Here is a 144,179-nt window from a genome sequence, read left to right on the forward strand (position 1 = left end):
GATTTTGTGCCCAGGCCCAAACAGCTCTTGGTCCACAAACATTTTAACCATACCCCCTGAAATCATATAGCACAGGTAACCAGTGAATGGATGCAAATTACTGGTTTTACCTCAAGACCCCTAATGAATATTTTACACCAGGAGTATCCACTTTTGGGTTTTACTGTGGGCTGATATCACAAGGCTCTCATCCAGTGAGCGTCTCTCTTCCCCAGCCCTCTGAGCAGCTTTCTCTAGGCTATATTCTGCAGTGCATTACTGTCTCTCTCTCAACCTGCTTCCTGCAGGTCACAGGTCCCCTGAGTTTCCTGCCCTGACTGGCTACCACCAACCCATAGAAACAATGTCAGTCCTATAGCACTGGGTGTTCAGTTCTACTAGGATTGACTGACTGGACTAGGCACAGCTGTGGTGGCCCTACCCACACAAAATCAGGAAACTGAGGCAACTAATAAGTATCAACAACCTTAACACAACATGGACAACAACTCTGTAAGAACCTATCCTATCCCTTGAACAACACTCTCATGAGTCACTTGCCTAAACGGTTTTAGAAAATGGTCTGGCACTAGACTGTCTATGCCAGCCAAGGAAGGAGGGGTTTTTGCCTTTCCTAGAACCACTTTCTGAATGTACATCAACACACAAGTTCAAACCTACCTCAACAAAATGGCCCAAGAAGTTAAAATATTGCATAATATTACCCAAATCTTTGAATAGATATCCAAGGCCCCCGAGATCACTGACCTATTTTCATGGCTGGTCTCTTCGAGTTGGGGACAATGGAAGTGGACTGGATTTTAGACTGTTGCTTGTATAATCATAGGATTTGTTACTATAGACCTCATCGGATGTTTACTCTCCTGGCTACAACCTGCCCTACCCCTAATAACTCCATTAATTACATTTATTAAATATACCAACCAACTTAAAATTAACCAATACCCTGATTACCTTAAAAAATTCAAAATTTTTATGTGGAAAATCTGCTTAACGTAGAATACTCCGTTTTAAACATTTCAAAGTATACAGTTCAGTGGCATTTATCACAATGTTTATGTCATGTGGCTATCACCACTATCTAATTCCAAAACATTTTCAACACCCCCAAACAAACCCATACTCATTCACACTCTATTTTCTCCTAACCCAAGCCCATGGAAACAACTCATCTGTTTTCTCCCCCTATGGATTTGCCTATTCTGGACATTTCATTCAAATGGCATCATGTTATCTGTTGCCTTTGTGGACGGCTTCAGTGAGCACACATGTTTCAAGGTTCACCCATGGCCGAGCATGTAGCAGTACTTAATTCCTTTTTATGGCTCTATAATATCCTATATTATGAATAGGCCACATTTGGTTTATGCAGTCGTAACTGGATAGAAATTTGGGTTTGTTCCACTTTTGGACCATTGTGAACAATGTTGTTTTGAATGTCCATGGGCAAGTTTGCTCTTTTGGACATATCTACCATGGGCCTCTCCAGGTCAATCATAATTCTAGGTTTAAGATTTTAAAAAATGCCAAGCTGTTTTAGGCAGTGGCTGCATCATTTTTCTTTCCCACCAGTAATGTATGTGGGTTTCCCTTTCTCCATATCTTTACCGACACTTGTTATTTTCCAGTATGTTGAATATAGCCTTCATTATGAGCATGAAATAGTATCACACTGTGCTTTGAATTTGCATTTTCCTAATAATTAATGATACTGAGCATCTATCTTGTGCTTATTGGCCATCTATGTATTTCCTGGAGACAGGTCTATTCCAGTTGGTTACCCCTTTTCATTGACTTGTCTTTTATAATTGAGTTCTAAGAGATCTTTAAATATTCTCAATATAAGAGCCTTCTCACTTATGTAAGTTGAAAATAGTAGGAGAGTTCAATTACCGACTTTTAACAATGGATAGAATATCCAGACAGGAAATAGAGGACAGGAAAACATTAAATACTAACTGGACCTATCAGACACACAAAGAACATTTTAGGGGACAGCAACAAAAGGCACACTCTTCTCAAGGGCACACAGACTATTTTCCAGAACAGATCGTGTGTTAGGTCACAAAATAAGTCTTAACAATATTAAGAAGACTGAAATAATACCAAGTAACTTTTCTAAACACAATGGCATGAAACCAGAAGTCAATAACAGAAGGAAAACCAGAACATTCATAATACGTGGAAGTTCAACAAAAACTCTTAAACTTAAAAGTACATCAGGGGGCCAACCCATGCTGTAGCGGTTAAGTGTGTGCACTCTGCTGCTGGCAGCCCAGCTTTGGATCCTGGGCATGCACCGATGCATGCTTGTCAGGCCATGCTGTAGTGGCATCCCACATAAAGTGGAGGAAGATGGACAACTATGATAGCTCAGGGCCGGTCTTCCTCAGCAAAAAGAGGAGGATTGCCATGGATGTTAGCTCAGGGCTGAGCTTCCTCACAAAAAAAAAGGTAGATCAAAGAAGAAATCAAAAGGTAAATTAGAAAATAGCTCAAGACATACAAAAAGAAACAATAGGGGTCTGCCCAGTGGCACAAGTGGTTTAGTGCGTGCGCTCCACTGTGGCAACCTGTGGTTCACCAATTCAGATCCCAGGCATGCACTGACACACCACTTGGCAAGCCATGCTGTGGTGGCATCCCATATAAAGTGGAGGAAGATGGGCACGGATGTTAGCCCAGGGCCAGTCTTCCTCAGCAAAAAAAAAAAAAAAGAGGAGGATTGGCAGATGGTAGCACAGGGCCGATCTTCCTCACAAAAAAAAGAAAAGGAAAAGAAACAATAAACACACCAAAACTTATAGGATGCAGCAAAAACAGTACTAAGAGGAAAGTTTATAGTGATGAACTTGTACATTATAAGAGAAGAAAGATGTCAAAGAAACAACCTGACTTACAACACACAGCATTAGAAAAAGACAAAATGAAACCCAAAGTTAGCAGAAGGATGGAAGTCACCAGGAGGCGAGTGGAACAAAATTAAAGACAGTAAGAAAGATCAATAAAAGTAAAAGTTGAGTTTTGGAAATAACAAAATTGAGAAATCCTTAGATAAAATATCTAGAAAAAAAAAAGAGAGATGACTCAAACTAAATCAGAAATGAAAGAGGAGGCATTACAACTGATGCTTCAGAAAACAAAAGATCAGAAGAGACTATTCCGAACTGGTGTACACTCATAAATTGGATAACCTAGACAAAATAGATAAATTCCTAGAAACAACCCACGAAAGCTAAATCATGAAGAAATAGAAATATTGAACAGACCAGTAACAAATAAGATTGAATCAGTAATCAAATACCTCCCAATGAGAAGGGACTTCTCCACTCTGCCTGACTTCACCACAGACCCCTGAGCCAGCCTGCCCCAGCCCCAGGCTGACTCCTGTGGACCTAAGTGGCTCCCTGTAGGCTCCTGCAAATCCAGGCCTCTGGCTCACCCTGGATCATGCCAGCTCTGGTGGCCCTAAGCAGCATCTTTGACACCAGGCTTCCACTGGCTCCTGGGAACCCAGACCCCCCATCTCAGCCTAAGGGCTGCCACCTTCAACAGCCCAAGGTGGATCCTGTGACCCCAAGTGGTGTCCTTGGCACCAGGCTCCTGGTGGGCTCTGGTGAATCCAGACCCTTGCTCACCCAAATTCCTGCCTACTCCAGGCAGCCATTGGCAGCACCCACAGCCACAAGCAGCTTCTGTACCAGGGCATCCAGTGGGCTCCCACAAACCCAAGACCCCAGGTCACTCCAGCACTTGCTGGCTCCAGCAACCCCTGGTAGATTCCATGGTACCAGGCTCCCCAGGGGCTGCTGGGAACTCAGGCCCATGGCTCACCACACCACCTGCCAGTTCCAGCAGCTGTAGACAGCTCTCATGGAACCAGACTCCTGGCAGGCTCCCACAAAACGAGGCCCACAGCTCACCCAGGTGCTTGCTGATTCAGGTGGCCCCAGGCAGCTCCCACGGCACCAGGCACTGGCAGGTTCCATGAACCCAGGTTTCCATCTTTACCCAGTGCCTGCTGGATTCTGCAGCCTCAGGCAGCTCCTGTGTCCCCAGGCTCCCAGCAGCCTCCCAGGAATCCAGACTTCTGGCCTACCCCAGCACAAGCTGTTTCTCATGGCTCCAGGCTCCTGGCAGTCTCCTGTGAACCAAGGCTCTCAGCTCATCCCAGCACTGGAGAACTCTTATGGGCCTGGATGACTCTTGTAGCTGCAGGCTCTCAATGAGGACCTGCCAAACCAGGATCCAGAGGGGCTACTCATGAACTCAGGTTCCCAGCTGTGCCCAGGGCCAGACACAATACCATGGACCCAAGCTTTCCACTCACCCCAGTACCAGGCTGCCCAAGGACTCCAGCAGCAAGCCTGCCCCTGGACACCACCAGATGGCCTATCCAGGACCCCTGGATGGGCTGACTGTGAAGGCTTTGGTTTGCTAAAGCCAGTCTGTAAAGAGTGGAAGAGGTGGCTACTTCCTCACATTTGCAAACACCAATGGAAGGCCACAAGGATCATGAATAATCAAAGATCCATGACACCACCAAAGAAAAAGAATAAAACTCCAGTGACCCACCAAGAAATGGAGATATAAGAACTATGTGACAAAGACTTCAGAACAACACTCTTTGAGAAATTCATACAACTCTAAGAAAACACAGATAGATTACTAAATGAAATAAGGAAACAGTGCATGAACAAGTGAGAAGTTCATCATAGAAACAGAAATCATTGAGGAAAAACAAACAGAAATCCTAGAGTTGAAGAACACAATGACTGAACTGAAAAATTCAATAGAGAGCTTCTAAATCAGATTCAACCATGTACAAGAAATAATTAGTGAACTAGAAGATATGTCATTTGAAATCATCCAGTCAAAGAAGCAAAAAGAAAAACAGGAATGGATAGGAATGGGGAAAGGCAGTGTGAATTATGGGATACCATGAAAAGAAATAGATAAGCATTATTAAAGTACCAGAGGAGAAGACAGGGAGAAAGGAAAAGAAAGTTGACTTAAAAAAAATAGCAGCTGACACCTTCTCAAATCAGGGGAGAGATTTAGACATCCAAGGTCCTGAAGACCATCTATCACCCTAAAATTTCAAACTAAAACTTTCTTCTCTAAGACACATTATAACCAAACTATCTAAACTCAAAAAAAGGATCAAACAACATGATCAAGTTCAACATGATGCAAATCAATGAATGTGATACACCACATTAATAGAATTAAAGATAAAAATCATAAAATAATCTCAATCGATGCAGAAAAAGCAGTTTGACAAAATTCAACACCCCTTCATGATAAAAACTCTCAATAAAGGGTTACATAAGGAACATACCTGAATATAATAAAAGGTTTACATGACAAAACCCACAGCTAACATCATATTGTACAGTGAAAGGTTGAAAGCTTTCTTGCTAAGACAAGGGTGCCCAGTCTCAACACCACTCTTCAACATACTGCTGCAAGTCTTACCCGTAGACATTTGGCAAGAAAAAGAAATAAAATACATCTAAATTGGAAATGAAGAAACAAAGTGATCTCTGTTTGCACATGATATGATTTTATATAGAGAAATACCTAAGGACTCCTCCCCAAACTGTTAGGACTAATAAACGAATTCACTCAAGCTGCAGGAGACAAAATCAACATATAGAAATCTGTTGCCTTTCTGTACACTAACAATGAACTATCTAAAAAAGATATAAAGAAAAAATCCTATTTACAATAGCATCAAAAACAGAAAAATACTCATAAATAAATTTAACCAGGAAAGTGAAAGATCTAGACACTGACAACTATAAGACATTGATGAAAGAAATCAAAGACACAAAGAAATGAAAAGATATCTTATGTCCATGGAACAGAAGAATTAATATTGTTAAAATGTCCATGCTACCCAATGCCATCTCAAGATTCAATGCAATTCCTATTAAAATTCCCATGACATTTTTCACAGAAATAGGGCAAACAATCCTAATATTCATATGGATCCACAAGAGACCTCCAATAACCAAAGCAACCCTGAGAAAGAAAAAGCTGAAGGCATCACAATTCCTGATTTCAAATTTTATTACAAATCTATAGTAATAAAAACGGTATGCTACAGGTATAAAAAGAGACACATAGAGCAATAGAACGGAATCAAGGGCCCAGAAATAAAACCACACACATACACTTTGTTAACAGTTGACGAGTCAGCTAAGAAGACCCCATGGGGAATGGATAGTTTCTACAATAATTGGTCTTGGGAAAACTGGCTAACTACATGCAGAAAATTGAAATTGGACCCCTATTTTACACCACACTAAAAATGATCCCAAATTGAATTAAAGACTTAAATGTAAGACACCAAATATAAAACAGATAGAAGAAGATATAGAGAAAAAAGCCCCAAGAAACTGGTCTTGACAATGATTTTTTTGGACATAACATCAAAAGTGCAAACAAATGCAAAACTTAACAAGTGGGATGATATCAATCTAAAATCTTCTGCATAGCAAATGAAACAATTGGCAAACTGAAGGGGTTCATATCCACAATATATAAGAAACTCTTATAACTCAACAGCAAAGAAAACAACAAAACAATATGAAAATAGTCAAAGGACCTGAATAGATACTTTTCCAAAGAAGACATTAAAATGGTTAACAGGTACATGAGAAGATGCTCTTAATCACTCATCATCAGGGAAATGACATCAAAACTACAATGAGATATCACCTCACACATGCAAGAATGGTTATTCTCAAAGAGACAACAGACAACAAGTGTTGGCGAGGCTGTGTAGAAAAGAGAACCCTGTGCACTCTTGGTATGAATGTTAATTGTTACAGTCACTATGGAAAAAACATGGAATTTTCTCAAAAAAATAAAAATAGACATACTATATAAATGAGCAATTCCACTTCTGGTTGTATATCCAAAGGAATTGAAGTCACTATTCTGAAGAGATAGCTGCACCCCCATGTTCATTTCAGCATTATTCACAAACTGAGAACATGGACACAATCCATGTGTCCATCAATGAATAAATAGATAAAGAAAATGTGAAATATATGTATATATACATGAAATATATAATGGAATATTATTTAGCCATGCAAGAGAATGAAATCCTGCATTTTGTAACAAGACAGATGGACCTTGAGGCATTACGCTAAGTGATATAAGTCAGACAGACAAAGACAAATACTATATATTCTCACTCATATGTGAACTCTAAAAAAGCCCAACTCAAAGGAATAGAGACTAGAATGGTGTTTGCCAGGGCCTTGGGGGTGGGGGAAAGGGGGAGATGTGAGTCAAAGTGCACAAATTTCCAGCTGTAAAATGAAGAAGTTCTGGAGATCTAATGTACAGCATGGTGACCATAATTAACAATACTGTATTATAGACTTGAAAGTTGTTAAGAGAGTAGAACTTAAAAGTGATCAATAGAAAAAACAAGTTAATTATGTGAGGGAATGGAGGTGCTAACTCACCGTATTGTGGTAATCCTTTCACAAATCATCATCTTGAACACCTAAAACTTACATATGTTACATGTCACTAATATTTCAAGAAATCTAAAAAAAAATCTCTCAACAAAGTAAAACCCAGGACCATATGACTGCAGTGGTGAATTCTACCAAACATATAAAGAAGTTTTAGAAACAAGCCTTCTTACACTCTGTCAAATATTGAAAAAGAGGGAACACTTCCAAACTCATTTTACGACACCAACATTACCCTGATACCAACACCAGACAAGGATACCAAAAGAAAATGAAATTGCAGATCATTACCCCTGATGAACATAGATGCAAAAATCCTCAACAAATACTACAAAACTGAATTCAACAGTGTATTAAAAGAATTATACACTACTACCAAGTGAAATTTATTCCTGATATACAAAGGTAGTTCAACATACAATAATCGATCAATGTAGTAGGCAACAGCAAGAAAATGAAGGGGAAAAAACATGACCATCTCAATTGATGCAGAAAAACAATTTGACAAAATTCAACACCTTTTCATGATAAAACACTCAACAAACAAGGAATAGGAGGAAAAACACACAGAAAACATAATCCTCAGTGATGGAAGACTGAAAGTTTTTCCTGAAAGCTCTAAGATCTGGAACAAGGCAAGGATGCCCACTTTCACAACTTCTATTCAACACAGTACTGAAAGTTCAAGCCAGAACCATGAGGCAATAAAAATAAATAAATAAAAGGCATCCAAATTGGAAATAAAGAAGTAAAATGGTCTCTGTTTGAAGATGATATCATCCCATATGTAGAAAATCTGAAAGACTCCACAAAAAATGACGTTTGATCTAACAGATGAATTCAGGAAACTAGCAGGATACAAAGTCTATACACAAAAATCAGTTGCATCTCTATACACGAACCAGGAGCTCTATGAAAGGGAAATTACAAAAACAATTCATTTATATCAGAAAGAATAACATGCTTAGGAATTAACCAAGGAGGTGAAAGGCTTGCACCATAAAAACTACAAAATACTTCAGAAAGAAAGTAAAGAAGACATACATAAGTGGACACACATCCCATATTCATGGATTGGAAGTTTTACTGTTGTTAAAGTGTCAACATTACCCAAAGCAGTCTACAGATTAAGTGTAATCCCTATCCAAATCCTAATGATTTTTTTTGTGGAAATAGAAAAACCCATCCTAAAATTCACATGGAATCTCAAGGGACTCAGAATAGCCAAAACAATCCTGAAAAAGAAGAACAAAATCGGAGGACTCACACTTCCTGATTTCAAAACTTACTACAAAGCCATAGTAATCAACAGTATGGTATTGGCATAAAGACAGACATAGAGACCAATGGCATAGAATAGCGAGCCCAGAAAAAAACCCTCACATATATGGTCAAGTGATTTTTGACAAGGGTGCCAAGACCATGCAATGGAGAAAGGTTTCTCTTCAACAAATGGTGCTGGGAAAACTGGATATCTGCACGCAAAAGAATGAACTTGGACCCTCATCCAACACCATATGCAAAAATTAACTCAAGGACATAAATGTAAGACCTAAAATAAGAAAACTCTTAGAAGAAGACGTAGGACAAAATCTTTATGACACTGGACTTGGCAATGACTTCTTGGATATGACACCAAAGGCACAGGTAATGAAAGAAAAACAATGGACAAATTGGACTCCATGAAAATTTTGTAAGTTGGTACATCAAGAGGCACTGTTTGTAGAGTAAAAAGGTAACCCACAGAGTGGGAGAAAATATTTGCAAATCATATTTCTGACAAGAGACTGATATCCAGAATATACAGAGAAGTCCTAAAACTAAACAACTAAAAAACAAGCCAATTCAAATATGGGCAAAGGACTTGAAGAGACAGTTCTCCAAAGAGTTACAAATGGCATACAAGCACATGAAAAGACGCTCAACACAACTAATCATTAGGGAAATGCAAATCAAAACCACAATGAGACACCACCTCATACCCAATAAGATGAGTGCTATGGAAAAGACAGAAAACAACAAGTGTTGGCCAGGATGCGGCGAAAAGGGAACTCTTGTACACTGTTGATAGGAATGTAAAATGGTGCAGCTGCTGTGGAAAACAGTATGGATGTTCCTCAAAATATTGAACATAGAATTATCACATGATCCAGCAATTCCACCTCTGGGCATACACCCAAAAGATCTGAAAGTAGAGCCTTGAAGAGATATTTGTACACCCATGTTCATAGCAGTATTATTCACAATAGCTAACACGTGGAAGCAACCCCAGTGTCCACTGACGCATGAATATTACCTTTTGTGTATCCATTCATGCGTCAGTGGACACTCGGGTTGCTTCCACGTTTTAGCTAAAATGTAGTATATCCATACAATGGAATATTATTCAGCGTTACAAAGGAAGCAAATTCTGCAATATGCTACACATGGATTAACCTTGGGGGCATTATGCTAACAGAAATAAGCCAGTCACAAAAAGATAAATACTGTATGATTCCACTAACATGAGGAACTGAGAGTAGTCAAAATCATAAAGACGGAAAGTAGAATGGTGGCTGCCAAGGGCTGGGGTTAGGGGGAGAAGGGAGAGTTATTGTTTAATAGGTATAGCGTTTCAGATTTACAAGAGTTATGGGGATGAATGGTGGTGATGACTGTACAACAGCGTAAATGTATTGAACGGCATTGAAGTGTACACTTAAAAATGGTTAAGATGGCACACTTTTTGTTATGTGTATTTTAACTCAATATACAAAAAGGAAAAAATAACAAATTAACTACCAAGCCACAAAAAAGACATAGTGGACTCTTAAATATTGCTGAGTAAATATAACGTATTGCTGAGTGAAAGAACCCAACTGGAAAAGGCTATATACTCTGTTCCATAGTTTTCATATATTCCAATTGCACCACATTCTAGACAAGGCAAAACTAAAAAAACAGTATAAAGATCAGTGTTGCCAGGAGTTGGAAGGCAAGGGATGAAGAGGCAGAGCACAGGGATTTTAGGGCAATCCAACTCTTCTGTAGGATACTGTCATGGTGGATACATGAGATCATGCATTTGTCAAAATCCAAGTACATGACAGTGAGACAGCAAACCTTAATGTAAACTATGGACTTGGTTACGAACATTGTATCAGCATCAGCTCCTCACTTGTAAGGAATGAACCGCACTAACACAGGTGGTCATGCAAGATGTTAACAGTAGGGTAAACTGCGGGGGAGAAGGGAGAAATTGCTCTGCACTATCTGCTGAATTTCTCTGTCCATCTAAAACTTTCCTAAAAAACAATCTATTAATTAAAAATTAATCAATGGAAGGTAGGGAGTGGGTAGAAATATGGAGGAAACAAGAATATCAGAATATTGATAAAAGTTGAAGTTATGTAATAGGGACATGGGGGGGCTATCACACTTTTCTGTTTAATTTGTTTATGTTCAAGGTTTTCCACAATAAAACATTTTTAAAGCTCCAGATTAAATCTAGATTATATGTACAAGGAATCAAAGAAGAAAAAAGATATTTTTGAAGCAAGTACTCAAGGGGCACACTGAGGGAACATGCAATCACACTGGATAGAGAGTGAGCGTCCTGGTTCCATCAGGAAGGTTTAGAGCTCAGTGAGCAAGGCAGGCGACAGCACAGTCAGGGAAGTGACAGATAATGATCACAGAAAAATTTTCACCCTAACTGCGCACAAAAATGCCAACGATGGGCCCTGATAGGACTGCCCTAGGATTTACAATGTCATGACACCCACAGGTAGAGCAGTCTCAGGGACAGAGCACCACATCCTGTGAGAATGCCAATCAGCACCATCTTTCTGGAGGGCAAACCTCCTGATCCCTGGAACCTGCAGGCCACTGGCCCGGCTCCTCTGTTGTATGGAATCTGTCCAAAAACAAAGGGATTGTGTAAAGATGATGGACTGAATAAACACATGTAGAGCCCCTTTGACATAAAATCCCTAAAAAAGGAACCAAAGATTCTTTCATTAATGAAAAAATTCATAATAGCCCTGGAAACCATCAAGACACCCGACATTTTGAGGAAAACGTCAAAGAGAGACAGCAGCTGGTAACCGGGGATCCCAGTGGGGAGCTCTGGGTGGGCCATGGAGACCAAGCCAGGGCGCCTTCTGTCGCTCCCCCTCTTCCCCCTGACGCTCACCTAACACCTCCTGCATCGCTGCTCCACTCCCAGCCACTGCCCACCTCACGCTCCAGGAATACAGGAGCAGAGGCGCAGGGCGTCCTTTCCACCAGCACATCTGTCATCTTGCTCTCTGTGCCTCCCCAGCCAGCGGAGCCCAGCCCTGCACCTCCTCAGGGCCCAGCACGCTCCTCCCAGGCCCTCAGGCTCCTCCTCTCCATCTGGTCCTACCTGCAGCACCTGCTAGCTCATCTCCACCTTAGAAACAAAACTCTCCCTTGGACCCATGTTCCCTTTTGGCTAGTGTCCACTTTCCCAACTCCCCTTCATGGCTAAACTTCTTAAGTAAAGTGCTTCATCCCTACTGCCCTCCCATGGCCCCCCTTCACTCACTCTATACCCAGCTTCATTCCCACCCTCTCAGGGAGACTGAGGTCACCAGTGATACCATGTGGCCCAGTCCAGCCGTCTTTTCTCCATTCTGATCAGAGCTGTACCCAACCCAGCTGAGCACCCCTCCTTTCTGCAATACCCTTTTCCCCTTGTGGCTTCTGCGACTCCATGCTCCACCATTTCAGTCTCCTTTCCTGAACCCTCTTCAGTTGCACCTCTGCAAACACTGCCTGCTCCTAGGCTGGGCCCTTCTACAGCTGCAGTGTCTCCAGGAAACCTCATTCAGTTCCACGGTTTTAAACATCTCTGACCTCATCCTGACTCTGCAGACACACAGATGCAACTTTAAGAGGTTAGGTGCTAGCTCCCCAGCATCAACACTTGAGGAGTATCTCAGACTTGATTCCTCTCAAAATTTTACTGTCATATGAGTTCCAAAATAGCATCAAATATTTCCAAAAAGGAGGAAAAATTTGGATACAATAAATAGTCGTGAACAAAGTAACCAATAAAATGTATACTTACATCCAATCATGGTTGCTTGATGGGGAAAATAAGAACACAGAACTAAGATCAGACAGTCTCAAGCTGGGGAGTGGAAGGTGAGGAGTTGGGAGTGTAGAACACAGGAACTGATCAACTCTAAGCATTTACAGAAAGAGAGGCAGAAATGGTTGTTCCTAAAAGCTGAAAGACACCCACTAGAAGAATAGAAATGTCATGAGAAAACCTAACAAATTAAAATTTAAATTAAATGGTAGACTCAAATTCCGATTTATCAATAATCACAATTGTAAATGGATCAAATGGCTCTATAAAAAGATGAAGGCTCTCAGGTTGAGTTAAAATATAGTTATAAAATAAAAGTATATAATATGGTTGAAAATAAGGAGATAAAGAAATAAGACTTTAAAAGGGACGAAAAGGGGTTTTCTGTGTTGATAACTGTCAGGAACACTTATGCACCTAACAATATGGTCTTGAAACATAAAGCAAAACTGGACAAACAGGAAGACACAGGCACCTCCAGAATCACAGGGAAACCTACCTTACCTCTTTTAGAAATCCACAGGTCAAGTGATACAGAAAGTTAGGAAACAGATCTGCTGACAAACGCAAAAGAGCTAAATCTAGCCTCAGCCTGAGGGACAACAATGTAAGCAACTAGTGGAGAGGATACATTCTCCTCAAACCACAATGAAACAGTCACCACAATGGACTGTGTGCTAAGCCACAATGAAATCTCTAAAGAGTCCAAAAAGCAGATATCTGTAAGTGACCATAGCACTGGAACATAAATCAATAAAAGTAAAAGATAATCACAAAATATTGGCTCCCCTCCCCCAACCTATCCACTTGAAAATCTGTCCACACCCTTCTAAATCTCTCAGGTTAAAGAGGGAATCCAGACAGACGGGACAAACTCTTTAGAAATGAACAGCAATGAGAGCAGCATGAGGAAAATCCATGGCCTGGAGACTAAGGGACAGAAGAAGGGACACAACCTCTACTGCAGGTATCAAGAAATATCAGCTGTACATGAAGAAGCTGAGCACTTCCCTCCAGGAGCCAGAACAACACCACAATAAAACCAACAACAGCATAATGAAGTGAGGATTCACAAGGCAGGAACAACAACATAGACCTGAGCAATGGAGTCGAGGGCTGGCTGTCTGGAAAGACCTGTAACAGTGAGAAACCTTGTGCAGTCTGACCAAGAGGTACAGACAAAGGCACCAAACTGTACCGTCAGGTACGAGAAACTACAGAAACAGCTTTAACGTGATAGGAGAACATAGCCGATACCTCTGACCAGGACATCAGTGGTCTGCAACTGGAGCTGTCCTTCCCCGAGGATGCATCTGGAAACACGCAAGATGGGTTTTGTTTCTTGTTTTGGGTTGTCCTAATGGTTGTTGCCCTGGGGGTCCCGGAGGTCCTGAACAGCCTGTCACATTGAGCCGTTTCCCTCCTGAAGTGTTACTGACATCTGGGAAGACAAGCACTGATCCAGATTAAATGAACAATGTGGTAGGGAAATGTTTTCCATGGATGTATAACAGGCAAAAGATGGTACCCTCAATACGTAAGGAATATCAAGAAACCAGTGTTTACAAGTACTAAATTGTAAAAGAGAGGGAAAATCAGAAACATAGCCAATAAACACACCAAAAATATATCCAACCTATTTGTACAGGTGGAGAAATATGCATGTAAAGCACAGGGAACAGTCGAGGAGATTACACACCAAATTTTACTACTGACAAGGAATAAAAGTTGGGAGGTAGGTGAGAAATAGGAGTTTTTACCACTTCTTGGCTTATATATTTCTGTAGTGTTTTAATTTTTACAAAAAAGAATGTATTCTACTCAAAAAGATGTTTAAAATTTTAAAGAAATTATTAAAATGTTCAAAATAACTTCAGTTCAAAGATATTCATTAAAACATGAATGGAAAGCACCTCCTCATGACTTTAAGAGTCTCCTATAACTTTTCTAATAGTTTACTATGTTGATTTTATTTCACATTTAGATCCTAACTCATTGGAATTTACCTTTGTGTGAGGGATGCAACAGAAGCTGATTTTCTCCTGTTCAAGTGGAAAACCAACGATCCAGACACCATTCATTGAGTAGGTCTGGCTTTCTCAGCTGATCTGCAATGCCTCCTTTCCCACCTGCTACACCCTGACAACTACCACTGCCTCTCGAGTGCCCTAGAGCGAGCGGCTTAGGCTCTGCAACCTGGGCTCCCTGTCTGTGAGGGGCAGCTACCAGCAGAGCCTTCTCCCAAGACAACAGCAGGCATGCTGCACACAGGAGTGCTCAGGGGCCATCTGCTGTGGAGCAGGAAAACCTTCATGATGAGCAGGCAGTGGGGGAGCCCTGAGCCCCAGAACTGACCTCGGCTGGGGGCAGCAGGCTGCTCAGGCAGGGAGCCCCCTCCCTTCAGCTCATCTAGCTCCTCCTGCAGCATGTGCACCTGGCTGTTGGTGGCTGCTCCTCTTCAGCTCGCTGTTCTTCTCCACCTGCTCCTGCAGGTGGCACCAATTATCCTGTTCCCCCAAGAGCAGAAGCAGTAGGAGTGCAGCAAGTTGAGGAGTTCTTGGGCCCCCAGTGCTGACAGGATGACCCTGCTGAGGGACGTGGGGCCGGTGTCTCTGTGCTCGCCCTGCACATCTTCTGTGTCTGGCTTTGGGGTGACATCTGTTGGAGGGTGTAGGGGCTCTGGGAGGGTTTCTGAGGCATTATTGTGAATGATGAACTTGGGGGCTCTGGGCCAAGCCCTCATCAGGCTCCAGCCTGGTCCCACTGTAGCTGGGCTCCACATCTCTCTTCAGCCTCTTATGGTCAACAGGCTCTCGAGGGACAGATGGCCTCTCTTGAGTGTGTGCTGAGGAGAAACTGTAAGAAGGAGGCCAGCAAATAAATCTGCATGCCCCAGATTCTGGGGGGTAAAGTCACCCATGGAAATGCCACTCTTACCTAGCAGGACCTGGAAGGGAAGCGGGGGTCTCATTGCCAGCATCTACAGCAGATGTGTTTGCATCTCCCTTGTTGCCTGATGCAGTGGAGGCCACACTGTTTCCTGGAGTTCCTTCCAGAGACTCTGTGCCTGCTCCTGACTGGTGGCTTTCCGGGCGGCACTGGGTGTGGGTTCACCCTGCAGAGCGTCTCGCTTCAACTTGCAAGACCCCAGCTGAGCCCTCAGGTTTTCCCTCAAGGACAACGATGAACCTGCAGCTCCTTTTCCATCTGCTTCACTCGCATGTTCCTCAGGTCCCTGGTGGCCTTCCTGGTGTCCTTTCTCCTGGGGCAGCCATGGCCTTCAGCCCCTCCTTCTCAGTCAGGTGAAAGATGCAGGGCACAGCCGTGGGCTTGAGCACGTAGTACTGACCCTCCAGCCTTTCCAAGAGCTTTTTTTGATGAAATGTTCACTACAGATGAAAGAATGTTTAATGGGGTCCATTCATCCCTGTGAACAGCTTTTAACCACTGAACTAGACGTTTTTAGCCCTTTATGTGGAGCCTGCAAGGATAAATGAAAAAGTAATTAGAAAGAAAGAATTAAATGCCTGCCCCTAAAATAATCAACTATAAAAGCAAAACAAGTGTTTTTGTGAACACCCACACCTGTAGCCACTTTGCCCATTTAAACCTTTAGTAACGATTTAAGAAACACTTTCTGCTTGCAAGTTATTACTGGAATAGAAAGATGAAAGACCCACTGTCTACCTTAAGGAGCTGACCATCTGTAGGGCAGAGAAGGAAGAAAGGTGAGGACCTCCTCCCAGGCTGTGGTAAGTGCCCTGTAGGGACACAGACGCTCTGGCAGATAGCACAGGATGGAGTTAAGACAACAGGAAAGGCTTCAGGAAGCCCTGGACAGAGTTCCTAGAAGCTCATGCCCAACCCTCCTGCTGTCCCTGGGATGCAGGACCTTGGGTGTTAAAACGGTGAGGGTTAGTAACCCTATTTCAAAGCCAGGCCAGGTGTCGGCCAGCCTCCCAGGCACTCAGCAGGGCACCTGGCCCCAGCTCTGCTCAAGCAACTGAGGATGTGAGACCACCGCCAAGAAGAGGTCAGCCCCAAGAGCTGTGGTTCTGTGTTCCTCCTGTCCTCCCACTACCGGGAGGAAAGCTTCTCCCTGTGCAAAGCAACCAGCCCCTGCAAGGTACTGACCAAGACACTTCATCATCTCTTCTCCTCATTAAGGTACAATCTCTATTTAGACCAAACTGTGCATGTTGGGGGTTGGGGGGGTAATTTCCAAGGGCTTTATGCTCCACCTGAGGTCATCTAACACCCTGAGGCCGCTGTGGACCAGACCAGGTGGATACTAGGTCCTCAGGGAGTTCCAAGCAATGTGACCTAAACTTTCTCAATGCTTTGTGACTAGTTACCAAAGGACCCCCCCTCCTTTGCCCCCAGACCATGTTAGACTATGACACATGCCAAGAGCAACCTCCTCTGCAGTGCTTTGTCTCATTCTCAAAAACAGTAACAAAACTTTTGGAACACAGGCTCTGAAGGAACTGTCAAGAAAGTATGGTGGCTGACCTCTGAAACAAGCTCATGTTACTAGTTCTTTGGATATATTGTAACAACTTCCAACTTAGAACAAACCACTGTAAACCTTCAATAAGACTACAGACAACAAGTGGCATTTGGGTCTTTCAAATCTCAACAAGAACCTGCAATGCAAAACAAAAGGATCTGCCAGGAGATTTTCAAAATTGAATGTCTTCAGTGCACTGTTCTGGGACCTCCAGTGTGGAGTCTGCGGGAAAGGACTGGCTGAACTGGCTGAATTCCAGAAACCCTCATAAAGGGAGCCAGGCCAGGGGGAAGGCAAACTCCTCACCCTGCTGTGGGAGCCCAAGGAAGATGTGAAGAGAGGAGCCCCTTCCCAGAGTCCCTGGGGTAAGCCTCCTGGTGAGAAGTGGGTCACGCCCACAGATGCAGAGTCCACTGTCAGATGCCTCTCCAGGATTCACCTCCAGCACAGAGCCACTTTTTCCTGCACTGCCAGGACTCTTCTAGCAACAGAGAGTCTGGGAGGCATGTCCATCCGGGAGGTACAAGCTGCATTTTCTCAGGCACATTCCTGATCACAGAGATCAAGGCAGGCTCCCTGCCATCAAAAGAGCATAAAAGTCGCAGCAAATGCAACAAGATAGTGACCTAAGGAAGAGCGTTTCCAGAATACTTTGTTTCTCGACATTTTTGGCCCCAGCCTGAATCAGTGGAGAGCAGGGTGGCCATGGGGTGGGGGTGAGAGGGTGGTGGAGGCCATAAGGTGGGCGCCAGTGGCCATGGGGAGCCTGCGGTGCCCCAAGGCACCCGGAGCAGAGATGGTGGCACAGACCAAGGCCACACAGCGCCCGGCGCTGAATCACCCACTGGACCGGCCCCAAGGCCCCCAGCACAGAATGCCACTCGCCTCAGGCTGGACCTCGACGGGGGCTGCACAGGCAGAGGCGGCCAGTTACCTGTGGAAGGCGACAGCAGTTTCTCCTCATTGCCCGGCTGTGGGAGCAGTTCGTGGCAGTACAGCAATCACCATCCCAGGTCTCAGGCTGTCACACTGCCAGGCTCTGGCTCCCTTCTCACCACCCCACAGCAGGACTGCCACAAGGGTAAGGGCTCACGGTGACACTCTGCAGCATGTGGGAGCTGGTCCCCGTGCCCCGCAGGACGGCAAGTTGGCAGCCTGCACCTGTCCGTCCTCCGTAAAGCAAGATGGCCGTGCATGCAGGCCTAGGCAAAATGCCAGCTGAGGCGCCCACCCCAGGGTTGCGCAGCCCAAACGCGTCTGTTCTGCTGCCCCGATGGGTCGCTGCTGTGGTGTTTGGAGCGGAGGACCTGCTGTATGCCAAGATGGTGAACAATGCACTTCTGTCCCCAGCCGCCTTGCTCCGCTGGATTGGCCCCAGCAGCTGCCCATTGTGTTGCGCTCATTCTCTGGGGCAGCGGGAAGAGGGATGTGGGTGAGGGCGTACCTGTGCCGGGCGGCCTGGGATGCGGCACTCCCCTGGGCCCTTGGCCACTGGAACTGGCTGACGCGGTTTGGGGCGGGGCCGTGGGGCAGAGCGAGTCCTGTGTGGAGGAGGCAGGGGCAGCTCCTGTAGTGAGACCAGTGCGTCTGACAGCCCAGTCCCTGTGGGTCTGGATGCTCCTGCCATCCACCATTGGTGCTTGGGCACTGGCCTGACAGCTCCATGGCTGCTGGGGCAAGATGGCAGTGGGGCGTCGGGGATGGGAGGGTGGGCACCGGCAGGGCTGGGGCGCTGGTTCTTGGGAGGCTTTTTCCTTCCCCTCAGGGAATTAAGAAGTGGAAGCTCTCCAACTCCTTCGAAGTTATGTTGTAGGCTGGAGGGGAGGAACCTACTCCAATGCTCACAACACACGCATGATTTTGTTGACTGATAGATCATTCAAACTTCTTTTTCTGTGATGAGAAAGAGAAACATCCATCTCATCAGGCCTTAACTTCTTGGGATCCTAATACAATGTGTTGGGGGGGCAGCGGTGGGGTATTGGTGCTTTGGTCAATGTTAATGTTGGGCAGGAGGGAGAATCCTCCTCTGTCCTTTCCCTTAAGGTTCTTATGGCTGCCCAAATAATTAAAAGACAGGTTAGCAGGAGAAAATAATACCAAGTTTAATAACATGTATACATGGGAGAAACTCAGAAATGAGCAACTCGTCATTCTGTCTAAGCTGCTTGCTTAAGTATTGTATTGTAGCTAAAGGTGTGGATGGTGTTGGGGGGGCAGTGGTTTGGGATTTCAGAGAGGAAGAAGACAATTCACATGGAGCTAGAAATGCAAGTGTTTCTCTGACAACTCTTTTCAGGGCAAGTTATAGAGGCTGTGGCCAGGGAAAGACAGAAATTTTGATAAAATGGGCTTGTTAGTGCCTTTCCTAGTGTAACATCTATTTTACATTATATTACAGCCATCATATGATATTGGCTCCTTCCTGAAACAGGTCTTCTATGTTAAAATCTTCTGGCAATTGGGAGGGGAAACTCAAATGTTCTTCCTGAGTGTTCTGAGTCTTTATTGTCTTCAGCTCAAATAATCTGGGGTGGCCTTCCCTGAGCACCATCACTAGCATGCTTCTGCTCCAGAGGAGACAGTTCATTAATTTTTGCTGGCAGGATATTTTGGAGTTTTGCAAGTTGCCTTGAAAGCATTTGTACACGGGCTCTCTTTTTCTTCCCACAGCAAATTTAGTTCCCTCATTCCTTGTAAGGAGTGTTTGCTTTCAAGTATCCCTACATCTGTAAAGGAAGACTTTCATTTGGTTTGATTCCACCTGTCTTCGTGGATGGCATTGTTTTTGCTTCCTTTTTCTTTTCCTGGCAGCTGCAACGTAAGTTTACTGAAATCTCAGTTTGGGAACTGTGCAGTAGACTTGTAGGCAATATTTCAATGGTTTGTGGCATCTGGCCACTTAAATGTGTTAGGTGGCTGGAGGAAACAGCAGCCCTGACTTCCAAAGGAGCATGTTCAGTAGATGTATTTCTGGTGAAGTTTGTTTAAAAAAGACAAAGAATCAGACAGTGTTGTACTGTTTGCTGGGGGCACAGGGTGGGGGAAGGAATAGAATTATTTAGTTCTCCATCTGTTCTCAGGTTATTACTGCTTGCATACCTATGACCATTCCCAGGAGAGACTTAGTTAAGGTAGAAAACACAGTTTAATGTCAGTCATATTACCTTAGATGTGAAAGTCATCATGTTAATGACAGCAGTAGGCATGTGAGGAGCGGTAGTGGGACACTGAAGGCTGCTTCAAAGTAGAAAAGGTGTTTGCATTTGAAGGCCTCTGTTGATGCTGATAAAAACATGTATGATATTTGTAGGATGTGGTGGGGAGTTTTCTTTCTAACATGATGCTGTGTGTCCTTTTAGGGCTGATTAATGGACCAGCCTCCCCTGGCCCCTGGTGTTTTTACAGACTCAGCCTTCCTTGCCCAAGGGTTAGGCAGTTCCTGGCTGTTTTTATAGTTATCCATTCATTAAGCTACATTTCTTATTGAGTGCAAGATTTGTGTCACGCATTGTTCTAGACCCTGGGGCCAGAGAAATGAACAAAACACAAAAAGCATGCCCTGGGTGACGTTGTAGATGTGACACCAATGGTGTGGCTCATGTGGGAGAACGATGTGTGCCAGGCTGGACGGGGGTGGAGTTGTAGCCAGGAGGGCCAGGAAAAGTCTCACCGCAGAGGTAGGTTTTGAACAAGGCCCAAAAGCAGTGCAGGAGGAAGGGCAAGTGGCCTGCTCTGGGAGCAGCAAGGAGGCCAGTGTGGCCAGGGTACAGCCAGTGAGTGCAGCAGGAGCTGAAGGCAGAGTGGTAACTTGGGCCCAATCATGGGACCTTGCTGGTCATAGTGAAGACTCAGGCGTTTATTTATTCTGAATGAGATGGTGACCCTTTGGAAGGTTTTGAGAGGAGGAGTAACATGGCCAGACATATGTTTAGCAGACTCCATCTGGCTGCTCTGTTGAGAATATACCACAGAGGGGCCGGGGCAGAGGCAAGGAGACCAGTTAGGAGGCTGTTGCAATAAGCCAGGCAAAAGGACTTGGAGGCTTAGGTCAGGGTGGGGAGAGGAGGTTGAATTCTGGGTGTGTGTGGAGGTTGAGACAGTAGGACTGTGTACAGATGGGAAGTGGTGAGGGCTGGGGAGGCAGGAGCTGAAGTCGGTGCTGAGTTTATGGCCTGAGCCAAGAAATAAGATACTCAGCTGGGGAGAGTGGGGGAGGTCTTGCTTGGTGGGGAGCTGTTGGGAGTTTGGTTTTGGCTGAGTTGACTGTGAGATTTTTATTTTGTCTGTGACTCTTTTCCACGAGAGGAGAGCAGAGAATGGCAGCCTGGAATCTGTCGTATGAAGTCCCTGTGCCCCTCCCAGGCTCTCTCCTGGCACAGACAACCTACAGGGAGGCCTTGGAGTGGAAGTGCCTATGTGAAAACTTTCTTGGGTGTTCTGGCCTGTTAGCACTGCCCCTCCCTGGGTTTATCACCTTGAAAAGATTTACTCACTTAGTTGAGCCTTAGGTTTTCAAAAGTTAAAGTTTATATAATCAGTGGGCCTGAAAAGCAGTAGAAAATATTTCCAAAGAGGCAAGAAATAGGTAAATTTCAGAAAAAAATAAAAGATTCTAGTATTACATTGAATGTGTTAAAAATTCTTGTTGCCCTTTCTGCTTCCCCTGAGTGTGTGTAGTCATATTGTTAGTTCTGTTCTTTTCTTTGAGATGCGGTGTTTTCAGTGGAATTCCAGGGCTTACACTTGAACAGCAAGTGTTAAGCATGATTAATTGTTTATAAAACAGTGTCTTGCCATGGTAATAACAGTTAATTAACATTATTTTCTGAAAGTAATAAATACATGTGGCTTTTCTTATTGAACTAGAAAAATGCTTTACAATTTTCTTCCCTCCTTTCCACGTAAACTGTAGGTTTGTGTGAATTTGCTGGGTTCTTCAAACAGTGGGTTGTGCCATTTACAAGATCACTGTGGTCCAAAGCAACGTGACTGGGAGCAGAGGCCTGGGGTCAGGATCTCTAAGCTAAGCCCCCCTTGAGCCTGCACAGGGAAGTACTTGAGGACCCACACATTCTTCCTGGGTGTCCTCCTTGCTCATACCAACTGCAGATGGAGCCTTTCTGCTGAGAGAAACTACAGAGCCCTGGAAAGCTGGGAAGGCACCTGCACAAGGGCTGGGGGTTGCTGCCCTTCCTGAGGTTGTCCCTGTGCTCCCCTTGGGCCTGTGTCTACACATAGGGTGGAGTTTTGCACCCACAGTGCAGGTGCCTGCAAAGTGTAATTTGTGCACATTGAGAAAGTCTGTGAAAATCAGGAGTTCTGTGGATTAGTGTTTATGAATTTAGAGTTCATTTGAGTCACAACCTTAAACTGCATCCTGCCGAGAGTCTCCTCACTTGTGAGAGTGGAAGCTGAGAGAGGGAGGCCTTGTCTTCCTCCCCAGGCAGAGGAGGGTGTGTGAGATCCCAGAGTCCATTCCTGTGGCTGCTCAGGTGTCCCCACCCTTCTGCCCCAGGGACTGACCCACTCCAGGGCTTCTGTCTCTACCAGGAGAGTTTAGAATGTGTTTAACTTTCTGAATGTGGTTTTCCTTATGTCCTGTGGGAAGCAGGCTGCTTATCTGTGCTGATTCCAATATTTGTGTTTCTTTCCTTTGGATTTCTGTATTGACTGAACACTGCAGCCCTGTGCTTCTAGTTTCCCTTAGCTCTTTGTAATTTTATTTCCTGTATAAGAAATAACATTTTGAGTTTCTTGGGCTTAAAAAGGTGAATTGATGGAGAGATATAATGTCAGTAAGGCAAGAAAATTGTGGAACTAAATAGAATTTTTGTTCTTTTTAGGCAAGAGAATCTCAAGATATGAAATGAATGTGTTGAAATTTTCAGGTTCATTTCTCGTTTTTACATCAGTGTTTGCATGTGTGTGTGTCCCTAGAGAACATTGAGATTTAAAAAGCTAAAGCAATGGAATTTCTATTTTAATTGATGTGATGAAAACTAATCAAACTAATCCTACTATGTTTAAGGAGCTAAACCCAAACCCCTATTGCATTATAATATGCCACTGATTCCTGAAAATACTGCCTGTGTGAGATACAGTGGAAGGACAAACTAGGATGCAGCTTGTCCCTTTAGTTAGCAAGAAATATGAAAATTTCACATACAAAAGAGTATGGTTACTCTTTTGTAACCGTTAGTGTGCTAAAGGAATTAAATCTTAGAATGGTTTTCTATATACAGAAGTTAAAACTAAAGAAAAACTATTAAATGGGAAAACATGGTATGTGTAAATTTCTGTTTATATTATATAAATTTGTAAGATAGAAAAGTCTAACCTCAGAAGAGTAACTGCCAACATTTCCAGGTCCCCTCCAGCGCTGTTACTCCAGCCACCCCCAGTACACAGTTTTGATCATTCTTGAGCTTCCTGTTGGAGTTTCTTTATATTAAAAAAAAAGCCATTGTGAATGCATATTTTTGTACACGTTTGTCCTTGTAATGAGCGGTCAGACTCCACACTTTTTGATGTATGCTGACAGCTTACGCCTCTCCTCTCCCTCTTCCCCTTGTGTCTACACCTGGACAAGCTGAGGAGCAAGTCAGGAGGCTCTGTTCTCTGGCATTGGCTTTGGATCCAACCACAAAAGTCCCTGTCTCTGTGCAGAACTCTTGCCCTGGTCTCAGCCCTCGCAAAGTTTTCTTGCTTTGACCAAACTTTAGTCAGGCCCCTGAACCTTCTTGTATGCATGTCTGTGTACTTCCTTGTAAAATCCAGTTTTAGCAAGAACCTTACTAAGTCAGTTTAACCAGAACCCACATCCGTATGTCTGATCACACTTGAGATCTGTTCAGGATCCTCCTCCTCCTCCACTATCCCTCAGGTTGCGTCTGATCACTCTGGCCTGTCTTTGGTAAGAATCCTGTTAGATCAAGTTAGCCAGAAACCCAAACACATGATTTTCTCGTACTAATTTCCCATCCCCTGACCCCCACCATGCTGCCTGGCCATGAATTCCCACTTGCCCATGCTGCATTCAGAGTCGAGCCCAATCTTATTTCTCCCCCGCTGTGAATCCCATCACGGTGGTCTCTGCGTATCACAGTGGTTCTGAATATAATATGCCTTACCATCTTTGACAAATATCATAGAATATTTTTTGTTTAAAACCCCCAACCACAATAAAAACCCAGGCCAGTCTCCTTTCCTTGCTCCCTCATGCCATTTCAGAGCTGCTTGAGATTCTGGCCCTGCTCTCCTTGGAGACCTCTATTATGTGAGTCATAAGACTTTTCCTAACATCTGTGTGTGCGTGGAGGGTGACACACACCAGCATCAGTCTCTCCATGGGAACCACAGCACTTGCCAGTGAGCAGTCATATTTTGAAAGGAATCTCTTTCTCTGAGCGGTAAGTCTCAACAGTGGTCTCAAAATATTCAGGGAACCATGTTGTAAACAGATATACTGTCATCCAGGCTTTGTTGTTCCATTTGAGCATTGACTTTAACTTAAAGTCACTAGATGCATTACCCTTTACAAGAGAGTGAGCCTGTACAAAAGCCTGGGGGTGGATTGGAGAGGGAGGGGAGAGAACAGGATCAGTTAGAGGAACCAGAGGTAGGACTGTGATATAGGAGTTGGAGATGGGGCCAGAGCAGTCTGTAACAGCACAGCAGCCAGGTCAAGGCCCTGTGCACCACATTTGGGAGTCAGGATCTTCTAATTGCAATCAGTGGGGGACCCCCACTTCTGGTTGGATCTTTGGGGGACAAGAAGACAGTGTCTTACCACGTCTTTCTGTCCACAGCTACCAGACCCTGGCCAGGGAGCATGAAGTGCTGATGCTGAAGTACCTGCACCTCCTGCAGATTGTGGAGACAAGAAGACAGTGGCCAAGTAGCTACGGCAGCAGATCGAGGATGGGGAGATCAATATCAAGTGGCTGAAGGCAGAGGTGACTACTGGTTAGGGGTGCAGAGGAGGTTGGCCAGGGGGCCTAGGGCATAGGCCCAACACCTCACACTCCAGGCTCCTGCAGGACCAGGGGCACATGATGGGCAGGGGGACCAGCTTCCAGCCACAGCTAGGCCAGCCTCCAAACTTAAATTTAGTGATGCTGGCAGAGTGCGAAGGGCCTTAGTCACATCTGAGTTCAGATCCTACCTCTGCCACTTGACTGTTGCAACCTGGAGTATGTCTCCCCATCCTCTGTGCCTCCATTCCTTCATCTATAAAATAGCCTTTTTATACTTGCCTGACAAGGTTGTGAGGATTGAGTGAGGTTATTTATGGGCGAGTTTTTAGTTACTCTGCTGATGACCACCTTGACTAAGCATTCCCACATTATCAGCTGAAGAGTCCGGGGACACAGAGTCCCTGGTAGGTCATCATAGTGTGGGCTCCTGGCTCAGTTCCAAGCAATCATTCCCTCTGCCTGTTGTAAGAGCTCCTACAGGGGCTCATCCTCATCAGTCTGGAGGCCATGCTGTTGCTAGGTTAAGCCTTCTAGAACTTCACTACTCAAAATGTGGTCCATGAGGCAAGAGCATGTTAGAAATGCAGAATCTCAGGCCCTGCCCAGAACTCCAGAATCAGAATCTGCACTTTCACAACATCCCAGTTGATTGCCATTTACATTAAAGCTTGGGAGGCGCTGGCTCTCTGTCCCTTAGATGCCCATCACCAGCTGTCTACCCCAGCACCGAATGATCTGATTGCCTCCCCCCCCTCATCTCACCAGTGTGCACCAGATGCTCAGAACCATTTGGCCATGTCACACAAGGACCGTGGCCTCTGAGCTGAGGGGGAAAATGGAAACATAGATTCTAACCAGGGTAGCCTGCATGATTTGTAGGGCCTGATGCAAGTGAAAAACGCAAGGCCCTAGGTGGAGTCGGGGAAGTCGACCTCCCCTTCTCACAGACCATCAACCCACCCATGGCAGACAGGCGACCCCCCCAATTTCAACCTCCAACCTCCTCTAACCTCTGTGCCATGATACACTTGGTACCTAGATGAGGGGTGGGCAAGATGCCTGTGTTGAGTCACCCACTTAGTCCCCAGGCATTGTCTCCTTGCCCCGCCCTGAGACACCATCGTGTGTGCACAGCACCCACACTTTCTGCCCCTACCCCGAGGCCCCTGCAGAGGGTGGAGGGTGACTCAAGGTGGGATGTGAGTCTTCCTGTCTGACTCAACCCATTTGCTCCCAAAGGGTAGAGGAGGTCATGGGTTCTGGGGTGTCCGTGTGGGGAGTGAGCAGCTGAGAAACCATCCCAGGGAGGCAACAGGAGGCAGAAACACATGAGGGCTGTGTCTCCAAGCCCCTGGGGTGTGCTCCATTGTTCCATCAGATTTTACTCGTGAAACACACATTCAAAGAGAAATGATTAAGAACTTCAAGGTGGCAACTGCAGACTTAAAGACCCAAGCATGGGGCCTTCTGAGCATAGGACCACATCACACACCCTTGAAGCCAGCTCTGCCTGGAATGTTCAAAGATCTGAAGTTGCCAATTCCACCTTATGGTGCCGCTGCCAAGCTCTGAACTAATGGTCACATCAGCTTGGAATTTGAGCTTGAACAAAAGTTTCAGATTCCACACACCTCCTCTATCCTGCAGCAGGCACTGTCAGACATGCTTCCTTAGTCAGTCCGCATAGCCATCTTCATAGGATCCAACGAGGAAGCAGGCTGAGAGAACTCAAGTCATCTGCCCAAGCTCACACAGCTGGGAGGTGGCAGAGCCAGGACTAGAACCCAGGTCTGTGTGTCTACTTGCCAGTCTTGCCACTCGTAGCCTCTTCTCACATGGCTCCTGGGATGGGGGCTTGTCCCTTGTCTAAACCATCTGGTTCATTCTGAGATCTATCCTAGCCCTACACATATCCCTGAAGCCAAGCTCAGTGCTTGCTAGGGACCAGGGAATAGGTCTAGGGACAAGCACCAGGTTAGTGGCTTCATGATCAAGGGTGTCATTCACTCCCTCACTAGTTCACTAACTGCCTAAGATCAACCGACAACTGTCTCATCCTCTTCCCCAGGTTCCTCTTCCTCCATCACTCGGGGCTCCAGCCAGTGCTCCCTGGTCATGAGCTGTGCACCTCTTGGCCTTTGCATATGCTGGGGCTTCTGTTTGGGGTACCCCTGCCACCCCACGCTTCCCTGCCTGGTGGAATGCTACCAAGCTCAAATGCCTCCTCCTGGGGACTCTCATCCCAGAATGTGCTCCGTGCCCCCTGCTCCCACAGCTTTCCCACCCTCAGCATGCCACGTTAGAGCCAGCTCCTCGAGTCTCTGTTCCCCACCCGGCCTTGTGAGACCTCCTTGAAGGCAGGGGTGTCCTTTGTCACTCTGTCCCTTCTGCCTCGATCATAGTAGGTACTCTGTAAGGGCTTGAAGAATGAGTGGACATCACGTTCTGTGGTAGGCAGTAAAGAGATGGAAGTTTCTACCCATAAGGTCTGATTGTGGTAGAGTGTGACTGGAACCATAATAGAGCTTGCAGTGTGAACCCAGCTAGAAAATGAGTCATTTTATGGCCAAAGAGGGTGTGGGTTCATGTCGCATATGGTCTTGAAAGGTTTCGGGGGTGGTAGGCCAGAGAAGGGTGGGTGCAAAGGACAGGGCCCTCTTGGGTGCTGGAGAGCACCAAACTGGTAAGTTTTGAGTGAAAGTGTATGTGTGTGTGTGTGTGTCAGTGTGGCAGCAGAGGGCTTTCTGGTGGGAATTTGAAGCAACGTTTCCAACTGAGTGCATTACTCTCCATGGCAAATGATTTTTTTTAAAGAAGACTCTGAAAGATCAGCTTGGTAAAGCTTTCTGGCTGTAGTCTCTCTCTCTCTCTCTCTTTCTCTCTCTCTCTCTCTCACTCATTCTCTCTCTCACTCACTCTCACTCACTCTCTCTCTCTCTCTCTCACACACACACACACACACACACACACACACATCCTGCAGGGCAGAGGGCACCTGTGTGCTCTGGAGGGGCTCCAGGAAGGTGAAACAGAGCCCATTTCCCAGGAAGTAGGCTATCAGGTAGGCAAGAGGTGCTGAGGAGCCAAGTAAGTGATGAGTGACACCCGTGACAAAGACAGAGAGTCTTAGAATGTCAGAGTTGGGAGGTATCTGTGAACTCGGAGGTCCACAGAAGAGGAAGGGACTTATCCAAGGTCACTCCAAGGTCACTTCCAGCGCTGGAATCCAGGCTTAACCTTGGGTCTCCTGGCTGTAGATCCTTGACCTGTGCCTGCCCCACAACTTATTCCTTCCTTGCTGGGGAGACGGGCCAGATAAAAGGTGCGTGTTCAGGATCCACTGTGTCACCTGGATGGCCTCAAGCTCTCATGGTCCACCTGATAGCCAGAAAAATTCCTCAAGCCCCATCCCACATATTCCCGAGGATTTTCAGGGTCTTTCATTTTCCTGTCCACGTCTGGCTTCCAATTCTGCACTCCTGACTTCTTATATCACTTCTCACAGTGACTGTCTTCACTCAGTCTTGACTGCTCCTTACCCCCATGTGGTCACTCCATGTGTCCGTCAGGTGGAGCTAGATGCTGCTGCAATTACAAACAGCCTCCAAGTCTCAGTGGCTTAAGACAACAAAGATTGCTTTCTCACTCACACTGTGTGTCCATTGTGGGTTCTGCTCCACAACATTCTCACTCAGAGACAGGGACACAGGCTGACGGAACTCCACCATCAGGGAATTCACCAGTCCCATGGCAGGGGAAGCTTCATGGCAAATGATGCCTGCCTGACAGCTCTGCTCATGTTTCATTGGACAAAGCGAGTCAGATGATGACACCCGACTTCAGGTTCCTGGGCAGCACAGTCCTGCCATGTCCCAGGAGGAGAACCAGAGTATCCAAGAAAGACTTAATGACACCCAACTGGCTCCTCCTTCAGTCCCCAAGCCCCCGACACCAGCCAAGGGTGGACCAGACTTTCTGAAAGGGTTATACACAGTCGAGGGTGTTTCCAGTACCGAAACAGAAAACAGCTTAAAGGTGAATAGAAGACATCCTTGCCCTCCTGTCACTCAGCCTTTCCTGCTACAGGGATTTCTTGCTGATCTCCTCTCCTCACACTCGCCTCTCTCCACATGCTCCCAACAGCCATTTTGTTGGTGATGGGGGTCTTCATAATCCCTTGATCTGCCAAGACCCTCGCCCTGCGTCCAGTGATGTGCTGGAGCTGGCTCCTACCAACTTGCAAGTCAGTTGTGAAATTTTAAGGAATCTTGCAAGCTTGTTATTCACCCTTTGGTAGCTTAAAATGGGCCAAGGTAGGAATGTTTACACAATGGAAATCAGCCAGTGCTACCAGTTAGAGTTTTTCTTTCAGAGAGCTGGTCATTAATCCTTTACCAATATACCCTTGTCTACACCTTTTTTCAGGACCAGCTAAATACTCTGCTGGGCCCCGTGCAAAATGAAAATGCAGGGCTCCTAAGAATTTCAAGGCAGCAACAGCAGGGCTTTAAACCTGGCATTAGGCCCTTCTAAGCGGGCTATGCACAGGTCACACATCGAGGACACTGGCCTTGTCTCTACTCCCTCTATACTCTCCACCCCCAGAGCCCCCACCCGCAGCCATCTCTCCCTAGAGGAAATGGGAGATGACACCCAAACAAAAGTCTGCACAAAATTTATTAAGCAAAACTATCCAGCTCTGCTCAGTCTCTTCTCTCCCATCTAAACAGCCCTCTTGGGCCTCATCTTTTGTAATCAAAAAGCTCCAAGGACCATCTAAAACAAAGGGAGCATCCTCTTCTGAGAAGAATCCTCCCCTCCCCTAGAATCCTCAGTTTGGCACATTTCATTGTTTTAATAGCTATTTTTCTCCCATTTATGATTGGAAGTTGGGACAGCTCAGGCAGCCCTAAAGGGCAAGGTAGGAGTTTAGAGATGGTCGTGATATTTTCCTGGCTTGGGAGCACTCAGAATCCTGGAAGGCTGACTCTGCAAGAAACTGCAAAAATCTTTAGTTCAGGGTTTAAGGTAAAACTTTAGCCGTGGAATAAGGTTTGCAAACCAACTTTGACATGAAGAGGGCTGCCTTGACCCCTCCCCAGGCAGCCCCTCTGCAGGGCCCACTCTGTGCCTTGAGTCTTGTTTCCCATGTGCCTCCTGCCATCCCCACTCCTGTTGCCCTGCACTCAACACCCTGTCATACTCTGCATCTTTGTTCACACCATCCCCTCTGCTCCAATCCCTTCCCTTCCATAACACACCTGTCGGGCTCCTTTTCTGTGTGTGTGTGAGGAAGATCAGCCCTGAGCTAATATCCATGCCAATCCTCCTCTTTTTGCTGAGGAAGACTGGCCCTGGGTTAACATTTGTGCCCATGTTCCTCCACTTTTATATGGGACGCCACCACAGCAAGGCCTGACAAGCAGTGCATCGGTGCAAGCCTGGGATCCAAACCCCGGGCCACCAGCAGCAGAGCGTGTGCATTTAACCCCTACACCACAGGGCCAGCCCAATTGGGCTCCTTTTTTGTCCTGCAAAACTTCTGGGTAGCGCTTGTGGCTTCCATGGTGAGACCCTCCCACTGCAGTAGGTGCACACCTCTGTTCTGGCCTCACCTTGTTGGAGTATAAGTTACCTCTGTGGGTATCTGACCCCCTTCTTAGGCTGGAATCTCCTCCAGGGAAGGGATCTGACTTATCCACCTCTGGCTGTGTCTCACCCATGCCCAGCATGGTGCCCGCCACAGAGACACCATCAGGACATGCTGACAGGATTGGCACAAAGGGAGACAGAGATGGGCATCGCTTAGGCTTGGAAGAGGCCAGAGGGAATTGAGAAGGAAGGAGAGAGAACTGAGTTGTGTGGCAGCTGTTTGAAAAGCAAGAAGTACAGAGATCTTGAGCAAAACCTTGACTGCTAACAAAAGAGATAAAACCCTGGACTAATTCCTCCATCAACGACTGCACTGACTAAATGCATTCTGGATTAAAGACACTGTCTCCAGAGAGGGGAGTGGGGGGGGCAGGAGCCAATGAGCAGTGCCCCTAAGGGGTGTGACAAATGAGGGCTTGCCTCTTATGGGCCAAGAAGACCAGACTGTGGGATGGCAAGTGCGTAGGGCTCAGCTGAGATGCCAGGCATTGAGCCAGGTTGGGCAGCCAGAGCTGGACTCTAGCCAGAGAGCCAAAGTCCCAACTCTCCATGGCCATCGTTGACAAGGGTCAACTGAGCAGGCTTGGACGTCTGCCAAGCCAACCTGGATCCAAAGCAAATGCACCCCCAGAGGGGACCTGCAGGATAAGGGAAAACCAGCCTCTGCAAGCTCAGTGGGGCTGAGGCTCCTGTCGCCATCCTGACATTGGCTCGTAGCAGGGGTGGGCCGTGTCCCAAGGCTTCTGCAGGGTCTCCAGGCTCACAGCTCTCCAGAGCTTTGCCCACCCAGCCCGATCCTTAAATCAGACTGCCAGTGCTGCCTATGCAGGGAGCAGAGCGCCTGACCTGACTGCATCTGGTTTCCGCTCTGGTCCCTGGGGAGTAGATGTCCTGTAGATGTCTCTGAGAAGAGCTCCATCAGTTTTAAATACAGACTACTTTTACACACATATACACACACACACACACACACACACACACACACACACTCAACCATCCTAAAGAGAAAAGGATACCATGTGAAAATCCCAGAACTGGCAAAGAGGGCAGACTGGCGTGGGGGTGATGACATCAGAGCAGTGAGGGTGCTGACTGGGCATCCACGGGTCTCTGAGCCCTCCACGAGCCTGTATGTGAGTCCCTTAGCTCTTTAGAGTTCAGAACCAATAACAGCTATTATTTCACGTGCCAAGGTTCTCAGAGAATTGAAAAAATAGGAAAGCCTGCATCAGCCTTGAATATTCCTCCATTAGATATTTTCAGCCACTCTTCACGCAGAGGCTGGGGTTTTAGCAACCCAGTAGTGGAGAGCAGGTAACTGTCGCATTTTGCTTTCAAAGTGCTCCATTCACTCAATTGTCAGAGCCCATTCATCCTGCGGTTCAGCAAGCGGCCTTGAGGGAACAAAGCCACATGCCCCCAAAAGGGATGGGAGCTGGCTCTGTGGCATGTTTGTGATTTCCTGAGGTACTACCTTTGGACGTGTGCCACACAACTCAGGGGTGTCTCTGCACCCACTATGCACCTTCTGCCCCCTGCTCTTGTTGTACTGAGAGAGTGAGACCCCAGGGTGGTAGTTTTCCCTCAGGGCACAAACTGCTGGGAGAGGGGACAGCACCCTATGACAGCTCCCTGAGGAGGACAACACCAGGGGCCTCCAACAGCCAAACTGCTGAGTCATCACAGAGGGAAGGAGCAGAGAGCACACGTGGAGAATGGAACCATGGAGGGGCATCTGATGTGGCAGAGAAAGAGACCACAGCAGAGAAAGGGGGACAGGCTCCAAGTCTGGGGCTGCCCTGACTCCCAGTGGGGTTCACTCTTTCTCTCTGAGCCTGTTTTCCTGTCCACAAATGGAGTGCAAGACAGAGTCCCTTTGGCTTCCCCTCTGCCATTCAGCTCAATCCCCAGACACATTGGGGAGGTTCGCAGGTCTCCAGGGTGGTAGGAGCTGGGGTGATGAACAGGGGCAGATGAGGAATAGTTGAGAGGGGAGGGCCCTTCAGGAAGTAGCAGAAGTCTCTCTGGCATCCTTACAGCTCATCTTGGGAGAGAAGACTCGGGCTGTGTTCTGGAGCTGGCTGACTGAGGAGCATGGGCTGGGAAGAGGGTGCTGGGAGAGCAGCCACAGCAAATGTGGCTGCCAGGAGTGCCCAGAGGCCCATTACCCAGCTTGGTGCTAGGCTGCCAGTGAGAAGACATGTTCCCCAGGGCTCTTTAGGTGGTGACAGCGCAGGTGCCTGGGAGAATCAGGGTGTTTTTGCTTTTCTAAGTTTTCCCCCAAAAGGGGGTGGTGGAGAGCTAGCATTTACTGAGCACCTCCTATGCACCAGGCCCTCAAATTGTCCCATTACTTGCAGGGGTGACCTCATTTCACCTTCATATTTTACAGGAAAGACCTGAGGTTCAGAGATGTTAGGCATCTTGCTGAAGGTCGTACAGCTGAGAAGCAGCATAAGGCGGATTTGAGCCTGCTCTGTGTGGGTCTCAAGCCCTAGCTCTTTTCACATCATCAGTTGCATTTCCTCTGAATTCTCAAGAGCCATGAGTTCCTCTAAGATCCCTTAGGGATCTTAGAGGTGGGCAGTGAGGGTGCCAGAGGCTGGCAGCGAGAGCAGCTCCTGTCCTCTGCCAGCTTCTGGGGCGTGTGACCCATGTTTAGAAAAGTCTATGTTTGGTTTAGTGCTCTGCTGTCACCATCTTGAAATTTTGTCATTTTTTAACAAGGGGTCCTGAGTATTCGCTCTGCAGTGGGCCCCACAAGTTACATAGTCCAACCCGCTGATGGGGTTTTCACATAAGGTGTCACTTGAGAAAGGCGTTTGCTGCTAGAATCCCACCAGTGGTAGCAGCCCCTGCCCTCTTCCTGGGCCCCTCAGCTCTGCTGGACTTGGGGTCGAGGGCCCTTGGACTGGCAGGAACTCCATGGCCAGAGCTTACCCTGTGCCTCCTCTGTCAGTGAGGTCATCGTGTGTTTGCACCAGATCTTTACCAAGGCCTGAAGGCCTGCATCTCCAGCTGGCCCACTGGGGCCCAGGTGAGCAGGTAGCCCTCGCAGAGGTCTCCAACCCCTCCTGCCCCCGCCTCCACCTGAGAAGTCCCTCTCCAAGGTCCTCTCCTCCAGGCTGGCGGCACTTCCATCCTTCCGGAGTGTAACAGCGGCCCCTAAAAAACCCGCAAAATCCCTCAGAGGGAGCAGAAGAGGAAAGACAAGTTGGCAAAAGCTGTTTTTCTAGGAGGAAGCGATATATTTTTAGTTTCTTATCTCCTTTTTCCTTTGAAAAATAATATATATGAACACATCTGAGAAAATTTGACAATCTAGAGAAGCAGAAAATGTTAAAAACTATATCAACCATAGTTCTGCTCACAAAGATAACCACTGTAAACATTTTGTTGTGTTTTCTTCAAATTTTTTTCTATGCATAGATCTTGGGTTTTTTCCCCCCATTTTATTTACATAATGTCACAAATATGAATGTTGAATTTGAATCTTGATGTGTTTTTTTTTACTTAACATTGTAGCACAAGTGTTTTCTCATACTGAAAGTATGCTTTTTGATGGCTGTATGATGCTCCAGTACCTGTGAGCATGCCATCATCCATGCAGCCATCTCCCATCATTGGGTCTTAATGTTTTTGCAACTTTTTGTTACTAGAAACACTCATCTCTGCATCTGAAATGTTCATATGAGAGATCCTCTCCCTGGGACAGGTTTCCAAAAGTAGAATGAATGAAACAAAAGGTAGAAGCACGGTCAAGGCTCCCACTCCGTCCTCCCTGCGTCACTGCTCTCCTAGCTGGCTGCATCGCCCTGATGGCGCCGAGGGCTGCACGGCAAGACTGCCTGCATCGTGCCTCTCCCACACTGAGTGTGACATTTTGTTGTTCACTTTCCTAATTCAGAGAGCCCCGCTTTTCCCCAAGGTCACAATGGAAAGTGGCCCTAGAAAGATGAGGTCTGCACTTCTTGGAGAGGCATGGTTGAGGGTGCTGTCCCTTGGGTAGTGGAATGCCCTGTGTAAGAGCTCCCACTGAGAGTTTATCGCAAAGGAGGCACGTCTTCCTTTTTTAATGGAGTTTATAAGCAGAGGTTTCAGTGGACCCATCCCTGCCAATCAAGTATTGAAGGGCAGGTTTGGGGAGATTGGCTAGGCTTTCCGGGGCTGGAAGGCAGAGTATTGTGTATCCAAGAGGTTGGGACAGAGTGGGCCAGCAGCAGACCCAAGTTGCTGAACCTGGGGAGGCATGGAAGGACAGGGACACACGGATAAACAGACAGACAGCTGAAGGGATGTGACTTGGGAGGGCATGTCATGTGGAGGAATCCCTGGAATGGGGAACTCAGGAGACCTGGTTCCAGACCAGCTACTGACTCACCTTATGACCTCGGATGGGTCACTTCTGTCACTGGTGGGGCACTCTGGGAGGGAGGCCTCTTGAGGGAGCCAGGGCTGAGGGGGATGTGGAGCTGCAATTCAGTTACCATAGAGGCCTCAGCCAACCCTCCAAAGCTCCGGAGCTGCGTGGCCCTTCAGACCCTTCAGGCAGCGGGGCACACCACAGCACCCACAACAGCCCTTTCTGACTTCCAATACACAGGTGTCAGACTAGACGGGGCCCCATCTCTAAAGATCTGTGACTCTGATGTGGTCCTGATGCCTGGGGCCACCTATCTGGCCTTGGATAGGGCAGTGGTGCCCAAGTCATCACCAAAGGCAAGGGTGTCTCTGGGTGGGAGGTCTGAGCCTGGCCCTGACCTCCGTGGGTGGGGCTGGGTGACCAAGGTATTGTGGGGCATCTCCCCAAGCAGACCTGTTGGACATCCTGCTGCCCATGGTCAATTTCTATCAGGAGTTGGTCTCCAGCCGACAGTACAGCCTGCAGATCCTGGCCCATTGCAAGCAGAACAGTGACTTTAACAAGCTGCTGAAGCACTATGAGGCCAAACTGACTACAAGGAGAGGGTGCTGGAGAACTTCCTCATCCACCCCATGTTCCAGCTGGCACCTAGCCCTGTCCTTTAGGGCGTATGCTTGGGAAGCCTGCTGGGGGCCCATGGAAGTGAGGGCCCCAGCTGGGAGGAAGCCGTAGCTGGGGGCACCAGGCGGCCATGGCCAGGAGAGCCCAGGTCCTAATAGGCCCCAGCTCTGGGCTGCCTGGAGAATGGGGTTAGAGCCAGCCCCTGACCCAGGAGACCGCAGGTCTGTCTAGCTCCGCAGAGCAGGCAGTGTGGGAAGGTGAAGGGGAGCTCCTCTCCTGAGCCCACCTCCAGGCCCTTCCTCTTGCCGGCTTAGAGGCTCAAGCTCTGGGCTCTTGCCCCAGACAAGACCCTGGAATAGCCTCCACTTCAGAGTCTGAGATCAGAAGTGCTGTGGGTGTCCATCCTCAGCCCTGCTCGTGGGAGTGCTGGAAGCTGAGAGAACAATTCTCCATCTGCTTTGTCTCCCTTTGTCCTTCTCTACGTTGCTGCTCTGTCTCTGACTTGCTTCATCACTGTCTCTCTCCTTCCCCATCCTTGCCTCTGTCCCTGTCCCCCTGGCTCCCCCTGCTGCAGATTCCCAGGCACATTCTGACACTGCACGAGCTCCTGGCCCACTTTTCATGAGCACATCGAGCCAACAGCCTGGGCGATGCCAGGGCTAAACTGAAGGAGCTGTCTGAGTGAGACTGGCTCCCAGGTGCCCCCACCAGTGGACAGGCCAGGGCTGAGGATGCTCCCCAGCGGGAGTTTGCTGAGTGTCAGATGGTAAAATCTCATGTTCAGGTTAGGATCCCCAGGGGTGGGGGTTGGGGCACCCCCAGCCTGCCCCACCTGGAAGCAGGGTCCCCAGAGCAATCTGAGGAGTTCAAAGCTCAAGCCCAGGGGGCACTTGGTGGGATGGTGTGGGTCTTGTGCTGTCCCTGTCACAGATGGGGTTCAACGAAGGGCCCTGGGCACTCACATGGGCCCATCTGCCAGGACAGGGATCTGCCCGGGGACTCGCAGGCACTCTGCCAACTTCCTCTGTTCTCCAGTGTCAGTGTGTCACAATCTGTGGTATAGGACCCCCAGAGGGGGTCCTGGGTGACGGGCTTTTATATGCCCAAGGCTGCAGTCAACAGCAGGCAGTGTCATGGGTGGAAAAGCCCATGACTTGTCCAGTGTCAGAGGCCCCAGCCATCAAGTCAAGGCCCCTCCGCTGCCCCTCATTCAGTCTCCAAAGCCCAGGGGGATCCTTCCTCTGCTGGGGCAGAAGCAGAGGGGCCAGGGAGGAGGCGTCTACAAAAGCCCAGGCAGCAGTTGACGGTGGCCGGCACCAGGTGGTGGCAGTGGAGGTGAGGAGGAGGTTCAGATTCTGGATGTGTTTTGAAGATGAAACCAACAGGAGTTTCTGATGCATTAGATGTGAGGAAAGAGAAGATGGGAGTCAAGGGTGATTCCAGAGTCTTTGGCTGAGCCAGCAGAAGGTTGGAGTTGCTGCTAACCGAGATGGAGAAAGGTGCAGGAGGGGCAGGTGTGGAGGGGGACTCTTTCTTGCTTCACTGGAGCTTTACTGGGGGCATGTTGAGCTTGAGATGGACAACAGTGGTGGAGAGGGCAAGAAGGGAGGAGGGAGTTTGGGTCTGGAGTGTAAGGGAGTGAGCCATTCAGGAGCCATCAGCTTGGAGATGGTATTTAAAGTCACAAGACTGGTGAGATCACCAGGGCAGTGAGTTTAGGCAGGAACGAGATGTGCACCAAGAGCTGAGCCCTGAGGTCTCCACCTTATGGAAGCCAAGAGATGATGAGTAGCCTCGTACTCAGTGATGGGCTGCCAGAAGCTGCAAAGGAGGGTTGGTCTGCAGCATGTGGGGTCCAGTCCCCAACTCAGTGCCCTAAATGACTTCCCGAGTCCAGCAAAAGGCAGCCAGTAGGGCCACGTCTCCCAGCTGGGCAGAGGGAGGACCAGGCTGGACTAGGGCAGGGCACAGGCCCTAGAGTGGAGGTTCATTCAGGGAGCAGGTGTAATCAGAGCGTGATTGCAGACTGACAAAAACCATTGTGGGGTGGGGACCCCAGTCCTCTCGTGCCCCAAGGAGCCAAATTTTGCACACTTCCCCAAGGAGAAGACTTGGGACTCCGGCAAGGCTCCTCATCCCTGTGGGATGCCCTGTCCCGGTGTGGGCAGGGGCGAGGAAGGCACATGGGTGCCAAGGCATTTATCCTAAGATCCTGATCCCCTTTCCCGAAGCCTACTCGTCCTTTGTCCCACCTGATCACCTGCACCTTGCCTCAACCTAGCCCTAGTGGCACAGAAAAACGTTTTCCTATTGCCCTGACAGCAGCTCTTTCATCCTCCTCTCGTCCTCCCTTGGGGGACTAGGAAAGCTCCTAGCCTAGCAGGAAGCCATCAGATAACCAACCCTCCCTGGCTGTGCTCAGAAACACTCCTCCCCTGGGTCTGGCTCTCTTCTACCTCTGGCCTCTGTCCCGCTTTTTCTCCTGAACCTCATCTCTTGGGCTCACTGTAACCCAGGTGGTCACTTCTGGTTCCCCCGGTATCCTGCGGCCCTGGGGACTCCTCCTCAGCTGCATGGACAGTGTGGCTCTCAGCACAAACCCCAGCTGGGCCTGGGAATAGTCCTGAGCAGCTGCAGCTGGCACTTGTCTAACAGTGAAACTAGTGTTGCTACTCTGGGATCGCCCCCTTGTTTGTAGCAAATACAGCCCTCCTCAGCAAAATCCCCACCCTTTTCAAAAGAAATGGTTCTGCTTACCTTTGCTAACTTCAAAAAATGAATCCCTATCCAGGGAACTAGCATATTCTTGAAAGGTGCCTTCCTATGCCCCGTCCCTTCCAGAAGAGAGCTAGGGCCTGGGCTCCTGAGAAGAGCATTGCTGAGAGGGAGGGACTGAGGCTCCTAAGGAAGAGACCCCATCTCCATGCCCCAGTCTGATAACCAGAAACAATGGATAATAATAGTTTTATAATAACACCTTTGCAACCAGTGATAATAGCAACAGTGATCACTGCCGTTTACTCAATCACCTGCCATGTGCTGGGCCTGAGGTCAGCACATGAAATGTGTTCTCTTCCATCCTCACTCCGACCTTCTACAGGTGAGCAAACTGAGGGTCAGAGGGGCCCAGTAATTTGCTCATCACGCTGAGTTCATTAATCACTGATCCAGCTCGACCAGTGTCATCTCTCATTGCTGGGAGGGTTAAATTGGACGGTATCTACTAGAGAACTTTGTAAGCCGTGCATATTAACCAGCCCTCTTCGTGATCTGGTTATGGTTGTAGAATTTGAGGCATCAGCAGACAAATAAGAGGTTTTGTGCTTTTCTTGGAGTAGGTGGGGTACTTTTTCCAGACGCTCCTCCCTCCAAAATTACTAACTTCCTAAGACTCCTGAAAACCCACCAAGGCTCTTAGCAAAGTTGGCAACTCACACCCCTCTTTTTCCATAAATGCTATTGTTCAAAAGCAGTTAAATGGCTCCACCTCCTGGAGAGGAGGAGTATTGCGGCAGTCAGAACAAGACAAATAGGAGAGTTGTCCTTATTCTCAGATTAAGGGGGAAGGTGTGTCCTGCTCCTCCCCAGATGTGCTGGAGCCTACTGAAGTCAGTCTTTCCATGAGCCAGTGGGATTGCCAGGTGCTCCAAAACAGCCATTCCAGGGCCCAAACATTAAGGAAGCAACTGTATAAAGTGCATTGGGGGAAGGGTGGAGATAGCAAGTGCAAAGGCCCTGAGGCAGGATGGGTGGGTGGAGTTCTATGGATGGTGATAAGGCCAATACTGGTGTGGGGGGCAGAGTAATGAAGAAAGGTTGTTTCCTGTACTCCCAACCTCCACCCAGTTTTGCCATCACTGTTCCACGTGGTTCAGACTTTTAGATCAGACCTGCTTTCTAGCTATTAATCTCCATTTCCTTCTCTCTGAAATAAGAACACCTGTCTCCTTGGGCTGTCAGGAGGATGATGTGAGATCATGCCCATAGAGTGCTCAGCACTGCAAGTATTCAGTATGCATGCTCTCTCCCCCTTCGTGACCACAGGCTCCACCTGAGCATCCTGGGTGCCAGGCCTTCTTCCTAGGTCTGGCCAGAGGCCTGGCATTCCCTTCTCCCTGAGAGGTGGGGGCAGCCTGTCTCTGACTTATTTTCTGTCCCCACAGGATAATACACAATGAAGCAAACCAGACAGCGAGTATCCAGGAAAACATAGCCATGGAGTGCATGATTGTCAGAGGCTTTGAGACCCTCCTGGACACCAGCCAGACTTTTGTGAGATGGGGTATGGCACCCTGCCTCCCCCCAATCCCAAGGTAGGCCCCAGCAGTGGTGGCATTTGGGGACACCACCAATTGGTTTGGCTGCCATGTGCCAATACCTGCCAGCGTGATTGTGGAGTATTCCGGGGCTGCTAGAGGAATGTGACAGCTGTATGTAGATGTCAATATCTGCACACATGGATGCAGATATTACTGGTTTTCACAGTTCCCTTCTCTCCAGATGTACACATGATTCTACCCAGATGCACTTGATATGCCTGCGGATGTCATAGTAAACACTGACATGTCCTTTTGGAGAGACAGGAGTGTAGGATGAGGACAAATACTGATTGGCCCCGTGAATCACAAGCTTGTTCAGCATCCGAGGAGAAGTCCTGTGGGTCAGTCCCTCTGTCCCTTGCTCATCACCCTTGGCCCCTTGTGGGAGGCCGTGATCACAGCAGTTCTCACGGGTAGGAGGTTGCCTTCACCCTCAGCCTCCACTCTCCTTGGGAGCAGTGTTTGAGAGGCACAGCCCTGTGAGGGGGCAATTAGAGGCTGTGACTGAGGGGGCTGACTTCCAAGTCTGAGACGTTAAAGCTGCCAGGCGTCTGAGGGTGACTTCTTCAGATTCCACTTGCTGTGGGAACCTCAGCTTCTGCTTACACGCCCCTGAGGTGACCTCCACCTCAGACGGGCCTCCTGAGTTCGTTGTATCCAGCCCTGGGACTCTCTGAGCAGATGAAAATCTCGCCAGCACCTCCTGCAGCCTATGCAGCTGTCTTTGGCCCCTGCCGCCCTTAGCAAGGGTATTGTTGACTTGGACTTCTGTCCTGAGCCCCTGTGTGTGGCCCCTTGTGCCCTTTCCCTAGGCTGACCCTCTGACCTGCTGAGGCCAGAGCCAGCCTCCCTGTGTCCTGGCTCCCGCTCAGCTGCATTGGGCCCAAGCTGGAAATGGCCCAAAGAATGACCTCTCCTAGGGTGGGCAGTGTCACTGCAGTCCAGGAATCTGCTCCATTCCCCTAATCCTAAGCATTTCCTCCCCTCCTGAGGGGCTGGGCTGGACATGGAAACCAGACAAGGGGGCCCAGCAAGGTTCCCAGCAGTGATGGATGTGGGCAGGAGGCAGAGTGGTGCCCCAGAGCAGGCCTGGGGAGATGGAGCATCAGGGAGGGCTTCCCGAGGAGGCATCACTGGAGTCGAGTCTTGAAAGGTAAGTAGGAGTGCACAGGGTGGATGGGGTGAGGAAAGGGCCTGCCAGGCCAAGGAGCAGCACTCAGGAGCCACAAGTAACTTGCCCTGGAACTAGATTGGGAGCAGAGAAGGGAGGCGATGGTGAGGAAGGAGAAGTGCTGGAGCAGCCTGCTGGCAGGCCTTGAAGGCCTGAGTCCAGAGGACAGTGGGGAGCTGGTGGAGTAAGTGGAGAAAGGAGGCCTGGAGCACGTCTTAGGGGAGCGGGAAATGGGTTCATCACAGTCCCCTGCTCTCCCTGGGAGTGACTTCAGTGTGCACCTTGTTGAGGACTGGGGGGCTCTCTGGGCTCTGCAGCCCAGCATGTCGTGACTGATGAGTGATGTCTGCTGTGTGGCAGCAGGTGCCCTGTGTCTCTTGGTCATCCCTCTGGGCCAGAGCCAGCTCCACACTTGTCCAGCCTCCTGCCTCCTCCAGACCCAGCCCTAAAGAGGTACAGCCTTTTAGATACAGGATACAACCTTCCTTAGAGAGGGAGTACAAACAATACCTTAGTGGGCCTAAATTCAGCCACCAATTAAGAAAACCTTCTGGTTCAATAATATACTTAATTTCAATCGCAGAAACTAACTTCTAATCTAATACTGCATTAATCTATTAATTCATAGAAATAGTACTGTTACTATGAGGAATAAGAATTATTTCTCATTGCATAATCTTATATCAGAACAGATAATCACTGAAAGTTAACAATAAAATAAATTCAACCCAATAATTATTTATTACATTGTGTTAACCCAATACAGGTAGGCATTCAAGGAAAGCCTTGAAAAAGTAAAAGAAACTCGGCAAACACAGCCCCCACCCGTTTACCAAAAGCATCTCCTCTGGCATTTCTGGTGTTACAGGCACTGCTTGCCCAGTGACACAGTGTAAAGGCTGCGGTGACCAGACCTTGCAAAGGCAACATTATCATTTGTTGTCTAAATGAGGACTTGTATGAATGGCCACTCGAGGGTTTTACTCTCTCTTACTTTTAAACAATGAAATTGACCTTTCTCTGAAGAGGCAGGAATGACAAAATAAGACAAGAAGACCCTATGGAGCTTCAATTAATTTAAAAAAAACAAAGGAAAGCCAAATCAAGGGATAACAAAACTTAAATGGACTAACAATTTCGGTTGGGGTGACCTCAGAGAAGAAAATAACCTCTGCGTGATTAAAATCTAGATGAGCTTGTCAAAATATTTTATCACTTATTGATCCAAAATATTGACCAACAGAACAAGTTACCCTCGGGATAATAGCACAATCCTATTCTAGAGTCCACATCCACAATAGGGTGTGTAACCGATGTTGGATCAGGAAATCCCAGTGGTGTAGCCGCTGTTAATGGCTCATTTGTTCAACGATTCAAGCCCTACGTGATCTGAGTTAGGACCAGAGTAATCCAGTTGGTTTCTATCTATTCCATATTTCTCCCAGTATGAAAGGGCAAGAGAAACAAGGTATACTTTAAAAAAGCACATTCAAACTAATGGATGATATAATCTTAATCTAATATATATATGTATATAGCCCTGCCTATGAACGGAGTTTGTTAAGGTGGCTTATTAATTGCATAAAATGTAAACCTTTATAGCCAGAGGTTCAATTTTTCTCCCTAACAGCATGTTCACAATCAATCTTCTTTTATTAATTGTCCCCAATCTACTTTCCATAGCATTCCTTACACTAATTGAGTGAAAAGTATTAGGTTATATACGACTCTGTAAAGGACCACACATCATTGGCCCGATGATATGTGGAGACACCAGTATTTACATCAGTGTCAAAAGGCCATCAGCTGGAGTTCACATTGGAAAACGTACCTGGGAAGACACCCTACAAAGGAACCACTAGCACACAGCTGAACAAGTAATGTGGACTTTTGTCAATGACCAAGTGACAATGTACCTGGGAAGACACCCTACAAAGGACCCACTAGCACACAACTGGACAAATCACTTAGACTTTTGTCGATGACCTAGTATTTAAAATGGTAGGATAAGCATGCAGGATTCTAAAGTGTTCATGGAAATGCTGAATGGACGATTCAGAAACAAGGAATAATTGACAAGGTAGATTTATAGGTCTATCTTGATTTAGATCTACCTCTAGATTTAAACTCCAACAGATTTATAATTGCCTACATGGACACAGTAAGAGTTTTTGCTGAATAATTAAGTATTCGTGTATTTGTCTTGATGAAAACATGAAACTTTATGTTGAATAAAAATGGGCCATTTTCCTGTATTAGTACATTACTACTCATCATTTAGTCAATTTCTATAGTTAATGGAGTTATAATTACAAAGACATGCATCCATCAGAAAATAGCTATGAACGAATCTGGAAATTGTAGGGCCAAAAATAATGTTTTCAATATTCAGTATTAGAAAACGTATATACATAACAAGGATGAGAGAAAACTCTGATTAAAGGATATTAAAATGTAATCTAATCTTAAAAGAGTAAAAAGGATGTTAGTCCTGGGAGACTGGGGATAGGCAGTAAAATTTCACAGAATTCTGAGACTGGAAATGGGCCATTCCCTACTTTCATTTTTATATTGTTGTTGCCAAGGGAATTTGGCCACCAAGAACAGAGAGATGGAGTGGAAAGAGAACATGGAAGGATATTGCAGACATGGGAACGGTTCCATTTTCAGGACACCTTAGAGCAGCTGGGTGTCCATAATCTAGATCATGTAACCACAAAGAATTTCCCCTGGGAGATGCCTTCTGTAGCTCTTCCCCCCAAATTTCCATTCATTGCTCTTGGTGAGATCATCCTAAATGAGAACAGGCTGGGAGAAAGACAGAGCTGCACTGGAGCTGGCTGGGCAGAGGACAGGAGCTTCACGATGAATACCGGCCCCTCTTCAGTCCAGGGACTTTCCTTGATTGCCCAAAGCACTGGCTGTAACACTGAGGTTTGCTGAAGGCTAATGGGATGAGGTGTGAGACTAAGGTGTCGATAAAGCACTTGATGCAACATGTTATCATGTGTATCAATATGTGCATAGCTAGGGAGAAGGACCATAACATCTTTATGATCCTTAAGGGAAATTTGACTCACATCAATTTACGAATCATTGGCAATAACGTGTCATGTAGAAGAAGGATTGTCAATTTAAATGAACTTATTCACACACTCAATGTCCTAGTCAGTATGGGATGCTGTAACAAAAATACCATAGACTGGGTACTTTATTTATTTATTTTTTTTGCTGAGGAAGAGTCACCATGATCTAACGTCCATGCCAGTCTTCCTCTATTTTGTATGTGGGTCACCCCCACAGCATGGCTGCTGATGAGTGGTGTACGTCTGTGTCAAGGAACCAAACCCAGGCTACCAAAGAGGAGCTAACTGTACTTAACTACTAGACGGTGGGGCACCCCCCTAGACTGGGCACTTTTTGTTTTTGTTTTTGTTTTTGTTTTTGTTTTTGTTTTTGTGAGGAAGATAAGCCCTGAGCTAAGATCAGATGCCAATCCTCATTTTTGCTGAGGAAGATTGGCCCTGGGCTAATATCTGTGCCCATCTGCCTCTAATTTTTATAGGGGACACTGCCACAGCATGGCATGACAAGAGGTGTGTCAGTACGCACCTGGGATCCGAACCTGCGAACCCTCGGGCCTCCAAAGTGGAGCTTAGCCACTGTGCCAACGGGCCATCCTTAGACTGGACACTTTTAACAACAGAAATGCATTCCTCACAGTTCTGAAGATTAGGATGTTCAAGATTTAGGTTCCAGCTGATTTATTTTTGGTGAGACCTCTCTTCCTGTTTTGCAGAAGGACAGCTTCTTGCTCTACCCTCATCTGGCAGAGAGAGCTCTGGCCCTCCATCTCCTTATAAGGGCACTAATCCCATCATGGGGGCTTCACACTCACGGCCTCACCTAACCTAATTAACTTCCAAAGGCCCCACTTCCAAATAACATCACATCGGGGATTAGGATTTTAATGTATGAAATTGGGTTACATGGACATTCAGTCCATAGCATTCATGAAACCAACAATTAACAAATATTTATAGAAGTCATACAGCCCCAACTGAAGAATGTTCTGGAGATCATGTGGCAAATGATACAATGTCCTTCTCTTCACAGAGTCTTCTAGTGGAGGCAATAAAAATTAACAGCCAAACAAAGCTTGTGATATTCAAAAGCTAACATAGATCAATTATGACAGATTATACTTCTGGTAACACAAGTCTGATTACCAGAGTCCAGATTAAGCAAATTCCCCCAGGTGAGGGCATGTCTGGCAATCTCACATAAAAAGGCTCTTCCCTTTTTGAAATTTTATTTCATCTTGTCCTGTTGGCTTCCACATTCTTTTGGTGTTTTCAAACGTACAGTATTTATTAAATCAATGTTTAATTGTTGCTCTGCCTTTACCCTATCTGACTGGAAGCAGAAGTTACTGGACTTTGCGGGAACCAAATTTCAGTTCATTTTTCCTTCTCTTTCTGCTCAGACTCTCTTCTCTCACTGTTGAAATAGCAAATGCCTTAGGGGAGAAGCCGCATGGAGCTGGTGCTCACAATCTTGTGCTTCCCTCGTCTCAGAGATTATAGACCCCCAAGTCCTGCCTGCACAGGATGTTCTCTGACCCTTCAAGCAGCTGTTCTGTGTGCTTTGTCCAGCTTTTATAGCTGCCCAAGGAAAGCTACTCAATAAAAGTGGAAACTGCAGTAATTTTATCCTGAAATATTTTAAATGTTTTAAACCAATGAATATTTGTCATTTTTCAATGAGTATAATTTTATAAGAAACATTTAAATAGGAATGTTAACAGCAATAATGGCTGTTCTTTGGCTAGAATTCCTGTCACTCATTGTTTGGAATTATATCTAAGCTTTGATGCACTCTCCTCAGTGCCTTTTAAAATATCACTGTTCCTTACATTTAAATATCTTGTGATGGGTTTGTATCAGTCACCTTCTTTGTACCATTTCAGATCCTCTTGGGTGCTCATACTCTTGAGTCATATGTCATTTAGCAACCAGCTTTGCAGGTATCATATTTGCTTTATGCAAGTGCCTCCTGACTGCTCCCCACATTTTTTCCCTGTGTGCTCTGCCTCTCCCTCTCGCCCCGGGGTGTCCATGTTGATGCTGAGGTGTGAAAAAACCCCTGATCAAGCCCACACGTGCACAGCCATGTTCCTTGTTGTGTGGATGTGTGTGTGTTCAGCAATTCTGTATGGTCACAGGGTGCATGGCTATTATGGCATCTATGTGAAGGTGTGTTTTGTTGATGTTTGTGTGTGTTTAGAGAATTCAAGTTATTGTGGGCTCTGAGGCAGTGAGTGGTATGTATGTGTGTGAGTTTGTGTGTATGTTCTGAGTATCAGTGTACGTTATCAGGTGTAGTTTACAGACTGAATGCTGCTGGTCATTTGCAAATAGTGAGTGTGTGGGTGTGTGTTGTCAGCATTTCCAAGTGTTCAGAGGATGTCTGTCATTGTGGGAATGTGTGGAATAAGTATGTTGTTAGAGATCAGTGTGGGCACCAACATTGTTTGCCTGTTTAGTTCAACACTCTACACCCCTGAAGAAACAATGAGTCCAGACAGACACAGGCCCCATCAGGCCCACAGAGATCATACTCAGCTGTTTCCTCACCATCACAGAAATATGAATGGGTAGCCAAGGACCACTTGATATTTGAGAAATTCCTCTAGCATGAAAGATGGAGCAAGAAACACATATATTGAAGTGAGGAACTAAAGAAGCAACAAGGAAATCCAGAGATCATAGTGAAACTTCAATTATATATCTAGTAACATCTTCAAAACAATTAGAGATGGACCAGTCCCATGGCCTAGCGGTTAAGTTCAGAGAACTCCACTTCAGTGGCCCAGGTTCAGTTTCTGGGCGTGCACCTACACCACTATCAGTGGCCAGGCTGTGGCGGCAACCCACATACAAAATAGAGGAAGATTGGCACAGACGTTAGCTCAGGGTGAATCTTCCTTAGAAAAAGAAGAAGATTAGAAACAGATGTTAGCTCAGGGTGAATCCTCAGCAAAGAAAATGAAAAAGAATATAAAACATCCATTAAGTGTATATATATGTATTGATGTTACCATACAATATTGGGGTTCTCTTGCCCAACACACATTTAAAAAGCCAATTATTCTGGCATCAGCTTTTGGGGAAAGAATTGTAGCTTTATTTTGTGAGACTAATTTGCAAGGAGACAGAGGGAATGTGTCTGTCTCAGATCTGTCTCCCCGATCCAGGGCTTGGGGCACAAGTTATGGGATGAAGGGTAGGGTGGTGTGACATGTGGAGGTAGATGATGGAAAGTAAGGAGAAGTGAGGTAATTGATGATCTGCGCAAGCAAAGTCAAGCTTCATGGCTTTCATCAGATGTGTGTTCACAAATTGGCAGTGTTACCATGATCTGAGGATGGAGCTTTTAGCTCGATGTCAAAAAGGTCACTTATCAAGCATTTGCGCAGGCCCAGTTGATGGGTTGGTGGTCTCAACTGGCCTGAACTGGACGAGGGGTCTCAGTTCGTGAAAGAAAACTCTTAACTACTCTGTTGATAAGATGGAGTCAGTTGAACTGATCCTGGAGGGCCCATGGTTATGTTGGTATATGCATATATATGCATATGCATGAGATTATCTGGATGTGTGTTAAATGTAGAGTATACACAAAGCCCGAGTCTAGTTAAAGTGGTCAGGACAGATTTTAATCAGTCATATACCACTGCAATAGAGAAGAGGGAATAGGGTGAACTGAACTCAATTTGATTTGTACAGATGTGACTGGGCATTTGAAAGGGAGAATGAGAGAGCAGGCAGTGGGGTGAGCAGGGGCTCAGTAGAGTCAGGGAGGGAAAAGTTACAGAGTGTTGGTCAGTGCAGTGTGATCTGGCCAGTCATGTCTGCTGGTTGGAAATGATCAAAGTTTCACTTTTCTCTTCTCACAGAGTCTGGGAGAGAGACACCCTGTCCTCATCTCAAGGAATGGCTCTCAGGACCTTGAGAAATGCAGTTATAGGAGACACATATACAACTCAAAAGGACAGAGGAAAGATTCACAGTTGTAATCACTTTTGGGTAAATGCTCTAAGAAAGGGATGTCAGGGGCCAATGATCGAGTGTTGGCCAGAACAGTCATTCTTTTGGCTGCCTTGAGTTTTCTCAGGGAGGTACTTTAAGGGGGCAGGGGTGATCCTAGGGATGTGGATTTGAGCTGTTAGAAACTATGTCAGTATTCAAGTCTTATAATGTGTGAAGGGATGAGAGGCTGAGAGGCTGTAGTTATTATAGGCCAAGGTCGAGGCCTAGTGAAGAAGAGGGCTCAAAGGAGCCTGGCTTGAGTATGGTCAAGTACAGGAAACTATATATATATAAATAATATATGTATATTTTTTGAATAATATAAATCATTAAATTGAATAATATACTGAATTAAATAATATAAATATATATATAAGGAATATATATTGAATGTGCATAAATATCATAAGTAGGTGTATATATATTTGAATTAAATAATACAAATATATATATGATTTAAAGGAATATTCAGAAATAATAACAGAAACTTCCAGAATTGATAAAAGACTTCTTCTCTAGATTCAGGCAGCTGAATACATCTCAAGCACAATTAAAAAAAAAAATCTAGAGTCAAATCCATCCAGGGAAACCAAAGAACACCAAATACAGAAGAAGATATTCAAAGCCCCACAGAGGGACAGAACACTTACAGAGACTTGCATTTAAACCTATGATACATTTCTTAACAATGGAAGGCAAGAGAGAGTTGGATTAAATGTTCAAGGTACAGAGAAAATAACTTTCAGTGTATACCCAATCAAACCACATCTCAAGAACTGAGGTGAATTAAAGATATTTTTATGCAAACATTTACTAAGAGTATTACCACCAAGAAATGCTCATTAAGGAACTTCTAAAGAATGTACTTTAAGGGGGCCAGCCACCTGGTGTAGTGGTTTAAGTTCAGCATGTTCTGCTCTGGAGGCCCGGGTTTGTGGGTTTAGATCCCAGGCGTGGACCTACACCACTAATCAGCCATTCTGTGGTGGTGACCCACATACAAAATAGAGGAAGATTGGAACAGATGTTAGCCCAGGGCTAATCCTCCTCAAGGAAAACACTTAAAAAGTAAAAAAGAATGTACTGTAAGAAGAAAGAAATTGATAGAAGAAGAAATGTTAAGATGTAAAAATGGATCATAAGGATAAAAAAGGGTAAACATCTGAATAAATCACTGAAAGCATGACTTTACCAAACAATAATAATATTGACAATGTATAACTGATGGAGTTAAAAACTAATGACAAGGGAACTTCTGTTTTAGAGTAGACTAGGACAGGAAAGCTCTCGCTGCAAAACTGGACAAAGCCAGATAAATTATAAATATATTTTTAGAGCATCAGAGAACTTCAGAATCAACCAACTAAGATTCCAGAAAGAAGAAAAACTCTTTTATGTGAGCAAGGATTTTCATCTTTCTTTCCCCTGCAGGCGTTTCCTGATTCTGGGTGCTTGCCGAGGATCTGGGTTGCTCAGTCAGAGCCTTGGCTAGGGAAAAGAGAAACTAGCCAAACTTGTAGTGATTCTGTAGGACTGGTGTAGCAAAGGAAACCTGAGTGCTTTCAGACACACAACTGCACTTCTTCACAGCGCCTGGGCTAAGTTTTGGTGCCACACAGGAATCTGGGTAACTAGGCCAAAAGCTTCCACAAAGCAAAGTGAAACCTCCAGAAGAGGTGGAAGTGACATAAGTCAAACATACTGCTAGTCTGACCTTCAGGGAATTTGCCATATTGTGAAGCTATGTAAGGTAGGAGGCTGGAGAGCTGCGCTGAGAGGTCTGAAGGGCGTAATTGAATTTTCTGTGGGCTCCCAAACCTGAGGAGACAGAGATCTACCAGACTTAGAACCACACCCCTGTGCAGGGGAGGGGAGCACAGCAAACAGGAACAGGGAGAAAGTGGAAGGGCTGGGTTTACTAAAAGTGAGACCCAGCCCCAAATCTGATCAACATCTGATTGGACTCAGGTGCTCCAACCTCACTCTGTTTCCCCACAAAGGAAGACAAGGTCATGTGGAACCTCTCGAGTTACATTACACAGACCTTCCAAAGACACCAATGAGAGGATGGAGAAGGCAAGCCACAGACTGGGAGAAGACCTTTGCAAATCACATATCTGACAGGACTATAAAGAACTCTCAAAACTCGGCAATAAGAAAATCCAAGTTTAAAATGGGCACAGATTTGGACACTTCACCAAAGAAGATACACAGATGGCAAATGAGCACATGAAAACATGCTCAACATCATTAATCGTGAGAAAAATGCACATAAAAACCACATTGAGATACTGCTACATACCTAGTAGAATGACTAGAATTAAAAAGTTTGACCATACCACGTGTTAATGAGGATGGAAAGTAACTGGAACACTCCTACATTGCTGGTGGGAACACAAAGTGGTTCGGCCTCTTTGGAAAACAGTTTTAAAGTGTAGTTTGTTATGCTGCTGTAACAAACCAGCACAAATTTCATGGTTTAAAACAACTCAGATTTATTGTTTTACAGTTCTGTAGGTTAGCAGTCTGACACGGGCCTCCTTGGGCTAAAATCAAGGTGTTGGCAGAACTAGGTGATTTGTGAGGACTCTAAAGGTTAATCCATTTCTTAACGTTTTCAAGCTTCTGGAGACCACCACATTCCTTAGTCTATGGCCCCCCTCCTCCACCCTCAAAACCAAGAACTTGGTATCTCTCTGGCCCTGCTTCCCTTGTTGTATCTTTTTTTCTACTCCATTGCTTCTCTTTCCCTTTTAATGTCCTTTGTGATGCACTGGGCCCACCTGGATAATCCAGGATAATCTCCCTATTTTAAAGTCAGTTGATTAGCAACCTTAATTCCATCAGAAAATTTAATTCACCTTTGCCAAGTAAACTAATGTATTCCCAGGTTCCAGGGATTAGGACATCTTTGTGGGCCATGATTTTGCTACCACAAACAGTTTTTAACATAAAGTTAAACATACACATACCATATGACGCAGCAATTCCACTTCTATGTGCTTACCCAAGAGAAGAAGACTTATGTTCAAGTTGCAAAACAAGTTGCAAAAAATTGTGTGCAAAGATTTATAGCAGCTTTATTCATGGTCAAAATGACAAAATTGAAAATAACTCAAATGTCTTTCAACTGGTGGATGGATAAACTGTGGTACATTCATACAGTGGATACTACATTCAGCAATAAAACAGAAGGAACTGCTGATACAGTCAACAACATGGATGAACACTCAAATAAATGTATTGTGCTAAATGAAAGAATCCAGACTCAAAAGACCAAATACTGTAGGATTCCATTTATATGATATTCTAGAAAAGACAAACCATAGGGAAAGACAACAGATCATTAGTCACCAGGCATTAAGGGTGGGGGAAGAGTTGACTACAAAAGAGCAGCTCAAGGGAGTTCTGGGTGCTGGAACTGTTCTGTATCTCAATTTTGGTAGTTGCACAGATCTATGCATTTGTCAAAACAGTTGTACAAGAGGAAAACAAATACATCATTTCTCACCCATCAGATTGGCAAAAATTTAAAAATCTGACAATGCCAATCTGACAATTCCCAGGGCAAGGATGACTCAGACACTGTTGGTGGGAATGGAAATTGTTAAAACTTCAGAGGATGATTTGGCTGCAGCTCGTCAAGTTGCAGATGCACATCAGCCTCTGGCCCAGCAATCCACTCACAGGTAGGTGTCCATTCTAGGGAGTCCTTCACACATGTGCTCGAGGAGACATGCACAAGGATAGTCGTTAAACGTGGTAGGAGAATGAATTGTGGTTAGCAGTTAGTTAAAAAAGAAAGGGAAGAAATGCATATGGGAAAGAATCAACCCTGCTGGATACATGTATGATTTGAGAAGGTAACTCATTGGTTTGTCTACTTAATAGTATGTAGCACAGAGAATACTGTACTAGTAATCTGAAGACAAGCATCTGAGCATTTAGTTCCAGCTCTGCCACTAAAGTAGCAGTCAGACTCTGGACGACTTAACTCGAGAAACCTCACTTTCCATTTCCTGGAAAATGAAGACGTTAGGCTCTACAACCACTAAAATTATTTCCAACTCAACAATTCTATGATTCAATAAGTCAACAATCAAAAATTATATTCCAAAGTACCTATGTTGAGAAACTGTTTTTCCCAGACACCCTGAAACCAGAAACTATCAGAGAAATAAGACATCTTAATATATTGATACATAAAATGGTCCGAATTTCTTGGTATGTCTATGACCAGCTTTTTAATCAAGGTCATAACTCAGAAAGAGTGTATAAGCAGCTAAACCCACCATATTGACTTGGGTGACCCTCAGGTAAAACTTATATATCCTCTCCCATTTTAACACTCCAAAACAAGTTCACCATAATAATGAGTCCATCTTGTCAAGTTCAGATCTGTCTAGCCAAAAGTCATTCATGTATATGGTAAGATTTACTTGATTTTTTTTTTTTTTTTTTTTTTTGTGAGGAGATCAGCCCTGTGCTAACATCCGCCAATCCTCCTCTTTTTTTGCTGAGGAAGACGGCCCTGGGCTAACATCTGTGCCCATCTTCCTCCACTTTATATGGGACGCCGCCCAGCATGGCTTGCCAAGCAGTGCGTTGGTGCGCGCCCGGGATCCGAACCAGCGAACCCCGGGCCGCCGCAGCGGAGCGCGCGCACTTAACCGCTTGCGCCACCGGGCCGGCCCCTACTTGATTTTTTAACAAAAATAAAATGATGAATGGCTTTTTGTATTTTTGCCTGTTTCATCTATAAAGATCTTACATTATAATTTAATAGCTTCAGCCTGCTACAATAATTTAAAGAGCCATTTCAAACTTGTAATATGCCATGTCCAACAAGATCTAGTAAAAAAATCAGTAGTTCAGAATCCAAAAAAGCTTATTTAAAAATTTCATTACCACCAATACTTACACTTCAAAGACACCAATAACCAACATGTCATTTCTTCCTACTACAGAATTTAATAGGTTATTAACTTCTGGTATCATCCAAAAGCATAATTAGGATGCTATCATTAAAATGTATTTTTTAATAAGTATTAAAACTAATGATTAAACTATTAAACTAAATGATTAACTAAATATGAAAACTAATCACAACTAACAATCTGTTGTCTTTCCCTATGGTTTATCTTTTCTAGAATATCGTATAAATGAAATCCTACTGTATTTGGCCTTTTGACCTTTCCCCTTGTCAGTCAAATCAAAATTTCAAAATTCTTCTTCTATGGACTTTCCAAATCTAAATTCTTACAATTCTAAATGAGTACAGAGACAAAACACACACTACATACTACTTCCAAAATCCTCCTCCTTCTCTGATTTTAATTTTAGCACCAACTGCCAAGAAAATCTTTTCAACTGAAACCAAAATTCCATACACATTATGTCAATCAGCAATTGATCAGTCATCAGTCTATGTTAGCAGAAGGTGACATTATTAGGAAGCTACATAATTTGCACCAAAGATTAAGCTCCTTTCATTAAATGCAGTTTACAACAATTCACAGGCTTCAAAGTTCCCCTAGCAAATATAGAGTCAATTATCAGAAACCATGAATGCAATTAGGCTTTTCTATAAAAGTGGTCCCAAGGAAGTAGGAACTGTTTATTTGTTTAATGAAGCCAATGAGGGGCCCAATACCCTGAGGGGAGTCAGGCAGAGGAGCGTGGACCACAGGCCTTCTTCTGAAGGAAAGTGTTCACCAGGAGATTTTGCGTCCTGGCCTAGATGGTGTGGGTGGGGGGGGCGAACTCAAGGGAGGGTGCAGAGGGTAGGCAACACCCTGCCACCCCCTGCACCTCCACTGGGTGGGCAGGAGGCCCCACCAAGGTGGGGTCCCGGCAAGGTACAGGGACAGGCTGGCCAGGCAGCACTCCTCTGCTCCTCCAAGGGCCAGAGGTTGAGCTCCCCGGCCTGGGGCATCCCGCCAGCAGCCCCGACACCAGCCCCCATCCGCCGCCCCAACACTGTGCTCCCACCATCTGCGGAGATCTCCACGCGAGCCTGCCGCCCACCGTCTACCTCGGTGCCGCCTCCTGCCCAGTCCTCCTCCACGCTGCAGAAAAGAGAGCTCCCCAGAGCTGAAAATCCTGGAGGAAGGGCATGTTGCCCAAGCCCCCAACAAATCCCAGTGGCCGCGACTTCCGCACCAGGGACACAGCCTCCAGTGCATGCGCCCTGGGGTCTCCAGCTTGCAGGCCCCTCTGCCACTCCGAGCACCGGTCCTGCGCATGTGCGGGACTCCAAGGATACAATGGGAACTGCTGAGGGGCGCCGGGAGGGGCGTGGGGGGCTGGGGACCAGGGTGTCCCTGAAAGGGAGAGCAGGAGTGGGCTGGCGCTGTGCAGCCCTGGACTCTGCTCTCCCTGGATGACCGTCAGCTCCTGGACAAGATCTGCCTTCCCTTGAGGCAGCTTCTCCTGTCCTGAGAAGCACATCACAGGATCTAACATCTGTTTAACAAAGAACAATGACATCCTTAACACGCGATGTGTTGTGTCCCCAGAAGAATTCTCTGCTTCCCCAGAAGACTAGACCATGAGCAGCTGGGACCGAGTTCTGACCCAGGATGGAACGATGCTGAGGGCACAGCTGTCTCCCCTCCACAGGCTCCTTCCCCTGATCTGTGGCCCTGATGGGACAACAGCGCTGGGGACTCCTGCAGGTGACAATGCTCAAGTGTTTGCCCACAGTATTACATTTCTTAAGGTTAGTGGTTAAAATGGGAGGCTAGCTGTCAGTTTTTCAGACGATTTCATTTGCAGAAATGTCTTCAGATAATTAAGTTTGTTTTCTTCATCTCTGATTTTTAAAATCAATAACAATAATTAAAATACTTATTTCCTTAATCTCATTGGCATGCTGGAACAAAATTCACTTGGTTTTCACCAAATTGGTCAGATTTTCATTAAAACTTTGGAAGTATTGCTGTTTGAGGTAAAGAAAGCATTTGGGAAGAACAATTACCCTCAGATAATATATTCAGAGATAAATGTACAAACACATAGTTATGAGCCGTTTTGAGGGGCCTGGCAAATCCAGTTTGAGTTTTACAATGGATAGTCCAAAGTACAGGTTAAATTAGTAATTTTCTGAGGAGTTTGTGAGTAAATTTTCATGTCCCCTTCATCAAATAGGTCTGGTGATTTAAATGAAGGTTGAGCTAATGATAAAAGTTTTCAAGAGACTGAGAAATATTAGGTAAATGTACTTAAAAAAAATGGGTGCAAATTAAAGTAAAACCTGCCAATATCCTCTTTAAAACAGAGTCACAGTAACATTATTTTCAAGGTATAAGAAGGAATAGAAATGTTTTATAAAAACAATTCTTCAATTCTAAAGGACCTAACATGACATTCTAGAAGTCTCCATAGTCTTTCACTCATCTAGATTTAAATTGCTCAATTTGTACATTAAAGACTAATGAATCTGAGGGCAAAATATTCAAGGTCATTGTTTGTTTTTCATTGTTGCAAAGTACACGGGTATAAAGTGTGGCAGAAATCCATGGTCTTGAAGAAGAAAAATATATAGAACTTATTTATCATTCTCACAGTGTGTCCTGACTTAATCCTACACATGTGCCAAGAATAAAGCCTCAAGGAATTTCATTCTGTTCTTAGAAATGACATTGTTCATTCATGATGAATATTCTCAAATTAGGCTATAGCTAGTAATTATGTTCCTGATGCAAATAGGCAAGAAAAAAGAATCAATGCTTGATTGAATTGGGTTCATAACATGTATACATGGGAGAAACCTGAGAAACGGAGTCTCTCAACACAATGGAAGAGATGCTCCTCTGAAATACTATCTTCAGCTAAAGACAAAGGAGGATGTTGGGGGTGGGGGGTGGGATTTGAGAGGGGAAGAAGACAATTCTCATGGAGAGGGACTTGTGAATATTTGTCTGAACCAATTCCCCTGCACTGGGGTCTGCTCCGGAAGGGACAGAACGGAGGCGAACTGGAACTGGCCTCTTTGTGGTGGTGCCTGCCGGGGGGGAGGGGTGGGGTGGAGGAAGGTGGATGGCGTGTGAGTTGGCACCAGTGGTGGAGGCAGTGACTCAGAGGTCAGGGATCTCTTTCTCTGTCTCTCTCTCTCTCTCTCTGCGTGTGTCTCTCCATCTCACTTTGTCTCTCTCTCTTGGGGACCTGAGGAGAGGATGGGGAATGTGCCCAGCCCACCTTGCCTACCACTCCCATAGGCCCTTCTTTCTCTGGTTGCTCCTGGAGCCCTGTGGGCTTGAGTTCAACCTGCCAGGCCAAGGGCGCATACGCGGCTGCTGGGGCCTAAGGCAGGCCTCGGGGATCCTCAGTGAAGGCGCTGCCGACCTGCCAGGCTCTCACCAGCTGGGGTGCTCTCTGGAGCCTGCCAGGAGCAGTTGAAGAAGGAACACTGCAGTTCTTGACTTGGCTCAGCTGTTGTCTTCTTCCCATCCCCCCACTTCCACTCAGCTCGCTGGCCACTTCCCCTCTTGGATAGCGGTGGTCTGGACCTGGTGGCCAAAGGCGGACTGGGGTGCGAGGTCAAGTCTCTACCTCGGTCAGCTGCTTCATCCTGGGCCTCATTTCTTCCTGGAAAGGCAAAACCACGGCCTCACCCCACGCCCGCACTTTTCGACTCCAGCCGGGTGGAGGAAAGGCTTTGTGGAGTCAGAAGGGCCGAGACAGGCATATGGCAAACCAGTGAGTGTGGCCCGGACTCCCTAGGCCTGCGGCCTGCTAGGGCCACACTGGGCAAGCCCTTCCGCCAACAGGTCCCAGCCTCATCTCTGGAGTCAGGAAGGCCTGGCCTTCTTAGTGCCCAGACCATGGCTCTGGGGAGAAATCCACGATGGAGGGACCCGTGAGGCCCTCTGCCTGAAGGCACAGGTGCCACGCCCAGGGTGACTGGAAGGCTGGCTTGGCTCACCTCCTTTGTCCAAAGAAGGCTTGCCAACCAGCCGAACCAGCCACCTGGGCCAGGCCCCTTTCAAGTGGACAAGTTCCAGAGGAAAGAGCCCTGGGGCCTGCCACCAAGTTTCCTGGGGCGTGTGCTGGGCCCCCTCAGAGGAGGAAGCAGCCTGGCAACTGGTGTGCCAGACCTGAGATCTGGCGGCCTCCCACACCCTGGTCCTATACACTATAGTAGCAATATCAGTGATAACAAAAATGCCCTCTCCAGGCCTAATTTAATCACTTATAAAACAAAAAGAGAAAACTAAATGAATTATCTTTAGCTTCAATTCTGGCTCCATTGTTTCACGTTTTTCTATTCTTTTTCCAAACAAGGCAAATTTAGAGGTGGTTTCATGATCTTACATTAACCCATGGGGATACACTAGTCATTTGTGAGCCATTCAATGTGAAAGACATTGTTCCCGGTGCCGGGAAGGCAAAGGTGAATGAGGTCATCTCGATTCCCGTCCCCATGGAGCTTTATGTATAGCCCAATAATTATGTTCTCAGGATTAAGATGCGAGACATACTAATTAGTCATAATGAGCAATTTATAAATCCAGGCTGAATGAATTGCTATCAATGTGGTCATGATGTCAAGATACTTAAGAATCAATTTGAGACATGAACATATTTTCATAACTCTGGTGCAATTAAGCATGCTGGGGATAAATAGGACTTCAGAGGTCATCTTTGCCCAGTCCATCTTGTAGATGACAACAGTTCTAGAAAAACAAAGGAGAAACAGAACCAGAATTCTGGTTTGCTAGTTACCAGCTCTTCCCACTGGGAGGCAGCACAATGTATTGGTTAGACCTTGGCCTTGCAGTCAGGCCTCCAGGATTTGATTCCTCATTTTGCCACTCTCTGTGTGAGCCCTGGGCAAGTAACTTAATCTACCAAGCTTCAGTTTACTTACCTGTAAAATATTTTATAAGGTTATTATGAGGATTAAAATGAAGTAAGACACTATTTGTACACCATTTAAAGCAGAATCTGGCACAAAGTAAAGGCCTAGTAACTGTCAGTTCTTGTTAGTTGTTATACTTCCTGCACCTTTTATATGTAATTGCTTTTAATTTTCATGCCCATTATTTGGCTTTGGAATAATTTATACATTTATAAACAGATAATATAATGTAACATATATAATATATATATGCTACACCACCTGTGTGCACATGCACAAACTTCTGTAACCTTTGCTTTTGCATCGCTCGACACTCTACTATTTTGCATCTCAACTACTTTTCATTTTGACAATTCCAATTCCTTCTGATTGTTAGTTTGAATCCTAAAATAATTACTCCCCCTCCCTTAACTGCTGGTAATAATTCTGGCAATAATTCAGACGTGGCAAGTAGGAGACCATGTGAGGCTTGAGAATGACCCTCCATGACCACACAGTTCCTAGAACTGGTGTCCTAACAATTTTTAATGAGGGCTGTTTTCAATTTCTGTGATGAAGAGGATACTGGTTTGGCATACCTTTCCTGTATGTCTGTGTGTATTCTTGGGGGAAGATGTGGAGTCGGTGGGGGAGGTTGGGACTTTTGTGGGCAGGTAAATTGCATGTGGGAGGAAGTTTCAATGCTGATGGCAAACAGCATTGAAAAATCCAAAGACTCCCAGATGTACAAATAGATCTTGGTCCCAAGATTCAAGACTGTTCATTGACAGATATGCTGCTTACCACCTGTTCGCCTAATTCTGAGTTTTCCCTCTGCCCAACCACACAGGAGCCCTTCGGAGAACAGTGGTAGGAAGGATGACGCGGCCGCCCTCAGCTATGCACACCAAGGTCAGCTGGAGGAAGAAAGGAGAACTATGTGGCATTTAGTTCTTAAAGATCAATTTCACTTCTGTTTCTAGCTGAAGTTCTTGCCTTTGCTTATCCATTTTCCTTCTTACTTTATAAGCCACCTTGAATCCTTTTCTGAATCAAAGTGCTGAATCAAGTAAAATAAGCCCCTACTAAACATTCTGTGATTTTAATAACCATCAATTTATTAAAGACATGTATGACAAAAAGGGTGAATCATAGAATGTTGCCAGCAGAGCATTTTTCGATGTGATGTGTGATTCTCCTTTCTATATTTTAACATGAATAATGCAAAGGAAATGAAAATTTGAGGCAAATAAGCAGAATTTGGGAGGTGGGAGCCATCTCACAATGTTTGTATTCTTTGTGTCATTTTCAGACTCGATGTCTTTGTCATCAGCTCTAGTTTGCTTCATTATTAATACCACCATCTGGTGAGATTCCAGTCTTCTTGGAATATCTTCTGATGAAGATTCTTGTGATGTTAGTCTATGAAAGAAAAACAAATGGGCAACGTGTGAGTTGGGACCAGAAAGTAAATTTGGTTCTACTGGCTTAGGAGGGTGTCTGTGCATTCTCTGCTGTGCCCCTTCTCTTTCTATTTTACACAATGTGTACTGAACTAAGGGAACATATCATACTCTTCCACATGATTTCTAGGATACAGAACATTGATTCAAAAGAAAAATGTGACAGTTAGATAAGGTTACAACCCTAAAGAAAATCTTGCAGGAAGAAAATCAAATGGGAGATGCCAATAGATCCTATTTATTTCTGAATTTCCAAGAACTGAGTTAGGCTATGGCTTGACTACAGCAGAGGTGTTGTTTTTCTTTCCACTTTACCAAGGGGGATAAGATGGGAGCCAAGCAGAGTGGTGGATTGTAAAAGTTGCATGAATAAAGAGGGAAAACCAAGAAAAATAAGCTAATAAAAACAAAAGCAAAATTCAAACTGGAAAGCCAACTAAGAGTCTCCACGTAAAGTCAGGGAACAACGTGTGCTCACAAGAATGGAATCCCCACATAGATCTGTTGTACCTTAGTGGGGCCACTGGATCCTGAGCAGCCGCCATCCAAGTTAGTAACGTTGCTGATGTCTGTTTCCTGGGTTGGCTCTTGACTGGTCTCCTCAGTAGAGAGAGCAATGGTCCCTCTGTGGTTGCTTCATTTTCAACTGGCTCCGTAACCACAGCATAATCATCTGCTGAGCCTTGACTAGGTGGAATATTTGATCTGTAAGCATTGCACTTATGTTCTCACGTGGGAAAGTTTGAGATAACTCTGAAAAATAAGAGCAACAAATGAAATGTGGCTCTACATTAGGTTGTTTTCTTCATTCTGCTAAGTTTATCTCATTTTTAAGTCAAGGCAATTAAATAAGAGCAAAGGGACAATGACAAGCTGTTTTAGGAAAAATTTGCTTTCACTTAAAAATCATGCCTGGGCCGGCCCTGTGGCTTAGCAGTTAAGTGCGCACGCTCAGCTGCTGGTGGCCCGGGTTTGGATCCCGAGTGCGAACCGATGGACCACTTCTCTGGCCATGCTGAGGCCGCGTCCCACATACAGCAACTAGAAGGATGTGCAGCTATGACATACAACTATCTACTGGGGCTTTGGAGGAAAAAATAAATAAATAAAAATTATAAAAAAAAAATCATGCCTGCGTCACAATGATCCAGTTAAAGTAAGCCCCCCTCCACTCCCTTTTACAAGAATGGCTCTTGACCTCTCAATGTTGATACAAGTCATCAGATAAACAGGTCTGGAAATTAGTGAATTTACCAAATTTGTACATTGTAAGGCATTTGATATGTTAAATCAAGGCATTGTCTTTCCATAAAACCAGCATTTGTATTTGCATGTTTCGGAAAGAGAAATCATCTTTCCTACATCTAGAAATCAACAGACACACGACATCAACCTAATATAGTTAAATTTCACAACGATTTCCCTTACTACCCTTGCTTTTACTTGCTCAAATCTGTCTAGACAGTGGTTGAGGTGACTGAAGTGTTCTATGCTTAGCCAGTGATGGGATTGTTACAGACCAGCAACATGGAGAATGAACTTCTCGTTCAGGAAGAATCTTTTCATTAAGGAAGAAACAAAGTCATAGTGGACAAATTTTCTTATCAATGAGCCCCTAAGTGGAAAAGTAGAGAACAAAAAACAGTTTTCAACTTCAGAATCAACATAGCAAAATACAAGCCAGTAAAAACTTACTTTGCCCCTTTTACTGATTCCATCCAAATCAGAGCTGTTAAACCGGAAAGGCTCAAAATATGCTTCAGCATTTTGGCAAGTTTTGGAACATGTGAGGAGCAGAATGGAACTGAGGCCGTGGCAGCTAGTTGAGTCAATTAGTCACATTTAGAGACTCTTGTCCTGTAGGATTAATTTTCTCCACCCATTTTGAAATATTTCTTTCAACATGAATAGATGTTGTAAGTAAAAGTTCAGATTCCTTCAGTCCCATCACCACAGAAAAATCTGGAAGTTTCCATTAGTTCCTGCACAGAAGGGCTCAAGTGGGGTAGGAAGGTATGAGAGGAGAGGTGGCCAGCACAATGGCAATTACAGAAAAGGCCAGGAGGTGGAGCGGGCCAGGAGATCCAGGCGTCCTCGTGGGTGCTGCTGTTGGAGGCACTGGATCGAGCAGTAGTTCCATCCTGGATGAGGGAAGCTGAGCTTCCAGAAAGCCAGCGTTTTGGCTCTGCCTCCTGTGCAGCCTCTGCCTAGTTGTTGAAACTTTCCCACTCTGACCCCATTTCCTCAGGTGTAGGTGAGAGAGGTGACCACTGCCCAGAGGAGTGGGGGGTTAAATCAGCTATGCCCATCGAGGACCTGGTCCTGTCAGAGGCTCAATGAACAGGGCCTGCTCTCTCTTCAGACAAAAGAGAAGTGGGGCGTAATCCAAAGATAGCAGGGGCCAATTTTAAACTGTGTATTTTTCCTGTAAAAATTGATTTGTAGCACCTATAGAATCCATGCAATGTTGGAAACTGGACATAGACCATTTAGTTTTAATCTCTGGAATGACCATAGTACACAGTCCTGATTTCAGCTACAGTTTTGAAACTTAAAAAAATTACTAGTAAATGATAATGACAAAAATAATCTCATTCAACCCAAAATTCCATGCTATAATTCCACAAGTTTTCTCTTCCCAACACTTTTCTGGGGGTGGCTACTTGGCGAGGCACCAGAGGCAGAGGAGGATGGGGTTATCATGACTGTCCACCTAGCTCTATCCTTCATACTCTCCCACTTTTGCTTCTGCACATTTTACACAAGAGAAAGAGGTATTGGATATGAGAAGGCTGCATAGCTTGTCTCAGGAAGGTGCAGCCTACATCTCCAGCCCAAAGGCAGATGTGGGATGGAAGGCAGCACCAGGGTTGAGAATCACGTGTCATGCTATAATAGGTCCAGGATAGACTATTGGTAAAACTATGGTCAGACCAGGGACTGAGACAGATTGTTGGATAGAGGCATCTGATTTTATGTGTGTGTATTGAAAAGGAAGTAGTATTTGTTATTGTGCAATGTAATATTGATTGCAATAAGTAATTATAATAATTAATGGTCTAATTAATACATACTCCAATAATTTAAAATTACCTATGATTTTAAAATGATTATCTAGAGTTTGTTGCTCTGTTGATGGGGGAAAATAAGTTTGCAAAGCAAATGAATAATGTGAAAGGGAAGAAAACTAACAGGGTGTACTGGGCATAGTGCCAGACACTTGTCTGTCCATTATTTCATTCAACCTTGACAAAAGATCTGTGAATTGCTATTTTTATCCATTTTTTATAGATGAGGAAACTGATGCTCAGAGAGATAAATAATTAATAGTGAGTGGAACCTGAAGCCCATGGCTTCTAAATCCAAATCCCAAGTCTAATCATTTTAAGAATTATAGATAACCACCTATTTCCAGACACTGGGAAACCACCATAACAGTGGTCTCTACTTGACAGCACAGGTAGTTCTCATTACAATATTTTAAAATGTGGTTGATAGAACGCTAAGATGTCTGGCAGCCAAAGGTCAACTAGAGTGTAAAAGCACTACATTTTTTTGAGGACTTGAACATAAATTCATTTGCTCTGAAAATGTCAGCTTCTCTAAAGTGTTCACTGTGACTAGGAAATAAGACATTCAAATTCAAATTTGGCAGCAACTCATTTCAGGTGCTGGGCTAGGGACGTGAAGATACCAATCGTACGCGAGAGGGATTGCTGCCATGAATTATCTTGCTCAAGCAGCCAATAATTAATATTGTGTTTCATTCATAATGTCTGTGACTTAAGTCAGCCCAGGCAATCATTCACCATCTGCCTTTCCCTCCATCTTCCCTTAGTGTGGCATGGAGGAACCACCTCCCAATTTATCCTGTCTGGGAGGATGTGTCCAGAAGGCAGAGGTGTGAGCGAGATAGATGAGGTGTATCATCTGAGCTCATTCTTTATTCCTACTTCTTCTCTAAATTGGATATTTCTTCCCAAATCTAGTCAATCATTTCTCTTGCCTTAGTACCATTCCTGAGGTCACCTCCAGTGTTCAGAGCATTTCTTCATCTGCAGCTATGGGGCTGTCCTCCCAGGACAGCAGGCTCATCATCCTCCTGTGTGCCATGCCCCTCATGCCCTTCTTGGGTCCTTGTTGGACCCTGACACCTCTGTAACCCAAGAGGCCCAATGGCCCAGGCTCAGAGAGATGCGTTTAAAAAAGCACAGTGCAGTGGGCAGGATTCATGAGAGAGGACATCGAGGGGATTCAGCTCTTCAACCCCAGAAATACTTTAAATATCTCTTTTTGACCCTCCCCAATTCTTTCACACCCCCCAATCTACAGTCCTTCATTCTCCATGTTCCGCCCTCACCCTCCTCTCTTCTATTCTTTCTCCACTGGCTCTCATTTACCCCCATTCTCCCTCAGTCTCAGTGCTCCTCCCTCTTCTCCAAATGCTTTTCCTCTTCTTGCTGCCCTTCCCTGGAACCAGTCTCCCAGAGGATTCCTTCCCAGTTAGCCCAGGAGAAGCTGGGTGGGAGTGGGGTGAGTGCTGGATAAGGGCATAGAATGGGGAGCCAAGGCTAATAATTACATGGATCTCTTAGGCAGGCAAGAGTTGGGCAGACTGAGAATGTTCCCAGGTTAATGAATTCTATTGACAAAGGCCTGCTGGCAAAGCCCTCCTGCCCCTTCCCTAGCTCTGCACTCTCCACCGCATGGCCATCTCGCTGGCCTGATGGGAGAGGGCATGGTCGTAGCAGCGCTGGGAGCAGAGGTACGGTGGAGCGAGCTTCCCAGCACATCCATCTCCCGGTGCGGTGTCCACCTTCTGTACCTCCACCCGGGGCCAAGCTTTTCCAGCATAAATTGTTGTAGGCAGATTCCTCTGCTAGTTTTGTTTGTGTGGGCAAGTCTGTACTTTGAAATGAGATTATCAAACTCAACCTATTTCCAATATCCATGGTGTAGAGCACCTCAAAGGAATTCCAACTTAAAAATCTTTATCCCTCCTTTTTTTCTGATTACAAAAGCTTAAAAATGGAAGCTTCATAGAAAGCAGTAAAATAAGACCTTGAAAGGTCCCTCTTATTCTCACCCTCAAGGATATTCTTTTTCAACTGTGTGGTTATACATCCCTCTATATATTCATCTCACATGTTACACTATCATTATGAAAGAGGAAACATTGTAGCTATGGCTTAGCAATTTGCTTTCTTCCCCCAATTAAAATACATATATCTTGGGCATTAATCATGTCAATTCCAAAAACCCATCTTTAGGCGTCCTAGAGCAAAGGGCCAATTTCTTCACAGGAAAAAATGTTTGTGTTTTTTCTGTAGAAATGTACCTTTTCCTTTTTATAGAATATTTTTGCATTATGTCAATAGAATAGTTTTTGGAGAGATTCACCATTATGTGATGTTAACTGAAGGCACTATGTATCTGCCTTTTATCTCTAAGATGACGAGGCCTGAACAAGGATAAAGCAAGAGACTTTCTAAAAACAACTCCCACCACTGTCCTTAGGATCAGTGGACACACATTTCTGAAAGTTTTATTAATTTTCTTTCCTTGAAATTTTAGAATACCATTAAGAATTTAAAATTTAAACACTGTTGTCTAGTCTCAAAGTAGCAGTATATAGTACATTAATAAATAGACATTTGTGTGATCATTAAATATTTTCCACTTTACTAGACAGGAAGGTAGAATTTCAGACAGTTTGCTTTGTCACGTACATTAAGAGAATCTGTGAGAATTCTAAATGGAGAAAAGAATCATCGTTCTACCAAAATAATTTTTGGTTTTCTCGTTGAAGCTTTTGTTATCTCTTCAATCCAATCCATCTTTCTGTCACTTAGCCGATGAGATTGTTACTGGTCATGCTAATTCTATCCGAGAAACCTTCTCCTTATGGAGATTATTCAAGACATCTTCAAATAAACCAAAGGAAAGTTGAAAGGGCATGAAGACAGGTATTGTGAAAAGGCTCACCAATTAGCCATCTGGGTTAGATATTCAGGAATGTGAGTGAGGGAATTGGTTTACGAGCACTTTATTTTTCCTTTGAAAGATTATTGTTGACAACCCCAGGCCCTAATGTGCATCTGATCCTTCTCCAAAGTCTCAGTTGTTGGGGGGTTTGTCTTGCTCCATAGACATAATAGCAACACTTTAACCCTTTGATTGGAGACATCCCTGCTCTGATCAGCCCTACTGAAAGGTTTCACATTTCTCTCTGCTCTAATCTCATCCTGCACCTGGGAAAATACACACAGCCACATCCCAGAGCTCCCCACCGGCAGCTTTCTTGTCACAATATTTTAGTAGGGCGTCTGAGGAACCAAACACAGCAGATGCAGATCCTCATCCACCAATGAACCGGAGACTCACACGTCCCACGGTCCCTCGGGTTCCCATTTGAGCACGACTGTTTCTGCGTCACTGAGAGGAAACAGGTGGTGAGCCAGACATTCTGAGCGGCATCTTTAGGAAACTCCCCAGGGAGCTTACCAGCCACTGTTCTGTCCTAGTTGTCCCAAACACCATGCCTGCGTCGCTGGTCTTAATGGGGACGGCTTTATGAAATGCTGTCACTTTATTCCTTCAACTGCCTACTGCTCTGGGAAAGGAGACAAGCAAATGTTCCTCTAGTGCATTTTTCCTTCCTCCAGTCTCTCCTTTGCATCCATCAAAGTCCATTGTATCACAAAACATTGTAACCCTCCATGGCTCTTCTTGTTTCTGTGCTTTGAAGCATCTTCCCAAAGCTTCTTGAGAGCACTGTCTACTCACGTAGACTCTCCCCTAGAATTGACTCATTTCTCAGCGACAGGGACAGAGAAGTCACATCACACCAGAGGTTACCAGTTCAGATGGTGCTCTTTAACAGGCATGGGACTCTCGCAGCAATGTGCAGAGGTGCTCAGGACTGTGCAGCTCAGTTTTCAGTGAGGAAGCGGAAGCTCCGGGCTAGTGAGTGACAAACCCACAGTGACAGGGTCCTCAGTCTAGGGACCTAGGACTTGCTCTCCTATTTCTGCTCCTGCCATTCTCACCGTCTGCTGTAAATACAGATCTGCTGAAAACTGATAGAACCAAGGCAGGATGGGAACATTTATGTTACAGAGAATTGTAAGTTAAAAACACATATACGATTCAGAAATGATGGAAATGTACGTGTCTTTAAATCAGGAAATTCACCAGGAATGTAAGATTTCACCAAGTGACACCTTCTGTTACTTGAAATATATATCTAGACAAGGGTTTGTTTTTCTAAGAATTATCTAGGTTTTTTTTTTTTCTACCAGAGATAACCCCTGGAGAGAACCTTTTCTTTAGTCTCTTAATTGTAGATTTCTACCACTCTGACAACTTCCAAATTCCTGTCACGTTTAAAAGCATTGTAATAGATATCCCTGTTTTTGACAATCAAATTTGGAACATTGTCTCTAAAAATTCCTTGTTTTAGCCAGGTTTCATAGTTAACAGGCATTAATATATCAAAATATATAATTCTGTTTATTTTTATTTTTCCAATTATAAAAGTAATATGTGTTATAAGAAGAAATTCAGAAACTATAGAAAGAACTTTGAAATACTCCACAATTCTACTCCCATTGTTAACATTTTATTACTTTATTCCAGTCTTTTGTCTTTGGTGTTTAATGTTATATATATGTAAAAAATATATGTAATATATTATATATAATTTCTTTTTTTGTGTGTGTGAAGATTAGCCCTGAGCTAACATCTGTGCCCATCCTCCTCTACTTTATATGGGACGCCGCCACAGCATGGCTTGACAAGCGGTGCATCAGTGCATGCCCGAGATCTGAACCTGCGAACCCCAGGCCGCTGCTGCGGGGCGTGCGCACTTAACAGCTACGCCATTGGGCTAGCCCCTATATATAATTTCTTATATGTAAATTTAATATATATATTAAGATCATTGTATATATATGTATATATGGTAATTTGAACATTTGTAATAGTAGTAACATTAACAATAAAATTACCCAAGTGTTATTATAAAAATATAGATAGTAAAGAGAGTTGGTTTTTAAAAGAAAGGATATAGTTAAAATGATGGAACTTGTCTTCAAATGTAAGTAATTACACTGATGAACTCAAATAGCTATATTTAATATATGATAGAAAACAGTTTTACTTAGTACAGAAGTATAAATATATGCATACCAGAACTTGAAGTGCAATATAAATAGTACCTATTTACAAAGCACTATGTTCCAAAAGGTCGTCTGTAGATTGTGCTCAGACATCAGAGATCAGAATTAGGAGCCAGAGAATAGTTCCCCTGCAGTGGTGTGGGTACTTCCATGTCCAAACACTTGAGGGCCCTGGGGTTGGGCCTGGCCGGGCTCTGGAGGGGGAAGTGAGGAGCGGGCAGAGGTCGCTGAATAGAATGGGGGGCTCAAGGGAGGGTTTTCTCTGTGGGTGCTTCTCTCTTTCCTATTTGCCTTCTTCCTCCCCTCCCGTCTCTCCTCCTGGCCGCTACTGAGTTCAGCACTGAAATGGTGGGGGTCAGGTAAGGGAAATAGTGGGGGCTTTCCCTTCCCATTCTCCTGTCATTGTCTTGTCTCTTTCTTCCTCTCCCCTTTTCCTACCAGATCAGCCTTTGGGGGACTCGGAGTGCCTGCCTCAGGACCGGGGATTAGGGCCAGAGAAGAGCAAGGATGGTGACAGGCGGCAGGCTTGAGTCGTAGATGGTAGCAGGTGTGGCACAGGGAGGAGACCCTCTTGGGCTTCGGACAGAGAAGGGGGTTCTTCAAACAGCTGTATGTATGCAAACAGCCACTGATCTATAACGGGCATATGTGAATTGTGGCTGACAATCCAAGTGAATCACCTCAAAATCTGGTCACGTCTGTCAGTAGAGACTGACATTAGTAGGTTTATCCAGCTCTAGAAGGTGAAAAGAAAAAAGCTAAATTCTACAAAGTACAAGGAATTGAGGTATTCTTATTCAAGATGTTGAGAGCAAATTGGAAATTTCACAAATTTGGAAGAAAGTGACTCAGACCATACATACTGACTTGGGAAATTTTGACATTGGTTCTTCCTCAATGGTTCTCACACCTCCAACCTGCATGCCATTTTCTTTTAAGAGATTCTGGTGTGTGTTTTCTTCCTCGGGTTTAACGTTCTTATTCATAGATGCTTCCTGTCATGTTTGGCCAGGTGAGACCAAGTAATTAAATTTATCCTGATTAACTCTCCAACATCATTGGGGGCCTGGGTGGTCAGCCCTTAAGTTGTGTCACAAAGCATCAGAAAAAAAGTTATACTGGGATAGTAGGGGAAAAGAAGTTAAATAAAACGTTATATTATTTCCAGATTATCCTGAGGGTGGAAGGAAGGTAGGGAACAAGCGATGATGTGGCTGAGTGGTAAAAATTACAGAGCATTTGGGGAAGAAGTTTACTTGCAAAGTTGAACTGGGACAGACATAGAAAATGTGAAAATTACTGAAACCAGGCATAAACAACCAATAACCCTTTACTAAGTGCCTACAATGTGTTTAATGTTCTTCCAAAGATATGACACATACTGTGAAGAAATTGTCCCAGGTAAATCTTCCTAAATGATTTGGTTGGTTTTATGATGTTGGAAAGAAAAAAGGCCTAGCATCTTTACTGAGTGTCAGTTCCGAGGCAAGAAGATTTTGTTCTTGGTTGGAAAACTGAAGTGAGCAAACGAAGTTCTGAGACAGTGATACCTTGAGAAAGGCTTGGGGAACTGCACTAAGAAACCCCACAAAGATGAGTTGTTCTGAGGCAATAGAGGAGGCAGCCTGGCCCCCGGGGGCTTGAGGACCACCATTGGGTTTGGGTCTCAACTCCATAAATCTGTAAATTCAGTCTCATCTGTGTCACAGGCAGAACTGCCATAAACAAACCTCACAAGAAAACGATGATGGCCAGGGACGCTCATGTCTTAGTCTTTATCAAAGATTATGGCTGTCAAGCCGGCCAGAGTGCTCTTATCAGCTGATCTCATGGTATCAGGGAGGCAGTGACACCCAGGAAGCCCAGTACCCCTAGGACTCCTGGGGGCAAGGACTCCCCAGTTAACTGGATGTTGTCAGGACTCATGCTGTTCCCCCAGAGGGTCAGAAGACAAATCCCGGCACCCTGACTGGCTTTTCTACATGTTGTTCCTTCAGTTCATGCAGCCTTTCTCAAGATTAGATAGTGTCTGTTTTCTTTTCTGTTGGGCCAATTATTTCATTTCTTAGCTTCTCCTGATTCCACCTGAGAGGCTGTGCACCTTTTAGAAGTGCAGATGACACGTCTGAACAGATCTGTACTGATTTTACTAGTTGACTCTCAGATCCGGGGCTAGGCCTGCCTCATCCCCAACCCTGGAGACTGATGGTGAGGACATTATAACAGAGGAGGAGAGCGAGGCTTGGAGGCTGGACCTTCTCGAAGGACCAAGGGCAGAACTGAGCGAGTGTCATGTCTGCTGCCTCACAGCCCTGCACTCTTTGCCCCACACGACACTGTTACTCTGTGGGTCTGAGAAGGACAGACTGGAGGGCAGTGGGTTGCTTTCTGTTGGCTTTCTAGAAAGAGCTTTCTGCAGGGGAAAGTTGATAAGCTCTGGGGAAATGCTGAGAAAGCTTTAGTAAGCTAGTTTCTCTCTGGAGACTCAGCAGAAAAAGGTGATCGAACAGGTATCACTGAATCAACCAAACTCGGGGAATCAACACACCACAAGGTAACTGGGCTGAGGGCTCCTCCAGGCACAGTGCAGGTGCATGTTTCCGTAGATGGGGGCCCCAGACCCTTCCCAAGGAGTGGGAAGAATCCAGGATTAGTCGAGCTGTAATGAAGAACAGTTGATGATCAAAAATAAATTATATACCAATATGCTCTATTCTTTTTCTAGAACGGGTTCATAATTCCATACCTCACATTTGTGCAGGAAGATGTGTTTTGGATTTCAGAATATTTTGGATTTAAGAAAAGGCATTATAGCATTCATTATGTCCTCCCTAATAGTGTCTGGAGCAGCACTCTGCTAAAAAACCCTACATTAATATTTCAGCAATGAAACGTATAGTCACATTAAGTGGGAAATGTAAAGAGTATAAATAGTTTCTTCTCAGTCCAGTCAGGTTTTGTTGCCACATGCGATTATTTTTATGTGGCTTTAAGGGTGTTGTGGGTCTCAGAACTTCAGATAAGGAAGTGTGCACCTGTGTTACTTTTTATGTGACATTTTAATCTGGACACATTTCTTACCAATAATGACCTGAAAAATTAACATTTTCAAATATTTGCATGAAAATAACCCCAAAGTTTGTAATTCTAGTCTGTTTCTCTCCTTCCTATCTTATGACATTGGTTCCCAGACTATATAGCACATTAAACTCATCTGGAGAGTTGGCTGCACATGTTTATTCCTGGGCTCCACACCCAGGAATCTGCATTTAAAAAACCACCTCAGATGATTCTGATGCAGGTTGAATTGGACCCTATAAAGAGGCACCCCCACCGTTTGTTGCTCTAAAGTGCAATCGACAGGCCCGGAGCAAGGGGGCTTCCTTCAGAGCTCACTCCATTTCAGTGGCAGAAGATGTCATTTGTGCGTATTGAATCCACCCATTCCCAGGCCATAGACCACACCCGGAGGAGCTCATCCTGAATCTTGCTGGGTAGGTTAGCCAGGCAGGGACCCAGGAACCAGGAGCACGAGGTGGCGGGCTGGTCTCAGAAGAGGAGAGAGGGAAAGAACACTGAACTCCCACCCTGTGTCAGATGATCTTCAGAGGCGGAATCACTGAATAATTACAGTAGTGATGTTCAGGGGGCATTTCTCCAGTCTTGCTAGAGAAACAAGATCAGAGAGATTAAGTCAAGTCCCATCGCACAGAGGTGGGATTCAAGTATTTTGGGTCCAATGCCCCATCCTTGCTTCCCTCCTCCTCTCTTCCCTTCCTTCCATCCACAGACACAGAGACTTGTATTAATCATACTCCTCAGTTCATTCTCATCGTTGGTCCATGTGAGGCCCTTTTCTTGTTTTATTTTAATGAATAAATTAATAATCTTCCTTGTTCCCCGTGCTCACTTGCATTTCCCTCCCTCCCACATCACCACTCTGGGGGTCTACAAGCATCCTCGTGAACTCTATTGTGCTGTCCGGTGTGTATATGAATTTCTAGGAAATATGACTAGAATTATGCTAAAGCCCTTGGTGTCTACCGTTTTCACTCAATACTTTTTAAAACAACTATCCATGTTGCTTTAGTCACATTTGAGTTATTGTTTCTAAATGCATGTATCATATTTACTTATCTGTTCTTCAGCAATGGACCTTTAAGTTGCCTCCAACTTCCACGACCTCAGACAACTCTGGGAGGAGAATACTGGTGTGCCTAAAGACTGACCCATGAGAGTTTCTTGGGGTACATTCCGGGGAGTGGGATTTCTGGATCCCAGGGAATGAGCATACACAAGCTCCTGAGGGACTGTACCCCTTACAGACTCTACCTACGCCTACCTATGTGGTCAATGTGGTCAGTGTTTTCTCTTCACTGTATCCTACAATCTGGCATAATGCGGAAACCCACTCTCTAGATGGAGCCTAAGCTCACCCATTGGCTGGCAGTGTGGAAATAACAGTTCAATCCCTTCAGATTAGGGTCAAGATTAGATCCTGGAGCCAGCTGCGTCTGTAAGTGGGGCCAGGTGGCCTCAGTTGGAGGAGGGTGCATACTTGAGGCCATTTTCTCACCTGGGGCTGTCCTAGATCCACTAAAAGAGACTCTCAGGCCCTAGTATCTGTGTTTGTCACAAGCAACCCCCCTCCCTGTACACCTCCCCAGTGATTCTGCTATACATCTCAGCTTGAGAACCACTACGTTAAGTCGAGGTTTGAAAGAACAGAAATAGTTAATCTGATGAGGTGGAACATTAAGCCATTAACTTTCATTCATCATCTTCATCATCATTATTGTTACCATCAACACCATAATGATAATGGAGAACAAAGAAAGTTGTAAAGCTGCTTTCTCCGTGCTAGGCACTGTGCTAACCCCCTACACACACAGTCCTATTTAATTCTTATGGGAACGTACACCTGAGTGTTACTCCCACTTGGGAGATGCAGACCCTACCCAGGGAGATAATGGTCTCATATATGCCCCTAGGACACCAGGTTCTGGGACTCCAGAGCCTGGCTCTATTTCCTCGGTGCTGTCTTAGACGAGCTCCCTCTGAGATGGAGGTTTGTGTGCCTTTGCGGTCAACACCATGGGAGTGTGAAGGAAGTAGGATTGGGTAGTGGAACTAGCTAAAATTTGATACAATCACAACTGAGGCTTGAGGAGCCTGGCGCAGGGGCAGCCCTCAGGCTTGCCACACATGGGGCAGTGGGGCCAGGTCTCTGTGCCCCTTCTCAGGTCGCTGGGTGTGAGCTACTTCCCTAGGAGGGGTATCACTTGGGTGAGGAGGCTGCCATTGGCCCAGATCAATTTAAGGGGAAGGGCTCATGTCAAAGAAAAACCAGAGCCAGACAGGAGTTAATGTGGTGAAAACAGATTTCATTGAGGACTATTGCACTGGGGCAAAAGAGACCTCAGTATAGTACTGGGCTCAATTCCAGATATAGCGTGGGCAAGTGGGAATTTCTAGCCAAGGGGTGGGGGTGGCATTGGATGGAAAATTACTAAGAGGAAACATCAGGGGCAGGGGCGATTCTTGCTAAAGTGACTTAGGATCTTTGCTGAAGGCAGGCTGCGGTGATCAGTCATAAGCTGAAGGGTGAGGAATCTGATCAAATGTCGAGGGTGGGGAGTTCTTGCTAAACTGACTCAGCAGATTTCGTGTTAAAATTGGATTTTACAAGGAAGTGCACAGATGGGCCTTAGAGAAGGCTCGGGATCCTGATTAAAGTTTGGTCAAGCAAAGACTCTCTGTCACTCCCTGCCCACGTAGCCAGGGACCAGGGTGGGGTTGAGGGCAGCAGCTCGCAAGGAGGAAAGAATGAGCCCGGAGTGGGCAACCCCCCTTTCTCTTTCTAACTCCCAGCCCTGGGCTCTTTTGCTGAGGCCCACATTCATTTACGTGGGTGGGTGTGCTCTCAAATAAAGTCAGATTCTTTACATTTTTCATTTTTCAGGATTCTTCTCTTTCTATTTGGACACATTAATAATTTATTATAAAGCAGAACAAAATGCACTCTTTTACATGTCAAAGAGTTTCGTGGGAATCACCTAGGACATTTGCAAAAGCTGACACATAAGACCATAAACACATAAAATATCCGAACCTTTTAGAACTATTATTATTGAAGATTTTTTATTGTTGTTCCCTTTCAAAGAAAAATAACTTGTTTGGAAATTTCTTTTTTATTACTATTAGGATAGGAAATCTGGATTAACATTTAAGAGTGCATCAGACCTGCAAAGTAAATGATCTAACAAGATCCTGGTTACATCTGCTGTCTTAAGGAATAAAGAGGCACCAGGCTGCTTCCATGCATTAAGGCACGGCTTGTTGTAACCTGTACTGACCACACGGGGGTGCTCTAAACCTTTTTTCATTGTTGAGTCATCCTAATATTAATGGCCCTGGCACAAGGACCAGGACCACATTTTGACCAGATGGATAGCCCTTCCTAAGGGACCACCAAATCTCATCATTTGAGGTGGACCTTGTCACTAAAAGTTAGTGTCAGTTTAAAGTTACGTAGGAAGACAATGCACACATGGCAAGATTCCCTTGTGGAAATGGCTTGTGTGTAACAGGTCATCTTGGCAGCTGAAGAAAGAATTAAATTTGCAAATAAGCCCCAGATTGCATATGTTCTATTTTATAGGATGAGTAAATATAATTTGTCCCCACGTTTGGAAGGAGGAGAAGATGCTGTTTTATAGGAGTCCTCGAGCTCCTCTAAAACGTTTTTATTATTGAAAATTTCAAACATATATGAAGAAAATGGTACAGTGAAGGGATATATCATTACTTATTCACACAAATCATATACAATTGTAATGATCAATACCTGGGCAGTGTTCTTTCAACTATACTCTCTTCAATGTTATTTTGAACCAAATCCCAGACCAGATCTTCTCATTTCATCTGAGTACTTCACTTCTTACCTCTAAAAGGTAAGATACTTATTATCTCTCTGGAATACTATTATTCCACCCAAGTGATCAACATTAATTCCTTAATATCATCAAATATCCAGTCAATGTTCACAGTTTCCTGATTGTAAATTTTTTAATAGTATATTTTAATTACAATCAACATATAGTCCATACATTGTGATATACTGATATTTCTCTACATCTCTTATGATTCAAATCTTTTTGTTGTTGTTGTATAAACTGGGTCTTTCATCCTGGAGGATTTCCCACACTTTTGATCTTGCTGTTGACTTCTGCTGTTGTTTCACATGTTTTCCTATCTCCTATAATTCCTATGAGTTGGGAATTTAGAGTTACAGGCTTGGTTATATGCAGATTACCTGTTAGATCATTGCCTGGCTTCATTAATACTGAGCAGCTGGAAGATAGTGATACCTTGCTTTTTTTTTTCTGTTTCTTAGCTAGAATACTTCTGTAAAGAGACTTTATCCCTCATCAACTACAAGGCTAGCTTAGGTTCAGATCATATAGAAAGGACAGGATAAATGGTTGAGGATTTCTCTTTATTTCCCAATTTTCTCAACAATGTGTGGATTCCCTACATCCATCAAAGGTGACCAATAATTTGTTGTTGTTGTGGCGTCATTATGAATTCATAGATTTACACATATTTGATGTGTTTCAACCCATTGCAGTTATTGTGTTATCTTTGCCAGGTGGGGGCTTATTCAGGTTGACTTCTGGGTCCCTTAGTCACGATCCTAGTCATCACCAAGAGCTTTATTGCTAGTTGGCAGGGCAAGACATCTCAGGCATATCTTGGACTCCTGTTCATTTGGTGAGAAATGATATTTAAAGACCACGAACTGGGTGTGCCAGACAATTTATAAAGAGGAGGTGCTTCTCATCTCCTGAGAGTCATAAGGAGAAGGCGACCAGGCATCATCAACCCACGTGTAGCTTTGCTAAGCCTGAGTGGCAGTGTGCCTTATGCTGTCCTTACAGTTTTGTCTTTGTACAGCCAGCCAATACTGCAGAGACAGTGCAGTCAGCAAGGGACAGAGGCCTATTACTGGTCAGGTCTGCCCGGGACTTGTTTGGGACTTGTTGGGTACACTTGTTTGCTCCTGGAACCGGAGAGGAGACCAACACAACCACAGATGGTACCTTGACATGGTGGAAAGGAGCATGGCCTCAGGCTCACTAATACCTACATTTGGGTCATGGCCAGCCACTTACCAGCTCTGTGTCATGGCCACATTATGGAAGGTCTCTGAGCCCCAGCCTCTTAATCTGTAAAATGGAATTAATAATATCTATCTTATACATTTTTATGGGGATTAAAATAGATGATCTTTTCTAGCTTAATGAATTTAACCTGTAAAGAGCCTAGCACCATACCAGATACACATTAAATAACAGCATAAGCAGTTAATATGGACTATTACCTTACATCCTCAAAATAGTAAATTAGGGATGATCATTTTAACGCTAGCTAGGAATTAGATACTCTACTGCTAATTAAATCAAGCATTGTGCTGCTGTGAAAACAAAAAAACAAACAATGAGGAAGAACTCTGGGTGAGGAAGCAGGTGATCTGTTTGCTGTTCTGGTGTAATCCATTACATTGAGGTCTAAAACATTTTCTGTCTTTAGATAAACTTGTTAAGACAAGCACCTTTCCACTTCTCCTCTCCCAACAAATTGTGGCAAGCATATAATAAACCTTCAGTTTATGAAATCAGGTAAGAGTCCATTTCATGAGCATTAAGCTAAAAAGGGCCATGTCTAGATGGAAGAGAGCCAGAGACTGCCAGGTCTCCTAGAGTGTCCAACATGGCGCCAGCTTTGTTTCTGTTTGGTGACCTGGGAAGGCTCCCTCTTCCACCCCTGCTTTTCCTCTCTAGTGTGGCCCAGTGACAGTGATTGCTTACTTTCCAAAGTCCTGTTTTATGACCCTATTTCTCACACTTATAAAAATCCCCAGAAGAGGGGCTAGAGCCATTGACCATGGAACTCTCTTGGTCTATATGAAATCAAGCCTGTGACCAGCACTCTTTATGCCTTTTGGAAAAAAAATCAAAGATTACAAAGGAAGAAACGAATGCAGGTAGAAGTATTCTTGTGTGTCATATCATCAATATGCAGATAATATAGTCTGAGGCTCACTATAACAGTCAGAATGAGTCCCCTCAACTTCTGCGCCCTCACAGTACTTTGTAGACATACCCATGCACTTACCTCACTACGCTGTATTCTTTGTTTAGTTGACTCAGGGCAAGGACTACTGTTTTTCATGTTAAGTGCCTACAGCAGTGGCTGTTACAGAGGAACTTAAAGATACTTCTTAATGGTGGTCACTGGTCTTTAAGATTCCTTCAAAAAGACATGTTTTTACTTTAAAATAATATATTCAAATTGTACAAAATTTAGAAAATAGTGATAAAGAAAAAATAAATGATAATCTCATCATCTATATAACTACTGGGAGCATTTTGCTCTCTTTCCTCACATAAAGAAATTTTAGAAAGTCCAGTTTACACATTTTCTATATTTGTATTTTTCTAAACCTAACATGATATCATAAGCATTCTGTTGTGATATAGTTATAATCATATTTCAATAACTGCACTATTTTGGACATTTAGTTTCCCATTTTTCTGATATAATAAATCATACTGTAATAAATATGTTAGTGCATATAATTTTTTAATGAATTTTGAATTATTTCTCTATGAAAAAGTTAAATATGTGGAACTTCTCTGTTAAAGGATTCAAATATTTTTGTGGATTGTGACACATATTGTCACTCAAAAATTTTACGTCATCTTATAAGCCCATCATACACATGTATAAATATCTGTTTTGCCACACCTTGATGGGATGTGGGTCTTTTTTTAAAAAATTGATTTTTGTAATAATATCATGTGAAAAATGGAATTGTGTTTGATTATTGTTGAGGGTAAGCATTTTTTCATGTTTTGTTACTAGCTGTGTTCCTTTAGGTTATAGAATGACATATCTTGACTAGATCTTAGCAATCATCTGCCCAGTGTCTTTCAAGTTTTTTCTTTATAAATAGCAATGTGCACTTTTCAAATGAAATTTTATACACTCCAATCTCTAGAACAGGTACACATACAAGTGCTCTGGTTGGAGTGGGAGTGGAGGGCCCCATAAGCCCTATTCCTCAACTTTCTCTCAACTCATGAGACTGCTCTGCAAAACCCGAGGCCTCTGGGAAACAGAGTTTGCAGACCACCCATTTGCCTTTAGCATGGTCTTACCCCGTTGGCAGATGTCCCTGCCACATCCCTGCAGATGTCATTTAGTGGTGTGTGGAGCCATGCCTGTGTGTGGTTTGGGAAGGAGCAGTACTATGAGGGCTGCCAAGGACCCTCCATAAAATCCCTTTGAGGAGGTAGCAAGGAGTGGTGTTGTGAGTGTGTGTGTGGGTGGTGCTGGGGATATTTCTGCTGAGGAGATGTAACCTTTCTCTAATAGGACAGCCTTTTACATGACTAACTGGTACCCCTAACATTGATATCTAAACATCTGTCTTACAAAGCGAAACAATAAAGGGTATAATGACTCACATTACAAAAGGACCATAGGGTCTCTTTAAGTGGCATCTTCTCAGGAGCTTATTTGCAGATCATTAAATACTTAATAGAGGAGGAAAGAAATAATTGATGTGTTCTGGGCCACTGGTGTGTCAGTAGCAATCAGATGATAAAACAAAGCGGATCCGATGTTACACTGATTTATGTGTCTGATTTTGAAATTTTGCCTTTTACTGAGAGCTGAAGAATGAAACCATGCAATTCAGTATGTAGGTACTTGCCGATGAAAAGTCATCTCTCCAATCCATACACAGTCACTGGTGTTGCCTATGCAGTGCACCTTCAGTGTACATACCATGCTCCTGGAGATCTTGTCAAAATGCAATCCTGATTCAAACACTCTGGGGTGGGAATGGGGCATCTTCACTTCTAACAAATTCCCATGTGCTGCCAGTGGAGCTGGTTTCTGGACCACACTTTGAGTAGTCAGGGTCTTTCAACAGATTAGCAAGAGAGTCAAAATTTCCTCCATCTTTCAAATTAGGACCACTTTTTTCTTACAGAGAATAGCATTCAAAAATTAGAATCACTCACTCAGATGAAATAAACAGATACCACTGACCAACTGACTAATCAATAAACTAACAACTCAGGAAGTTTTTCTGCTCCTTAAAATGCTCTCATGCTCCTCTCCAAATCCCACTTTCATACTTATCTCTTCACCTTGTGGGGATAAATACAAGCAACTCACAGAGCTAAGGAGCCACTTAATGAGAAGCTATCGAGCGCATTGTATGGTTCTGGTGTTTCTTAACCTCGGCACTACTGACGTTTTGGACTGGAAAGTTCTTTGTTGCAGAGGGCCATCTTGTAGGATGCTGACGATCATATCTGGCTTCTACTCACTAGATGGCAGTAATATTCCAACTGCCCCCTGTCCCACTAGCTGGAGGCTGGTTCCTGACAAAAGTGTCTTCAGATATTAACAACTGTCCCTCTGGGGACTGAGATTTGCCCCTGGTTGAGAACCACTGTTCTGGAATGTGCATGGCTTAGGAAACAAACAGAAGAAACTTTTGAACGGAGATAGGAAGCAAGCAACATTGTTTGTTTGCTGATTCTCGACACCAACAAAGTCAGGGACCAGGCACTGGAATCTCTGCTTCAGTTGCTGCAGAATAAGGATGACTGCACTTCAGGATCTTTGCTGGCACCTTCCAAACTTTGTTTGGGTGCCTCTCATTGGTGGAACCCAAATCACTTGCAGAACACTAGTTGCAAGGGCCTTCAGGAATTGTAGTGGTTAGTTTTTCACCTCTGCAGTGAAGGAAGGCTCACTAGAAGAGTCTGGAATGGACGTAGAGTGTGTCAGTCCACAGACTCACCCCTCTCCCAAGCCTCAGACTTCCCAGTAGTGATTAAGCCTGGAGAAATTGAACTTTGGCTAAGAAAAAGTCCCATTTAAGCTTTTTATAAACATCAAGGCAGTTCTCCTGAAAAGCTTTAACACGATCATCTTCTTCTTCTCTACAAAAATAATTATAGTTTAGTAAAATTAGAATTAGTAGAGAAATATACAAGGCCTATAGTAGACATCTTTCTCCAGGCCCATCTTATGGCTTTATGATGACAAAATGGGCAGACACTCCATCAGTAGAATGACCTTCCAACCTGAGCCTTCAGGAAAGATTAACAATCATCGCTGATGCTTATAGAATGCTTCCTATGTGCTGGGGACTATTTTAAGGGCTTTTTATATATAAACTTATTTAAGCCTCAAAACAATCCCTAAATAACAGATTTTACAGATGAGGAAACTGAGGCCATGAGACCTTGTTATGAGAGGTTCAGGGATTTGATTGGAGGTGTAAAAGAAACTTTCCACTCCAAACAGATGTACTGAAGGTATATTTTATTAATAGAGGAGAGTAAAGGCGATAGTCCACAAACAGATCCAAATAGGTCAAATATTAAGAGGGAAAAACATCAGCTCAACTGGAAAGGGAAAACATCCACATCGACTGAGATAGCAGCAGATTCGAATAGATCATATAATGAGAGGGGAAAACATCAGATCGACTGGAAAGGGAAAACATCCACATAGACTGAAAGGAAATGACACAAATCAAGCAGAAAGAGAAACACCAGGTTGACCGAAAAGAGAACACATCAGATCAGTTACTCACAACATCCACACCCCACTGCCAGGGATAGTCCCTTCAATTGACACAGCTGGGCAGGAATCTGATCATCAGAGGTCCTGGGCCAGGTGTCCCCTCCACAGGTGAGACTCTCACTAGGCCTGTTTCCAGCAGTTTTTATAGCATCAGTAATTTCCAGAGTAAGCAGTTACAGAGTTTGCAGAGCAAGCATTAGTGTTCTCATGCACAAATGGTTGTCAGTGGCGTACGTGCACTGAGCTCCCTGGCTATCGTCCCAGCCCAGCAGTTGTGTACGTGCATTGTTCTCCCCGGTTATCATCCCTGCCTGGCACAGATGGCCAGTCTGTCCCGAGATAGGACACCCAAAGAGCCTTGAAATGTTACAACTTGCAACTCTTTCCCTGGGAGAAGGGCCAGTTCCCACCACACAGAAAGCAGCTTTTTATATTTCTTTGTGTGCTGGTGGCTATAGGTCAATGGAACGGCCAAACATGGCTGTACTCATGTCAAGACAGACCCTAAGTGTCTTGCCCAAGATGACCCAACTAGGGATGGCAGAGCTGGGATTCCAACTCACAGAAATCTGGTTGCAAATTCTGTTTTTAATAACTATGGTATAAATAGGATTCAATCAGACATCATCTTATTATTTATAAAGGTTATGTGGTCCTAAAAAAGAGAGTATGAAAAAAATGCAAGAGACTGTCAAGTTCGAGGTCTTGGCAGCTTGTGAAAAAACATTAAAATATTGTACGAAGGGAAGAAATGGAAAATCCAGCTAAGTGAGGCAGCAGCATGAATGGGGGTAGCAGATTTTCATTGAGAGGAATTCTGTTAGATGTAACTTGCGTCTAAGAGACATAAGCTCTCTGTGATGCCAATCCCTTCACTATGCTTGAAGTCCCTGTTATAATCTGTACATATGGTTGAAGGTGGCCCATTGGTTTCATTGACTGGAACTTAGCTTCTTGCCAGATACTTCTAGCTGTTAAGAGGGTATTCCCTAAATTTTGGAGAACAATGTAATTATAGTTTAGTTGGTTAGCATCTTCTAACCTCAAAAAGATTTAGATTAAGTTTAAAGATATTAAAAGAATCAAAACCATTATGCTAATATTTTTGTAATAAGGAATCTGAATATGTTTATAAGATTTGGTCTCTCAGAACAGCAGTCAATCTTGTCAATAAATTAAAAATGTGCTGTTTAGTAATTGATTTAAACATAATTTCTGGGTTGAAATTATTCTAAGGTAGTAAATGATATTAAGAATTAAGAAAACCTCAAGTTCTTCTTTATAAGTTTCATTTATTAAACATATAGTCTAATATTTATACATTTAGGAAAAGGTTGTTTGTTCAATCAGACAATTATGTTACTTAAATGGGAATCAATTATCTGAAATTTATAAATGCCATTATACGTATTTGAAAATTTAAAATTAAGTTTGTAAAGTGGACCAAATATGAACCAAAGGCCCTTTAACAGTGATTGTTAAAATTTTTTACACTTAAGTATAGAGTAAGATGTATAGATTGAACTTGAAAGTTTAAGGAAGAACTAAATGTGAATTTGTAACTTTAATAAGTTGAATATTGATTTTTAAATACCAAAATAAACCTCTGATCAATTCTTTCCAACTCAGGTGCTCTCCTTGAGGACACTATACACCCCCCCCCAACCTGCCCCACCAGCAAAGACTCAAATACAGTCATTGAAGAAATAGCAAAAAGCTTCTCTGTGTAACCAACAGGAAGGCAGATGAATTTAGGAAAGCACAAAGACAACCCGGATCCTTTGTCTAAATTAAGAGTCTAAGTTTTTCAATATGAATGAAAAATCAAATGGGATATTTTGATCAACAAAGTATTTCAACACCTTTGCCTTTCATTGCCTGCTCTCTTCTTTCAGAAACATTTGGATGAGCTTCACCATTCAAAGATCCAACAGCGAAGCAACACTTAACAGCAATTATGAAGTCGATGTATTTCACAATAGACTCTTTAGTGCTGGCTGTAAATGCTTCTCAGAATATTACCTAATCTACTTATGCAAAGGAAGGCCTTCAACTCTGAAAACTTCAGTCTGAGGACAGGGCTAAATCAATATATTGCTCATAAAAATTTCAGAATAAGACTTTATCCATTTGGCTTAGAATGTAATTGTTGTTTATTATAATTGACTCCTATCTATTTCATAGATTTTGGGAACTTCTAACAGTAGGACTAATTTTTACTAGCAAAATAAACAAACATATTCAATGGGAAAACTAACAATATAATGATAATAGCGATATATGAATATTCTTCAGTTATAAAAATTAATGTAATTATAGAATTAGATATACAAACATGTACCTATCTCCTCACTGAAATTGTGAAAATTCCTGTCTCCTATGCAAGTGCATTTTGGTTTCTGTTCTAGAATCAGGGCTGGTGGGGGTGGGGGTCGTCATGGGAGGACTGATGCTGCTTCATGTCTTTTGCCCCGTCTGGGCTTCAGGTTCTTCACCTTTAAAGGAAGGGGATGAAAGATGACCTCGGAAGGGTGTCCTGGCAGTCATAGGATGTTGTTCTGGGGCTTGAAACCTGGTTTACTCTTCAGAAATAGTCCCTGTTGGTGGTACAAGCAGTGGGAAAATTGTCATGACGCCATTCACGGCCATTTGAGCAGCCTCCATTTGGAGCATTTAGGTGGCGCAGACTTTTCCTTAGAGCAAAGCTACTTAACCCTGGGTAAGAGGCCGAAGCTTAGTTTTCAATCTGTGAGATGGCAGGATTCACAGCTCCTCGCAGGATGCAGTGGTCGGGAACTGAGCGCACTGTCTGCCTCTGAGCACAGCGCTCAGTACTGCTGCAATAGGGAAGAGGCACCGCTAGTCATCAACAACAGGAAACTGGGTCCTTGTTCAGCAAGACTGTAAGGTGACCCAAGGCTCCTGTTAGCAATTCCAAAGTTCTCCTTTCCAGAAACCTTCTCCCACTTGGTGTTGTCATCCTCCCCCTGCTTCTAGATGCCCAATATCTTAGGGTTCATTGTTTCCCTTGCTCCCCTCTCTCCTCTCTCTCTCTAAGCCGTCGTTTTTGACCCACAGGTGGCCTGTAACCCAAGAGTCCAGGGCACTTAGGAAGTTGAGGTTCGTGGGCCTCAGCTAAGACTTGGCGGTGGGACCACGTGCTTGTTTTTAGCAAACTCTCCAGCTGATTCCTGGTGCTCCAAACGCTGAGATTCAATGCTCTAGGTACAAATGCCTCCACAACGTTAAATATAAAAGAATACTTAAGAGGGATACATGGCTTTAGGCCAAAAGAGTGGAGCTTAAATTCTGTACTTAAGGCCTTAGGAAGAAAGCAGGAGGGCAGTAGAGAGTTTGAGACATCCTGAGAACTCTGGAAATTACACCCAAGTCCTCATTCACCTTCTCCGCCCACTTGCAGAACCAGCCTCACTAGCCCAGTGGTTTCTGGCACCCTCCTCCCCCCACAGGCTGTTTCTGAGGTTAGCCTGACCTCTTAAGAAATGAGTTATTCAGGAATGACAAATCTCTCAGAAGGCGTAATTCAAAATCTTCGGGCAAGGGTGCGGTGTGGAGCAATTACCAGACTAAATTTTTAATTTGAGTATGCTGACTTTAAAACTTTGGAAAATAAAAAGGGGCTTGATTTTGTGTGTCTGTGTGTGTGTGTGTAGCATGCATGTGTGTGCAAGTGTGTGTGAGCAGTAAACGTGAATATGAAAGTGTGGTGGTGTGTGTGTGCATACTGTGTGTGTATGGTATGTATGTGTGTGAGGTATGTGTGTGTGTGACTCTGTGTGTGTGTGTGTGATGTTTTGACCTCTGCTGAAACAGCAGTTCAGGTGATGGAAGCCTCCTGTTCGACCACAAAGCAGCTTGTTTTCCTCCAAGTCCCTTGGGCATTGCTGGAGCTCTGAGCCAGGATCATTATCTCCACTGTGGAGAGAAAGTTCATTCCAAATAAACACTGTCTGTAAGGCTGACGGATTCCTGAAATGAACTTTAGTTTGGGTTCCTATTTACTATAAGTTCCTAAGAAAAATTTGTGAGTACGTAGTATGTGTTCAAAACGCTTTGTTTGGAGTGAGTTTTAGGATGGAAGAGATGATTTGAGTGCTAAATCTGTGAAAATGCTGTATGTATCATGTCTCTTTATTTAAAGATATTTTTTAGAAGCAGCTCAGGCTACATCAGTAGCATTTTCTTCCCTGGCCAAAGGCCACTTGTTCCTTTTTTCTCTATCTTTCCTTTCTGAACCATCACCCACCACTCCCGGTTTTGCAATCTAGCACATATGTGCTATCCTAGTGATCCCATGCGCTTAGACGCGGACCTGCCAGGTGGAGTGTATTGGGTGCTTCTAGGGCTGAGAACAAGGAGCTCTGGACCCAGCAGAGGGCGCTTTCTATCCAAATTGGAACTGCTTCCAAATGTGCAGTGTAGATTCATATTCTCTCTCCTTTTAAAACTTTAGAAGGAATTTTCAAGTAGCTTAGCTAAGCTTGAAATGCCAGCCTGGCTTTGTGCATCAAATGGCATGTGTCATTCCATATCTGAGGCGTGTATGTGGTGCTTTTCACAAGCACCTTCCATGCAGTAGTTTGCCGCTGAGGGAGGATGCCTACAACTTGCCTGTGCGATGACTTCAGGTAAACTTTCTGAATCCTGTTTCAGCCTCCTGCCCTCGTCATAAAACCATGGTGTGAGATTGGACTCTTGATGAACTTGCTTGTTCTTTGTTCCTTCATTTATAAAACGAGGCTGCTACAAACCATGTGGTAGAATAAACAATGACCTTAACAATATAATACAACTCAGTGCTGGAGCCAAAACCAGGATCAGAGGTCACAGCATCTCAAAGCTGGAAAGAGACGGGGGTGGGGTGAGGGGGGGGGACCTGGTCCAAGCCCCATCTGAGGAGGCAGAACAGCTTCCAGGATGGGAGGGTGCTTTCCACCCGGCGGGAGTCCCAGGTCTTGGGATCGCAGTGTATTGTTGTGAAGTATATTGGGTTTCTGCAGTCCTGTGTGTCTGACTCTGAGGAACCAGTTTTTGACTCCAGGGAGAGAAAAAATGAGCCCTGTGATGTGGCTTGTGCATGAAACCCGTGTCCTTCCATGAAACAACACCTTTCCAAATAGAAGAAGCAGTGGTCAACCTTATTCTGTTTCTACTCCATCTGCAGAATTCACATTTTATGTGCTCATTGATTCAACAAATATGTTTCAAGTTTTTCCTGAGTATCAGTTACTGTGCTGCACAGTGGGGCTGTAGCCACAGCTACATTGCCCTTGCACAGCTTACAAAGAATGTTGCAATGAATGCAGCCAGTTTGACATCCTTATATGTTCACCTCTTTCCGTTTTCATGGGTATAGTGTTCTGAATCTCCATACTCCACTTTGAAGCCTATAGAGTTACTGTTTCATTTATTCTGATGATACCATTTCATGTAATTCACCAAACATTCCCAACTCTCTACCGTGCAGGCCCATGGGAGGTTTGCACATCCTGGCCCTTTGGGGTGGAGTGGGGCCACATGAGTAGTTCTGGCCAGTGACCTGTGAGTGTGACGTGTTTTGCTTCTAGGCCAGAGCATTCATTACATGTTCCAGACCCTTCAAACAAGAGTTCTGGAGGAAGGATAGCAGCTGCTCCTTGGCCTGGTGCCCTAAGTGACTGCAGTGGAGGCTCCTGCTGACTCACAAGGGCCATGTGTCCTGAATGAGAAGTAGACCATTGGGGTCTTTCTTACCAGGATCCTATCCCAACTGATTACCCTGTTATAGAACATAGCAGTTTGGTTCCTGCTTTCTCTGGGCTAATCACCAGGAGAAATTCATTTGTTTATTCATTAATTCAAAAATAGGCAGTGAGTGCCTCCTGAGTGTCAGGTTCCATTCTGGGGATGCAGCATGAACACAGAGCCTATAATTTGGCTGTTCATTGAGCTTACCTTCCAGTGGAGAAAAAGAGGTATGATCACAATAACCTCCAAATAAAAGCAGAAACACAGAGCCCAGTGGGCTTTGCTGTTACTGAGACTCTTCCTGATAAATCCTGGCATTGCAGTGTATTGTGCAGGAGACATGGAGGTGACAACACCAGAAACCCAAAACCGTCATCCAAGTGGACTGCGCTTGAAGGAAACTTCACAAAAGACTAGGAGGCCCAGGGCGTATGACCTTGTTGGGGACCACTGATGAATGCTCCAAGGCAGCAGCTCAGGTGAGAAAAACACCATGAGCACCCCAACCAGTCACAGAGATTCTGAGACTGAGGAAATTCGCTTCCCTCACCTCCTGGTCTCTCTCAGCTCCCTCCAGCCAATTCTTTTACCACATGGTTGGGTCAGGAGTAAGTAGGAAACAAAAAGAAAAAGTCTCAGAGGCAGTAGGAGGGACCACTGTGAAAGGTGGGTAGTCCCTTTCCACATTTCCTCAGGCGCAAGGGGAGAATCAAGGTCACAGAGAATGAAAACAATTTAGAACTATCTTCAGGTGAAATCCCAGTCCTCTGCTGTCTGGTTTAGGTGGTCTTGGGCAAGTCACTTACCCTCTTTGAGCCTCAATTTATTCCTCTAAAATGAGAATAATGGCTCCCTTACAGTATCACTGTGGTGATGAGAGTACCACACACAAGCACTCCCTGGGAGCCATTGTTTTATGGAGGTGGAATGTCTTTCTCCAAGGGTGTTAGAGTCTACTATCTCCTTTCTCATTCACAACACTTCTGAGAAGATGGTAGAGAGGAGTTCACGTTGTTAGGATCCCCCAAATAACAAACATGCACCTGGTGTACAAAATAATACCACTTTGTTATTGGTCATGATGGTTATTTCTTGAGATATCTGCTTTCTACTGAACATCAACTTTTTTTTTTTTTTTTTTTTTTGGTGATGAATATTAGCCCTGAGCTAACATCCATTGCCAATCTGCCTCTTTTTGCTGTGGAAGATTGGCCCTGGGCTAACATCCATGCTCATCTTCCTCTACTTTTTATATGTGAGATGCCTGCCACAGCATGGCTTGATAAGTGGTGCATAGGTCTGTGCCCAGGATCCAAACCTGCAAACCCCAGGCCGCTGAAGCAGAGCACTCGAACTTAACCACTATGTCACCAGGCCAGCCCCTGAACATCAACTTTTATATTTCAAATAAAGAAACATCTGTAAGGATGATGTTTGATTGAACATAGATACGGCGAACTTTTAAATAGCTGGATCATGGGGGTTCTGAATGCCAAGTTCTGGGTTGTGTTTGGAAATCATAATTAAAAAATACTTCTAATGGTACTTATTAATTGGTACCTCAGGGAGCTAAACATCTAGTACAGGTATTTAGACCTATCCCTCCTGTGGTCGTGGACTCTTATGGACTGTCGTAAGCCTGAAAGTTACGTACTTGTGACTGCTCATCTGTGCTGAATTCTGCTATACCCGCAGGCTGCCCTTACTCAGGAACTCAAATTGGTTCTTAAGTTGATTCTGTATGGAGACACCCTAGAATCCAAGTCCCTAAGCAAGCATCCATCTGATTAGAGTTCATGGTAGTTTATGCATGAAAATAACCCTGACCACGTGCTTTTTCTTTTCGGGGTGTTGGTTAAGGAGTGATGGCAACTTGGCACATTATACTGTAAAAGACCTATTGCTTGCTAGAAAACGGTTTCTTCTTTTACGTATGCCATGAGACCATACGTAGGAGTTGGCGTTTGGTATTTTAGATGATGAATAATAAAAGATACTAAACCAAGTCAATGCTTTTTGTCATCACTCTAATGGAGTGTCGGACATTATTGCTATAATGCCCTTAAAATAACCAACTAAAAAAGGAAAAACCCTCTTTCTATCCAACCACAGCCAGTTAACTTCCTTATATAAAAATGTAGGTTCTTTTTTTATTAGGCTACAAAACTATTTCCCGAATGAAAATCAAATGTATACCAAAAAAGCCCATGTGTATTTTCAAACTTATACCTCAATGGCCCACGCCTTTGGGCTCTGGAGCAAAGAGCAGCCAAGTCTCCCTCTTTCCTTCACGCCATTAGGAGGGAATAAAATAGATACCTGTTGAGAACATGTTCTTGTCATTGTATTAAATAAATGATATATTAAAATAGCCCCAAACATTTTGAACAGAACCATTCCAATATTTGGCTAAAAACTACCAAAATAAAGACATGATCATTAAGGACCTAAATACTTACTATGGAAAAGAACATTTCTTTATAGAGATTAATCTTATTTTTTAATGATTCTGAAATTGGAATATCTCTGATTTGTTGAAATCTGATGAAAAGGATCTTTGAATCTCTTAATCACCAATACTAATGGAATTTAATGCTCTAAAGTTAAAATTTCCTCTTTAAATCAATAGGAAATACTTTTATACCACAAAGATCTGTGGGGTAAGAAGTGGATGTGAATATGACCAGAACAGCAAGCAATGAAGGAAAAGAATTAGATCCTACAAACGCATACATATACTAAAGTCCACACTCACATGAACATATCCACATGCACAGACTCCCAACTTGTAAGGCTAAGTTTAATTCATGGCAAACATCAGATAGTTTAAAATTTTTATTTTCAAAATTGAGAAAAATGATATTCAATGGCAAATATTTTGAAGAAAGTATCTTTAGTTTCCTTATGTATTTCCCCTTGAGCCCTCCCTGCTGTCTTTTACAAGACTGGATTCACAAAACGTTATCTTCTTGGCAAACTAGGCCACTGTGGCACACAGAGTATAGTCAATAAACAAGCAATTAAATGCCCTATTTGAGGGAAGCAGGCCTGGCCACAATCCAACAGGAGCCTGCCCTTCCCTCTGTATTTATTAGAATTCCCATTACCCTTGTTCACATTAGGCTTAATAAAGGCTAACAGAGGTGTCAAAGAATAAATTTGTTGAATAGTTTATGCCTGTTTTTCTCACCATTAAAGCAGCAGCTCTGATTAGGAGGAGCAGTGTATCTAGCAGAAGCCAGGGCTGGAAGGAGCGTTCGGTGGGGATTTCAAGTACACAGATGTGATCTTTGAACGATGGGAAATCAAATGAGCTGAAGTTGGACCAAACCAGATGTAGAGCCTCAAGCTCAACCAAATGAGTTGGAAAGAGGCAGTTGTTCTGCCGAGGTGAAGTGATTCAAAAGTTATCCATTTGCTGGTGAATTTAATAGGATTTACCCAGCCCATGCAGTGCATCATCTTGAGGTTAACATACTCTTTCCCTAAGATGAGAAAATCATCTCAGCACAAGTGTTGTAAAGGGATGCAAAGAGGATGACAATCTGTTATCGCCTTAGAGACACAGCATCTTGACAGGTCCACTCATGCCACAGACTCACATACTCCTTTATCGGCTCGCCCAGAGGTAGTACAATGCAAGGGAAGTGATTCATGCTAACCCCAAATTTGTAAACCAGAAAGACAAGGATTTTCTGGTGGAGTCCACGCCCCCTCTTGGTATGAGTGTACCTGGGGAACTAACTTTCTTTTCAAGGAATTGCTTATTAAGGCTCAGATCAGAACAGACATTGTGAGAAATCTGTCATGCAGAGCCTTGTTGAACTGCACCCTCCTTCATCATGGCATGCAGCTTTCTAGAGAACAAACTGTGAGGCCTAATTATCTGTCTCACTTGACTTGACCTGTAGAACCATTGACACAGCTCCACCTGTCCTATCATACTGCCCATGAATGAAGCCCCACAATCCTGTTTGTCCCCTCTGCGTTTGCCTTTTTCAGCACAGTTTACTTTCATGGCATGTTAAAAATCCCATTGACTGTGGGTCCCGGAAGCATTTAATTCTCCCTGTGGAATATGAATTCAGAGTGGCTTCTACCTCAGGGTGGCTCCTTTCCATATCCAGAGCAGCCTTATCCTCAGATATGGCATCTCATCAAGGGTCTGGAATTCTGTTGCTCTTTGGATTTACAGCCTGAGTGAAGTGAACACATATTTGGGTAATAAAAAGGAGAGCTATTATGGAGAAGTCTTGATATATCTCTATTTCAAATCTGCTGTGTTAATTTTAAATTGTATTCTAAGATGTTCAGAATGAGGAGGGTTTTGGACTCTTCAAGAAGAGATCTCTACTGGAGAAGGATGAGAAGATTGAAGCTTGAGGGACTTAGTAATGAATGTAGGATTTAATTCCTACTCATCAGGAAGGGAGGAGGGCTGGGAGCAGGGAGTCAGAGACTGTACCTGTGAACACCCAGGGAAGGAAAATCACAAGTGAGTTGAACAGAAGTCAGCAGAATGTGGGGAAAGAAAGCAAGCCAAGATTTCCCCTTCGTTTCCACTTCTGATCCGGCACAGGATCTCATCCATGATAAGGAAGGGGCAAGGGAAAACCTATCTTAAGGCCTTCCCTAAATTCAGCCATTTATTGCTGAAGATGAGTAGTAACACAGCGACATTCACACACAAAATAATTGTATGCTTCAGAGAAACCCATGAACCAGCTTAATTCTGAAAATTAATTAAGGGAATGCATAAACATTGTTTAATAAAACTATACAAAAAAGCTTATACTGAAAAGTACCTGCCTTCTCCCCACCTTTCTCCCTCTCAAGATCTGTCCTTCAGGGGCAACCTGTTCTGATACTTATTATTTTGAGGCTGCTTATATTTCTAAATAATATGATTTTATACTGATAATTGTGCTGATAATATAAAAGTTTATACTGATATTTCTTAATTTTATCAACTTTTGACATTATATATTGCTTTCCAGTTACCTATGGGATAGATGAGGTTTTAGCATTCTTACACCTCTTATCCTGGGAATGTATTTTTCTTTGTTTCTCTTTTAGCACATATTTTTCTTTATTTTCTTTAATTAAAATTTTAGTTTTGAGATAATTATAGATTTACATGCAGTTGTAAGAGATAATTCAGAGAGATCCGTGTACACTTGACTCAGTTTCCCCCAATGGTAGCATCTTGCAAAGGTGTAGTATGCTATCACAGCCAGGATGTTGACCTTGACACAGTGAAGAGAGAAAACAGCTCCAACACCACGGGGATCCCTCATGTTGACCTTTTATAGCCACACCACGTCCTTCTCACCCTCACTTTTCCATGTCTATAATTTTGTCATTTCGAGACTGCTATATAAATGAAATTGTAAGTAAACAACCTTTTGGAATTGGCTTTTTTTTCATTCAGTGTAATGCTGTGGAGATTCATCCAGGTTTTTGCATTTATCAATAGTTTGTTCTTTTTATAGTCGAATAGTATTCCAAGGTATGGATTTACCAGTGTGTTTAGCATTTGCCCATTAAAGAACATCTGGGTAGTTTTCAGTTTTTGACAATTATGTATAACGTTGCTATAAACATTGATGTCCAGGTATTTGAGTGAACATAAATTTTCATTTCTCTGGGACAAAGGCCCAGGAGTGTGATTGCTGGGTTGTATGGCAGTTAGTTTTTTAACCGCCAAACTGTTTTCCAGAGTGACTGTACAATTTTACATTCCCACTAGCAATGTAAGAGTGATCCAGTTTCTCTACATCCTCACCAGCATTTGTGGTATCATTATTTTTTATTTTAGCCATTTTGAAAAGTGTTTTATGATATTGTGGTTTTAACTTGCATGACTTTAATTGCTAAAGATGTAGAACATCTTTTTACATTCTTTTTTGCCATCTCATTATCTTTTTCGGTGAAATATCTTGCTGATCACACATTATTTGTAGTTTTTTTTTTTTAGTAGATAATCATGTTATCTGAAAATAGGGACAGTTTTATTTCTTCTTTTCTGATCTGTATGCCCTTTATGTTCTTTTCTTGCCTTATTGCACTGGCTAGAATTCCAGCAATAAGTTGAACAAGAGAAGTAAAAGCAGATATCTTTGCCTTTTTCCTATCTTAGGGAGACAGAATTCAGTCTTTTGCCATTAAGTGTAATGTTAGCTGTAGATTTATTGTAGATGATTTTTATCAAGTTGACAATTTAGCCTCTATTTCTGTTTTTCTGAGATTGTGTATCATGAATAGATGTTGAATTTTATCAAATGCTTTGCATCAATTGATACGACCATGTGATTTTCCTTCTTTAGCCTGTTAGTATGATGGATTACATTGTTTGATTTTTAGATTTTGAAAGATCCTTGTATTCCTGGAATAAAGACCACTCGGTTGTTGTATATAATTCTTTTTACATAATGCTGAATTCTATTTGCTAATATTTTGTTAAGGATTTGCATCAAAATTCATGAGGGATATGGGTCTGTAGTTTTCTTTTTTTTTCTCTCTTTCTTCCTTTCCCTCTCTCTCTCTCTCTCTTTTCTTGTCTGGATTGATATCAAGCCAAGAGTCACATCATAAAATGAATTGGAAAGTGCCTCCTCTTCCATTTTCTTGAAAATATCTATGTAGAATTGGTGTTAATTCATCTTTAAACATTTAGTAGAATTCTCCAATGAAACCGTCTGGGCCTGGACATTTATTTTGGAAAATTTTTTTTCAATTAAAAATTTAACTTCCTTAATATTCAAATTATACATTTCATTTTGGGTAAGTTGTGGTTAGTTTGTGTTTTTTGAGGAATTGGTCTATTTTATTTAAGATGTCAAATTTATGTGTATAGAGATGTTCCTAGTTATCCCTTATTCTATTTTTAAAAAATTTTCCTGTTTTTAAATTTTATTTTTATTGAGATATAATTGACATATAACATTGTGTAAGTTTAAGGTATACAATGTGTTGTTTTGATACATTTATATGTTGTAATATGATTACCACTACAGTGTTAACTAATACCTCTATCACATCACATACTTATTATTTCTTTTTTGTGGTGGGAAAAATTAAGATTTAGTCTCTTAACAACTTTAAAGTTTCTAATACAGTATTGTTGTCTCTAGTCACTATGCTGTGTATCAGCTCTATAGGACTTTCTTATCCACTGGTTGCAAGTTTGTACTCTTAAACAACATCCCCCCAATTCTTCCACCCACCTAGGCCATGGTAAAGACCATTCTACTCTCCGTTTTTATGAGTTCAGCATTTTTAGATTTCATGTATAAATAATATCATACAGTAATTGTCTTTCTCTATCTGACTTATCTCACTTAACATAATGTCCTTAAAGTCCATCCATGTTGTCACAAATGGCAGTATTTCCTTCTTTCTCATGGCTGAATAACATTCCCTTGTATATATATACCACATCTTCTTTATCTATTCATCCATTGACACATACTTAGGTTGTTTCCGTGTCTTAACTGTTGTGAATAATGCTGCAGTGAACAGAGGAGTGCATATAACTCTTCAATATCCTGTTTTCATTTTCTTTGGATATATATCCAGGAATGGAATAGCTGGATCAAATGGTAGTTCTATTTTTAATTTTTTGAGGAACATCCATACAGTTTTCCATAGTGGAGGAACCAATTTGCATTCCCACTAACAGTGTACAAGGGTTCCCATATCCTTGCCAAAACTTATCGCTTGTCTTCTTTATGATAGCCATTCTAACAGGTGTGAAGTGATATCTCATTGCAGTTTTGATTTGCATTTCCCTGATGATTAGTGATGATGAGCATCTTTGCCTGTACCTGTTGGCCATTTGTACATCTTTGGAAAAATGTCTATTTAGTTCCTCTGCCCATTTTAAAATCAGAGTTTTTTTTTTGGCTATTGAGTTGTATGAGTTCTTTACATATTTTGGATATTAGCCCCTTATCTGATATATAATTTGAAATATTTTCTCCCATTCTCTAGGTTGCCTTTTGATTTCTGTGATTGTCTCTTTTGCTGTGCAGAAGCTTTTGAGTTTGATGTAGTCCCATTTGTTGATTTTTTGCTTTTGTTGCTTGTGCTTTTGGTATCATATCCAAAAAATCATTGCTGAGACCAATGTCAAGGAGTTTCTTCCCTATGTTTTCTTCTAGGAGTATCAGGTCTTATGTTTAAGCCTTTAATCTATTTTGAGTTAATTTTTGTGTTTGATGTAAGATAGGGGTCCAGTTTCATTTTTCTGCATGTGGTTCTACAGTTTTCCCAGCACCATTTGTTGAAGAGACTGTACTCTTCTACATTTTAACTATAGTTCAAGTGAGGTATAGAAATTTAACTCTCCTTTACATCCATTTATCCTCTGTGTTTATAATATAATTGCCTTAACCACTTCAGATGAGAGGATGGCACAAGAAAGTCTGGGCAGTGTTCCGCTCTGCTGTGCATGGGGTTGCTAGGAGTTGAATGGACCCAATGGCACTAACAACAAACCACCTCAGACAGTGTTAGAGCTTTGTTTCAACCATCAAACACAAATTTAAAAAACTTAAGAAGAAAAAGAAAGTATGCTGCATTTCCTCATATTTTTTGCTTACGGTGTTCTTTCTTCCTTCTTGATGTTTGAAGTTTCCTTCTTTTATCATTTCCTTTCCATTCTTTTAGAGTAGGTATGCTTATGACAAATTCTCTTAGTTTCCCCTCATCTGAGAAATTTTGATGTCCTCCTGATTTCTGAAGGATATTTTTGCTGAGTACAGGATTCTGGGTTGATAGTTGTTTTCTTTCAGCACATGAAAACTATTGTGTCACTGCCTTCTGACCTCCTTGATGTCTGAATTTGCTGTCATTTGTATTGATTTTCCCCAATAAGTAAGGTTTTATTTGTTTTTTCTGACTGCTTTCAAGATTTTATCTTTGTTTTTAGTTTTCAGAAGTTTAATTATTATGCATCTTGGTGTGGATATTTTTAGTTTATCCTGTTTAGGTTTGCCTCAGTTTCTGTGGGCTTATGTCTCTTGCCAAATTTGGGAAGTTTTCAGCTATTATTTTTTTAAGACTTTTTCAGCCCCACTTTTTTTCTCCTCTGCTTCTGCAATAGTGATGACATGAAAGTTAGATCTTTTGTTGTGGTTCCACAAGTCAAGTTCAAGTGAGGTATAGAAATTTATAGTCCTGAGGCTCTGCTACTTTTCTTTTCCCCTCTATTTTTTCTCTGTTGTTCAGATTAGGTCATCTATTGTTCTACATTCCAGTTCACTGATTCTTTCCTCTGTTCCCACCATTATGTTGTTGAACCCATTCACTGAACTTTTTATTTCAAATATTGTATTTTTCAATTCTAAAATTTCTTTTTGTTCTTATTTATATTGTCTATGAATTTGCTGATACTGTATTTCTTTGCTGAGGCTTTCTATTTTTTCATTTGCTTCAAGCCTATTTGTAACTGCTCATTAAATTATTTTCATCATGGCTGCTTTAAAATCTTTGTCAGATAATTCTATCTATATCAATTTGGTGTTGACATCTATTGACTTTCTTTTGTCATTTAATGGAAATATGGAAGTTTTCATATTATATTATGAGACTCTGGATCTTATTTAAACATTTTTGCTGGCTATTGGGTTGAGTAATGTCCCCCCCAAAATTAATGCCCACCGAGAATTTTAGAATATGACCTTACCTGGAAATAAGATCTTTGCAGATGTAATCCAATGACTGGTGTTCTTACAGGAGGGAAATTTGGGCACAGAGAAACACGTAGAGCAAAGACTATGTGAAGACACACAGAGAGAACACCATGTGATATTGGAGGCAGAAATTCAAGTGATATGTCTACAAGCCAAGGAATGTCAAGGATTGCTAGAAACCAACAGAAGTTAGGAAGAGGTAAGAAAGGATCCTCCCTTCAGCCTTCAGAGAAAATGTGGCCCCAGATTTTGGACTTCTAGCCTTCAGAACTGCAAGAGAATCAATTTCTGTTGTTTAAAGCCACCCAGTTTTGGTAATTAGTTACAACAGCCCTAAAAAACAAATACACTGGCCTTCCCTGACACCATTCCAGCAGGGGAAGAAGTGATGTTATTTCCTTTTTGCCAGGTTCAGGTAGAAGTCTAGGTTCCAAGGAGTGGGAGCCCCTTGTTACTGCTGAGCAGGAGTGGGAGTTCTGACTTCCCGTGTGGCCTCCACTGACACTGCAGTGGTGTGACCCTTCTTTTTGCTGGGTAGTAGTAAAAATCCTCTCTCTTCACTAGGCCTCTTCTGACACCGCCCCAGGAAGGAGGAGGAGGGAGACATTACTGCCAGGTGGGGGAAATCCAGACTCCTTACATGAGATCCATTGACACTCTGCTTGGGGAGCGGAGTGGCACTTGTTACCAGATAATGGGATGAAAGTCCTGGCTCACTACTTGGCCTGCTCTGACACACCGTGGCAGGGGTGTTGGCATGCTTGCTAAAAGCCCATAAGGATGGATGATGCTCCCCACTCTGCCTCTGCTAGCATAGATGGGGTGGGGCCATAGGTTTTTGGTGGTGTTTGGCTGGAGTAGGATGGCTATTGTCTACACATTTTCTCATTTGCTAGGCTTACTTTTTCCTGGTCCTCTGACAAGAGAGAGCAGGCTTTTGTTGGGGCTTTTTTGGTCTGCTCCAATTGGCATTTCTAGGTTCCTGGATCCTTCATCTCCACGTCTGGGGTTATAAGGCAAAAACAAAACAAAACAAAACAAAAAACCCAGAGAAGGCACCACCATCAATCCTCCAGTCCTGTAATCCCTAGCTGGTCTGCTTTCTTCTCTTCACATTTCAGAGTCTCCTTTTGTTTGATTTACATATAATATCCAGAGCTTTTTAGGTGTACTTAGCAGGAAGAATTGGGAAAATTGCATCTACTTCATCTTCCTGGATGAAATCCCCCCAATGTATTTTATATCATTGTTCTGAGTTCCACTTGTAAACTCTGCAATTTCAAACAACATAAACCTTTTTTTTTGTTTGTTTCATTGACCAGAGACAGTAGCTTTTGAATCCCCATTTTGTCAGAGGAGCACGTTAATGCTTCCAAGTAAGGTATCCCTTAGCCAGCGAATTCCATCTCTTCTTACTGTTTTTCACTTCTTTCTCTCTGTCAGCATTATTTTTATTTTTACATTGATAAGATTGATAATACTGTTTTTTTTAACATGATTGGAACTACTATGATTCCTATTTAGGTTGACATTAACCTTTAAAAATCAATAAAAGTATTTTCTTATTATTATGACTGTGTAAATGTTGCTTACTGTAAGCCTGGTAATATACTAGGGTTACATTTCCTTCCTTATGGATTCAACATCATAAACACTTTGTCATTCAATGGAGAATATTCTTGTTTAAATTTCAAGTATATTCTCCTTTTCTACCCTTTTTTTTTTTTTTTTTTTACCATTTCATCAAGTTTTTCTAAGCTCTGAATTGTGCAATCTCCTTGCTCCTTCAATGTCCGCTAGTTTCTTTCTATGTAATTCTGGATTAGATCCACTCTTTCCTGAAGAGTGATCTATGTTTTCCTCTTTATTTTTGGTTTTCTCCTTATTTTACTTGTACACACCTTCCATTCAATTCCTAAGGGGATCTTTCTGGGAACTTACTATCACTTAGAGTTCTTTCTTGCAGACAACAGAAACTTACTCTTAGTATTTTAAGAAAAAAAAAAGCAATAAACAAAAGGATATTGGGATCTCAGAGAACTGATGTCTATCCAGGAGGAACCAAGAAAGCAGGAATTAGGAAACATAGCCACTATCTCCCTTAGGAAGAACATCTTGCATAGGTTGCCACTGGTACTATTGTCCTTGACATCACTGTGAAGAGTTTGTTTAGTGTTTGTGTTCATGGTTCAATGGAGAGGAGTTATTTTTTTTGATCCTAGAGCATGGGCCCATTCTGTAGCATATATCAGGTGGTATTAAGAGACGGGATTAGCCCTCAGCACTTTTTTTAAATAACAAAATAGCCTCTCTTTTATTTTTAAATATAATGACTCTATATCCAGTAGCATGCTTGTTAAAAATAATGAAGTATTTTCATTAGTTAAAAATGTATTTATCAAGCCAGCCCTGATGGCCTAGTTGTTCAAGTTCAGCACACTCCACTTCAGCAGCCCCAGTTCGGTTCCTGGGTGCAGAACCACACCACTCATCTGTTAGTAGCCATGCTGTGGCGGCAGCTAACATAGAAGAACTAGAAGGACATACAACTAGAATATACAACTATGTACTAGGACTTTGGGAAGGAAAAAAAAAGAGAGGAAGATTGGCGAGAGATGTTAGCTCAGGGTGAATCTTTCCCAGACAAAAAAAAAGTATTTATCAATAAAATTATATAAGAAAGTATAATTTTTAGGATGTGTAAACTAATCAATTTGTCTCCATTTCCTATGCTATGATTTACCTTTATTTTATGATTATAATGTTTTAAATTATTAACTAATGCAGAAATATATAATTACAGGAGACTCTCAAAAATAATAATTCCATTTAATAGTTATTGTTGTACTTGATCAGTATTTTCTCTGCAATTTGAATCAAGCATCAGGAGATAGACTGGCCCTTGGATAGCTGTCCAGAAGTGATGTTATTTGTAAAGTATTTTTGATGGATGGATTTTTATAAGTGATTTCTTGAATATCTCATATAGGTGGTATCATGCAGTATTTGTTCTCTGTGACTGGCCTAAATTACTTAGTGTAATTTACTTAGTGTAATGTTCTCAAGGTTCATCCATGTTGTTGCATATGGAAGAATTTCCTTTTTTTTGGGCCGGCCCCATGGCTTAGCAGTTAAGTGTGTGTACTCCACTGCTGCTGGCCCAGTTTCGGATCCCGGGCGCGCACCAATGCACCGCTTCTCCTGCCATGCTAAGGCCATGTCCCACATACAGCAACTAGAAGGATGTGCAACTATGACATACAACTATCTACTGGGGCTTTGGGGGAAAAATAAATAAAATTAAATAAAAAAAAAAGAAGTTCCTTCTTTTTTAATGCTGAATAATATTTCATTGTTCGTATATGCCACATTTTCTTTACCCGTTCATCCATTGATGAACATTTAGGTTGTTTCCATTTCTTGGCTATTGTGAATAGTGCTGCAATGAACATGGGAATGCAGATATCTCTTTGAGATCCTGATTTAAATTTTGCATAGATTCCGGTAGTGGAATTTCTGGAACATATGGTAGTTCTATTTTTAATTTTGAGGAACTTCCATACTTTTTTCCATAGCTCTGTACCATCTTACATTTTCAGCAACAGTGTGCAAGGGTTCCAATTTCTCCATATCCTTGCCAACATTTGTTATCTTTGATTTTTTGGGTAATAGCCATCTTAACAATATGAGGTATTATCTCATTGTGGTTTGGATTTGCATTTCCCTGATGACTAGTGACGTTGAGCATCTGTTCATGTACCTGTTGGCCATTTCTTTGGAGAAGTCCCTCAGCTTCAATAACAGTGAATGGTCAGTGGGAGGTAGGAGTCAAAAACTTCCTTCCACTAAGATTATGCATAATGAGAGAGACATAAATGTCTGTAAGAATATTGAGATCCTGTTAGGAAGGAAGTTGCATGTTGGGAAACCCAAACCTGACGAATCAAGTAACCACTACGTGGTTTATTCCTTATTCATATTTGATTGATGGACTTGAAGGCTAAGGATGATTTGCCATGACTGTGGAAGGCATTGATCTCTCACACACTAACATTCAGTGCACTGCTGAGAAGCCTGATGTTTGCTCCTTTGTGGGTGAGGTTTTTTTTTTTTTTAAGTTTATAGTTTATAGATCCTTTTGGGAGTTTATAGATCCTTTTCTTTATCTTCAGTGTTCTGAAATTTCACACCATGAGTCTAGGTAAGGACTTTTGTTCATTCATTGTCTTGAGCACTTGCGCTTTTCCAGTAGAAAGACCTTTAGCTCTGGGAAATTCTCTTCTCCTACCATTTGATAGTTCCCTTTCTTCTCTTTCTTTAATTCTCTCTTTCTGAAACATTTATCAAGAGGCTGTTGGACCTGCTGGGTTGCTTCTCTATGTCATTTATTCTCTTGCTCCTTTTTTTTTTTCTGTTTCTGTGATTATTTTTAGTGGACTTACTTTACTTCATCTTCCAGCTCATGTCTTAAATTGTTTCTGCTTCATAATATATTGTACTTGTCTCATGGATAAATATATTCCCAAATTTTTCTGAGAATACTAATTAGACTAGTTTAAAATACATATCATGTTGTTCTTTGGATATCTCCATTTGGCCATTTTTTCATATTCAAGAATAAACCATTATTGCTTGGGAATACCATGGCCCCATTCTTTTTGTTTTCTTAACAGCTTTATTGAGCTATAACTCACATAACATACAGTTCATCTATTTAAAGCATACAATTAAATTGTTTTTAGTATATTCACAGATCTGTGAAATCATTACTACAATCAATTCTAGAACATTTTATCACCTCAAAAAGAACCTCCATACCATATAATTACCATGCCCTTACTCTCCATCTCCCCCTGCCCTAAGTAACCACTCATCTACTTTGTGTCTCTATAGATTCTCTATTCTAGACATTTCATGTGAAAGGAGTCATGTAATATGTGATAGGCTTCTTTCACTTAGCATAATGTTTTCAAGGTTCACCCATGTTGTAGCATATATTAGTACTTCATTTCTTTTTATGGTTGAATAATGTTCCATTGTATGGATATACCACATTTTTCTTATCCATCATCAGTTGATGAACATTTGTGTTGTTTCCACCTTTGGCTATTATGAATAATGTTTCTTTACACATTCATGTAACAGTTTTTTGGTGCCTATTTATTTTTATTTATCTTGGGGATATACCCAGGAGTAGAATGAATGAGTTATATGGTAACTTCTATGTTTAATCATTTGAGGAATTTCTAGGCTATTTTCAAAAGCAGCTATATAATTTTACATTCCCATCAGCAGGGTATGAGAGTTCCAATTTCTCCATACTCTTGGTAACACTTGTTCTTATTTGGTTTTTGATTCTAATCATCCCTACTGGATGTGAAGTGGTATATCATTGTGGCTTTGATTTACATTTCTCTGATGACTAATAATGTAGAGTGTCTTTTTATGTGCTGTTTGTATATTTTCTTTGGAGAAATGTCTATTCAGATTCTTTGCTCATTTTTAAAATTGGGTTATTTATTTTTTATTATTGAGCATAAGACTTCTTTATATATTCTGTATGTAATTCCTTTATCAGATATATGATTTGCAAATATTTTTCTCCCATTCTTTGCCTTATATTTTCACTTTCTTCATGTTGTCCTTTGAAGCACAAAGATTTTTAGTTCTGAAGTAGGCCAAGTTATCTATTTTTTCCTTTTGTTGCTCATGCTTTTGGTGTCATAGCTAAGAATCTTTTGCCAAATCCAAGGTCATGAAGATTTACCCCTGTGTTTTTTTCTAAGAGTTTCGTAGTTTTAGCTCTTACACTTATGTCTTTGACGCATTTTGAGTTAATTTTTCTATATGGTTGAGGTAAGGGTCCAAATTCATTCTGTCCAGTTGTTTGAACACGATTTGATAAAAAGACTGTTCACTCCCCATTGAATTATTTGGCATCATTGAAAGTCAGTTGACCATTGACACACAGTTTCTGGACTCTCAATCCTATTCCATTGATCTATATGTCTATCCTATGCCAGTAGCTCACTGTTGGTTACTATTGCTTTGTAACAGGTTTTGAAATCAGGGAGTATGAGTCCTCCTACTTTGTTCTTCTTTTTCTTTCTTTTTGGCTATTCTGGGTCTTTTGAAAATCCATATGAATTTTAAAATCACCCTGTTAATTTCTACATAGAATATATCTGGAATTCTGATATGGATTATGTTGATGTCTGATGGATTCTTAAATACTAAAATACAGAGGTTTGAGGCTCCAACACCCATGGTAACTTCCCTAATTCTCCCAAGAAATTTCATTCTAGTTCTTTTTTCACAACTTTTACTGTAGAATAAAACAGAGGCATAAAAAACTATGTAAAACAAATATATAGCTTAATGAGTAATAAAGCAAACACTTTTGAAACTATCACTCACGAAAGAAATAAAACTTTACTAGTCATCCCAGAAGTCCCTTCATATGTGATTGGAAATTACAGCCTTCCTCCCCAACAAGTAACTATTATACTGATTTTATATTAATCATTTCTTTACTTTTCCTCATAGCCTTAGCATCCTCATATGCATCTGTAGAAATTACAACATAACCTTGCCATTAAAAAATGGATATGTTTTAAAGTTTCTTAATCCGTAAGTCACTCCTCTAGACTTTCATTTTCCTTACAATTTATCTGTTGAACAACTGGGGAATTTGATAGAAGAGTTTATCACAGTCTAGACTTTGCTTATTGCATTCACCTGATGCAGGGTAAAATTTTCCTTTGTTCTTTGTATTTCTTGTAAATTGGTAGTTGGATCCAGAGGCCTGATCAAATTCATAATTGATCCCTTTGGCAACACAATATTGGTGTTATGTTCTTTCATCAGGAGTCACAGAATATGTGGTTGTCTCTCTTTTTGTGATGTTAGTAGCTGTTGGTGCTCAATGCTTAAATCTATTAATTCACTGGATAGTAACAATGGTGATATTCTGATTCTATCACTACTTTTTATTTATTAGTTAGTATACTTGTTTTTTTTGTGTGTGTGTGTGAGGAAGACCAGCCCTGAGCTAACATCTGTTGCCAATCCTCCTCTTTTTGCTAAGGAAGATTGGCCCTGGGCTAATATCTGTGCCCATCTTCCTATACTTTATATGTGGGACACCTGCCACAGCATGGCTTGATAAACAATGCATAAGTCCGCACCCGAGATCCGAACCTGTGAACCCTGGGCTGCCGCCAAAGCGGAGCATATGAGCTTAACCACTACGCCACCAGGCCAGCCTCAGTTAGAATACTTTTATAAAGAGATGTGCTACCTCATTTACTATTCGGTTACTCTAATATAATTCTTATGGAGAAGGAAAGATAGATGCTAGATTTTTTTTGTTTTTTCAGTTTTCAAAATAATGAATTTATTCCCTATCCTCTTCTAAGGAAACCAATTAAATTATTTTAACATTATTATATCCTCATGGATTTAAATATATTCTGTGAGTTTCAATCAATTGCAATTGTTACCCTATTTGAAGCCCCAATGGTTCCATGTTTTTCCCAGGAGAGACTCTTCAAGCTGGCTTCTGAGCACGTTTGACATGACCCTCATGATCTTTAATAGCTCCCTCACTGTCTGTATGACAAGATGCTTCAGGTTTGTCTTATACACTTCCTGCCCCAACCTGGAATCAGCCAAGGAGTTCTGGTTTCTTTTAGTAGGAAATGTATTTTAAGACACAATTTGAATGCTCCAAATAATCATTGCTTCTCAACTGTTCATTATATTTAGGCCTCTTTGGTGGACAGAGCTAGAAATTTTTTATTCTATGTGTGAGTGCATATCAAGCACAAATTTAGAACTAATTCTACAAGTAACTATACATTTCATATTCACCACCAGTCCTTATGTCAGTGTCTCACTAGTATTTGTTTTCCTGAAACTTATACTTGATAGATTTCTCAAAGGGATTTTGGGAACATTTTCCTTGAGTTCTTACATGGTGGTAAGAGTTTGTATGTGCCTTTATACCTGAAAGTGAGTTTTTGGAATATAAAAATCCTTGACTCATGTTTTTTTCTGTGAGTATTCTAAATATGTTACTTAATTTTCTTCTGTCATAAAATATTACTGTTGAAAAGTCTGATAATAATCTAATTTTTTCCCTTAATAGTCTCTTGCTTTTTCCCCTAGCTATCCAAAGGATTTTTTATTCTTCTTCAAAGTACAGTTATTTTACTTGACTTTCCTGGTATTGGCCATTCTGGGTCAGTATGCTCACATACGTGATTTGCTCTTTTGCACGCAGTTTCAAATACTTTGTTTATGTTCAGGAGAGTTTTCTTGATTTAGTCTTTTTGTTATTTGCTCTTTCCCCTTAACTTGGTTTTCTTCTTCAGGGACTCATATTATCTGTGTTAAATCTTCTGTGCCCAACTTTAATATTTGTCACTTTATTTGAATCTTTTTGTTCTCTTTTTACATTTATTTTTGATTTTTAATTTTTCTCCTCCTCGTCTTTTACTTTTTTTAAGAATGATGTGTATGTTTGCTTGTTTTTGGTCCTTCTAGTTTAGTTCTCATTCCTGCTATGATCTTTCCTTTCCTTAGTTCTGTCTTTTCATTTCTAAGTACTTCTAATTTTGACTTATGTTGTTTTTTCATATCTAGGTGCCAGGAGTACAAATATGCATGAGAGATATTCCTTGCCTTTAATAAGCCCATATTTTGGCACTTGAGACAATTGCAAGAGATTGTGATATGTACAATACAGAAGCAGAGTATATAAATAGCACAAAAGAAAAAGGGATGAGCAATTCAAAGAAATTAAAATTTTTGAGTTTTATGTTTAAATCACCAAAGTATAGTATTTAACACTTTATATACAAATTATAGCAAGGTTTAAATTGTTTTTATTATCTATAAACAATCCATCTCAGCATAAAGCCATTAGTGTATTTGTTCTTTTTACATTTAAATGGTGTTTTAAAATATAAATATAGAAATTTTGGTTGGTGCACCAATATTCAATATATGCCACATTGCTCATGGTGTGTGACACTATTTTTACAATTTTGTTCTCCAGGAAACTGACTCTGAGGTAGAGGTTAGGGTTCAGGATGTTTATTAAGGGGTCCCCTTCTCATCACTGTCTGTGAAAGGTGGAGGGAAGAAGCGGAATTGGGCAGAGGAAGAAGTGGAGCTGTGATGAGGCCTGACAGCCTTAGACAACCACATGGGGAACTCTGGATCTGAAATGACTTGTCAAAGTCCTTCCATGTTGTGCTATAATGGCTGGTCCTTGATTTGATTTTCTCCTTCAGGGACTCATATTATCTATGTGTTGAGACCTCTGTCTCAGTCAGTCATTGGATGTTGGCTGTCCCCAGAAGGGTGTGATCACAGGTGAGACAGCTTTCTGTGGCTGAATCCACTCCTGAAGGGGCTGTTGACTGAATAGTGTCTACTGACAGCACTCCCAGCAGCTGGGGCAGCAAGTCCTTTCTTGAAGAGGGATGTGGGTGGCATATTTCCCTGTGCACCACACACCACGGTGAAGGATTTACCAAGAAAGCGATCATATTTTGATCTTGTGTCTCTTACATCTCTCACCCACATCAAGGGTGTAAAACAATTGAAAACGATTGAAAGATTATGTGTCCTTTTTGAAAGAAATATTAGTATTTTGCAATTCCTCTCCCTTCCCCCCTTCTTCTCAAGTCTAAGACAGTGAGGCTGCAACAGGTCCAGAGTTCTGTATGCGTCCACACAGTTTAAAGGAAAGACTAGGGTGTTGCTAACACCTGCCTGGACAACCTACATGTTGAGATAAGGACAAACTATTTAGTTTAATGGAAGAGTGAAAGAGCAGAGGCTTCTTTGAGCAATCTGCATTCAAAGTGTTTGAAGGGGCTCAGACTGAGTGAGTGCTTCCCATTTGTGGGATATCAGCAGCAGAGAGTCAGTGTGGGGTTTTCTTGCAATTTTCATGAGTTACAACTGGAGAGAAGAGATCCTAGCAAGAAGTTGCACCTTTGAGCCAGATGCCTAATGGCTAAACAGGGAGATATAAGTGACCAACCTGGGAGAATGCACAACTTGCATAACAGAAACAGTAGATTAAAGCTTTTCGGAGACAAAAGGAGGTGGGGGTCTTCCAAACCTATGCAAAATCCCCAGGAGAGACCCAAGTTTAGACAGTTGCAAGGATCAGAGAGCATGAAGTAAACTTGCTACTGCACTAGTCAAACAAACAATTCCTGCTCCTCTCTTTTCTTCCCTTTTTTCACTCCAAAGCTGGAAAGGCCGTAAATTGAGTCTAGCAGTTGAGGAGAGAATACGTAAAATGTCCAACAGGAAAGAATGAATATGCCAACAGCACTGGTTTTCTGGACTTTGGGACTTCATCTGCAATAGTCCTGAGCTTGTGGAGGGAGCAAAGATTTAATTGAACTCCAGATTAAAGTCACTTCTATTACATGAAACTGGACATTTTAATTACTGAAATATGACTTTTTAAGATTGAAAGTTACCTGAAAGGGCAGGAAGTCAAGATGGCGGCGTAAGCACACTCTGAACTCACCTCCTCCCGTGGACACAGCCAATTTACAACTACTTGTGGAAAAATTACCCCTGAGAGAGAGCTGAAACCTGGATAAGAGGAACTCCTCCAACAAAGGACAATCCTATTTGAGGTGGAAGAGGCAGAAACTCCCTTCGGGAGAGATAAAACGCCACCTTCACAAGCCATCAGCTGCACGGCTGCCCGGGAGCAGCCCACAGGTACGCAGCCTCCCTGGAGGAACAGGGCCCTGAGCCGGGGAGCGCCCCCACAGTGGGCATTTTGTGGACCCAGCAAAACCGAGATGAGTGGCAGAATAACTGACTTTGCCTGCTACTAAAACATTGGGGAATACCCCCAGAAAAGCTGGTTCACAAAGAAACGAAAACTGTCTCTTAAAGGGCCCACACGCAAACTCACCCATTTCAGAAAGCAACCGAAAATCACGAAAGGTGCATAGTGCTTTGGTGAAAAGAGACTCACCTGATAGGCCCTGAGTGCATCTCGGTGAGAGGTGAGACCTCTCCAGGGACTGGGACATTGGCGGCGGCCATTGTTGTGGGCATGCTGACACAGACGCCATTGGAGTTCTCCCTGGGGCCTGCTAGCCCAGGTCTGCCCCACCCACTAGAGCACTGATTTAATCCAGCTCAGCCAGGGCAGGCAGCCCACCCTAGAGATTGGCCCCACCCAACAACAAGCCCTCAGGCAACTTGTGGGCCTGCATAGATTGGGGACTGGATTCTCTGCAGCCTGGCAAATGAGCCGAATTCAGTGGGGCAGGGCATGCACAAGGAGCCGGTGGAGAGTGTGGGGCGGTGGTGGAGTGTGTGGGGCTCCCGCTGTGGAGAGACTGGGTCCACTTCAGGAGGTCGGGGCACACACACGGGGCAGGACTGTGTTGAATGTGTGTGTGGGCATGTGGGCGGCAGGGCTTGTCAGCTGCAGAAGACTTGTGCTTCTCAAAGACCCACATAGGGGGTTTGCCCCACCTTCCAAAGCCTGAAACAATTGGGTGCTCCCATGCCTGAGGCCAGCCCCACCCAGCTGCAATCCTCAGAGAGCTGACAAGAGACCTAAAGGCTGGAGGCTCACAACAATTGTAAGCCCCTGAGCCTAACAACCTGCCATGCTGGGGGCCTACTCACTTAAAAGAAATACTGCAACACAAATGTGGTATTACAACTTGCAGCCAACTGTGCTGGGGCTCGCCACACCTGATAAAGAGACTGAAGGGCCCACAATGACTACAAACAGCTGAGCATTACAACAAGCTGACCAGGAGCATAACTCGGCCTACCTGGGCACCTACAGGGAGAGCAAACAGACCACAACAGAAGGACATATGTAGCACACATAGGGGTCACCCTGGAACATTGAGAACTGTGGGAAACACACTGCAGGACTCCTAAGGCATCACTTGTATAAGGTCACCTATCCAAGAGCAGGAGACGTAGCTGACCTACCTAATATGTAGACACAAGCACAGGGAAAGAGGCCAAATGAGGAGGCAAAGGAATACATTCCAAGTAAAGAAACAGAACAAAACCCCAGAAAAGGAACTAAGTGAAACAGAAATGAGAAACCTACCCGACAGAGAGTTCAAACTAAGAGTGTTAAGGATGCTCACTGATCTGGGGAGAAGAATAGATGAACTCAGTGAGAATGTCAACAAAGAAATGGAAGATATAAAAAAGAACCAATAAGAAATGAAGAATACGATACTGGAAATGAAAAATTCACTAGAGGGACTCAAAAGCAGAGTAGAGGATACAGAAGAATAGATCTGCAAGCTGGATGAAAGACTAGAAGAAATTACCCAAGCTGAACAAGTATAAGAGAAAAGAAGTAAAAAGAGTGAGAACAGTCTAAGGGACCTCTGGGACAACATCAAGCACACTAACATCCGTGTTATAGGTGTCCCAGGAGGAGAAGAGTGAGACAAAGGGGCAGAGAATCTATTTCAAGAAATAACAGATGAAAACTTCCCTAACCTAAGGGAGGAAACAGACATCCAAGTACAGGAAGCACAGAGAGCCCCAAACAAGATAAACCCAAAGAAGCCCACACCAAGACACATCATAATCAAAATGTCCAGAATTAAAGATAAAGAGAGAATCCTAAAAGCCACAAGAGAAAGACAAGTTACACACAAAGGAAGCCCCATAAGGCTATTAGCTGACTTCTCAGCAGAAACCTTACAGGCTAGACGAGAGTGGCATGATATATTTAAAGCTCTAAAAGGAAAAAACTTCCAGCCAAGAATACTCTCCCCAGCAAGGTTATCATTCAAAATGGAAGGAGAGATCAAAAATTTCCCAGACAAGCAAAAATTAAAGGAGTTTGTCACCAAGAAACCAGTGCTACAAGAAATGTTAAAGGGACTGATTTAAGGGGAAGAGAGAAGACCACAAATAGGAAAACTTATCTATTTCCATGATAAGAGGGTAAAAAGAGGTTAGATATGATATCAAAAACATAAAAGGAGGGAGGAGGGGAGTTAAAGAGTACAGCTTTCATACAGAAGTCAAACTAAAGAGACCATCAATTTTGTATAGAAGAAGAAAGTAACAGAGAAGGACTACTAAAACACTGAGAAAAAAGAGTTAAAAATGGCAGTAAGTACATAATTATCAATAGCTACTTTAAATGTCAATGGACTAAATGCTCCAATTAAAAGGCATAGGGTGGTTGATTGGATAAAAAAACAAGATCCATATATATGCTGTATACAAGAGACACACTTCAGACCTAAAGACACTCACAAACTGAAAGTGAAGAGATGGAAAAAGATATTCCATGCAAATGGCAATGACGAGAAAGCTGGGGTAGCAGTACTCATATCAGACAAAATAGGCTTTAAAACAAAAACTGTAAAGAGAGACAAGGAAGGGCATTACATAATGATCAAGGGAACAATCCAACAAGAGGATATAACACTTGTAAATAACTACACACCCAATGTAGGTCCACCTAAATATATAAAGCAATTATTAACAGACATAAAAACAGAAATAGTAACACAATAATAGTAGGGGACTTTAACACTCCACTTACACCAACGGATAGATCATCCAAACAGAAGATTAATAAGGAAACATTGGCCTTAAATGACACACTAGAACAGATGGACCTAGTAGATATATACAGAGCATTCCATCCAAAAACCGAAGAATACATGTTCTTTTCAAATGCACATGGAACATTCTCCAGGATTGGTCACATATTAGGCCACAAAACAAGTCTCCATAAATTTAAGAAGATTGAAATAATACCAAGCATCTTTTCTGACCACAATGGTATGAAAGTAGAAATCAACTATAGGAAGAAAATCAGAAAAGCCACAAATACGTGGAGGTTAAACAAAATGCTACGGAACAACGACTGGGTCAATGAAGAAATCAAAGAAGAAATCCAAAAATTCCTGGAGACAAATGAAAATGAAAATACGACATGCCAGAATTTATGGGATACAGCAAAAGCGGTTCTAAGAGGGAAGTTTATAGCAATACAGGCCTATCTCAACAAGCAAGAAAGATCTCAAATAAACAATCTAACAATGCACCTAAAGAAATTGGAAAAAGAAGAACAAACAAAGCCCAAAATCAGTAGAAGAAGGGAAACAGTAAAGATCAGAGCAGAAATAAATGAGATAGAGACCAAAAAAACAATAGAAAAATTAATAAAACCAAGAGCTGGTTCTTTGAAAAGATCAACAAAATTGACAAACCTTTAGCTAGACTCACCAAGAAAAAAAGAGAGAAGGCATAAATAAGTAAAATCAGAAATGAAAGAGCAGAGGTTACAAGAGACACCTCAGAAATACAAAAGATTATAAGAGAATACTATGATAAGCTATATGCCAACTGATTCAACAATCTGGAAGAAATGGATAAATTCTTAGAATCATACAACCTTCCAAAACTGGATCAAGAAGAAGTAGAGAATTTGAATAGGCCAATCACCAGTAAGGAGATCGAAACCGTAATCAAAAACCTCCCCAAAAATAAAAGTCCAGGACCAGACGGCTTCCCTGGAGAATTCTACCAAACATTCAAAGAAGACTTAATACCTATCCTTCTCAAACTCTTCCAAAAAATTGAGGAGGGGGGGAAGCTCCCTAACTCATTCTATGAAGGCAACATTACCCTGATACCAAAACCAGACAAGGACAACACATAAAAAGAAAATTACACGCCAATATCACTGATGAACATCGAAGCAAAAATCCTCAACAAAATACTAGCAAATCGCATACAACAATACGTTGAAAAGATTATACACCAAGATCAAGTGGGATGTATTCCAGGTATGCAGGGATGGTATAACATTCGCAAATCGATCAACGTGGTACACCACATTAATAAAATGAAGAATAAAAATCACATGATCATCTCAATAGATGCAGAGAAAGCATTTGACAAGATACAGCATCCATTTATGATAAAAACTCTGAATAAAATGGATATAGAAGGAAAGTACCTCAACATAATAAAGACCATATATGAGAAAACCACAACTAATATCATCCTCAATGGTGAAAAACTGAAAGCCTTCCCTCTAAAAACAGGAACCAGACAAGGATGCCCACTGTCACCACTCCTATTTAACATAGTACTGGAAGACCTAGCCAGAGCAATCAGGCAAGAGAAAGAAATAAAAGGGATCCAAATTGGAAAGGAAGAAGTGAAACTGTCACTATTTGCAGATGACATGATTATATATATAGAAAACCCTAAAGAATCCACCAGAAAACTTTTAGAAGTAATAAACGAATACAGTCAAGTTGCAGGATACAAAATCAACATACAAAAATCAGTTGCATTTCTATACACTAACAACTAAGTAGCAGAAAGAGAAAATAAGAATACCATCCAGTTTACAATTGCAACAAAAAGAATAAAATACCTAGGAATAAACTTAACCAAAGAAGTGAAAGAGCTGTACACGGAAAACTATAAAACATTGTTGAAAGAAATTGAAGAAGACACAAAGAAATGGAAAGATATTCTGTGCTCGTGGATTGGAAGAATTAACATAGTAAAGATATCCATACTTTCTAAAGCCATCTATAGATTCAATGCAATCCCTATCAAAGTTCCAACAACATTTTTCACAGAAATAGAACAAAGAATCCTAAAATTTATATGGAACAACAAAAGACCCCGAATAGCTAAAGGAATCCTGAGAAAAAAGAACAAAGCTGGAGGTATCACACTCCCTGATTTCAAAATATACTACAAAGCTATAGTAACCAAAACAGCATGGTACTGGCACAAAAACAGACACACAGATCAATGGAATAGAATCGAAAGCCCAGAAATAAACCCACACATCTATGGACAGCTAATCTTTGACAAAGGAGCCAAGAACATACAATGGAGAAAAGAAAGTCTCTTCAACAAATGATGTTGGGAAAACTGGATAGCCACATGCAAAAAAATGAAAGTAGACCCTTACCTTACACCATACACAAAAATTAACTGCAAATGGATTAAACATTTGAATGTAAGACCTGAAACTATGAAACTTCTAGAAGAAATCATAGGCAGTACGTTCTTCGACATTGGTCTTAGCAACATATTTTCAAGCACCATGTCTGACCGGGCAAGAGAAACAATAGAAAAAATAAACAAATTTGACTACATCAAACTAAAAATCTTCTTCACAGCAAAGGAAACCATCAACAAAACGAAAAGACAACCTAACAATTGGGAGAAGATATTTGCAAACCATGCATCTGATAAGGGCTTAATCTCCAAAATATATAAAGAACTCATGCATCTCAACAACAAAAAACTAACAACCCAATTAAAAAATGGGCAAAAGACCTGAACAGACATTTCTCCAAAGAAGATATACAGATGGCCAACAGACACATGAAAAGATGTTCAAAATCACTATCAGGGAAATGCAAATCAAAACTACAATGAGATATCACCTCACGTCCCTCAGAATGGCTATAATTAACAAGACAGGAAACAACATGTGTTGGAGAGGATGTGGAGAGAAGGGAACTCTCATACACTGCTGGTGGGAGTGCAAACTGGTGCGGCCACTATGGAAAACAGTATGGAGATTCCTCAAAAAATCAAGCATAGAACTACCATATGATCCAGCTATTCCACTGCTGGGTATTTATTCAAAGAACTTGAAAACACAAGCGCATAAAGATACATGCACCCCTGTGTTCATTGCAGCGTTATTCACAATAGCCAAGACTTGGAAGCAACCTAAGTGCCCATCAAGGGACGAATGGATAAAGAAGCTGTGGTATATATACACAATGGAATACTACTCAGCCATAAGAAAAGATGAAATCCAGCCATTTGTGACAACATGGATGGACATTGAGGGTATTATGCAAAGTGAAATAAGTCAGAGGCAGAAGGTCAAATACCCTATGATTTCGTTCATTAAGTAGTAGATAATAACAACATAAACGAACACATAGGGACAGAGATTGGATTGGTGGTTACCAGAGGGGAGGAGGGGAGGGAGGAGGGTGAAAGGGATAATTCGGCACGTGTGTGGTGATGGGTTGTAATTAGTATTTGGGTGGTGAACATGATGTAATCTATGCAGAAATAGAAGAATAATGATGTACATCTGAAATTTATACAATGTTATAAACCAATGTTACTGCAATAAGCAAAAAATAAAATAAAATAAAATCCAGTAGGAACTATAAAAAAAAAAAAAAGAACTTTAGCAGCAAAAATAAATAAATAAATAAACAAACAAAAAAAAACAAAAAAGAAAGTTACCTGATGATTCATGGAACTTGTCTTAAATTTCTTCTAAGTTAATAATAAGGCCAGAAAAAATTTAATGTATAGTGGAAAATAATAAAATTGCCTGATCATTATATCCCACAGTATAGCTGCTTAGCTAAATTTTTACTTTTACTCTTCAGGGTTCTGTAATAACTTAGTTCTTAGTAATAACTAAGCTGTTGCTTCTAATTTTTTTATGTAAATTCAACCCAAGGGCTTTCTGAATCCTCAAAGAAAAATTATACACTATTTGATGCAATTAATTGGAATAGACTTTCAGATTTCTAAGGAGAAGCCCAAGTTTCATTTTTGTTTCCTTATTCTCTGCATGTGCTATCACATGGGATGTTAGCTCATGTTGGAAGCAAAAAACTCTAGGCCAGAAGCTTCTACAGCATTACAGAAATGAAAAAGGATGTTGCAGACAGGCAAGTGTTAGTCTGAGAATTGAGGCAGCCTTGGCACTGGAAATGTCACTAAAAATTCAGGCCTGTAAGCTGTCGTGGGTATATCTTCCCAAGAAAGCACTTGTAACCTGGTAATACCAGTAACTTGAAATCTACTGTCACTTGCTCCCATATTTTAGGGCTCAAGTTAAATTATGTCTGATCTGAAGCCCAGACCTCCCAAGCACAACCTGATTTCTTTTTCTATTGAATATTCCCTTGATGTGGTACTTATATGACCTTCAACACAAATGGAATCTTACTTTGAGTTAAATTTTTAAGTAAAATGTTGTTTTTATCAAAGCATACATGTACATAGTTAAAGAGTTCAATAAACAGTAGGGCTAACAATAAAAACAAGTATTCTCTTGCTCCACTCCTTCAACTCTTCCCTCCCAAATACCTCTTCCAAGAAGAAACCAATTTCAACTCTTTTAAATGTTTCCTCTTGTAGTTATTTCCATATTTGTATATTATATACTTGTTATTTCTGGATTTTTTTCACTATTAGACTATTAATTGACTTCCTCCTGTGGAAGACAGGGATTTTGCTTTCATACTCATCCTGCATTCCACCTCCAATTTCATACTCCCCTCCTCCCATCCTTCCTATATAGCATGCATATAATAATTTTCACTGAGCAAGTATTCAGTATTTACTCTGATGCGACTATATGATATAGCTGTAAAATGTTGGTCAGGAAAACCAGAAACTCTTCTAGGTTTTTTGAGTAGAAAGAAGTTTAATATAGGAAAATAAAGATGTAAAAAATCATTGCAAATGCATATATTGCAGGAAATCTGCTACCGATCCACCACACGCAACTCTGAAGTTGATGACTACTAGAGAACACCTTTCTGGAAGTTGCTGCTGCTGCTAACAGTCATAGATGTGTATACGCCTAATGACAGAGTGTCAGAATACATGAAGCAAAAATTGACCATGTTAATGGAAGAATAAAAAGTTCCACAATCATGGCCTAAGATTAAAATATCCCTCTCTTAACAATTGAAAAAACAACTAGGCCAAAATTTAATAAAGACAGAAGATTTGAACAACTATCAACCATCTTGATTTAATTGATATTTATAGGTATTACACTAACAATGGCAGAATATATAGGCTTTTATAGCTAGACTGATCAAGAAAGAAAGAGAGAAGACAGAAATCACTAATATCATCAATGAAAGAGAGGATATCACTACAGAACTTGTAGATATTAAAGGGATAATAAGGGAATATTAACAACTTTATGCCAGTAATTTGACAACATAGATGAAAGGGACACGTTCTTTGAAAAATGTAATTTACTACAGAAGAAATAGAAATAGAAATGAGAAAAACAAATTACCAAAATAGAAATATAAAACTTGAATAGCTCTATATCAATTAAAGAAATGGAATTTATAATTTAAAACTTTCCCATATAGAAAACTCTTGGAGAACTTACACTATCTGATTTCAAGGCTCATAATGAAGCTACAGTAATTAATAAAACGTGGCATGGTGTAAAGATAACACGATCAACAGAACAGAATAGAAAGTTAAGACATGGACCCACACTTATATGCTTAATTGATCAGGTATGGGGAAAATATATTCTTTTGAATAGATGCTGCTGGAAAAATTAGTCTGTTTGGGAAAAAAGTAACCTAGACCCTTATCTTATACTATACATAAAAATTAATTCATAATGGACCAGAGACTTAAATGTAAGTGCTAAAATTCTTAAACTCTTAGAAGAATAAACAGCTGGGGGTTTGGAGAGGGAGAAAATAAGAAGAGTTGAGATGTTAGTTGTATCAGAAATATTTTATTTCAAAAATGATCTGAAAACATATACAGCTACATGTTACAATTGTGAGATTTGAATGTGGTTACATGGACATCTGAGATATTGTAGTCTGTACTTTCCTATGTGTATAAAATATTTCATGATTATAATATAGTAATACATCACAATAAGGACCAGTAGTGAAGTAATTAACAGTAAAGAGGGTTATATATAAAATTATATGGTTTTGTAGTTAGAATTCCAGTGAGACAGATTTGACTATGAAAAACTCACAATTTGTGTATGGAAAAACCACTATAAACACAATTAAAAGAGAAAATTGTATAGTGAATTGCAACATATGTAAGAGTCAAAAGGTTAGGAACCTTCAAATATACAGTAGCTTTAAATTCATGATAAAAGAGGATGCCAATAGAAAACAATGAACCAACAATAAATCATAAATAAACGAGTTCACAAAGAATACAAATAAATATAAAAAGTAATGATTTCACTAGTGATTAAATTCTGAGAATTAGATACCACTTTTTGCATACCTGATTGTCAAAGGTAAAACAATGCCCGTGGTTGACAAGGATGTGAGGAAATGCTCAGTCTCCTACTCTGCTTCTACAAAGATAAACTCTTTTCCCATGCAAATCGGCAATTAATAAAAAGATTATTAAAAATATGACACATTTCTACCCAGAAATTTTGCTTCTAGGAGGCAGCATAACATTTAGAAAGAGCCCTCTCTCTGGAACTAGAATTCCTGGGTTCAAACTCTGGCTCCACAACTTACTAATGGTGCAGCTTTGGAAGGATATGTCAGCTTTTTGGGCCTCAGTTTCCCTAATCTGTGAAATTTGGGAAAATAACTCATAGGGATATTGTAATGCTTTTATGTGTAGATACGTATAAAGACAACCTAGATCAGTGTCTGTCATGTGGTGAGTACTGTAAAAAAGTTTGCTTCTCTTCCTCCTTCCTCTTGTCATTTTATCAGAATAAAATTTTCAGCCAAATTTTTGCCTGACCTCTAATTTTGATTCGAAAGGCACTTCCTCTCCTAGGGTAGACTCAGGAAGATTTTCTGAGACCTCAGCTTGACCCATCAACAGAACTCTTTGACTCCATTTCTGAGTTCCAGCTTCTGCCCTCTGGGAACCCTGGTCTCACCTCCCTTTTGTGCCACTTAACTACCTAGACCAGTTCTAACTCACCCACCCCTGCACCCATTTCTATCTGCTCAGCCATTAACCCCGGGCTGGCAACTGGCTTTCCTGTCTGGGTTCCCCATTGTCACATGCTTACAACTTAGAAGTATCACAGGAGACATCTATTGGCTGCAGTCAGTTCATTCCTCGTTCACACAAGCTGAAATATGGGCAAAAGGGAAAATGTTGAAGGAGTTTTAGTGAAAGATCCTCTTCTTTCCCCGATGTGAACTAGGCATTCCCTCAGGGAAGACTCAGAGCCACTAGTTCTAAACATGTGAAATACATCTCATTTCTTGTCTTACTTAGATGGTGGCTCATTTAACTTTCATCACTCATCAGCACATATTTATGGAGCACATACTTGATGTCAGGCACCGGGCCAGGCACAGAGTATTCAAGTTTGAATAAGACATGAACTTGGCCCTCAATCACATGCTTAGACAATCAGATAAACTGAAAATTACCATGCAGTGGGATAAGGACAAACACAAGAGTTGTGTACATATTTCCCTAGTGGCACAGAGGAGGACTGGTTAGCCTGGTGTGAGTCGAGTGTTGGGTTTAGAGAGGACTTGATTTTGAACCACGTTCCAGGTGGCCTGGGGTGAGGAAGACATGTCCCAAAGCATGAGCTGCACCAGAAGCCTGGCTTGCTCTGTGATGTTGATACGTGGTCTGGCTGGAGGAGGAGGTGTAGGTAGAAACTGGCATGATAGGAAACCAGAGCGTCTGCAATAGGGTACCACTTGTCAAAGATTAGACATAATTTTCAAGATAACGAGGTTTTAAAACAAGGGAGTGACAAGATCAGATTTGTGTTTTATTAAGACAATTTGAGGTATGGCATGGAAGATGGATTGTAGAGGGAGAGATAATACTGGAACCTTCTGCAACAGCCTCTGGCTGATGAAGAAGGACATATCTGGAAGAGTGGGGAAGGAGAGGCAGAGATATATTCATTTGGCAGGGCATTGTGAGAAACGAAATTTAGCAAGTGATGGAGAGAAATCATTAAAGGATGGCTCTTGGATTTCTGACTTGGATCACCAGGTGGATAATAGAGCCATTAACCAAAGTCGGGTATGTAGAAGAACATCTGGTTTGATGGGTGACAAGGATACTGAGTTAAGGTTTGGAAATGTTGAATTTGAGATGCTTGCGGGACATCCAGAGAGAAATATCAGAATGTCAATAAAAATACAGATCCGTTGCATAAGAACAGAAATATGAACTGGGCGTGTCTATGTGGGAGTCATCACCATATGTGTAGTATTTACAATTATTGGATCAGATGAACTTGCCCAGTGTGAGCATGAGGAGTGAGAGGTTCAGTGCACAGAAATGGAGTTGGGGAGAATATTAACATACAGGGTGGATACAGAGCTGCTCTGTGCAGTTGTGCACATTGTACAGTGCACATTTCCAGGCACCAGTCATATCCGTGTGTAGCTGAAGGGCAAACTCCGAAGTTGCGTAGTGCACAACCTGTGTGGCTGTATGTGGCATCCAGGTAAGGAGAAGAATACTTGTGTAAGGCTAAGAAAGAATAGTGTTAGAGACAGGAGCTGAACTAGGAAAGAATGTGACACAGAAACCACAGGAGCAGAACATTTCTCTAGGAGGAGGGAGCAAGAAACTATGAAAGCTCTGAAGAAACCTAGTAGTTTAGGTTAAGGGCCTGCTCTTTGGTGACCTAGGGAGAGAGGTTTCCATGCATCGCTGGGGAAAAGTCCTAACTCAGTGGGTTGAAGCGTGATTGACGGTGAGACAGTGGAGCCTGCAAATGCAGGCCACTCAACAGTGCGGAGTCTGTGAAGGGTGTTTTCTGTGCCTGGTTATCATTCAGTATGTACCACAGGGCAGAGCACAAGCTGGATGACTGGTTGGTTAAGAAAGGAAGGAGGTGGTACAAAGGGTACTTTGGCCAGAAAAATGAAAAAAAAGGAAGTGGATTAAGGTGAAAACAAATGAATGATTGGAGCACAGTTGCCACCATCACACCAAATAAGGTCTTTTCCCTTCTGCCCTGGGAAACGGGGGAAGGCTGCTTTGTTTCACTGGCATATGGAGTGAGAGGTGGGGGTAGGGCCAGTCATGGTGTGGGCACAGGGGGATGGTGCAGATGACCTCATGTGGCAGCCTCCACAGGTGATTGTCCCAGTCAGGAGATGTGCCAACCACATGTCAGGGGCAGGCGCCCACCAACGGCAGGTCAGCAGGGCTCCCCCTGGCTCTAGGGCTTGTTCTCTCCTAGTCCCACCTCAGCTCCCGCAGGCCTCGGCTCCTCCTCCCCTGTGACTGCCTTGCCTTGTGCAGGGGGCCCTGCTCATCTCTGACTGGGAGTCAGCAGTTCATCAAGAGTTTACGGTGTGCCAACCAGGTGCCGGGCACTACTCCAGCCGCTGAGGATACAGCCAGAATAAAGGGGAACATGTTCCTTCTTGCCCTCTAGAGAGGGGTGGCAGATGATGACAGCAGTATAAACTATGGCAGGTGCTGAGAAGAACTACGAACAAAATAGAATAAACAGAGGTAAGAGGGATAGCGTGATGTGAGCACGGGAGGGGACTTCTCTGAGCTGTGACATTTGAACAGAGCCCTGGACTGTGAGAGCATGAGCCACAAGGAAACAGGCCCCTGTGGAGGACACAGGAAGTGCAAAGGCCATGGGGTGCAGGCCTGCTTGGGCCTCTGGGGAGCCGCCACTAGCTGGGGTGAGGGGTTTTGATCTGACTGAGACTGATGAGAAGCCAGTAGAGGGTGTTTTCTTAAAGGCTCTTTCCGGCTATGGGAAGTAACGGCGAGAGCAGTTAGGAGGCTCCGTCAACAGCAACCAGAAGGCAACTCTTTTCATCGGTTCTCTCACCCTAGCCCTCCCACTCTGGCTCTGCCTGTGCAACACTTTGTCAATGCACAGCTGTTAACTTATTTTTAAATTTTTTCCTGTCTATGGATTTTCTCAGTGAAGAGATACAGAAAGTCATCTGACAGCATCCAAAAGGGCTTCATGGGGAAGACTAGAACCCAGCACTCCTGTGCAAGAAACTCCAGGAGGAAATATGATAGAGCCTACAACATGGAGATCAAAATCTTGCCTTCAAAGGGGTGATGAGTGGAAAAAGCAAAGACAGAAATAATATAAATGTTACCAAAGCTTAATACTCCTTAAGAGTATTTGGCTCAAGTTTAGTCTCCATCTCTAGGTAAAATTGCCAGATTCAGCACATAAAAATTCAGGATTTCAAATATTACATGGGACATACACACGTTAAAAATTATTCATTGTTTATCTCAAATTCACATATAAATAAGAGTCCTATATTTTAGTCCTGGCAACTTTCTGTCTAGAGGTAGTGACCCACGGGATGGCCATCCATCAGCTGGGAAACATATTTGTAGCCAAATCTGTCCTCTGCATTGGAGATTAGTGTAATGTTTTCAGAGGAAGGAAGACCTACCTTTTGGTAATATTTCCTTAGACCTAAAAACATATTTGTTGCTTCAAAATCAAAATGTCTATATTCAAAATCTTACATTTCTGATCAAACTAGGCGAGCTCTTCCCACCTTCCTTCTAGCTGGGTGCCCTTAAACAGGTCACTTAACTTCTCTGAGTCCCACTTTTCTCAGCTCAAACTCCTTCAAGGACTGAATCGTGACTATAAGGAAAAGTACTCATAACATTGTGAAGTGCTATACAGATATAACTTATTATTATTATTTCCTCACTAATTTTTCTTTTTATTTCCTTTTCTACCAGAATGACGAAGCATATGATAATGTATTTTTAATTTACTCTAACCCTACAGATTTTTCAGAAAAATGTATTCTTTCACACAGAAAGGTGTCCCACTGGGCACCACCTAACATGCATTCCAAGTCTATTCCCTTCCGGGGGGCTCCTACTCCCCACAACCCCCAGAAAATTACAGACATTTGGGCTTCAGATAAACACAGAAAATGCTTCCAAAACATTTCTTGCTTGTTTGACCCAACTGACCCAGTTCATGCTGAACTGCATGAATTTTCCAAATTCCCACTATTTCCTGTTGACTGCACACCCCAGGAGGCCACCTGCTCACTGGTGATCTCAAATGGCTTCACTGACACTCTGTGGCAGGTGAGCAGTCAGCAGATTCACGGGTCCCTGTAAATCCCCTCCTGAAGCGGTCAGCCAGTGGACGACCACTGACCCAGCCCCTGCCACTACCAAGCTCTTCCATCACTTCTTAAAAAAAAAAACCCAAAACATTGGGGGGTCAATTGTAGAAAATGTTCAAAATGCAGAAAAGTATGATTAAGGAATTAAAAGTAATCAGCAAGCTCGCTATCCAAAGAAAAGCACTGGTGGCATGTTGATGTATATGTTTATAAATAGTTTTATAGAGTTGGGATCATACAACATACTGTAGAATGAAGAGTTTGAGTCCTACTTTTTTTCACATACCATCATGATTTTTTTTCCAGCCTATTCCATAGTTTTCAAAATAATAAAAATTATTTAATTATCTTCATATTAGTTCATCATATGGATGAACTATGGTTAATTCAAGCATTTTCTATATTCGGAGGCATTTTTAAGCATAATAAGTTCATTAAACAAGTACTATACTGGGGATATGATCCAAGGGCATATTTATTTTTGTGTCCCAAGGTTTTCCCCCATCCACAGCAGAACCCGTGACTTCTCTGTTCTCTAGGAAAGGTCCTTGGACTTTCCATTGGATAATTAGAATGCCTGGTCTGGCGTGGATTTCATAACCCCTTAACTGGATTTAGAGCTAAATCTTTTCCTTTACCCACCAGTTGCAGGCAAGAAGCTGCAGTGTGGAAAGTGAGGGTGACTTCTCCTCATCATGCATTTTGAGCCTGGCTGCTGTTGAAAGCTGATGACTTTCCTTGGGAGCACCTTCCTGGCTTCTTCAGAGGGTCCCCTGCTGGACCTTCTTTACCTGCCTGATACAGCAGTGCCTCTCCTGAGGCTACCCGCTTGCCATGCTCCATTCCATCTGGACTCTCTTTGTTCCCTCACCCTGTGACAGGTGTCCTTCTGGGCAGTATCCCATTAAAAATGAGCCCCGGTCTACATTCCTTCTCAGGATGCCACATCTGATCTTTGGGCCTTGGGCAGCTTTGACGAGGTAGCTCTCTCTGTTCAAGTCTGCATGGACTTATGCTTTCTTTTCTCCTTGGTGAATACCTAGCAGTGCAAAGGCTGAGTCATATTTGACGATTTTGTATTCCCACCAGCTGTGTAGGAGAGTTCCAGTTAATCTACGTACCCACCAACACTTAGTATGGTGTCTTTTTAATTTTAACCATTCTAATAGATGTGTAGTGGTATCACACTGTGATTTCAATTTTCATTTCCCTAATGACTAATGATGTGACAGTTTTCTTGTTACTCACAGCTGGAGTGTAGAAGTTTAGGGATGCAGAAGTTTTGTGTGTCTTGTTTAGGGCAGAGAGAGCACAGAAGTGTTGATAGAATCATGGGCTGGACAGGTCAGAAAGAGGAGGCCGATGGGGGGAACTGAGATCATGAAGGTGTGGTGGGAGCTGCAGACTTCAGCAGTAGGTGTCAGCGTGGCCTCTTCAAGACCAGACACATCTTGGTGGACATCATTTAAAGAAGACTATTGATCTGGAGAATCAGGGAGCCTCAGTGGCCACCAGTGGGTGCCAGGGGACAGAATGAAAGCCAGACTCCTCCCCTCTGCTGCTCTGAGGACATGTGGAAGGAGAAGTTAGAGAACAACCTTATTGGAGAAGAATCATTCCTGAACTTTGAATTGACTGAATATTCACTTGAAAGAGACTGCTTTAAAGCTGAAGGAATAAACACAGGGAAGAGGGTAAGGGCAAGCTGGCTGAGAGGCAAGGGGTGGGGACAGGTGATTACATATGAAAGGAGCCACTGTTGGTGGCTGGGTGTTATGTGGCCCTTGGGACATGATGGATTCCTGAGTGAGTGAGCCAAGTTTAAAGGAAAATCAGGGGTGGGCATCACACTGTTGATCAATTCAGAGTATATTCTCAACTAGTATCTCTGAACTCCTTTTATAAGTCTATACTTCGGCCAATTTTTCCCATTCTGTAACTGTGCAGTTGTTTTTTTGGATTCCAAGTCAAGAGCCTTACATTTGTGTATTGTGTTTATCTTGTTAAATTTGGACTACATTCTAAACCTTTCATATTCTGATTTCCTCACTGATAGGACACACTGTGGAAAAATCATAAGCTTGCAAACAGACAGTGTTTATGTTGACATTTGGCCTTCCTGGACCTTCAGAAAGTCATTCAGCCTCTATTGCACTCAGTTTTCTTCTCTGCAGAATGCGATACATACAATGATATAATGTGAATTACATAAGGTACTCGATAAATAGTGGTGATAGTAAGTGGTGTGCTGGTAAGTGTTTAGCAACAGGCTCTATTAAATGATTGTCAATCTCTGTGGTGTACATACTCCCATCATGGCTGATTTCAAGTGTGACACTGAATGTGACGTTGGGAAGAGATGTACATATCTGTTCTCGTGAGCTGGTGAAAGCCAGCTCCAGCACACCACTGACGGTAGTCATATTTTGATTCTATCAGAACAGGAAAAAGATCTGTAATTTACTCAGGAGGACTCCCTCAGGTTATCACCAGTCTACTTTAGTTAATTTTTGAATTTGTTATCAATTGATTTTTAATCAACATAATTATTATGTGATTCACTCAACATTTGTCCATCTTGACTATGAGGTCATCCTGACATTTTGTTCAATGTCTTGTTGAAGTTGAGTTACGTTTCTACTACATTCCCTAACCTGGAAGTTCTCATCACTGGCCCCCATTAGAATCACCTGGGAAACCTCGACTATACACTCAAGGTCCATTCCAAGACTGGCTACATAATTTGTGGAGCTCAGTGCAAAATAAAAATATGGGGCCTCTTATTCAAAAATTATTTCAAAATGGTGATAGCAGAGCATTAAATCAAGTGTGGGCCCTTCTGAGCCTGGGGCCGTGTGTGACTGCACAGGTTGGACCCTATGAAGCAGACCCTTTCTAGCCTCACTTAGTTAATAATTGTTTGAAGGTGAAATATGGGAATTTTCAGTTTTTAAAATCTTCCCAGGTGGTTCTAATGTGTAGCCAGTGTTATATACTCAGTGGTCCTCAAACTTAATGCATCAGAATTAACTGGAGAGGTCGTTAAAACTCAGATTGCTGTGTTCTGCCTTTAGAATTTCTGATTCAGTAGGTCTGGGGTAGGGTCCTAAATTGTGCAGTCCTAATAAGATCCCAGGTGATGCTGATGCTGCTGGTGTGGAACCCACACGTTGAGAACCATTGACTAAAAGATGAGGTTTGAGTCCTCACATGGCATGCATTGTCTGTATGATCTGACCCTTGCCTTTCCCCAGATGATGGAGTCTTAAACTCAAGCCACATGGAACTCCTCATCACGCCTCAATTTTCTCATGATTTTGCATGCCTTCATGCAAGAGCTGCAGTTCTGTGTCTACAGGAAAATTTCTGATTCTTCCTTCAAGATTCCCTTCCCAGTCCCTCTCCTCCTGCCCTCGAGCAGAGAGCTTCCTATGCTCTGCTCTACATCAGCACTTGCCATGCTGACCGTCCACTTGTCTACATCTTGGAGAGCAGATGCCTGTGTCTTTCATCTGCATCTTCTCAGGGCCTAGCACACTGTGAACATTCACTAGTCTGTTGAGAGGACACATTCATTATTTGTTCTAAGGAAACATATGATTGTTCTTCATGAATACTATTGTCTGGATGGAAGTTCAGAAGGAGTGAGGGAGTTTGTTTTCTTCCAACCCCTATAAGAAGTCTTAAAAATGCAAGCTGTTGGTCCCAAAGAGAACCAGGCAGGAGACAGACATAAATCATTGTGGGCCCATTTCTACAAGTGGTAAAACAACTCAAATCATATTTTCTACTGAATCAGCATTTTGATTTTTGCCTTTAATGAACATCTCTTTAAAGGACATCTTCAACTCTAAAGCTATTACCACCATATTTTCTACTGAGTAAGAAAACCTTTGCAAAGAGCAGTGGTGGCTTAAGGAAAATGTCCATCAGTATTTGAGGTTTTGTTTTTCCACCTGACTGCATATGACCAAATGTTGACTGGGTTGGAAAATAACGTGAAAATGAGAATATAACAATAGATGTATAGTTAAAAGAGTAATGAACCAATATTCGAGGTTTTGGGTCAGTTGTTGGTCCACACAGCCCTGCTTTGGAGCATGTGTGTGTGGTGGTGGTATGTGGGGGGCTGTGTGTGGGGGGCTGTGGATTGGAGAGGAGGTAGTGAGGAAAAGAGAGGTTGCTTGAGGTTCCTCCCTTGAGGGATCATGCACACCCACATAAAATCCAAATATAATAAATTTTGGAATGCAAGCACAGATTATCCATCTAGCTGCAGAGGTGGAAGGCTGCCTTCAGACATGGAAAATGACAGATAATTATCCAGTCTTTTGACAGCATGTCTGCTACCTAATAATTCAAACTACTGGTATGAAGAAGAAAGCCAAGAATCTTGATGAAGTTGGAAGAGGAGCCTAACAATTTGCCTCCACCTTCTGCATTGGAGTCTATTCTTCTATATTTAGCTGCAGGAATGGTAAAAGGTGGCTAAGCAGAGAACAACTCTGATGCTTCGGAGAGCTGCAGTTGCCTTTCAGTTCACGTGCAGTGCCTTTTTCTGCAAATGGTAAGACACAGTGCAACTCCAAAGAATAATTGAATAATAACAATCTTTTACATTTGCAGAGTGCTTCAGAAGTTAAAAGAGATGTCGTTTATTTTTTAGAACAAGGGGAGGCAAGATGAGCATCATTGTTCCTTTTTTACCGATGGGGACTTAAAAAGCTTTGCAAACTGGTCACTTTTGTAGCTAACAACAATCTAGGTCTCTGATTCCTTTTCCACATATTCCATTTTGAAATTAAAATGCAGTGCTGCTTTGATATTCATGGGGTTGGGTTTTTAATACAGGGCACTTAAAGCAGTGCCTGAGCAATTTTGTTTGGAGTAATTTGATTAGTGTAGATTGATTTCAGAAATTCCCCGTTCATCAAAAGGAATTTTTAAGGAAAGAATTACGTAGATAGTTTTCTCAAATCTTCCCTTGATTTTGCTTCCATTTATTCACACATTCTTTATTTATTACCTTACTTTCCTACAGATGATCTGATTTAACAAACCTCGAATGATACATAAATCACTATTGTCAGCATAATCAGCCCTTGTTAAGAGCTGGAATCCATCCAGGGGCCACAAGCGCATAGTGACATTCCTATCTCATAAGTTATCTGATTTAGGCCCCCAGACAGAAAATTATCGCTAGATTATATGGTAAACAATGTTCAAATGTATTTTCTCTAATTGTTAAAGTGTGAGCGCACACACATGCACACACATACACACACTCCTGAGTTACTAAGGCACATTGAATAGGTGCCTATACCACAGGTTTCACAGTATAGGAAAACGTCTAAAAATGTTTCCCAGGTCCCAAGTGAACCTAGTTGAAGCATGATATGCAATGAACTAAAACTCAGTGCCATATATTTTCTGTCACAGGAAAACCAAATAATGATTCAAGAAATTAGGAGGAATTTACTAATGTTCTTTGAAAACTATTTTTATCTGAGTCTTTTATACTAGGTATTGAAACAATGTGAGTACTTTCCACCTATTTTTGGTTGAAATGAATATAAATAATAATAATTCCCAAATGGATTTCTCTTTTTTCTCATTGGATGATGCTGGCATCGCTGTCTCTAGGGCAGATGGCAAGAGAAAACTTTCCTAAATTCTTCTCCACTTCATTCCCTTCAGCCAAGTTTGAATTAGCTCACACTGGTGTTCTCACGCTTTGAGAGAGAGCCAAGACTTTTGGTAAAGCCATTAGGCATCGCTGCTGGGGATGTGGCAGTGTCCCAGGCAGCAGGGCCTCCCCCAAGTCACGTTCAGCCTCTCTTCTGGGCCCATCATTCTTTGGAGGTGAAGCCAGTGGAGACAGGGGTCTCTCTTTTAGTTTCCCTTTCCCAGGACCAAGGACAGCCATGAGTGACTTTGTGCACACACACAGTTCTGGGGAAACTGCCTCACCCATACAGGGCAACATCAATGATCCTAGAGAAGAATGAGGGTTTCACGAGGGCAAAGCATGGCAGGGTCTCGTACCAAGAACTGAATGTGTGCTCACCACGGTCTAAATGGGCTTTGCTCTGCTTCTCCTTCTTGCTTTTGCTCATGCTATTCATCCGTCTGAAATTCTCTTCTTCTCATCCTTCCTCAGAGAGCCAGCTTGTGATGCCCCCTCCACAAGTCCTGGGGACTAACCATTGTCCTCACTTGCACATCTGGCATAGGGTTTTCCCCGGGGAAGAAAATAGCTTAGTCTTGTTGGAAACCAGGGCAAAGGCTGATCTGCTAAACCATAGTTTAATAAAAAAATCTGGGTATTTATAGGGGCAACAAGTTTTCTTAACCCCAAATTCTGTTTGGAACTGCAACTCCAGTTAATCCTGCAGAGCCCAAATCCTGTCATACTTGGCATCTGCCCCCAAGACCCACTGGCCATTTAGCTTCTCCTAATGCTCTAGACCCTTTTCCAATCCCTCCTTTCACTCCCTGCTTCTCTCCAAACTCTCCCTGGTACCCTCTGTCACCCCTGTTCCAGTAGAAACAAATTCCCTTGCTGTCTGCTGACTCTTCGGAGAACACCAGCCCTTGTCCTCATTGTAATCTGCCTCTCCCCAAGGACATTCTTCCTCTGCTGATTTGTCAAGAGGGCTCACCTTCCCACATCTAGTATAGAAAAAGTTCAGGAGAGAAGACGGTCTAGCTCACCTTCTGCTCTTATAGTTATAACATATCTCTTCAGGCTCCTCTTCTCTCTGTACTAATGCATCAGTCATCTACCATCCAACCCCGATCCTGCCCTCAACCAGGGTGACTCCCATGGCCAGTGGATGACCTAGGCAACCACCTGACATCAGAATGCCTTGACCAAGGTGGCCACATTAAACTACACCTTCATTTCAGACACCCGTAACCAAGGCTTCATCCTGGGACTGGACAGCATATAAATCTTTTGTATTAATAACCCACACTTTGGATATAGCATCTCATTTAAAAAACTCTCCTTGCACCTTTATTCCCATCATGCTTATCTGGCAACTTCATTGAGCAATTCCTCTTTAATCCTGTGATTCTCAAACTTTAACGAACATAACAATCACCTGAGGAGCATATAAAAATGCGGGTTCCTAAAAGCTTCCAGCAGAGATTCTGATTGTCTAGGGATGGGGCAGTGCCTAGAAATCTGTATTTCGTTTACATCCTAGATAATTCTGGTGCATATCCCACAGACAACTCTGATAAACTCTGCTTGAACTCTCTATTTTTTCTCTCAGGGTATCAGGCTTCTCCTGCTGTGCTTTCAACTATCATCAGGCTTTTATCCATAATTTAAATCACGTGCTTACTACCACCATTGTGATCGTTAATTTTATGTGTCAACTTGGCTAGGCCGTGGTACCCAGGTATTTGGACAAACACCAATATGGATGTTGCTGTGAAGGTACTTTTTAGATGAGATTAACATTTAAATCAGTAGTAGACTTTGAGTAAAGCAGATTATTCTCCATAAAGTGGGTGGGCCTCACCAATCAGTTGAAGGCCTTAAGAGAGAAAGACTGAGATCCCCCAAGGAAGAGGGAATTCTGCCTCCAGACTGCCTTCAGACTTGAGCTGCAACATCAGCTCTTCCCTGGGTTTCCAGGCTGTTGGCCTGCCCTACAAAATTTGGTCTCTCTCTCTATATATATATAGACACACACATATGTACACACACACACGTACACACGCACACACACACACTATTGGTTCTGAGTCTCTGGAGAACACTGGCTAATACAACCTCTAGGATTCTAGGCTTCTGTCTCTAAGCTGCTGAGCCCAACCTTGAGGATGGAGGCCACCACACCACCACTTTCTTCAGGTCTGCAGGGATCTCAGCCCTTCCATTGTCCTTCTGTGCATCCATACACTCTGCAGAACTGAGTGCCCACAACTGCTTTTTCAAACTTCACCACTGTCCTCAAAGCCCCATTCCTAATCATCTCTTCCATAGATATTGACTGATGACTGGTCTCCTCCTTTACAAAGAAAATAGAAGTAAAGTTAGGAAGTTTCTTTATTTCTCACCCACCGTAAGTTTCTCATTACACATTTATCATTTGGTCTGGATTTTGTGGACAAGGTAGGTCCAAGATGAATGATTTTTACTTTGGATTCCATCCTCTCACTCTTCCTCAAACAGCCTTTTCTACTCTGTGAATTGCCCACACTCCTCTACTGGCCCCATTTCTACTGCCCTTTTCTTTGGCACACTCAGATCACACTGTCTGAAACAAACTCATGGAACTTCCCCCTTGACCCACTTTCCTTTCAAAGCTACTACCATTTCTCCTCCCTTTATTACTGCCTCCTCTTTTTCAACTCGCAATCACATAACAGTGCCTAAATTTGCCTACTATTCCCACCATTTTACTGAAAATGCTCTTATCAAAGTCATCTTCCAGGTGCTAAATTCAGAGAAATATTTTCTGCCCTTATTTGGCTCAATATCTCTGCACTATTTTGCACTGTTGGTCAATTTCTTCATGAAAGTCTATCCTTCCTCTGTTTTTTTGCAAGGAAAATTAGCCCTGTGCTAACATCCCTTGCCAATCTTCCTCTTTTTGTTGAGGAACATTGGCCCTGGGCTAACATCTGTGCCCATCTTCCTCTACTTTATATGGGATGCTACCACAGCACGGCTTGACAAGGGGTGCGTCGGTCCACGCCTGGGATTTGAACCTGCAAATCCTGGGCTGCCCAAGTGGAGTGTGTGAACTTAACCACTATGCCACTGGACCGGCCCTATCCATCCTCTTTTTTATCCCCCAAGACATCAGACTCTATTGATTTTCTCCTACTTACCTGGTATTTCCTTCTGTTTTAGTTCAAATTTTCCCTCTAAAACTCTGAGACAGGTAAATTTGGGGGTGTGGGTGGGGAATGCAGATAATTTATTTGGGAAGTGACCTCAGGAAGCACAAACAAGGAAATGGGGAAGGTGAAATAGGACAGGAAAACAAGCCAACAGATGTGTTAATGGCAGGTTAGTGTGGGGGAGCACTCTGGGGCTCTGAGGAACTCTGTAGAACCTACCTCAGAATTGATCCACCAAGGTTGGGAATCTGGATTATTTCTCTACCTGAATTCATTAAATTCTCAGCACCTGTGGGATGCTCTTGCACTTGCTGAGTAAGTTCCTCTGGCAACAGAGAAAGTCCTCAGACAGTGGAGCAGAGAAGTGAGAATCTGTCTGCTCACCAGGAACTCTCCAGCAGAGCTGCAAATGAATGCAGATGCAGCCTGGGGCAGGGGGAAGAGGCAGCCTCACCAGTCTCAGAATCCACTGTGAGCTGTTCTTTCTCTTCCCTGCCTTTAAATGCTGGTTTCCCAGTGTTTTGTCCTTGCTCAATTTTCCTCTCTCTCTACACGTACCTCCCAGGAGTGCTTATCCACTTCCATGCCTTCAATTCCCTCTTGATTCAAGTAGATATTTTCTACCCAGATCTGTCTTCTGAGTTCTTGGCATATATACCCAACCGGCTGGGACAGTCTCCTGTTGTGTGTCCCCTGGGCATCTCAACCTACACGAAGTTGAATCCAGTATGTCCATGGGCCTCTCCTTCTCCATCCCTGGACTCCAATTCACTCCTGCTCCATGATTCTCTCTTGGAGAATGGGACAACCAGGTACCCAGTTGCTAAAGTCAAAAAACAGGAAGAAGCCATCCTTGAAGCTCTCTGTTAGCGTCATATCAATTGCTGAGTTTGCATCAAGGCTAACTCTCTTTAGCCTGGCTTCTCCTCTCCTCTCCCACAGGCATTAGTTCAAGCTCCTATCAATAACGCCTCTTCCCAAATAGATCTCCCTCCTACAGTCATACTCATTCCCCACATAAATATGACTTATCTCCCAGCCAGGGTGTAATGTACTTAAAAGTAGAGACCTGATATTAACTGACACTCACATATATGGAACATTTTGCAATTTAAAAATTATTTTCAATTCCCTTTTCCTCTTCCCCTCCTCCAAGCTGCCAGCGATCAAGGCCAGGTCCAGAGGTATTCAGCAAAGCCTGTGTTAGTGAAGTTGTGCTCAGATCCCGGGTTCCATTGTCCTATTACAATCCCAGGTGGCCTGACCCCCACTATGGGAAGAGCACATTTACGGAGTCTTCAAACAGACTGAAAGACGAGGACAACTGTGTTAACATTTACAGAAGTTTGGAGATTGTTTACTCCTGTCTTGATTCCAAGAACGATTTGAGGAAAATTATGGAAGTATTTCTTTTGTAGGAGAACAATAAACAGCAAATATTAAAAGATAAGACACAGAGTCTCATGACTGGTCTCCCAAGATTAAATGAAATTAGTAACCTCAGTCTGTCGATTATGGAACAAGCGTGTCTCTGCCCTCTCTCCACGCTTTACCAATATGTGTTTCCTGTCTTAATAGCTAGCTTAACATTTATAAAATGAAATGGAAAACAGACTAAGTCCATAAATCCATGTGAACCAAATGAATTCCTAGAGGGGAGTGCACTCCGCTTGTAAATAATTCTCATTTAAATCTTGTAACTTGGAAAGGCTGAAACTCACTATCATTAAAATGACATTTCCTGTATTTTTATCATTTTAGTAGGAACGTCAGTAATCACCATATTAAAGGTCTTTAGAGGAGAGAATTAGTAGGAGGATAGACGGATCCTAAAATACTCAGGAAGCATAAATCCAAAATGCAGCTTTATATCCTTGGATTTCCTAAGGAGAGTACTTTTTGGAAAACCTAAAGGTTCATGTTTAATTATTTGACAAGCTTCTCACTACGTTTATAAAATTCAATTAATGTTTAGAAAAATAACTGAAGACAGTGTTAGAGCAGGGCATCTGATTTCTCTCCATGAAAAAAATTCCAAAGGTTTTCATTGATCGGTAAGGACAGTTTTGCACGTAGTAAATGGTAGCTCTCTTAATGTTGTCATTATTAGCTATCAGGTACCCAATAAATGTCTGTCTACCGAATAAACAGTTTTCCATATTGAAATTTCCAAAGCACTGCTCTGATTACACTGATCCCTTGCTCAGAAATCTTCACTGGTTCCCTGCTGTTCAGAGCTGCACTGTCCAATGTGGTAGCCACAAGCCACATGTGGTTCTGAGTACTTGAAATGTGGCTTGTCGAAACTGAGATGTGCTGTCAGTATAAAACACACACCAGATTTTGAAGACTTAGTATCAGAAAAAGAATGTAAAATAGTTCATGTGTCTTTGTTATATTGATTATCAATTGAAATGATAATATTTTAGATACATTGAATTAACATAATTCATTTGATCTGTTTCTTTTTACTTTTTGTTTTAAATTTGGCTGCTAGATAACTTAAAACTACTTTTGTGGCTTGCATTTGCAGCTCACAGTCTATTTCTATTGGACAGCACTGGTATAGAGACCAAACTCTGTGTTTTTCTCTATATTAACTTCCAAACCATATTTCCTGTTATCTTTTCTTTTTTGCTTTTCTCTTGCTGCTCCCTTCTCTTAGAATGCTGTTCCTTTTAAGGACTAACCACCCTTTAGGATCTAGCTAAAATATTCCCTTTTCTATGAAGACTATCTAGTTCTCCTAGCCAAAAGCACTATTTCCTCCTCTAACCTCCTAAAACCGTTTATTTATAGCTTCTTTATGGCACCAATCAATTTCTGTCTGTATTATAGGTGTTTGTGCACGTGTCTTGTGAGTCTTTAGTTCTGTTTCAAATCCCTGAAACTGGGTAAAGATATCAGTATATCAGTGAGAAACCACACTAGTTGTTTTAGCAGAAATTGCTTAATGTAGGAAATTGTTAATGTAGGGAACTGGTTAAATGGGTGTGGGAGGCCTGATAAGTGAAAAAGGGAATACTAAGGTAATGTAGTGGTAGTAAGTGCAAGAAGCAGCTACCAGCCTCAGGGCAGCTGGCTCTCAGGGAAGTGGGGGAATCATCAGAAACTAGGAGCTGGGAGACTCTGCTGGAGATGGAACTCAGACCTCTGAAGAGGCTGCTCCCAGGCTGGTGCTTGGAGGCGGGGCCTCATGGAGCAGAGTTCCAGTGAGAGGCTGCTGCCCTTCTGGTGCTGGTACCTCTGAGGAGGTGTGATGAGACTGGTTCTGGGAGTGTGAAAAAAATCTGGTGACTGTAACTAACTGCTACTCATTCTAATTGCTGCTTCCAGGATGCAGAGCGATTGCTGCAGTGACACTCATAGGAATAGCAGGAAACAGAAAGGCATAAGATTCTCTCCCTCTTCCTGCCTTCCTACCTTCCTCTAGGGCCCCATACTGATGGATCTTAACAGAAGCCAACTAACAACGGAGAAATGTAGATTCCCAGCCTGGGATAAGATCTTCTGACATGGCTCCAATGATCCCTGCATCCTGGTATTCTTGCTCTTGTGTTATCCCCTCCCCTTGAGTGTGGGCTGCACCTAGTGACTTGCTAGAACATTGCAAAGTTATAGGATATCATTTTTGTGTTTGGGTTATAAAAAAACTGTGACTTCTGTCTTGCTGGTATATTTACTCTATTGTCTTCTTAGCTTTCATGCTTTGATGAAACAAACTTCCACGTTGGGAGAAACCCACATGTCAAGTAACTGAAGGTGATTTCCAACCAAGAGCAGGTGAGGACCTAGGGAATGGCCTATGAGAAACAGAATCCTACCAAGCACCATGAGTGAGCTTGGAACTGGGTCCTTCCCTGGTTGAGCCTTAAGATGAAGCCACATACCCTGAGGTGACACATTGATTGCAGCTTTGTAAGAGACTGTGAAGCAGGGGATGTAGCTAAGCTATGCCAGGATTCTTGATCCACAGAAATTGTGAGATAATAAATGTGTATTGTTTAAAACTGCTAAGGTTTGGAGTAATTTATTACATGGCAATAGCTAACTCATATAAAGCTCTAGAATCACAGAGCAAGGTACAGAAGGATGGATTTGAAAATAAGAGATAATAGCTTAATAAATGGCAAAACTAGTATCTAGAATATATATGTATATATATCTAGATATCTATTTCTATCTAGCCATCTATAAATCAATCATCTATGTTTCTTATAAATTCGTAGGAAATAAATACCAACGACCTGATAGAAAAATAGACAAAAGACTGAATAAGCTCTTAACAAAAGAGGAAACATATGACCAATAAGTATATGGCAAGAAACTCAATGTCATTAGTAATCAGACAAGCACAAATTAAAACCATAGAGAGAAACACTATTATATACATACTGATTGTAATAAATTTAAAAGATCAACAATACCACGTACTGGTGAGGCTGGGAAGCAATGGAAACTCTTATCCATTGCAAGTGGGAGTGAATATTGGTCTAACCACTTTGGGAAACAGTTGGTATAACTTATAAAAGTAGAATGTTTGCACAGTGAACAACCCAACAATTCCACCCTGAAGTACACATCCTAGAGACACTCTTGCACACACACACCAGAGACTGCTCAAAATGTCCATGGAAGCATGATTTGTGTTAGCTGAAAATTGAAAACTCAAATGACCATAATCAGAGGAACGGATAAGTAAATTGTAGTGTTTTCATATAATAGAATAACACACAACACCAAAAATGAATGCACTACAATATCTATATAAACATACATGAATCTTAGAAAATATACTAGTTATCAAAAGAAGCAAGCCACAAACTAATGCATACAGTATTATTCCTTGTACATAATATTCAAATCAAGCAAACCTAAACAAATATTGTTTAGGAATGTTTTCATATACAGTAAAACTACTAAGTAAAACAAGGAAATGATTATTGCAAAAGTAATGGGGGTGAGGTGAATGTGATCTGGGAAGCACAACAGGGAGTTTTTAATTTCTTAACCTGATATCATGTGGATAGCCACATAAGTATAATTCTTTTAAATATACAGACTACTTTTACACATTTCATTTTCAAAAATTTATCTGAGGATAAATTCCTTTACATTGAATTATACATAGGAAAATAGGCTGTGATCTGGCCATCATCCCTCTACCCATCTATCCATCCAGCTATCCTTGAGAGATATCCCAAGAATGTTCACCAAATTTTTTTATTAGCATAAAATTATTTTAGTACAATTAAAAACATTTTCATAGTATTACACTGATCGAGGATAACAATAAACAAATATTTAATATTTGGATATTATAACTGCAACTTGCAATCGTAAAGTACTTTAAACATTCACATTTTGAGGGAGGGTTACAAAATGTTGAGAAAACTTGGATTCACACGAACTAGTCATGGAAATTGTACACTTTTCAACCACTCACTCAATCTCAGGATGTTCATAATTTAATTAAATATCTATGGCAGAAGTAACTTCACTCCTTAGTCTTAGGAAAATTGAGTTAATTTACATACATGGTAACAGGTAAGTAGGTCTCCAAGTTGGCTTTTTAAAATGACAATTCTAGAAAATATATTGGAAAAATGTTTAAAAAGTGAAATTTGAATCACATATTTGTGGAAGTACTTCTGTGGAACCCCAGGGTTGATAGGGGCACTACTTGGGAACTACTGTTTCAGGCGTTGTGTCAGATTTTGCTCTGTCTACTTAATATAAGAGAGCAACACTTTTGTGAAGTTGATCAATAGAGCCAGCCCATTTAGATGAAAGCAAATGCTTTGTGTTTTTCTCTGGACAATTAACATAGCAATTAATAACTTAAATCACTTAGTGAAAAAATTAAGCTGTTAAATAGGCATAGAATGTTCACCAAATTTTAACACAGATTACTTTTGTATGATAGGAATTTGGGTGATTTGTCGCTTTACTTCTGAAGTTTTCTATATTGCCTGAAATGTATGTAAGAAGCATGCAAAATTTTAATAAAAATAATAACGTAATTAGTAAAAACAAGGGGAAAAAGTATTTTTATTCATTGCGTCAGTGGAGCCTCAGGATAACCATATGAAATTGGCACTAGACAGTGAACTTGCCCAAGGTCACACAGTTAGAAACTGGCAGAATTAGAAGGCAGACCTGGAATTTTTTTGACAAAGTTTCTGCACTTGAGTGCCTACAGTAAGTAGCTGATGTCCGGCCCATAATCCTCAGTCATGAAAAGCTCAGAGCCCTTCCATCCCCAAAAGTCCTTGATCTAAAGCGGCAGCTCTGCTAATCACGTCAGTGCTCCTAGGGCTTAGCCATGTGACTGCAATCTATGTTGATGTCTTCTTTTTTTTTTTTAATTTTTTGTTTATTGCAGTAACATTGGTTTATTACATTGTATAAATTTCAGGTGTACATCATTATACTTCTGTCTGCATAAATTACATCATGTTCACCACCCAAATACTAATTACAAGTAATCACCACCCACATGTGCCAAATTATCCTTTTCGCCCTCCACCCTCCCCCCTTCCCCTCTGGTAACCACCAATCCAATCTCTGTCTCTATGTGTTTGTTGTTGTTATTATCTACTACTTAATGAGGGAAATCATACAGTATTTGACCTTCTCCCTGTGACTTATTTCACTTTGCATAATACCCTCAATGTCCATCCATGTTGTCACAAATGGCTGGATTTCACCGTTTCTTATGGCTGAGTAGTATTCCATTGTGTATATATACCACATCTTCTTTATCCATTCGTCCCTTGATGGGCACTCAGGTTGCTTCCAAGTCTTGGCTATTGTGAATATATGTTGATGTCTTCTAAACATGCCATAAACATTCAAAGCCATGGCCAAGCACACGTGCACCAATTAATTCTCTGATCACTTCTTCCATTCCGTCATGCAGTGAAGGTGATGTGTAAAGTCTGCAGCAGCCCTCTTAACCAGTGATGTAATGGAAGCTAGGCACGGCAGCCTTCTCATCGGACTCTAACAAACCCCTCTCTTTCCCTCCATTCAGAGCAGGTGTCTCAACTCTCTCAAGTGAAATCAGATTTTCCGTGTTTGGACCAAATTTCTCAAATTTCCTACTGGCAAGGAGTAAAGCTCTAATTAGTTCATGTGTGCCATCTAATTAGGTAAGAAATTATTTTGCTAAGAATCTCACACAAGCTTTAACCTGGAGTCAACCCGACTGTATTTGAATCAGAAGCTGCATATTTACGTCCCTGCTCTATTGACAAAATAACAGGATGGTAATTTAGTTTAAAAGAAAAAAAGAAACAAATGGAGATTATGATTTTCTCTATGGTTCAAACCAATCTCAGGCAAAACTGTGCAGAGGCCACGTTTGTCCCAGGTCACTCTAGTTCGTACTCCACACCCTCCCTGGTGGAACTTTTCTCTCACCTAGGAAGTTCTCTCTTGCTTTTTTTCCTCTCTAAAGCTTCTCTAGAAAATGACCCGATAAAATTATTCATTTTAAAGGACTATTTCTCACAGTGATATCTTTACTTCATGACAGGATAAATCCTTGAGCCAAACGGAGACATTTATTAATGATGACTTCAGATTTGAGCCACATTTATGAAACAAAATTAGTTCCTAGGTAATCTTCAGTGAATTTCACATGTTTCCATGTTATCAGTTTCTATGTGAAGAACAATAAGAAAATTCTACTTACTTTCTTACACAGGAAACTCTTGGACAAATGTGTTTACAGCAGCTCTAAGACGACTTAATTGACCATAGATTCAGTTAATTTTGTCTATGTCCTTATCAAGAGTTAGTTAATCACATGAGCACACAGTTGTCTAAACAACCACAGACCATCAGCTCTTATTAACCATCAGTGTTATTTATGATCATCTGGCTCTATCTCCTTATCTTAGAGAGGAAGAAACTGACATCTAGAAGAGCAAACATGGCAGGCCCCAGAACACAACTGGTTAGTGGCCCAATGGGGATTAGAACCCAGGTCAGCCATTTAACAACTAAAATAAGGAGATGGACCAGGCCGGCCTCCCCTTAGGCACAGGGGAGGAGGCTCCATGCGTGCCCTACTTGAGCACTTTAGTAATGAGCCACAGGAGGGAAGCTTGATTCCAGAGAGGAGACTGATGCCTTCACCAGTTCAAAAGATTACTTTGTATCCTTTGTAGAAGTCTGACCCTTGTACTGAGCATCTAACACTAAAAATGAAGTGAAGCAGATGTTTAAAACTTGCGATTACACTGGTTTCAGCCAATGTTGAAAGGAGCAGTGGTGGTATGTTTGTTTGATCTGAGAGGGCAAGTGATCAGAGATGACCACTGGTTTTTCTAGTGCAAATAGAAGTTAATCCTCAGGAATACACAGCTGATCTTGGGTTCCTATGATTTAACAGAAACATGATGAAGATTTCCAGAAAAACATGGTAATTTACCTTCTCTGTAATTGATATTTCTTTTCCTGGCTTCAAATTTCAGTGGCTACTGAAAGAACAGAGAAGGGTCAACTTCTTTCACATAACTTTTATTGATATAGGTCTTTACTGTTTGGGAAGTATTATCACGTGCTATCTTGTTTGGAATATAAAAGAAAGTGGCACATACTGAAGCTATTAAGATGAACTCTTTATTCCAAAATGGTGTACAGAATTGAGACATCTACTTCTTCTTAAAAACTCCTGCAGGAATAAACTTGTAGCAGGCCTATACAGTTCTGGCTTGTTTCTCTGATCTGTGGCCATTCCTTGTGTTGTATAGGATGATACTTTCTGTAACTGTGATCTGGCTTTAAGTGGTGATACACATTAAGTCTTGTTTTCCTATTTCCTGAACTTTCATGGTGCACACTTTGTAGGCTTTATGGGAAGCCTGTTTCTGTAAGTTTCAGAACTGCTGGTGCTAAAAAAAAAACTACAATGTTCCCCAAGTTATGTCAAGTGATTATTCTGTATTAATAATAATTTCAGGAAGGCATAAACATTTTAAAAGTTAATATTAAAATAGGGATAATAGGAACTAACATTGATATATTAGTCAATGCCCTGTCATAATTGCATTTGAGATTTAAACTCTTGGCATTGGAATGCAGCAAGGGTCTTTGGTTGGAGTTAATGACACGGGTTAAGGGTGCCAAGGATCCTGGCAGTTCCTTGTACTGAGAGTGACAATTGTTATTAGCAGAAGTGATTTATAGAAAGTTCTCTCCTGCACTGGAAGAACAGAGAACGGATGTGGGTGGGGAGTGGCTTCAAGGACTGAGTTCTGGAATTAATTCCCCTTAAAATAGGTCAATTCTGTTTTTCCTAGGAAGTCCCCTGGGCAAAGACCCCATCTCCTGCACTCTTTCGAATATAAATTGACCCTGACAGTGAAACAACTTCCAACTTTTGCAACTCCCTTTGGGGAAGGGCTTTAAATACATTTCACCCTGTAAGTTCAGCAATGACCTTGGTGCTCTGGGGAGCTCGGGCACAAGGTTGTAACCTCTCTTGGGCTCTGGGGCTTAGAAATCCAGAGGCCAGAAGACCCAAGAACGTAGGCTCACTGGCCTGCATTTCCTTCCCTCAAAGGGTTGGAAGTAAATGCTTTTCTACTTCTTGCAGAGCGCTTCCCTTCCCCGGGCTTGTGTTGCACACACCTGATGATATCCAGACAGTGCTGACCTCTGGACTCCACAAGGAGCCTTTTAACTAATCATTCCACCCTCCATAGTCTAGCTGTCCAGAAGACGCAGATTGAACTGATCTGAATAACTTTGGTTTTGGTTTCTTTGAAAACATTTCTTTTTTTTTTGTCTCTGTGGAAAATGAGCTCTTTTAAATAGATTTCCCTTTATTGTTGAGAATTACGAGGATGAGTAAGAAAAAGAAATAAATCGTAATTATGCTGATGAAGGAACATGCTGAGAATCTCAGAAACAAGAATGTATTGTTGGAAAATATTGCTTACTAAATGCAAATTGTCTACTTAACAAAAACTTGCCTCACTCCACACTTTGCAGTTGTGGTTATAAGACATTATGTTCATATTTGATTATTTACAGAATCAAAGGACACATGTCAAATTCAGATTGGGCGAAGGCACTCTGTTTGTGTTTTTAAACAAGATCAAAGGGGCCCTTTATTTAAAACAATGACTGTAATGCTCAGCTTGCATCCAGATACCAGCAACCCAGCCTCTTGGGAAGGGAGAGAGAAATGGCCTTGAAACTCTCTGGTCTGCTTCTCAGACTTTCTTCCAGATAAAGGGAGGCTCATTTATGAGGTTCCGGCAGCCTAGCGAGCCTAGGGCTGTTCTCCAGGGCTGGTTCACAGGGCATCTTGGGTGCGTGGGAGAATGCTCCGGGCTCCTGAGCTCACCCCTTTTCTTCGGTTGGTCTGAGTCTATGAATAGAAGACAATCTGCATGAGTATAAAAGCCAAGATAAATTGCTAAAATTTTAAAATTTAAAATGTTTATTTAAAAAAATCACCCACAGCAGTATCCAGTGGATTAAGTCCCTTTATGTACTAATCAAGTTGAAAGTCATAATCCTTGCCTTGAATATCTTAACATCTAAATACACTATGCTGGCAGAGTCAAAAACAGAACTAAAAAAATATATATATACAGAAACCTACGAAATGAGTTAAGCAATGTGACAATCACGGAGGACTGATGAATTTTAGTGAAAGTCATACTAAAGGCCTCATTGACATATCTAATTTGGGAATTCTTGGATTTCAGAGAAGGAGATGTGTTTACTTCTCCTACATCTTCTAGTAGAAATATTGAAAAGGATTCTGGGATTCATCACTAGGCCCATTGGGTACCAGGATTCATTCACTTATTTATGTGACAATATTGATTGAGCACTTGCTGTGTGCCAGGCACTGTTGTAGGGTCTTGTGAACCAAACAGACAAAATTCTCTGCTCTCATGGGGCTTATATACTAGTGAATATGGGGGCCAGAAAATAAAATAAATAGGTAAGTTATGGATTATGTTGGAAGAGGACAAGCATCACGAAAAAATAAAGTAGGGAAATAGGAATGGGGAGTGCAAGAGTGGGGGTGGGGGGCAGAGTGTGCCAGGGCAGCCCTCAATGAAAGAGCAAAGATTTGAAAGAGGAGGAGAAATTATCCATGCAGATATCCAGGGGAAGGCACTTTAGGAGGAAAGAACAGTCAGTGCAAAGGACCTAAGGAGGGAGGACACAGGGGTGTTTGAGGAGCAGAAAGGGGAGAAGAGTAGGTGATAAAGTTGGAGAGATAATGGGGGCTTTTGGAACTCATGGTAAGAATGTTGACTCTGAAGAACATTTCACTCTTAGTGAAATGGGGCATGAGATGATTTGACCCATATTTAATGTGATTACTCTGGCTGGTTTTCAGAACAGATTGTAATGGGGCAAGGGTGGAAGCAACAAAATCAGTAAATGACCTATTGCAATCATCAAGGCCAGCAATGATGGAGGCTGGCACCATGGTGGAAGGAGTAGAGGTGGTGATAAGTAGTTATAGTCTTAATATTTTGAAGACAGAGATAAGAGAATTTCCTGAATGAATAGATGTGTGGTATTAGCAGGGTTGGATCTAGGATTGAAAGAGCTAGAGGTTATACAATTTAAGGGCAGAGACTGGCAAGATGCTCACTCATCTAACTCTCCTTTTTGAGTGCACAGGAGGACTTCATTTCCTAACATTCCTTGCGGTTATATCGGACCATGTGACTGAGTTATGGCCAATTGGAATGTGAGCCAAAGTGTCGTGCTACTTCCAGTCTGAGGTAATTAAGAGTAGGTGTGTATTCTCCACACTCTCTCTTGCCTGTGCAGTTGGAAGAGAAGGGATCTAAGATGGTGGAATTATAAAATAGAAGCAGCCTGAGCTGCTGAAGCATCACTTGGAGGTAAGCCAAGTAGAAAGCCACCAGAGCCACATCAGACTGTGATGTGAGCAAGAAATAAACTTTTATTAAGCCCTTGAGATTTAGAGATTTATTATTTATTGCAGTATAGTATAATGTTATCCTTACTAATATAGTCTAAATCTGAAAAGACGTGAACACAGTCTAATAGGGAGGAAACATATGGGTACATGTGCATGCAGGTATGTATATCTCCATACCCCTAGTTCAGTTGGTTGTGATTAACAGGGAGAAATAACTTTGGTGCTAGCAATCTGGCATTCCACAAACACTTCCTGACTGGGTCCCTAGAGGGCATGAAAAAGAAAATATTGAAGCCAAAAGAACACAGATATTTTATAACTACCTATAGGTTATACAATTTAAGGCTGACCAAAAGAGCTCAAATTTTTTGAGGTAAAACTTTTTCTAAGTCTGGAAATTGCAGCATGTAGGTGTAGGATCAACACTGAGAGGGAGTCAAGCATTGGGCTTGAGTGCAGGCAGAGAGGGAGGTAATAGTAACCTAAGAGTAGGCACATCAGCCACTCCAAGAAATGGAAGAGTCTGAATGGTTTGGAATCCTCGTTCTGCCATGCTCATAGCTACCTGTGCAAGATAGTGGCCATAGATGAGTCCTTAAGCATAAATCACCATGTAGGTTCCATAGGATTCCACAGCTCAGAATGGCCACAGCTAATTGGCTCATAGAAGGATCACATGATCTAAAGATGTTATAGCAGTGAGCACAAGCTTTGGAATAAGATCATCAGGTTAATTATCTCATTAGCTCTAACTCTTGGTTTCATCTTCTATAATGCTTAGCACATTGCCTGGCCCACAGTACATGATCAAAAAATTCTAGCTATTATTATTATTGTCATATTCTTTATCATCATTGCCATTTTTCACATATCAAAAGCTGGAAGTATTGATGCAAGGAATCTGCCGCATGGAGTCTTGGATGAGCAAGCTGTGATAACGCTAGAGAACTAGCACAAGAATATTGATCAATAAACTCCTGTGCTAATCCCTCTGTGATTGATGGGTAGAGCATAATTGGATCTTGGGTGGACTTTTAGCTCCAAACTCTGTTTCAGTCCTTAAAAGGTCCAGCTGCTTGGCTGTAGTGAAGTTCCTTGAGTTGTAGCTGAGGTTTCTGTCCTTCTCAGCTCCATATATAACTCTACAATATCTTCTTCACCCCCATCCCCCCATTGTTTAACCCCGAGTGAATTTCTGAACTGACCTATTCTGCCAGAGCTCTTCGGCTACGGAGAATTCTCTTTACTGTTCCTGAGTTGTTTTCTCACATATAAAATTAGAGCATTGTTCTGTACCTAGTCCATTGACACTGGCTGATATGACAGGTATGTCCTTAGAGAGAGACGATACCTCATGAACCTAGAGGGGCATCTGGGTTTGATGCTACCACACTTACGCAGCAGTCTTTGTCAATCATCAGTGATAATATAGCTACGAAGCCACCTGATAATATTTATTAGCCATAGTGACAAAGAGTCCAATTTATAACTGGAATTAAGTCAGCCTTACTGCGAGCCTCAAAACGGCCAGCTCTCAGGGATCATCTCTAAAGCCTGGTTCTTGTCTTGCAAGGAAATCTAACTTGTCTTATAAGTATAAGCACGTAGAGCAGGATTTCTCCTGAAAATTTTAGCCTATGCTCTGTCGTAGAGATCGCAATTTCACCATAAGAAAATCATTCCTTTTATTCTGAAGTCTTTCAGACTTTAAGAGATTCTTCATAAGAACTCAGCAGAGAAGAGTAAGATGATTACAAGAATGGCACTGGAGTAACAAGAAAGGAGAGACACTTGAGGGAGTCAGATTGCTTAAAACATTTGTATTTGCTGTTATGTAAGTAGAAACTACCTCTGGACAACATTCTCCATTGGCTCCAAAGTCCCTCCTCTTGACCGTAGTCATGACACTAAGATTGCAGTAAATCTCAATTGCTGAGGAACTCAGTCTCTCTCCCTTCCTGAAGCTACCATTTCATCCTGCCTGATCTAGATTCCCTGCCCCAGATCTTTGGACCGTGTAATTTCTGTGGCTACTGATTTGCATTATTTCCTCTCTCATTCCTCTCCTTCCCTGCACCTGGCAGATTTCTAGCTTAGTGGGCCTCTGGGGGATTTCTTTAAAAAAGCCTTTAAAAAATCATTCAGAGAACTCCTCTACTTTGATTTCTCCTTTTCTGGCTCAGAGTAGATGAATTTACAAATTTGGAAAAGGGTGGTTTATTTTCAAGGGTGATTAGAATGAAGGTCAAATCTGCTGTAAACCGGGATTCCAGAGTCAAATCCATTACTCCTAGGGTAAAATGAACAGAACATAATCTGCATGGCCTTAGATGGGGCTCAGTTTTAGGCAGTGGAGGTGGGGTGTTTTTTTTTTTTTTTTTTGGATGTGGAAGATTAGCCCTGAGCTAACATTTATTGCCAATCCTCCTCTTTTAGCTGAGGAAGATTGGCCCTGGGCTAACATCTGTGCCCATCTTCCTCTGCTATATATGTGGGACACCTGCCACAGCATGGCTTGATAAGCGGTGCATAGGTCCATGCCTGGGATCCGAACTTGCGAACCCTG

The sequence above is a fragment of the Diceros bicornis genome, chromosome 3, assembly GCF_020826845.1.
Source record: "Diceros bicornis minor isolate mBicDic1 chromosome 3, mDicBic1.mat.cur, whole genome shotgun sequence".
Classification (NCBI taxonomy): domain Eukaryota; kingdom Metazoa; phylum Chordata; class Mammalia; order Perissodactyla; family Rhinocerotidae; genus Diceros; species Diceros bicornis.